This window comes from Muscardinus avellanarius, assembly GCF_963383645.1.
Source record: "Muscardinus avellanarius genome assembly, chromosome: 3".
Taxonomy (NCBI): domain Eukaryota; kingdom Metazoa; phylum Chordata; class Mammalia; order Rodentia; family Gliridae; genus Muscardinus; species Muscardinus avellanarius.
Window position 1 is genome coordinate 6,855,213 of NC_137788.1, and position 141,901 is coordinate 6,997,113.

Below are 141,901 nucleotides of genomic sequence, written 5' to 3' on the forward strand. Positions count from 1 at the left end.
AGTCAAGGCCCGCACCCACGAGGGAGCCGCAGTTACGGGCTGCGGAGGGGAGCGTGGGGCCAGGGGTTTCTGTGGCCGCTGCAGTGTCAGAGCCGCCTAGGGAGGAGCTGGCCCGAGGGCCGAAGTCCAGGGATAGGGAAGAACGCAGACTGGTCCATGGCTGCCCTGGAGCCCCACGGAGCCAGCTGCTCAGCTGTGGCCTTGGACCCACCATGCATCGGCGGCCACGGGCCCCAGCCCTGGGCTGGCACCAGCTGCACAGAGAGTGAGGGTCCGGAGGAGTTTAGGGCCACCTCCCCCGAGGGCGGGGACAGGAGGTCGGGGAGGAGAGGGGCGTGCCCAGCTGTCCCCGAGATCCCCTATTCTAGGAGTTTGCGATTGCATCTTAGCGGTGAGCCCTGGATGTCCACCTCCCATCTTGCTCTCTCTGGGGGCACAATCCCCAGCCCCCTCCCAGCTAGAAGCATCCCCAGAGCCTTCAGCTCCACCCTGAGATGCGGCATGACTTAGGAAAGGCTGAGGGCGCTTACCGGCTCCCTGGGTGGGGCGGGGGGAGGGGTCTCTCGGTTCTCCATCCCGTCCAGGTGTGAGAACAGGTGTGCTGCGCCGTCAGGGATGCCTGGACCCTGCTCTGTGCCGGAAGCCTGCGGAACCACGGTGGCACCCGATGGGCCTGGCTTTATGGTCCTCTTGTCCTCTGGACCCTGCCGGCTCTCCCCAGGAGCGTGTTGCCCTGGGACAGGTCAATAGATATGCGCTGATGTTTGGTAAGATATTCATGCACGGCGTGGGTTCTGTCTTTGCATCCACCATGCCTGATTCCAGAAGCTCCAGTTGCCCAAAGGAGGGGAAAGGCACCGTCCGCCCTTGGTCCCTAGATGAGATGCGTGCGGGCAGGATGGTGTTATAGGGTGGCATGGCCGTACACCTGACATTGGTTCCTAGAAACTGAGCAGTTTTAGAAATCTGACACCTAGCCGGGTGTGCTGGCACACGCTTGTAATCCCAGCATTCGGGAGGCTGAGACAGGAGGATCGCGGTTCACAGACAGCCTCAGCTACTTAGTGAGGCCCTCTGCAACTCAGTGAGACCCGGTTTCAAAATAAAGAATAAAAAATAGGGCAGGAGGTATAGCTCAGAGATCGAATGCCCCTGGGTTCCATCCCCAGACCCCCACACACACAAAAAAAAAAAAAAAAAAGAAAAGAAAAGAAAAGAAAAAAAGAAAAAAAAAGAAACCTGACACCTAGGATGCTTCTCCTGTGTTATTTCTCCATCTAGGCTTCCTCACATGCTTTGGGACTAATTTTGCATGTGGGGGGAAGAGAAAATGAGATGCTTTAAAAGAAAAATGGCAGGATGAGCCAGGCATGGTGACACATGCCTGTAATTCCAGTACTTGGGAGGCTGGGATAGGAGGATCATAGGTTTGTGGCCAGCATCAGCAACCTTGTGAGGCCCTCTAGAATTTAGTGAGACCTCGTTTCCAAATTACAAAAATAAAAGTAAAATAAGAGAGGCCTGAGGGTACAGCTTGGAGGTAGAATGCTTCTGGGTTCAATCCCCAATACCACCACCACCACCACCAAAAAAAAAAAAAAGGGGTTGGGGGTATAGCTGCAAAGTGGGACACTCCTGTGTTCAAGCCCCACTACCAAAACAAACAAACAAAATAACCCCAAAACAACTGTATCTGGGTGTGGTGGCACACCCCTATGGTCCTAGCCTTGGGAGGCTGAAGTAGGAAGATCGCAAGTTTGAGTCCAGCCTGGGCAACTTAGCAAGACCTTGTCTCAAAATAAAATAAAAAGGACTGGGGTGAACCATGGTGGCACAGTGTTTGACCAGCATGTGGTCAGCCTTGGGTTCAATCCCCAGTAACACACACACACACACACACACACACACACACACACACACCACACACACACACCACACCATACCACACACACACACACACACACACACCACACACACACCACACCACACGCAAAAGCAACGTGATTACTTCTAATTACACTTAGTGGTATTCAGTGTTAGGATCTGCACTGTCCCCCAAAGCCTCATGTGTTGAAGGCCTTGGTGCTCAGTGTGGTCTGTTGGGAGGTGGTGGTGCTTTAGGCGGTGGGGCCTCCTGGGAGGTTTGGGGTCATGCCCTTGAAGGGGACTGTGTGACATTGGTCTCTTCCTTTCTTTTATTTCCTGGCAATGAGGTGAATGGGTTTCCTCTAACATGAACTTTCTTCATGATGCAGTGTCTCTATACAGGCCCAACTGACTGTGGGCTGAAACCTCCCACACTGAGCCAAATAAACCTTTCTTCTTTTTAAATTGATCATCTTAGGCATTTTGTTGTAGTAATAGAAAGCTGACTCACACAAGTGTTAAATAAGCCCGCAAAATACTGAACAAAGGTGCTCATGTTGGAATCATCTCCGTCTGACCACGTGATACTCTTCACCATGCGATGCTTGAGCGAGGACCTCACCTGATGCCAGCACCAAGCTCTTTGAATCTCAGCCTCCAGAACTGAGAAATAAATTTCTCTTCTCTATGAATTAACTGGTGTGAGGCAGTAGACCAAGGCAAACGCAATCTAGGCCTTTCCATTTATTCATTTGCTTATTTATTTATTTTGGTACTGGGGAATTGAACCTCGGGGCATTCTACCTGTGAGTCATACCCCCACTAAGTCGTGGAGGCCCTCACTAAGCTGCTAAGGGTCATCTCAAACCTGTGAACCTTCTGTCTCAGCCTCCAAGTCCTGGGATTATTACAGGTGTGTGCCACCATGCTGGCTGATCTAGGCTTTTTCTACCATGGTCTTCAATATTCTTCCAATCTCTTCCCGTGCCCAATGTCAAAGCCATTTTTATATTCAGGTGTTTAAGTATTTAGGGGTTACAGCAGCACCCCGATTCCCAGGGCCAAAGTCTCTATTAGTTTTTAACAGTGTTATAACAAATTGCCTCCAATTCTGGAGCTCCACACAATGATAGTTTTTTTTTTTTTTTTTTTTTTTTTTTTTTTTTTTTTTTTTTTTTCGGGTCTAGGGATGGAACCCAGGGGCATTCAACCTCCGAGCTACACCCCCAGCCCTATTTTTTCTTCTTTATTTTGAAACCAGGTCTCACTGAGTTGCAGAGGGCCTCACTAAGTAGCTGAGGCTGTCCGCGAACCGCGATCCTCCAGGTCTCAGCCTCCCGGATGCTGGGATTACAGGCGTGCGCCACCACGCCCGGCTTTTTTATTCTTTATTTTGAAACAGAGTCTCACTGAGTTGCAAAGGGCCTCACTAAATAGTAGCTGAGGCTGTCTGCGAACCATGATCCTCCTGTCTCAGCCTCCCAAATGCTGGGATCACAGGGGTGCGCCACCACGCCCGGCACAATGATAGTTTATTGTCTTGAAGTTCCGTAGGTCATAAGACCAATCTGGGTCTCTCTGGGCTAAAATTAAAGTGTGCAGAGCTGTGTCCTCTTTGGAGGCTCTGAGCTCTAGAGAATCACTCCAGCCTCTAGACACAGATTAGGCATAGATCCACAAAGCCAGTGATGCTGCCTGCTGGGGGAAAGGCTGGACTGAGTCTGTAGTAGCCTTGGGTGCAAATGGTGGACATCAAATAAATATTAGGGGGTGGTAGAAGTACGTGGGGGAGGTGCTGAGTAATTTATTTTTATGTAAGTCAATAAATTTGGGAATCTAGCCAGGAGTAGGGGCACACGCTTGGAATCCTAGCATTTGGGAGGCTGAGACAGGAGGAATGTGCAGGTTCGAAGCCAGCCTCAGCTACTTAGTGAGGCCTTTGCAACTCAGTGAGACCCTGTTTCAAAATAAAGAATAAAGCCGGGCGTGGTGGCGCACGCTTGTCATCCCCGCGCTTGGGAGGCTGAGACAGGAGGATCGCGCGGGTTCGAAGCCAGCCTCAGCTACTTAGTGAGGCTCTCAGCAACTTAGTGAGACCCTGTTTCCAAATAAAATATAAAAAAGGTCTGGGAGTATAGCCCGGAGGTAGAAAGCCTCTGGGATCCACCCCCAGTACCACCAAAAAAAAAATAAAAAAAAAAAAGAATTAAAAGTAGGGCTGGGGGTAGAGCTCGGAGGTAGAATGCCCCTGGGTTTTCAATCCCCAGTACCGCAAAATAAATAAATAAATAAATAATAATAAAAATAAATAAATAAATAAATAAATAAATAAATAAATAAATAAATTTGGGAATCTATGGGCTAAACCAACCTTGTACCTGCCTGATTTAGGTTCTGAGCATATCACCTTGAGTTGGCTCCTAACGCCCCTGAGTCCTGCGCCCGCGGTCTTTGCTGTCGCCACTTAAAGCCCACCCTGCCAAGACCCTCCGTTCGAGCATGTGTCTGTTCCGACTGTCCCAGAGCCCCGGTAAGCTTGCCCTTCGGTGGCCCCACAGCCAAGGCGGCCTCCGCGGTACCCTGGCTATTTATCTGTCACCTGCAGGAGGACGTCGGGGCAGACGGAGGAGGAGGAGACGACCACGACCACACGCCGGTGTTCTAATCTCTCCTTCCTGCCCGGCGCCGTCCTTGGCCTGGACGAGCGGCCCTCGGCCCTCTGCCCCTCAGAGGCTCCCCGAGTCACCAGGGCATCGGGTCCCAGAGATGCTCCCTTTTCTGGTCACAGCGGACGGCAGGGCCGGCTGCTCCGTCTTCCTCGTGGGCTCCGGGTGTCCCTATCGGATGAGGCTGCGTCTCCAGGCGTGTCGCCTCGTGCTCCGTACCCTTCGGGCAATCGCATGCAAGCGGGGGCTTTCTCCTAGTCTCAGATCTTTACTTTTTTATTTCTGGAACTGGAGATGGAACCCAGGGGCATTCTGTCTCAGAGCTATACCTTAGCCCTATTTTTTATTCTTTATTTTGATACAGGGCCTTCCATTTTTTTTTTTTTTAATTTCAAACAGGGTCTCACACAAAGTTCATGACAGTCTTGCTAAGTTGCTAAGGCTGACCTTGAACCTTGACTCTGCGATCCTCTTCCCTCAGCCTCCCAAGGACTGGGATTACTGTGTGCACCACTGCACCTGGCTTTCTGGGTATCTTTTCATGTCCCTTAGCTCCTTTTTTTTTTTTTTTTGCGGGTCTGGGGATGGAACTCAGAGGCAATCGACCTCTGAGCTACACCCCCAGCCCTATTTTTTATTCTTTATTTTGAAACAGGGTCTCACTGAGTTGCAGAGGGCCTCACTGAGTAGCTGAGGCTGTCTGCGAACCGCGATCCTCCTGTCTCAGCCTCCCGAATGCTGGGATGACGAGCGTGCGTCACCACGCCTGGCTATAAGCCCCTCCTTTTTAAGATGTCCAAAAATTATATGATCTTTTCCTCAAACCTGTCACTCAGCCGCCAAACAATGTTGCCCACATTAGATACCCGGAAGGAACCAGAGCCCCCTCCGATGATGCAGTGCTCCCTGAATCCTACTATTATTGGTACTGGGGATGGAACCCAGGGTCAGTCTACCTCCAAGCTACACTTCCTGCCCTATTTTTTATTCTTTAATTTTTTTTATTTTTTATTTTTTTGTGGGTCTGGGGATAGAACCCAGGGGCACTCTACCTCCGAGCTACACCCCCTACTCTATTTTTTATTCTTTATTTTGAAACAAGTTCTCACTGAGTTGCCAAGGGTCTCACTAAGTAGCTGAGGCTGGCCTCGAACCCCGATCCTCCTGTCCTAGCCTCCCGAATGCTGGGATTACAAGTGTGCGCCACCACGCCCGGCCCAAGTGAGATTTTTATCATTAGTTCCATCGTCAGTTGAGGCACAGAAAAGTTAAAAAACTTGACCATGTTGAACAATCCACTAAGTATCATAACAAGGGCTGAAACCCAGGTGAATAGCTATCCAGATTCGAGACCCTCCGGGCTCCGGGTGCTGCTGTTAACCTGAGTAAATTCAGAAGAGTGACGCTGTCACTCAACTCTGGGTTCAGACCTCCCCCTCCCCAGACCCGAGAGCCCCCATTTTTGGCTGTTCTCTGCCCCTCCCACAGCACAGAGCTTGGCTGCAGGAGGTCAAGGATGGTTCAACCACGGCCCCGGGCTATGCACCTCCTGAGGCCCTCAGACAGTCCTTGGACTCTGCCGGTGAGACTCCCCATCCTGCACCCACAAAACCAGCTCCCACGCTGCTGTCTCCTGAGGCCCAGAGCGCTAGTTACCCTAACTCCTCTGTGTACTAGGGATTGAAGCCAGGGCATTTTACCTTCAAGCTATTACCCCCCCCCCCCTTTTAAAAAAATTTTTGAAACAGGGTGACACTAAGTTACCAAGAGTCTTGCTAAGCTGCTGAGACTGGCCTCAAACCTACAATCCTCCTGTCTTAGCCTCCCAAGCACTGGGATTGCAGGCCTGTACCACCACAACCAGTTTCTCTCCCTATTTTTTACTCATTCTCATTACACACACACACACACACACACACACACACACACACACACACTTCTATTCACGTCTTTAGGGAAAAACCCCTCCAGTTCTGCCATATTGGTGCAGGGGCACCTGGGCACCTGCTCCTCCGTTCCCCCTCCTGCAGGCCTCCTCGCCTCCAGGGCCCCTCCATATTCACTAGGTACCTGAGAATGGGTGACGGCTCGCCCCACCTTACTTTTGGGTGCGTGTGTGTGGTTCTGGAGCTTGAGCCCAAGGGCACTACCTCTGAGCTACACCCCAGCCATATTTCATTTTTATTTTGAACTAGGGCCTCACCCACTAGGTTGAGGAGCGTCTCCCGGCGCTGAGGCTGTTCTCAAATCTGCGATCCTTCTGTCTAAGCTTCCAAGTACTGGATCACAAGCGTGACCGGGATCACAAGCGGGCAGCACCGCGCCCGGCTCGGTCTCACATTTAATGACTTGCTCTGCCCTGCGTCAGCGGAGGAGGTCATGTGCACCCGCGACCCCAGGAAGTGCCCACGCCAGCAGGGCCGGGGCCACCGCTCCTACGCACAGAAAACTGGGCGTCTCGGTGAAAAGTGACTGATCGTTTTATTGACTGTACAAAGCGGTTCCATTTCCACTAACAATATAATTTAGGATTAATAATTCGGACTTGGTTAATCTCTCCAGCTGTACATACACCATTATTGCTGACCGCATTGCCTGCGGCAGGTGTTTCTGGGGAAGGTGAATTCGGCTGTACACAATGGAAGTGGCCCCGGAGCTCGCGGGCCACAGAGAAGAGTTTGTTCTGCTCTCCCGCTGGCCGCGGTGACTGTTTTTGTTAGGAAAGCCGTGTTGCCAGGGGCCCCACAGTGGCTAGCGTGGCGTCCAGAGGGGCAGCCGGGGCCGCTGGGCCGCGCCTGCAGCCCACGCTGGACACGTCCCTGGGCGCGGCGGGCAGCTGGCAGTCACAAAGCAGCGTGCCTGGGCCGGGTCACTGCTTCGGCATGGCGGGCGGGAGGGTCTTCAGCTCCTCCTTCTCCGGGTGGACCCCCGGCACCTTGTTCATCCTGGCGAAGATCTGATTGATCTCCATGAACGTCTTGCCCTTGGTCTCGGGGACCACCAGGAAGATGTAGACGGTGGTCAGCAGGCAGATGGCGGCAAACACGATGAAGCTGTAGGGGCCGAGGCCCTCCTGCGGGGAGCGGGGCTCAGGGCGGCCCGGGGCCCTGGGGTGCGGTGGGCGGGGCTCCCGGGGGGGCTGGGGTGCGGTGGGCGGGGCTCCTGTGGGGCCCTGGGGTGCGGTGGGCGGGGCCCTGGGGTGCGGTGGGCGGGGCTCCTGGGGTGCGGTGGGCGGGGCTCCTGCAGGGGGGGCTGGGGTGCGGTGGGCGGGGCTCCTGGGGTGCGGTGGGCGGGACTCCCGGTGCCACTCACCTGGATGAACGGGAAGATCAAGCCCACCGTGAAGTTGGACAGCCAGTGGACGCTGCCCCCCACCATGAAGGCGGCCGGCCGCGAGGACTGCAGGAAGATCTCCGTGATGAGCAGCGCAGGGATGGGGCCTGGGGGAGGGAGACGCGGCGCGGTCTTCTCAGAAGCCCAAGGAGGCCGTGGAGGGCCCTCATATGCTGGGGGCCCGGGCACCTGGCCCTGGGGCCGGGGTGGGGGTGTCTCCAAGACTAGGGGGCTTCAGAAGCAGCAGAGGGGGTGGGGGCAAGTGGCCGCTCGCGGGGCTCCCTGGCACAGCGGATGCCACCCTGGGACAGAGGCTGGTGGCCCCCGCACAGTTACTTTGCCCATCGCCCCGGTGACAAGCTTCAGCCCCCCCCCCCCCACCAAGCATTTCTTATTTTCACTCTAGTTACTCCAACCAACCCCGTGCTGAAGGGGGGGGCTGGGTGCAGTGGCGCAGGCCTGTAATCCCAGCACTTGGGAGGCTGAGTCGGGAGGACTGCAGGCTCGAGGTTTAGAGAGGCCCTGTTTCTCCCCTCCTCCCCTGCATCAAAATAGGGCTGGGGGTGCAACTCAGAGGTAGAATGCTCCTGGGTTCAATTCCCAGTATGAAAAATAATAAATAAATAAATAAATAAATAAATAAATAAATAGCTGGGTGTGGTGGCGCACGCTTGTAAGCGTTTGGGAGGCTGAGACAGGAGGATCATGGTTCGCAGCCAGCCTCAGATACTTAGTGAGGCCCTCTGCAACTCAGCGAGTCCCTGTTTCAAAATGAAGAATTAAAAAATAGGGCTGAGGGTGTAGCTCAGAGGTAGAATGCCTATGGGTTCCATCCCCAGTACCACAAAACTAAGTAAATGATGAATAAATAAATAAATAAATAAATAAATAAATAAATAAATGGGCTGAGGGTATGGCTTGGAGGCAGAATGCCCCTGGGCTCAATCCTTAATACTGATAGAAGGTGCAGGAGGAGGAAGAAGGGGAGGGGGAGGGGAGGGGAGGGGGAGGGCTCCAGCCTAAGCCTGAGCCACAGGGCGGCAACGCTGGCCCTGGGTGCTGAGGCTTTGAACCGGCTCTGGGGCACCTACTGGGCCCAAGGGCATGTCCCACGACGTAGGTGATGACGCAGGCAATGCTGACATAGGGCATCCAGGAGATGGTGTCCTGTGGGGAGGAAACAGCTGCTTGGCATCCGGCAAAGCACAGATGGGGCTGGGCCGGGGCCCTTGGGGCCTTGGTCCCTGGGAGGGATAGCGGCTCCGCCCAGGATGGCACCCGGTCCTCAGAGTCAGCTGGCTGAGCTCTGGGGAGTCAGAGGAGAGGTGGCTGCTGGGGTGTGGGGGACACGTGGGCCCGGATCCTGGCTTCTGGCAGACCATATTTGCTATAACATTGGTCCGAGTGTGGTGGACGTGGGGAGGGCGCGGGCGGCGGGCGCACCTCCTCCCGGTGGCTGTGGGTCCCGCCGCCTTACCTGCAGCGCCAGGGCGGCGGTGAGCACCGCACAGGCCGTGATACAGACCGAGAAGCCGAGGAGCAGCAGGAGCTTCCTGCCCCAGAGCTCCACCACGAACACCTGCGGGAGGCGGTGGAGGAGGGGGCTCAGCAGCCAGCAGCCGCGCCCCTGCACCCCAGCCTGCGCCCTGGGCGGCCGGCGGGGAGGGCTGGCCGTGTCTCTGACCCTGGCTGGCCACCCTCCAATCAGACTCCACCTCTAGGGCCTCTTAATCCTGTTCCCCAAACCTTAGGGCTCCCACAACCGCTGGAAGCCAGATACCCGATGCAAATATGAGCTTCTGTTTCCAGAGATGGCTGTGCCTGGGTCCTGGGCACGCCCAGGCAGGGAGCCCTGAGCAGGTGACACTGGACAGCCGCTGTGCTGTCTAGGGGTCTAGACAGCACAGGCCAGAGGCCTCTTCCATTCCTGTTATGGCATGGCCCTGGAATTTTTTTTTGACGGAGTGACGGTACTGGGGCTGGAACCCAGAGGCCTTCCACCTCCGAGCTACACTTCCAGCCCTATTTTTTATTCTTTATTTTGAAACAGGGTCTCACTGAGTTGCAAAGGGCCTCACTAAGTAGTAGCTGAGGCTGTCCATGAACCATGATCTTCCTGTCTCAGCCTCCCAAACGCTGGGATCGCAAGCGTGCGCCACCACTCCTGGCTTGCCCGGGACCATTTGATGGCCCCACATGTAAGAGCCTGGAGCAGAGCCGCCTCCCACGGCAGGCACTTCCTGGAGTGGGGGCTGGGCTCCCATCTTTGGGGGACCGTGGACTGTCCACTGGGGAGGGCCGAGACATGAGCACCCAGGGGCACAGTGCCATCTCAGGCCCCCTCTCGGCAAGGACCGTCTCCAGTCTCCAGCTGTCCCTCGCTGGCTGCGGGGGCCTCGGCTCCCGGGACACTCACGGTGCAGATGGTCATGAACACGTTGACGGCCCCTGTGCCGGCCGTCACGTACTGGACATCAGAGTTCTTTACACCGGCGCTGAGGTAGATCTGGTCTGCGTAGTAATAGACCTGGAAGGGAACAGCCAGGGCTGGGAGGGGGCTTCAAAGCCGGGCTGTGGCCCTGGCCCCTGCTGCCGGCCCGCCCTGGGGGCTGCTCGTGGTCCCCAGGCGGCCGTACCGCGTTCACGCCTGATAGCTGCTGACCGCCCATGAGGACGATGACGGAGATGACCTGCCAGCGCAGAGACTTCAGGCGGAAGAGCTTCCACACGGAGATGAGGCCGGCCGCCTTCTCCGCCTCGTCCTCCGTGCGGATCTCCTCCATCTCGGCGTCCACGTCGTCCCAGCCACGCAGCCTCTGCAGCGCTGAAGGACAGACAAAGTGGAGGGCGTCGCCTGGCTGCAGGGCACCGGCCCGAGCCACCACCACCGCCACGGCCCCCTGCGCGTGTTACCGGTCCTGGCGGCCACTTCATCTTTCTTCTGAACCAGCAGGTACCGGGGGCTCTCGGGGAAGAAGGGCAGGAGCAGGACCTGCAGCGCGGCCGGCACCCCGGTCAGCCCCAGGAGGATGGGCCAGCCTGTGAGCGGAGACGGTGCTCAGAGCTCGTGCCAGCGCCAGCCCGGGCCCTGCGGCATCGCTTACCCGGCGCCGTGCCTGACTACCCTTGGGGTGCGGGGTGCCCGGGCCTGTGAAGGCAGAGACTGCCCTTCTCAGCAGAAAACACAGAGTTGGGCTTGCTGAGACAGGAAGAGCGCAGGTTCAAGGTCAGCTTCAGCAAGTACCGAGACTTATCAACCTAGCAAGATTCTGTCTCCAAATAAAAATATGACGGGCATGGTGGCACGGCTTGTAATCCCAGCATTCGGGAGGCTGAGACAGGAGGATCCGGGTTTACAGACAGCCTCAGCTACTTAGTGAGGCCCTTTGCAACTCAGTGAGACCCTGTTTCAAAGTAAAGAATTAAAAAATAGGGCTGGAGCCGGGCGTGGTGGCATGGTTTGTAATCCCAGCATTCGGGAGGCTGAGACTGGAAGATCGCGGTTCGTGGACAGCCTCAGCTACTTAGTGAGGCCCTCCACAAATTAGTGAGACCCTGTCTCAAAATAAAAAGAATAAAAAATAGGCAGGGGGTGTAGCTCGAAGACAGAATGCTCCAGTACCAAAAATAATAATAATAATAATAATAAAATAAAATAAAGCAAGCAGAGGCCTCCGGCATCACACAGTGGCTCTCACAGGCTGGACAGGTGCTGACTGAGGGGCGTGCAGGGTGTTTGGTCTCTATTTTGTAGAGTTCTATTTTTTTTTTTTTTTTTTTGGTGGTACTGGGGTTCCTGGAGGCCCTTCTATCTCCGGGCCACACTCCCAGACCTGTTTTTACATTTTTATTTGGAAACAGGGTCTCCTAAGCCAGCGCGCGCAGCTGGCTCTGAACCAGCGCGATCCTCCTGTCTCCGCCTCCCGAGCGCGGGGATGACAAGCGTGTGCCACCGCGCCCGGCTCTGCAGAGTTCTATTTTAATGCATTTCTCGGTTTGGATTTTTCTCCCATGACTTAGATTTAAGAGGCATCATGCTAGGCTTCAAACTACTCAGGGCTCCATAAGGAGGCCACGTCAGGAGACCAGCAGCTCAGGCCCGTCCTCCGAGCAGTCACGCCCCTGGGCTGCCCGCAGGTGACCACACTGGCTGTTGGATGCCAGGGGCCAGCCTAGCTTCCCGCCAGGCACTCCCCCCGCGGCCCAGGCCTAGAGCTGGACTTGTGGGCTCTGGCGCAGGCCGCCTCGGGGCCCCGGCCCTGGCAGAACCAGTCCCTCCCTCCTGTGAGCGCGGAGCTCTGTCTGTCCCTCTCAGACGCCTGGTCGAACCTAGTTCACAGGCTTTGTGTCCTGACTGGTGCAGGCTTCTGATCACAGACCAGACGACGAGAGGGCAGGCGGGCCAAGAGCCCTCAGCCCCAGCTCCTGGGCTTCTAGCCTAACAAGACCTCGGATGAGTCCCGCAGCTCTCTGAGCCCCGGCTTCTGCTCCTGTAATGAGTGTGTTTTTGTTTGCTTGTTTTTTGGGTGGCGGAGGTGCTGAGGATTAACCCCAGGGCCTCGTGCATGCTAAGTAAAAACTCAACCACTAAATTCCCGGCCCCAGGTTTTCCATCTTTAAAACAGAAATAGTAAGCCAGCCATGGTGGTGCACACCTGTAATCCTAGTACTTGGGAGGCTGAGACAGGAGGATTGTAGGTTCAAGGACAGCCCTGGCAAGGAATGAGATTCTCATCAACCTAGCGAGACCCTGTCTCAAATCAAAATAAAACAGGGCTGGGGGAGTAGCTTGGAGGTAGAGTGCCCCTGGTTTCAGTCCCCAGTACCACACACACACAAACCAAGTGGATATAACAGGTGCTCGCTTTCACAGGCTATCTGCAAGAATAAATTAATTACTTTAGAAGACTTGGTCGTCGGCCCTTGGGAAGCCCTTTGTACATTTTGACTGGCGTGATGATTGACACTGTTCGCCATTTAGAGGCTCAAGATCCAAGCCAGGCTGGTGGCACACACCTGTAGTCCCAGTACTTAGGAGACGGAGACAGGATCGCGGTTCAAGACCAGCCTTCGCAATTTACCAAGCCTTTCAGCGACACAGCAAGACTGTGTTTCAAACAAAATATTTTAAAAAGGGGCTGCGGGTGTTGTTTGGAGGTTGAATGGCTCTGGGCTCAATCCTCAGTATTGCGTACACACACACACACACGCACACGCACACGCACACAGACTCAAGACGAAGCTGGAGATATGGCTCACTGGTAGAGCTTAACGTGCACACGGCCCTGTCTTCCATCCCCAGTACCACCAAAAAAAAAAAAAAAGTGACACTCGAGACAAAGAATGGGGAGGTCACCCCCCAACAATGCCCGCCGCATCGCCGGGCACCGCCAAGCGCCGAGCCCAGCCCCGGCTCTCTCGGGGAGGATGGAGCCAGCGCCTGGAAGGTTCTCACCACCTCCCCCAAGGGAAGGGCACCCCGGCTCTCCCTCATCCCTTTCTGTGAAAGTCGAGGTCAGCAGCGCCAGCGGGAGGCCGGGGCGTGTGGGGGCCCGTGGGGGCCACCCTGCTGGCTGTCCTGCGGTCCACGGAGCAGCCAGGAGCGGCCGGCCTCCCTGTCCACTCAAAGCCCACGTCCTAAGGGGAGTGCCGCCCTGAACCTGTCTAGGGTTTAGGACGGGACGGGGACCCCTGGACAGCCCACCCCGTCCCGAGCAGGGGGCCCGAGCTGTCCGATCTCACCTTCTTCGTTTGCGAGGACGCTCCGAAGGCCAAAGAGCTGGGCCACCAGGATGCCGACGGTGATGAAGAGCTGGGGCACCACCCCCAGGGCCCCCCTCAGGTTTTTAGGGGCCAGCTCCCCCAGGTACATAGGGACCACGTTGGAAGACACACCTGGGAGGAGGGTTGGAAGAAAGACACAGTCAGGGAAGGTCAGCGCGGCGAGGACAAGCTGAGTCCATGAAGGCCCATTCTTACTTAGCAATCATGCCGTTTGGGCCAGAACATCCTCAAAACCGCAACAGAAAAAGCAGTTACCTTTTTTTAATTCTTAGTCTCTGAAACTTTTTGTTTGTTTTTATGGTATTAGGGATGGAATCCAGAGGTATTCTGCCCCTGATGTACACCTCAGCCCTATTTTTTACTCTTTATTTGGAAACAGGGTCTCGCTGAGTTGCGGAGGGCCTCACTAAGTAGCTGAGGCTGGCTGCGAACCGCGATCCTCCTGCCTCTGCCTCCTGAATGCTGGGATGACAAGCGTGCCCACCACGCCCGGCTTCTCTGAAACTTTAGGAGACCAAAAGTTCCTTATCAGAAACATCTTCTCCCGCTTTAAAAAAAAAAAAAAATTGATACTGGGATTGAACCCAGGGGCAGTCTATCACAGAACCATACTCCCAGCTCTATTTTATTTTTTTTTATTTTGAAATAGAGTCTCCCTAAACTGCCGAGGCTGGCCTCAAACTTCAATCCTCTCATGTCAGCCTCCCAAGTGTGGGTGTGACAGGCCCACACCACCACGACTGGCTAAGCCCTTGCTTCTGGACCTGCGTCACCCGGGGCTGGCGTGACTTCAGCCCTTCCCACCCCACTGGCCTGGGTCACGAGAGGGCGGTGCCAACTGTGGACAGACCTTGTCTTCACTAGCAACTTGGGAAAAGGGCAAGGCCTCCTGCCCACCATACTTCAGGGAATCGTACGTACACTACACAAGAAAGCCGTGCAGAGACCTTTATACACATTTGAGGAGGGGCATTCTACCTCTGAGCGACACCCCGGCCCTCTTTTTTATTCTTTATTTTGATACAGGGTCCTCCCAAGTACTGGGATTACGAGCATACACTGGCTCTTCCGGCCCTTTTTATTTTTTATTTTGAGGCAGATCTCTTAAGTTGCCGAGGCTGGCCTCACACTTGTGGTCCTCCTGTCTCAGCCTCCCAAGTATTGGAATTAGGGGCATGTGCCACCACGCTCGGCCAAGTGGCTGTTTCTTAGCAACAAGCGCTTCCTAACTTGACTCAGGGTATAAATGGGGGATCCGGCCTCCAGAGGTGGTCTCACCTTCATGCTGGTGGAAAGCAACCTTTGTCTTGAACGTGACTGAGCTGGGCTCCGGCAGCTAGCCAGCTCTGATGCTGGAGCTCCAGTCCAGGGGCTTTTAAAGTTTAGATCCTTCAACCCACCAGGTGTGGAGGCGCACACCTGTAATCTCAGTACTTGGGAGGCTGAGACAGGAGGATCGCAGGCTGGAGGGCAGCCTCAGCTATTGAGTGAGACCTTCCGCAACTTAGTGAGACCCTGATTCAAAATAAAAAGTTAAAAGGGTTGTGAGTGTAGCTCAGAGGTAGAATGGCCCTGGGTTCAGTCTCCAATATCATTAAAAAAAAAATTGATCCAGGCGTGGTGGCCCATGCTTGTAATCAAAATATTTGGGAGGCTGAGACAGGAGGATCACGGCAAAAAATATAAGACAGGGCTGGGGGTGTAGCTCGGAGGTAGAATGCCCCTGGGTTCCATCCTGGTACCACAAAAACAAACAAACAAAATTCCTTCACGCCAGCAAAAGCCTCAGTCTTCCTGCCAAGAGGTGGAGGAGCCATGCAGAAGACTGCGTGTCCTAGAGTCCAAGCCAGTTACCCTGGGCCCCATCAGGGTACCTGTGAGCTGTGCGTCTGTGGATTCTGTGATGTGTGTCAACTGGGGGTTTAAAAATCCCAGACCCATTAAAAAAAAAAAAAAAGGGGGTCCCAGTGTGCAGGCGTGGCATGGTGCGCACGCTCGTCATCCCAGCATCCGGGAGGCGGAGACCGGAGGATCGCGGTTCGCGGACAGCCTCAGCTACTCAGTGAGGCCCTTCGCAACTCCGTGAGACCCCGTTTCAAAATAAAGAATAAAAAATGGGGCCGGGGATGTAGGTCGAAGGCAGAATGCCCCTGGGTTCCATCCCTAATACTGCAAAACAAATAAACAAACAAACAAACAAAACAAAACAAAACCAAAACAAACCAACCTAACCTTGCCGGCCCTGGATACAGGTTTTCATGGCCGAGGCTCTCCAAGGCTGATCTGAGGACCTGAGGCCGCCTCGGGGCCGTGAGATCAGAACCCTGCTGGAAACCATCCAGAGATGCTGTCTGCCCCTCACCCGCTCCCCCGGGAGCGCGAGGAGTTTTCTGGAAACTACCCGCCCTGTGACGTCACGGCAGCTGAACAGAAGCAGGTTTGAGAATCCGGCTCTTAAGCAGGATATTCAAAAGACTGGCAAAAATGTAAAGCAACACTGCTCTTCTTATTTATTTATTTATTTATTTATTTATTTATTTATTTATTTATTTTTGCTTTGGAAAATGTAATGGGCCAGGCAAGACGGCGCACGCTTGTAATCCTAGAATTCAGGAGGCTGAGACAGGAGGATCACAGTTCGTGGACAGCCTCAGCTACTTAGCGAGGCCCTTTGCAACTCAGTGAGACCCTGTTTCAAAGTAAAGAAGAAAAAATAGGGCAGGGGGTGTAGCTCAGAGGTCAAATGCCCCTGGGTTCCATCCCCAGTACTGCAGGAAAAAAAGTAATGGGCCTATTGTCATTCTATCCTTGAACTACACCTGGAGCCCTATTTTATTGTTTTTTAGTTTTGAGACAGGGTCTTACTAAGTTGCCAAGACTGGCCTGGAAACTGCAATCCTCCTGTCTCAGCCTCTCAAGTGCTGGGATCATAAGCATGTGCCACCATGCTTGGTCAAAGGCGGCCTGCTAACAATGCTGGCTTGGGGTACCGTCTGGAGCAGCGCCTGGGTGCCTCCGTTTGGAAGGCAGTGGGTGGGCTTTGCAAACCAGCTCAGGCAAGACATTCGACTTCTCCTCCCATAGAAGACTTCACAAGGCCCTGTGAAAGTTAACACCTACCTGGTAGAAGATTCACCACTAGATTATTTCTTAAGCTTGCTTGCTTTATTGATTGATTGATTGATTGATTGTCTGGGGATGAAACCCAGGGGCATTTGACTTCTGAGCTATATCCCTGCCCTATTTTTTTTTTTTTTTTTGGTGGTACTGGGGTTCCTGGAAGCCCTTCTACCTCCGGTATACACTCCCACGGGCTACACTCCCCGGCCTATTTTTTAACATTTTTATGTGGAAACAGAGTCTCTTAAGCCAGCGAGGCTGGCTCCGGAAACCAGCACGATCCTCCTGTCTCCGCCTCCCAAGCGCGGGGATTACAAGCATGCGCCACCACGCCCGGTGTTCCCTGCCCTATTTTTTATTCTTTATTTTGAAACAGGGTCTCACTGAGTTGCAGAGGGCCTCACTAAGTAGCTGAGGCTGTCCATGAACCATGATCCTCCGGTCTCAGCCTCCTGAATTCTAGGATTACAAACCTGTGCTTCAAGCTTTTGTGACCATAACTCAAGGTAAAAACAAAACACAGAAATTCATTGTACATTGTAACTGGATTCTTCCCTGGCATGCATCAATAAGTAACTGAAACAAAGCTTTCAAAAGATAATCTCATCCTTGCTACACAGAATACAATCTATTCTACTTTTTTTTAAATGCTAAAGCCAGGCATGATGGTACAAACCTATAATCTCAGTACTCGGGAAATTGAGACAGGAGGATCACAAAGCCAGGCGTGGTGGCGTAAGCTCGGAATCCCAGCATTTGGGAGCCGGAGACAGGAGGATCTCTGTTCCAGGACAGCCTCAGCTACTTACTGAGGCTCTTTGGAACTCAGTGATACATTGTTTCAAAATAAAGAATAAAAAATAGTGCTGGGGGTATAGCTTAGAGGTAGAACACCCCTCTGTTCCATCTCCAGTACCACAAAAATTTAAAAAAATAAAATAAAGAGGATCACAGATTCAAGGCCAGTGAGACCCTCAACAACTTAGTGAGATCCTGTTTCAAAATTAAAAAAATATATATATTAAAAAGGGCTGATGCCGGGCATGGTGGTACACGCCTGTAATCCCAGCATTTGGGAGGCTGAGACAGGAAGGTCATGGTTCATGACTAGCCCCAGCTACCTAGTGAGGCCCCTTGCAACTCCATGAGACCCTATTTCTTTCTTTTTTTTTTTTTCTTTTTTTTTTTTTTTTGGTGGTACTGGGGTTCCTTCTACCTCCGGGCTACACTCCCAGACCTATTTTTACATTTTCATTTTGGAAACAGGGTCTCCTAAGCCAGCGCGCGCGGCTGGCTTCGAACCTGCGCGATCCTCCTGTCTCCGCCTCCCAAACGCGGGGATTACAAGCGTGCGCCACCACGCCCGGCGCCGTGAGACCCTATTTCAAAATAAAGAATAAAAAAGAGCATTGGGGGTATAGCTCGGAGGTAGAATGCCCCGTGGGCATGGGGGATGCTGTCCACTCAACGGATGTTAGTTACCATGACTGATTGGCCCTGACTGGCACTTTACGAAATCCTAAAATATTGGAGTAAAGATTTGGGTTGGAAGTATCCTTCTCTACTGAAGAGCCGGCATTTTAGTGTTTCAGGGAACAATTTTCTTGAGCTGCATGGGGCTCAGTGGTAGGCTTAGCCCAGCAGGTGCGATGTCCAGAGCTCCATCCCCGGCCCCACAGGAGCTGGGCCCATGGTGCGTCAGGGTCCTGGATGGGCTTCATGGCAAGAGGGCAGCCCTGCTTACCTGCACAGATCCCCACCAGAAGCCTGGAAACGATTATGAGCTCGAAGGACTTGGCAACCTTGCTGCACCCCATCAGGATGGCGGGCACGATAGAAAATATGTTGTTGAACAGCAGGGCGCCTTTCCTGCAGGGGAGGTACGGAGGCATCAGGGTGGCCGAAGGGCTCCCCAAGGGCTCCCTGGCTCTCAGCTCAAGCCCCAGGCCCACAAAAATGTAAAGGGCTAGAGCCGGGCATGGTGGTGCACGCTTGCAGTCCCAGTACTTGGGAAGCCGAGAAGGAGGATCGTGGGTTCAAGACAAGCCTTGGCAACTCAGTGACATTCTTAGCAACCTAGCGGGACCCTGTTTCAAAATAAAATAAATCAAGAAATAACGAAATAAATAAAAGGCTGGGAGTGTAGCATGGAGGTAGCATGTGCCTTGATTCAATCCTCAGTAATACACACAAAATAAATAAACAGTAAACCGGGCATGGTGGCACACACTTGTAATCCCAGCACTTGGGAGGCTGAGTCAGGAGGATTGCAGGTTCGCAGCCAGCCTCGGCAACTTAGAGACACCCTCTACAACTTAGTGAGACCCTGGGCTGGGGTAGAGCTCGGAGGTAGGATGCCCCTGGGTTCAATCCCTGTTATTGAATAAAAAAAAAAGATAAATAAATAGAGAGAGAGAAGGAAAACTGATAGCAAATATCACACTACAGAACTTTTTTTTTTCTTTTTTGCAGGTCTCAGGATGGAACCAAGGGGCATTCAACTTCCAGGAGACACCCCCTGCCCTATTTTTTACTCTTCATTTTGAAACAGGGTCTCACTAAGTTGCAGAGGGCCTCACTAAGAAGCTGAGGCTGGCCATGAACCTGCTGTCTCAGCCTCCCGAGTAGTACTTGGGATTACAAGTATGTGCTACCATACCTGCTGATACCGGGGATGGACCCAGGGGCATTCTACCTCTGGGCTACAATCCCAGCCCTATTTTATTTTAATTTTTATTTGGAAATAGGGTCTCTCTAGGTTGATGACAGTCTCACTGCCTGGTGAGGCTGTCCTTGAACCTCTGAGCCTCCTGTCTCAGCCTCCCGAGTACTGGGATTACAGGTGTGCGCCATAACGCCTGGCTTCTGCTGGCGTTTTCCCTGGGAGCAGTGGTGCACACCTGTGGTCCCAGTAGTTGGGAGGTTGAGAGGGGAGGATTGAAGATTTGAGACCAGTGTGCGGTCATTTAGCGAGACACTGTACCCAAATAAAAAATAAAATAAAAGGCCTGGGGGTGTAGCTCAGAGGTAGAATGGGTTCAATACTCAGTACCACAAGGAAATTTTAAAAATGACAAAATATAAAGCACAAAGGAGGACTTTATAAAGAGGTGAAAAAAAAGAATAACAAAGATAGGGTCATCGCGTGCACAGAGGCTTCAGCACAGCCCCAGAAACCATGAGGCCGCGGCATGGCCGAGTGCTTTCCCAGCATGCCTGAGGCCAGGGTCCCATCCCCAGCACCATTAAATAGTAAATAAATACATTGATAAATAGCTGGGTGTGCTGGCCCACGCGTGCAATCCCAGCCTTTTGGAGGCTGAGACTAGAGGATCGCAGTTCACAGCCAGCCTCAGCTACTTAGTGAGGCCCTTTGCAACTCAGTGAGACCCTGAATAAAAAATAGGACTGGGCTGCCGGGCATGGTGGCGCACGCTTGCAATCCCAGTATTTGGGAGGCTGAGACCGGAGGATTGCGGTTTGCGGACCATCTCAGCTACTTAGTGAGACCTGGTTTCAAAAATAAAGAATAGCCAGGCATGGTGGCGCACGCTTGTAATCCCCGCTCTTGGAAGGCGGAGACAGGAGGATCACGCAGGTTTGAAGCCAGCTGTGCTGGCTTATGAGACCCTGTTTCCAAATATAAAAATAGGTCTAGGAGTGTAGCCCGGAGGTAGAAGGGCTTCCAGGAACCCCAGAACCACCAAAAAATAAATAAATAAAAAGAAAGAAAGAAAGAAAGGAAGGAAGGAAGGAAGGAAGGAAGAAAGAAAGAAAGAAAGAAAGAAAGAAAGAAAGAAAGAAAGAAAGAAATAGGGCAGGGGGTGTAGCTTGGAGGTCGAATGCCCCTGGGTTCCATCCCCAGACCCACCAAAAAAAAATAGGGGGTGTAGCTCAGAGGTAGAATACCACTGGGTCCATCCTCAGTACTGCCAAAGAGAGAGAGAGAGAGAGGGAGAGAGAGAGAGAGAGAGAGAGAGAGAGAGAGGGATACTGAGACTGGAGGGGGCTGCACTGTGCGGGGAAGGGAAGGGCATATGGGAACTGTGTGTGCCTTCTACTCAGTTTTGCTGTGAACCTGATACTCCCCAGAAAAAGAAAGTCTATTTTTTTAATGGTGCTCCAGGGCCGGGCGTGGTGGTCCATGCCCATAATTCCCAGTGCTTGGGAGGCTGAGACCGGAGGAGGACCCAGACTCAGCAACGCGGCGAGACGCAGCAGCCCAGCAAGACCCTGTTTCCAGACAAAAAATACGTAAGTCTGGGAATGTAGCTTGGGGGTGAAATGCCCCTCGGTTCCATCCCTAGGACCACCGGTAAAATAAAATAAAGCCTAGAAGAAGAGCCTTACGATTCTGGGCGGGGTCCTGGGCTCATTCCACAGCACCCCCCCACTTTTGCATAAAAAGATTATATCTGATTAACAAGAATAGAGCACTAGATAGAGAAGATATTCGCTCCCAATAACAACGCACAGCCTAGAGTTGGTTTACTGACACCTGCTTCACCTGAGCCCCGACACCGCCACATCGCCTTGGCAGCCGGCGCCTCCCTGGGCCTTATTCTACCCTGGAATGAGGATGATTAGCACAGTCGCCCGTCCCTCAGCGACGCCGACACGCTCAAGGACCGCGGTCAGCTGAGCTCATCCTCGCGCACGCATGCCGAGGTGCACGGGCCTAGAGGCTGCGGCCAGTCTCTCAGCACGGCCTCTGGGTGAGATGGAAACCGCAGCGCAGGCCAGATGGCGGCGGCGGCCAGCATGGGCGCGCGGCTTAGGGAGCTTTTTTTTTGGTACTCGGGATTGAGCCCAGGAGCGCTCTCCTCTGAGCCTTTTTCTTTCCCTTCCTTCCTTCCTTCCTTCATTGGGGATGAAACTCAGGGGCATTTGGCCTCTGAGTGACACCCCCAGACTCATTTTTTTTTTAATTCTTTATTTTGAAGCAGGGTCTCACTGAGTTGCAGAGGGCCTCACTAAGTAGCTGAGGCTGGCCTCGAACTGCAATCCTCCAATCTCAGCCTCCCGAATGCTGGGATTCCAAGCGTGTGCCCCCACACTCAGCTCTTTATTTATTAAACACACACACACACACACACACACACACACACACACACACACACTTGCGATACTGGGGATGAAAGCCAGGGGCATTCTACCCCCAACCTACACCCCCGGCCCTATCTATTTCCTTCCTTCCTTCCTTCCTTCCTTCCTTCCTTCCTTCTTTCCTTTCCTTTCCTTTCCTTTCCTTTCCTTTCCTTTCTTCCTTTTTCTCTTTTTGGTGGTACTGGGGGTGGAACCCAGAGGCTTTCTACCTCCTGGCTATACTCCCAGACCTATTTTTTTATATTTTATTTGGAAACAGGGTCTCACTAAGTTGCCGAGAGCCTCACTAAGTAGCTGAGGCTGGCTTCGAACCTGTGCGATCCTCCTGTCTCTGCCTCCCAATCGCGAGGATCACAAGCGTGCGCCACCACGCCCGGCTTCCGGAAACACTTTTTGGGGTGGTGGTGCTGGGGATTGAACCCAGCGGCCTTCTGACTCGGAGCTACACCCCCAGGCCTTTTTACTTTGAGACAGTCTTGCTAAATTGCTGAGGGCCTCCCTAAATTGCTGAGGCTGGCCTTGAATCTGTGGTTCTCCTGTTTCAGCCTCCAAAGTCCCCAGAGGACCGGCGTGCATCACCACAGCTGGCTTGTGCTTTGGTTGGCAGCAAGGCAGGTTTATTTTCCCCGGCATGACCACAAGCACGCGAGGAAGGGCCTCACACGACGCCATTACTATGGATTTATATATATGTATGTACATGTGTATATACACACATACACACGTGTGTACATATGTTTTAAGTGTGTTTTTACAGGGGGTGTAGCTCCGTGGTACGAGGCCCCTAGGCTGAATCTCCAATACTGAAAAAACCAAAGCAGGAGAAACTGATGGTGCTGGCGTCTATCTGTGAATTGGGGGGATTAGAAATCCCCCTCCCCTTACCTGCCAAATTTATTCACCAAGGGTCCGACCAGGAGGGATCCGATGAAGCCCCCGAAGGGGAACATGGACACGGTCACCGACCACAGCAGGGTCAAGGGGAAGGAGCCGATGAGCTCGCCGGTCCGGTCGTTGTAGGTGTCATTGTAAAACTGCTTCATGAGCTGGGGCAGAGGGCCAGAGTGACCTCCAGAGACGGAGATCGGGGCGCCCGCGGGCCAGGTAACCGGGCAGGGGGCGGCGACATCATGGCGATGGCGGCTGGGACGGGACTCGGGGACCCGCTCAGCCCTGGCGCCTCCCTCCCGGCCCGGGACCCCGATCTGTGCTCTCTGGAGGCCACAGGCTGCTCCGGCGCCTCCCTGCCCGCCAGGAGCTGGCTCACCACGGCACCTACCTCCGACGGGGAGTTGACGGCCGCCACGTTGTAGCCATACTGGAAGGACGAGCCGAAGGCGGCGATCAGCGTCGCCAGGGCCAGCACGAGGGTCAGCCTCTGCGAGAGAGACGCGGGAGTCAGAGAGGGCACTGGGCCGCGGTGGGAGGGCCACAGGTTCGAGGCCAGCCTCGGCAACTTTGCGAGACTCTGTTTCAGGATAATATATATATATATATTACATATTAAAATATTAAATCAAGCCGGGCGTGGTGGCGCACACTTGTAATCCCCGCGCTTGGGAGGCTGAGACAGGAGGATCACACGGGTTCGAAGCCAGCCTCTGCTGGCTTAAGAGACCCTGTTTCCAAATAAAATATAGAATGGGTCTGGGAGTGTAGCCCGGAGGTAGAAGGCCCCTGGGTTCTATCCCCAGTACCACCAAAAAAAGAAAAAAAATTTAAATCAATAATGTTATTAAATTAAATAAATATTACATAAATATTAAATTAATATTTAATATAGTAAATACTAAATATTTAATATAGTAATATTTAATATGGTAAATACGAAATACTTTAAAATATTGTATATATACAATATACTACTAATAATGTTACATATATATATATATAATAGGGCTGGGATCGGTGGTCTTCCTGCTACCGTCTCCTGAAATCTATTCTGCCCGGGGCGGCAGTGACAACAGGCTTGCTCAGCCCTGGCACTGTGGACCTTGAGGGGCTGATGAGTCTTTTTAGGGGGCTGTGCTGTGGACTGTGAGGTGTTCACAGCATCCCTGGTCTCTGCTCTTTCAAGGCCGGTAGCAGCTCCCTCCAGCTGTGAGAACTCAAATGTCCCCAGACATCCTGCATGCCCCGGGGTGAGGGCACCACCCCGTGAGAAAACAGAAACCAACGTTCCGCCCGACACTCGTTGTTGGCAGCTTTTGCCAACAACAGTGAAGATGCCCAAGCGCCATCTGAGACATGAACACTCCGAACCAAAGAGGAAGATGCTGGGAAACTTGATCGGGCGCCCTGGTTAATTTGTCTGAGCCCCTGGGCTTCGGTTGGAATAGGTAGAAGGTCCTAAGAGAAGATGTTTACATACAGACTGCAGGGGCCTCAGACACCGCGCCCCGAGGTAACGTCCCCTCTGACACTGGAAGAAACTGGCGCTCACCTCGGGTGCTCCTGAGCGGCACGAAGGAATGCATTCAGGGTAAGTCAGGGAGTGCCACAGACATGGGCCGCGCAGGCGCAGCCCGTGATCCCAGTGACTTGGGAGGCTGAGGCAGGAGGATCACAGTGGAGGCCACCTTGGGCCACACGGCAAGGGAAGCCGGGCGTGGTGGCCCACGGCTGTGATCCCAGGACCTGGGAGGCTGAGGCAGGAGGACCACAGGTTCACAACCAGCCTCGGCTACTTTAGGAGGCCCTCCACAACCTGCTGAGACCCTGCTTCCAAATAGAAAATAAAATAGGACTGGGGGCCGTGCGTGGTGGCGCACGCTTGTAATCCCCGCGCTTGGGAGGCTGAGGCAGGAGGATCGCACGGGTTCGAAGCCAGACTCAGCTGCTTAGTGAGGCTCTCGGCAACTTAGTGAGACCCTGTTTCCAAATAAAGTATAAAATGGGTCTGGGAGTATAGCCCGGAGATAGAAAGCCCCTGGGTTCCACCCCCAGTACCACCAAAAAAAAAAAAAAAAAAAAAATAGGACTGGGGGATGCCCCAGAGTTCAATCCCCACAACAAACAAACAAACAAACAAACAAACCCCCAGAAGTCCATTTTGTTTCCTAATTTTCCTCTAGCTTTCACTTGAGAGAGAACGCAGCACCGTGACTCTCTGAGCCGTCTAGTGAACCCAGGGTTGCTCTGCACTGAGCTACAGCCCCCAGGCCTTTGTATGTTTTCTTTGGAAATAGGGTCTGTTAGGTAGATTTTTTTTTTTTTTTTTTTTTTGGTGGTACTAGGGATGGAACTCAGGGGCATTCTACCTCTGAAATACACCCCAGCTCTATTTTATTTTTAAATTTTTATTTATTTTTTATTTTTTTGGTGGTAGCGGGGGTGGAACCCAGAGGCTTCCTATCTCCGGGCTATACTCCCAGACCTTTTTTTAAAAATATTTTATTTGGAAACAGGGTCTCACTGAGTTGCTGAGAGCCTCGCTAAGTAGCTGAGGCTGGCTTCGAACCTGCGTGATCCTCCTGTCTCAGCCTCCCAAGCGCGGGGATTACAAGCGTGTGCCACCACGCCCGGCGTTTATTTTTTCATTTTGAAGCAGGTCTCGCTAAGTTGTGGAGGGCCTCACTAAGTAGCTGGGACTGGGCACAAACCTGCCATCCTCCTGTCTCAGCCTCTTAAGTACTAGGATTATACGCGTGCGCCACCACACCTTTTTTTTTTTTTTGTAGTTTTGGGAATAGAACCCAGGGGTATTCTACCCCTGAGCTACGCCCCCAGTCCTATTTTATTTTTGTTTTTGAAACAGGGTCTCTCTAGGTTGATGGGCCTCACTAAGTAGCTGAGGCTGGCCTCGAACCTGTGATCCTCCTGTCTCAGCCTTACAGGTTCAGGGATTACAAGAAAGCGAAACCTCTCCCTGCTAAGTAGTTAGATGAGAGACAGGAAAAGGAACCGACAGAGGACTGAGAAAAGATAGTGCGGCTCCTCGCCCAGCTTCTCGTCCTAGACACCGGCCCTGGCTTGAAGAGAGAGAGTTTCTCCCCCCAAATGCACACGGGCAGCTGGGAAGGTTTCCACAGTTAGTAAGAAACTCCCTTTTCCACCTCCAGAAACGCAACAGGACCAGACCCTTTCTCTGGAGTGCACCTCTTTATCTTGGCATTCTTCTCTTAATTAAGCTGTGCCCCCAATTCCTCAGATACACGTCTTATATTCCCCCTTGCGCGCCTCTGTCTCCAGATCTTTCTTTCCGGAAGCAAAGACCGAGGATGCGAGGTCACCACCCTACACTATTTATTTTTAGGAGAGATTATCTCCCTTTAACACTGCTATATTGCGGAGGCCGGCCTCCCACCTGCGATCCTCCTGTCTCAGCCTCCGAGTACTGGGATTACAGGTTTGCCAACCCCACTCTGGGCCTTCTACCAAAGCGATTAGGGAATGGTTGATCCATTAACGATTCATTAATGAATGAACAAATGACTAACTCAGCAGGAAGTTTCTGGTGAAGACGATCCGGACAGAGGAAGAGGGGGGAGGGGGAGGGGGGAGGGGGAGGGGAGGAGGAGGAGGAACCTATAAAATTGTGAAGGGGGCGCTGCCGACTCCTCTGCCCAGGTCATCCCCAGGCCACTAGGGTGTGTGTGTGTGTGTGTGTGTGTGTGTGTGTGTGTGTGTGTGTGTGACAGGTGACAGTGTCTGGAGTGAAGGCAGGCTTCAGGACTCTTCCGCGCAGCCCCTCATGTGAAACATGGCAGACAGCGGAGGGTGCACGCACAGGACCCACATGCGGCCCCGGCCTCTGGCCTCTGGCCTCTGGCCTCCTTGACTCCTGGCCCCAGGTGCACTCAGGCCGACCCCTGTGGACCAGCGAAGACACGGCGTGGCTCCGGCTCACCATGCTGCCCAGCGGCTTCGTTTGCCCTGCCGGGCACGGTTAGTGTCCGGTGTGGGTGACAGACTCCAACACACGCCATGCTCGTGCGCCCACGACACTACACGCGGAACTAGGACCGGGGGGGGGGGGGAAGAGACCCGGGAGCGATTCAAAAGAGGGCTCTCAGCGGGGCGGCAGCGCGGCCTGTGATCCCGGTGCCTGAGAGGCCGAGACAGGATCGCAGGTTGATGGACGGCCTCAGCTACTTAGTGAGGCCTTGTTTAAAAATAAAAAATAAAGCCGGGCGTGGAGGCGCACGCTGGTCATCCAGCACTCGGGAGGCTGAGACCGGAGGATCGCGGTTCGTGGACAGCCTCGGCTACTTAGTGAGGCCCTCTGCAACTCAGTGAGACACTGTCTTAAAGAATAAAAAATAAAAAAATAGGGCAGGGGGTGTAGCTCAGAGGTCAAATGCCCCTGGGTTTCATCCCCAGACCCGCAAAAAATAAAAATAATAATAAATAAGTAAATAAAATAAAATAAATAATAAGATAGGGCTGAGGATGTGGCTTGGAGGTACGATGACCCTGGGGTCAAACCCAGTACCACAAAAACAAAAACAAAAACAAAAAACAAAAATAACAACCCTATAGTGAGATCCGACTTCTGGCCCACGAGGATGGCTGCTAGGACGGGTCGCAGTGAGCATGGAGCCGGCTGTGGAGAGAAGATGGAGTCCTCGGCCATCAACAGGGGCGTGTAAAGGGATGGCCACTGGCAAAAGCCGGCTGTTCCTCCCCGAGTTACACATTGACCCGCAATTCCACACCTGTGTATAAACCCTAGAGAAATGAAACCGTATGTCCACATAAAAACTTTAACACAGCCGGGCGTGGTGGTACACGCTTGTAATCCCAGCACGTGGGAGGCTGAAACAGGAGGATCCTGGCTTGCAGCCAGCCTCAGCTACTTAGGCCCTTTTGCAACTCAGTGAGACCCTGTTTCAAAATAAAGAATAAAAAATAGGGCTGGGTGTAGCTAGGAGATTAGACTGCCCCTGGGTTCCATCCTCAGTACTGCAAATAAATAAATAAATAAATAAATAAGTGAATAAATAAATAAATAAATAAATAATAGGACTGGGGGTGTTAGCTGGGAGGTAGAATGCCCCTGGGTTCCATCCCCAAGACCACAAAAACAAACAAACACCTTTACCTCAAGTCTTCAGAGCGTCACCACAGCCCCCAAGTGGCAACGACCCAAACCCCACTGGCCGAGGAGCGGACAAAGAAAAGGTGTACGTGCACTATGGGTTTTACTTGGCTGGACGGGGTGGTGTAGCCGAGGATCCTGGCCCTTAGCGAGATTCCTGGCAATTTAGCAAGCCCCTGTTTCAAACCTAAAAAAATAAAAAGGGCTAGCGCCAGGTGTGGCGGTGCACTCCTGCGAACCCAGTATTTGGGTGGCTAAGACACGAGGATCGCAGGTTCGACTCCAGCCTCAGCAGCAGAGTCAGGCTCTCAGCAACTTGGGGAGACCCAGCTTCAAAACAAAAAATAAAAAGGCTGGGGGTGTAGCTCAGAGTTAGAATGTCCCTAGGTCCAATCCTCAATACCACACACAATAAATAAATAAATAAATAAATAAATAAATAAATAAATAAAATTAAAAGGCATGGGGTATAGCTCAGAGGTAGGAATCCTCCCCCTCCCCTCGCCATGGGGTCAAATCTCCAGTATCACAAAGAAAGAAAAAATAAGCCAGGTCCAGTGGCGCATGCTTGTAATCCCAGTACCTGGGAGGCTGCGACAGGAGGATCACACGTCTGAGGACAGCCTCAGCAATGTAGGCTTTCAGAAACCTAGTGAGACTCTGTGTCCAAAAATGGGGGGAGACTGGGGGGCTAGCTTAGAGGTAGAATGCCCCTGGGTTCAATCCTCAGTATCACAAAAATAAATAAGTAAAATATAGATGGTGAAAATGTTCTAATGTTGATCTGTGGTGATGGTTCCCCGGCTCGATGAATAGACACTGAACCGGACATTTTTAAATTTTTCCCCAGCTCTATTGGGAAAAGAGTAATTAATAAATAAAAGCTGTATACAGACACTCCTCGGCTTTTCAGCTTAGCAATGTGAACGTTATACAAATTCAGGAGAAACTTAAGATATTTTCAGTTCACAATGGACTTAGAAGGACATAGTCTCATCCCAAATTAGGAAGCATCTTTCTTCCCGGTGTATAAAATGGTGGTATTATTATTATTATTATTATTATTATTATTCTGGGCCTTGAACCCAGGGGCACTCTACCTCTGAGCTATGCCCCCAGATCTTTTTAAGTTTTCCTTTGAAATAGGGTCTTTCTAGGTTGCTGAGAGCCTCACTAAATTGCTGAGGCTGTCCTTGAACCTGCAGTCCTCCTATCTCAGCCTCCCAGGTACTGGGATCACAGGCGTGCACCACCATGTCCAGCTTAAAGTGGTGTTTTATTTTGGTTTTGGTTCTGGGGATGGAACCCAGGGACATTCTACCTCTGAGCTACATCCCAGCCCTATTTTTTATTCTTTATTTTGAAACAGGGTCTCACTGTGTTGCAAAGGGCCTCACTGAGTAGCTGAGGCTGTCCGCGAACCGCCATCCTCCTGTCTCAGCCTCCCGAGTGCTGGGATTACAAGCGTGCGCCACCACGCCCGGCACAATTTTTTTTTTTTTTTTTGTGGCACTGGGGTTCCTGGAAGCCCTTCTACCTCCGGGCTACACTCCCAGACCTATTTTTTATTTTTGGAAACAGGGTCTCTTAAGCCAGCGCGGCTGGCTTCGAACCTGCGCGATCCTCCTGTGATCCTCCTGTCTCCGCCTCCCAAGCCTGGGGATGACAAGCGTGCGCCACCACGCCCGGCACACACACACACACACACACACACACACACGCACAAATTTTAAATCGAATCTTGCTAAATTGCTGAGGCTGGCCTTGACCTACAATTCTCATGCCTCATCCTCCCAAGTACTGGGATTATAGGTATGGACCACCACACCCAGCTTCTTTTATTTTTTATTTTGAATCAAGGTTTTGCCAGGTGTGGCTGTGCACCCCAGTCATCCCAGGACTTGGGAGGCAGAGACAGGAGGATCCCAGATCCAAGGGCGGCTTCGAGAAGGCGATGAGGCTCTCAGCCACCTAGCAAGACCCCGCCTCAAATCAAAAAATAAAAGAAGGTCTGGGGGTGGCAGGGCATGGGGACACACGCCTATAATCCTAGTCCTGGGAGGCTAAGACGGGAAGATCGCAGGTTCAAGACCAGCCTCAGCAACCTAGTGAGACCCTGTTTCAAAACAAAAAAATTAAAAAAGGGCTGAGGGTGTACCTTGAAGGTAGAATGCCTCCAGGTTCAATCCCCATCACCTGCACCCTCCAGAAAATAAAATAAGAGCTGGGGGTGTAGTTTGGAAGTAGAATGCCACTGGGTTCAAACCCCAGCAACAGACACAAACAATCAGGTTCTTGCTAAATGGCCGAGGCCGTCCTCGAACCTGTAAATCTCCTGCCTCGGCCTCCAAAGGACCGGGATTCCAGGTGCGCGCCACGGTGCCCGGCAAGAGCCGTCCTTCTTGGCTGTCGTTTAGCAATTTTCGGGCACACACACAGCAGTATTATTAACCGCAGTCACCCAGCCGTGCGTTAGATCCCCAGAACTTATCCACCCCGTGCAACTCAAACTTTGTACCCTCGCCCAGCCCCTCCCGGCCCCCTCTCCCCCTGCCCCTGGCAACCACCGCTCTATTCCGCTGCTGTGACGGCCACTTTTTTCTGATTTCGCTGTAAGAGAGCTCGGGTCTTCCAGCGCCTGGCTTAGCCCTTGACCTGACGTCCTCCAGATCTCTCCAGGCTACACAAACACAGGAGTTCCCTTTATTAAGGGCGACAAATTGCATGCTTTAAACGGCTGCGATTGTGTGGCCCCGGAGCTGTGGTGTCAATAAACTATGTTTTAAAAAGCGCATAAAAAGGCCGGGCGTGGTGGGCACGCTTGTCATCCCAGCATTCGGGAGGCTGAGACCGGAGGATCGCGGTGGCGGACAGCCTCGGCTACTTAGTGAGGCCCTCTGCAAGTCAGTGAGTCCCGGTTTCAAAATAAAGAATAAAAAATAGGGCAGGAGGTGTAACTCGGAGGTCGAATGTCCCTGGGTTCCACCCCTAGACCCGCAAAAAAAAAACACACATAAAAGAAGACCTAAGTGCTTTCTCTTTCCTTCTTCATTTCCAGAAAGTTAAAAAAGGACGAGGGCTTTGGTTCTGGGCTGGACCAGGGAGAGAAGGAGCCAGCGCTCCCATCCCCAGTGAGCTTATGGGGAGCCCCAGAGCTCTGAGCTGGGGCGGGAGGCGCGCCTGCCCTCCGCCCGCAGTACACCTGCCTCCTGGCTCCCGTGGAGACCATCTCCAGACTTCAGGAGAACACCTTGCCCCGGGCCCACCCCTGCCAGGGTGCGATTCCCGACTCAGGATGCCGGGGTCAACGGCGGCCCAGCCCCGCCGGGACGCAGCCGGCGGTACACTTAACTCAGGGCTTCAGGTCCCACCTGCGCGCCAGTTAGTTCAGGAGAGATAATCACGCAGGAGCGTCAGCGAGCATCTGAGTACCCGGGGGAGGCACTTGTTCTAGGGCGAACATTCCGCGAAATAAGCAGTGTCTTTTTTTGATTCGTTTTATTTATTTATTTGTTTATGGTACTGGGGATTGAAGAAGAGAGGTTTTATTATTTTATTATATTGATTATTGTTCATCTGTATTTTATTTTTTGCAGTACTGGGGATGGAACCCAGGGGCATTCTACCTCTGAGCTACACCCCCAGCCCTATTTTTTAGTCTTTATTTTGAAACAGGTTCTCACTGAGGCAAAGGGCCTCACTAGGTAAGGAGTAGCTGAGGCTGTCCGCGAACCGCAATCCTCCGGTCTCAGCCTCCCCAGTACTGGGATTACAAGCGTGTACTACCACCCTTGGCTTCCAGCCTTATTTTTTATTCTTTCTTTTCTTTTTCTTTCTTTCTTCTTCTTTTTTTTTTTTTTTTTTGGTGGTACTGGGGATCCTGGAAGCCCTTCTACCTCTGGGCTACACTCCAAGACCTATTTTTACATTTTTGTTTGGAAACAGGGTCTCCTAAGCCGGCACGCGTGGCTGGCTTCGAACCTGCGCGATCCTCCTGTCTCCGCCTCCCAAGCGCGGGGATTACAAGCGTGCGCCACCACGCCCGGCTCTATGTTTTATTCTTTATTTTGAAACAAGGTCTCTAAGTTTTGGAGGGCTTCACTAAGTAGCTGAGGCTGGCCATGAATTTATAATCCTCCTGTCTCAGCCTCCCAAGCACTGGGATTACAAGCATGCACCACCCCAGATTCTTATTTACTTTTAAAATATTTTATTATTTTTTAAATTTTGAAACAGGGTCTCATTAAGTCGTAGAGGGGCCTCTCTAAGTTGCTGAGACTGGCCTTGACCCTAGGATGTTCCCGTCTCAGCCTCCCAAGTACCGGGATCACAGGTGTGCAACACCCGCCCAGCTAAAATGTATATACATAGTACTTTTAAGGAGGAATGGGAATCTTTTTTTTTTTTTGCAGGTCTGGGGATGGAACCCAGGGGCATTTGACCTCTGAGCCACACCCTGCCTTATTTTTTATTCTTTATTTTGAAACAGAGTCTCACTGAGTTGCAGAGGGCCTCACTAAGTAGCTGAGGCTGTCCGCGAACCGCGATCCTCCGGTCTCAGCCTCCTGAATGCTGGGATGACCAGCGTGCCCACCACGCCCGGCAAGAAATGGGAATCACAGTAAACAATTCTTCAGTAGCTGGAAAAACGCTTTATTGTGTCTTTCTCTCTCTCCCTGTTTTTTTTTTTTTTTTTTTTTTTTTTGGTGGTACTGGGGATTGAACCCAAGTGCATTCTATATCCAATCCCCACCTTCAGCCTTATTTTATTTTTATTTTGAAACAGGGTCTCGCTACACTAAGTTGCAGAGGCTGGCCTCAAACCTGCACTCCTCCTGTCTCAGCCTCCCACATCCTGCGATTACCGCACCCGGCCATCTTTTCCTTTTTTAATCGGTTGTTTTCTTTGAGGTCCGCTTTCTTTTTCTTCACATTGGGAAGATACTGTCCTTTCTCTTCACAGATGGGAAGAGAAGAGGCCACCGGGGGACAGAGACAGCGCGGGGCCTGCCCGACGCGCTGCCCGGCGTCTCCCTCAGCCCATGGGCCTCCGCGTGCAAAGCGCATGGCACATCTTGCAAATCCCCTCTTGGCCTGGAGCCCGGCCTGGGAGGAGGCTTCTTCCCCGAGAAGTGAGAGGCGAGAGGCAGGCGGCCAGGGTCAGCCCAGGCCTGTGGCACGTGGCCATTTGAACCGCTTCCTTTTGGGAAGTGGTGCTCCTTTTCAGGGCGACCCTGTGCATTTCTTTTTCTTTTTAAATTTATTTTTAAGAATTTATTTTTTGTGTGTGGGGATGGGTGCTGAGGCTGGAACCCAGGGGCGTTCTACCCTGGGTCACACTCCCAGCCCTTTTTTTGTTTTGTTTTTAATTTTATTTATTTTATTTTCTTTGTATTTTTCTTTGTATTAAACAGTCTCACTTGGTTGCTGAGGCTGGCCTGGAACCTGCGATCCTCCTGTCTCGGCCTCCCAAGTCCTGGAATCACAGATGTGCGCCACTGCGCCTGGCTCAGTTTCTCTTTGAACAGCGGGCGGAGCAGACCAGGATCTCCCCTGAGCCCTGAGCGTCCAAGCATCCCCCATCTCAGTTCCTTTTCCATCAAGCAGAGGCGATAAAGCTTAATTTGTCTAACGCTTTCTCTGCTGTGACGTCCGACAAGAGTGCCAGCGGTGCTCAGGGAACTCTCAGGCCATAACTAAAGTGGCCCGAGGCGGGCAGGGCTGCTTCCACCCTCTAGGGGCCCCTCACACCTGGAGGGGATGCCGCTGGGCTCCGGTGGGCAGAGCGTTGGTAAATGCCATATGTTGGTAGATATCGGGACAAGCAGCGCACCGCTCAACAGCGGGAGCAGTCTTATTTGGGGATAAATCTGGGAGGAGGCACCTGGCCGGGCGGGTCCACGAGAGTCCGAGGGCCCTGTCTTACAGTGGAAAGGCTTGTTATGGGGTGTCAGGAGGGCGGGCCAGTCACTCGTTGTGACTCTTCCCATTGGTGGTCCCGACAGGGGGCAGGACAGGAAGATCGCTGGGCTGGGGGCTGGCTAAGGCCGCTTTCCCGCCACAGCCGGAGGACTTTGGTCCTCCTCCAGCCAGGCCTCACAGCAGCCCCGACGGCGCCCACAGCAGAGGTCTGACAGACACAGGCCGCTGAACATCCTCTCACACGCAACACAGCCCCTCCGACGAGCTGCGGCGCGGCACGGGCCGTCCGGAGCGCCTGGGCGGCCAGAGGATGCCCAAAGCAGTAACATTCACAGGAGAAGCCACCCTGCGCCTTTTACACGCACCATTTACTTCTAAAACCCACGGGATGGAGTGGTCATTCTTCTCAAAACTAAGGCAGAAAAGACTTCAATAACTTGCCCAAGTCCCGAGGCTGGAACAGCCTCAAAACACTGACCATGCTCCAGGGCAGGTTACTCAGCCCAGCCCAGCGCCTCGCAGCCATCCCCAGTGAGCGGGACCGCGCACACGCTGCGCTGATGCGCCCGCGCAGCCTAAAATGCGAATTCCCCGAAAGGGTTAAGTTCCTGGCACCTTTCCTTGGCGAAACATGTTTTTTTCCTCAGTCGAGGCAATCTACAAGTTCACGATCTACATGCTTTGGTGGTCCCCACAAACACCGCTGTCTCTCAAGGACAAACCCAAAGAGATCTTGCTGCAGCCGCCACAAAGGTCAAATCTGTTCAGCATCTTTTAGAGGTCATCTTCTTTGCATGCGGCTTAGCGATGCTACCTGTTGACAAGACTAATTCAAGCTCTCGGAAACTAAAACCAAATCAGAGTTTAAAAAAAAAAAAAAAAAAAAGCACCAACCGCCAGCCAGGGAGAGGATTTTGCAACCAACCCTTAAGAAAAATTAACCCTTTGAGATGCATCAATCTGGAGACAGGTCGTGTGTGTGTGTGTGTGTGTGTGTGTGTGTGTGTGTGTGTGTTGCTGGGGCAACCCAGGGTGTTCTACTTCTGAGTTGCAATCTCAGCCCTATTTTATTTTATTTTATTTTTTGTAGTACTGGGGATGGAACCCAGGGGCGTTTTACCTCCAGGTTACACCCCCAGCCCTATTTTATAATTATTTGGAAGTTGGAAACAGGGTCTCACTAAGTTGCTGAGAGCCTCACTAAGTAGCTGAGGCTGGCTTCGAACCTGTGCCATCCTCCTATCTCAGCCTCTCAAACTCTGGGATTACAAGCGTGGCCACCACGCCCGGCTCCCAGCCCTGTTTTAATTTTTTATTTTTAATTTGGAAGCAGGGGTAAATGAAAGTGCCTAGCCTTGATCCTGTGATCCTCCCGTCTCAGCCTCCCAAGTACTGGGATTACTGAGGACACAGAGTTCTTTTAAAGCAGCTGCTTTCAAAGCTCCAGTAAAACGTTCCAGGAGAAAAGACATTTGTATATAAACCTCAGTGCTGCCGGCTGCGCCGGGGAACGGGTCCCCTCTGAAGTGCCCTCCGCAGCGTAGGGCTGGCTCCACAGAACCGGGCACCCCGCGACTCCCAGGCGGCTGTTGGGGCCCTGCAGCTGGGGCTGCCCTGCCCTGCCGCCCCCCGAGCCGGGCACTTACCCCTTCCCGCTTCGGATCCATGGGCTCCATCTTCCTTCTGCGAGGGCAGCCTGAGGCTTGCCTCCTCCAAATGGCAAAGGCGCTGGATGGAGACAGAGGACATTCCTGCTGCACTTTGGCCCTGCCAGCTACCGGCCAATTACAGTTTTACGGCCAATCAACTCAGAATAACCCTTTCGAGAACCGGGAGGCCGGCCCGCCTTTGACTTCTGCTTTTAACTGAACCCGCCGGGTTTGGCGAAGGCTCCGCGCCCCATGGCAGGGGGTCAGTCTGCGGTTTATTTCCTAACCTGCTGCTGAGGCGGCCAGCAGTCAGGCTCCAGCTGGGTGCCTGGGAGGTTATTTCTGTCGGGACCACATGGAAAATAACAGCTGTCACCGACCCTACACCTATTAGGAAACTGGGCAACAGATGGGGTCCCTGGAGGCTTCCAGAAGCACCCGTCAGGAAGCCTGCCGCCAAGTCCTCGGTGGGGAGCCAGGTTTTGCCCGAGTAACCATGCAACCCTTTTGTTTTGAGTGGTGCTGGGAACTGAACCTCTGAGCCACATTCCTAGCCTTTTTTAGTATTTTCCTTTCTTTCTTTCTTTTTGCAGTACTGGGGATGGAACCTGGGAGCATTCTACCTCTGAGCTACACCCCCAGCCCTATTTTTTATTCTTTATTTGAAACAGGGTCTCACTGAGTTGCAAAGGGCCTCACTAAGTAGCTGAGGCTGTCCTCGAACCACGATCCTCCTGTCTCAGCCTCCCAAATGCTGGGATTACAAGCGTGCACCATGACACTCGACCTTTAGTTTTTATTTTGAAACAGGGTCTTGCTAAGGTGCTGAGGCTGGTCTCTAACCTCTGATCACCCTGTCTCAGCCTCCCCAGCTCATGGAGCACTTTTTTGGGGGTGGGGGCAGTACTGAGGTTTGAGCACCGAGGCATTCTATCTCCGAGCTACACCCCCAGACTTACTAAAATTTTTTTGCTTTGGAACAGGGTCTCGCTAGGTTGCTGAGTCCCTCTACTTGCTGAGGCTGTCCTGGAACCGGCAATCCTCCCGTCTCAGCCTCCCAAGTACTGGGATTACAGGCCTGTATCACCACACCCAGGGGCTGGGGTTGAACCCAGGCCCTCATGCATGCTAAGCATGTGCTCTAACTCTAAGCCACACCCTCAGACCCTGGAACTCTTTTAGGGGAGAATTTCTTTTTGTTTTTATGTGCATAGTACTGGGGATGGAACCCACAGGCATTCTACCTCTCAGCTACACCCCCAGCCCTATTAATTTTTTATTCTTCTTTGGAAACAGGGCCTCACTAAGTAGCTGAGGCTGTCCGCACACCGTGATCCTCCTGTCTCAGCCTCCCAAATGCTGGGATTAGGAGTGTGCGCCACCACACACAGCTTCACACACACCTTTTTAAAAATGCATTTTATTTATTTACTTATTTAATTTTGCAGAACTGGGGATTGAACCCAGGGGCATCCTAGTTCTGAGCTGGTTTTTAATCCTTTATTTTGAATTGGGGTCTCACTAAGTTGCAGAGGGCCTAAATTGCTGGGGCTGGTCTAGAACCTGTGACCCTCCTCCTGTCTCGGCCTCCCACGTGCTGGGATCATAGGAGTACTCCACCCTGCCTGGGGCGGGGACAATGTGTTTTCCTTTTTAAGGAACGGAGCGCCCTAGAGATGTTACTTTCTGTGAATTCATCACAGCTGCGAAAGCAATAAATACCTGGCACCACTTTATTGGAGGGGCAGGGAGAGCAATCCACGGCCCCTGGTCTGGGTCTCTGCATTGTCACCCCTGCGCTTGGCACACGTTCAGCTGGCACAGGCCAGCCAGGCAGAGAGGCCAAAATCCAGAGCAAAGTGCCAGCGGGCCTCGGGGTGGATCTGTACAGGGCAGGCTCCCTGTTTAGTTGTGGCGGCAGACGTCAAGTTAGTCCATCCCCCCCCCCCTTTTTTTTTATAGTACTAGGGATGGAACCCAGGGGAATTCTACCTCCAGGCTGCACCTCCAGCCTGATTTTTTTTATCCCTTATTTTGAAACAGGGTCTCATTGAGTTGCAGAGGGCCTCACTAGGTAGCTGAGGCTGGCCGCAAACGCCATCTTCCTGTCTCAGCCTCCCGAATGCTGGTATTATAGCGTGCACCACCATGCCTGGCTAATTCAGTCTTTTTTCTACCCTTTTGTTTTGTTCTGTTTGGGGGGGGGCTGGGGATTGTAACCAGGGACATTCTCCCTCCAAGCTACACCCCAGCCCTTTTTATTTTGAAAACAGGGCCTAGCCAGGTGTGGTGACGCATGCTTGTAATCCCAGCATTCGGGAGGCTGAGACCGGAGGATCGTGGTTCGCCGACAGCCTCAGCTACTTAGTGAGGCCCTCTGCAACTCAGTGAAACCCCTGTTTCAAAATAAAGAATAATAAAATAGGGCAGGGGATGTGTCTTAGAGGTCAAATGCCCCTGGGTTCCATCCCCAGACCCGCAAAAAAAAAAAAAAAAAAAAAAAAAAGCAAGCAAGCAAACAAGCAAGCAAGAAAGAAAAAAAAAAAAAAAAAAAAAAAAAAAAAAAAAAAAAAACAGGGCCTAAGTTGTGAGGGCCTCACTAAATTGCTGAGGCAGGCCTTGAACCTGCAAGCCTCCCATCTCGGCCTCCCAGGTACTGGAAGCACGGATGTGCAGCCCGGCACCTGGCCCCCATTCACCTCCCAGTTACTAGCTGTTGAGAACTGTTCTGGGCATCCACAGCAAACCCCGAAATCAGTGGCTGGGTCCTGGGGGCAGGAGGCCAAGGAGGATGGCAGTGTACCGCGTGTGTGCGGGGCCTCAAGTCCCTGTTCTCAGGGAGAACGGAGCACTCCTACCACGCACTCCACTGTCCTCTGTCACAGCCCTAACACAGTGGTTTCCAACATCTAAGTGACGACAACCAGGTGTCCAATTGTTTCAAAGAGTTTGAAAAAAAATCTCCCAAGAAATTGCACCTTAAGCAGTTGTGATGGGCACGCTTGTCATCCCAGCATCGGGAGGCTGAGGCCTGGAGGATCGCGGTTCGCGGACAGCCTCAGCTGCTTATGAGGCCCTCTGCAACTCAGTGAGACCCTGTTTCAAAATAAAGAATATAAAAAAAAAAAAATAGGGCTGGGGTGTAGCTCGGAGGTAGAATGCCCCTGGGTTCCATCCCCAGTGCTGTAAAAAAGTAAGAAAGAAATTGCACCGTAAGAGGGGGTCAGCTATTGGGTAACAAGGTTTCGAGGGTACCAGTTGCGCAATCAAACAAGAAAAGAGAGGCCATGTTTGCAACCCGCGGGCTGGAGGGCTCGGGGCACCTGTTTCTTGGCTCACAACTGCCTGTCTCCCTGCGCCCTTGGGCGAGCAGGACGCCCCCAAAGTCGAGGGTCTCCGATGGGGGCCGACCCCCCAAGCCCCGCTCCAGCTCCCCTACGGGCGCGGCAGAGGTCGGTGGTCCGGCCTACCTGTACCCCGGTTCCGCCTTTCCGGGGAGCCCCACGCGCCGAAGGCGTCACCAACGCTCGGCCCTGGGCGGAGGGAGCCCCGGCGCGCGCTGGGGCTCATGGCCGGCCCCCGCCGCGCACGCTGCCCCCGGCCCTGGCCAGCCAAGCCCTGACCTTCACCTCCACCTCGGGAGCAGGCCAGGCCCGCCCCCGCCGCAGCTGGAGGAGCCCTACTCTGGTCCCTGCGTCCCCGGAGCCAGCACCCCGGGCCCCCCTTGGCAGGACACCATCAGGCCCGGCGAGGCTGCGGGCTCCGGGCCGGGGGCAGGGGCCACTCCTGGGGTGCCCGGGCCGCCGGCCTGAAGTGGGGTCTGCGCACCCACCGCGGGGCCTTCTTTTTGGCTCCCAAAGCTTCCATCTGCGGTTCGGTGGCCTCGCCCATCACACCTGCTTGTCCACGGAGTCTCTATTCGCTTTGGGGTTTAAAATGATGAACAGAGCCGGGCGTGGCGCGCAACACGTTATCCCAGCATCTGGGAGGCTGAGACAGGAGGATGGCGGTTCACAGACAGCTTCGGCTACTTAGACTCTTTGTAACTCAGCGAGCCCCTGTTTCAAAATAAACAGTATGGCTGCGGATGTATCTCGGAGGTAGAGTGTCTCTGGGTTCCATCACCAGTTTAAAAAAAAAAAAAGAAAGAAAGAAAAAGGAAAGATAAACAGCGCAGATTAACTCACCCACGGACTTTTTTTTTTTTGGTACTGCGGATTGAACCCACTGTGGATCTACCACTGACCAAACACACACCCTAGTTCTTTTCTTTTTTTTTTTTTCTTTTTCCTTTTCTTTTTTTTTTTTTTTTTTGCGGGTCTGGGGGTATAACCCAGGGGCATTTGACTTCCGAGCTACACTCCCAGCCCTATTTTTATATTATTATTATTATTATTATTATTATTATTATTATTATTTATTTTTATTTTTTTGGTGGTACTGGGAGTGGAATCCAGAGGCTTTCTACCTCCGGGCTATACTCCCAGACCTATTTTATACTTTATTTGGAAACAGGGTCTCACTGAGTTGCTGAGAGCCTCACTAAGTTGCTGAGGCTGGCTTCGAACCCGTGCGATCCTCCTGTCTCAGCCTCCCAAGCGCGGGGATTACAAGCGTGCGCCACCACGCCCGGCTTTTATTATTATTTTTTTTAACTTTATTTGGAAACAGGGTCTCACTAAGTTGCCGAGAGCCTCACTAAGTAGCTGAGGCTGGCTTCGAACCTGCGCGATCCTGTCTCAGCCTCCAAACCCAGCCCTATTTTTAATTCTTTATTTTGAAACAGGCTCTCATAACATTGCAGAGGGCCTCGCTAAGTAGCTGAGGCTGGCCGAGAACCTGCGATCCTCCTGTCTCAGCCTCCCAAGTCCTGGGATGACCAGCGCTCACCACCACGCCCGGCTCTACAGCCCTTAATTTTCCTTGGCACCTGACAGGCTGCCAGGTTCTTTAGGACCATGTTCTAACAGATCATAGTGGATGTGCCGTGGAGGTGCCCAGAGAGTGCCAACTGGGTGGTGGGGAAGGCAGGGCCTTTAAGAGGCTGCCTGAGAGCAGGAGGGGTGGGGAACAGGAGGAGACCACTCGGGTCTCTTCCATTCTAGGTCGAGATAAGGTCCCAGTGGGTCCAGCTGGCTGACGGGGCTCTTGATTGGCTGCTGTGTCTGGAGAAGGGAGAGGGGGGTAACAAAAGACCCAAGGCTGGCGCCCATGGCATCCTGGGACCAGCGACACCCTACCAGGCCTGCCGCCCGCCTTGGGACTGCCGGGACGGGAGCCCGGGTCTCCACTGGCTGGTATTCTAGCTGGAAGCTGAGCCCATGCTGGGTGATCGTTCCAGCTCCTGTCCCAGCTCCTGTCCAGCTACCTCAGCACGCTAGACACACCTAGTATGCAAACTCCACACACAGGTTTTTCTTTACCCAGGACAGAATGTGACCTCGCTATCAGAGGACCAGTGCTCAAGAAGGGTGTGTGCCCCAGGGGATCACGGGCCGGCAGCGTGAAGTGTGGGCCCCGCATGGCTTCTGATGACCGAGCTGCCCCAGGTGGACACCTCTTTCTCCTTAAACTTTATTGCTTTTTAGTCATTTGCTTATTCTGCTCCTGGGGATTGAACCCTGGGGCATTCTACCTCTGAGCTACAACCTCGGCCCTTTTTTTTTGGAACAAGGTCTTGCTAGATTGCTGAGGCTGACCTCCAACCTGCTAATCCTCCTGTCTCACTCAACCTCCCAAGTACTAGAGCACGATAGGTGTGCGCCACCATGCCTGGCTTAAGCTTCATTGCCTTTTAAATTGTGGTTAAAATATATAATACAAAACTCAATGCTATCTTAATCCTTTTATGGGGCGCAGTTCAGGTCCGGGGGTGTAGCTCAGTGGTAGAGCACTGGCCTAGCATGCATAAAGCCCTGGGTTCCATCCTCAGCATTGCAAAAGCAAACAGACAAACAAAAAACCCTAACAAGACCAACAACAAAAAGTAATATTAAGTGAAAGAGGCCAGATAGAGAAAGGTCACATATTGGATGACTCCATTTACATAAAAGCTATAGAAGAGACAAATCCATAGAGACTGATGTTGACCAGTGGCTGTTGAAGGAAGGGAGGGTCACTGTAGTGCACACAAGGAATGGAGGGGCACTGTAATGGAGGGTCACTGTAGTGCACACAAGGAATGGAGGGGCACTGTAGTGCACACGGGGTTTCCCACTTGGCATGACGAGCCAGGTATGTACTAAATTCACTGAACATATTCACAGCACTGGATATACTAAGTTCAATTCACGAATTGTTCATTTTAAAATGTTCAATTGAGCTGGGCGTGGTGGCGCACGCTTGTAATCCCAGCATTCGGGAGGCTGAGACAGGAGAATCGTGGTTCGAGGACAGCCTCACCTACTCAGTGAGGCCCTTTGCAACTCAGTGAGACCCTGCTTCAAAAAAAAAAAAAAAAAGAATTAAAAAAAAAATAGGGCTGAGGGGTGTAGCTCGGAGGTAGGATGCCCCTGAATTCCATCCTCAGTACTGCAAAATAAAATAAAATAAAGTTTAATTGAGCCAGGTGTGGTGGTGCAAGCTTGTAATACCAGTGCTTGGGAGGCTGAGACAGGATGATCACAGGTTCAAGCACACTCATTGAAGAACAGCCTCAGCCAGGCGCGGTGGTGCACGCTTGTAATCCCCGCGCTTGGGAGGTAGAGACAGGAGGATCATGCAGGTTCAAAGCCAGCCATGCTGGTTTAAATTAAAAAAAAAAAAAAAAGTCTGGGAGTATAGCCGGAGGCAGAAGGGTTTCCAGGAACCCCAGTACCACCAAAGGAAAAAAAAAGAACAGCCTCTCTAATGAGATCCTCGTCAACCTAGCGAGACCCGGTGTCCAAATAAAAAAAAATTAAGGCTGAGGTATAGCTCAAAGGTAAAATTCCACTGGGTTCAATCCTCAGTGCCACTAAACAAACCAACAAATGCTTAAATGTGTTATGTGAATTTCACCTCAGTAAAAATATATTGAAGCATTCTGCAATGGCGAGCTACCGCTCAAACTATCTCTCTGCATTCAGTGACTTCGGGTTAACCTTGAAAGATAATTTCCCCCAAGAAAGGAGAAATCATGAGTCTTGGGGGAAGAGGATAGGGGCAGCTCAGTGATGGGCACATCCTTAATATCCCAGAGCCCCAACACACACACACACACACACACACACACACACACACACACACGCGCGCACACACACACACACAACTCTCAATGCAAACAAAATTGTGAGCGGCAACCGGGCGTGGCGGGCACGCTTGTCATCCCAGCACTCAGGAGACTGAGACTGAAGGATCGTGGTTCGCGGACAGCCTCAGCTACTTAGGCCCCCCATAACTTAGTGAGACCCTGTTTCAAAATCAAGAATAAAAATAGGGCAGGAGTGTGGCTCAGAGGTCAGATGCCCTTGGGTTCCATCCCCAGACCCGAAAAAAAAAAAAAAATTGTGGGTCTGTAAGTCTGATGGCAATACGGAGCCCTATGGATCAGAGCGTGTGCTGGCGTTCAGAGAGCTCCAGGTTTCCGCCAGAGCATACATTTTTCTCTACAGTAGTTTGACATCTTGACCACCTTTTTTTTTTCCCTTGAGGACTGGGGATTAAACTCAGGGTCATTCTACCTCTGAGGTACACCCCTAGTTCTATTTTTTATTCTTTATTTTGAGCCAGGGTCTCACTGCGTTGCAAAGGGCCTCACTTAAGTAGCCGAGGCTGTCCGCGAACCCAGATCCTTCTGTCTCAGCCTCCCGAATGCTGGGATGACAAGCGTGCGCCACCGCGCCCGGCACAAAAAACACTTTTAAATAGAATCTTGCTAAATTGCCGAGGCTGGCCTGAACCAACAATTTTCATGCCTCATCCGGTCTCAGCCTCCCCAGTGCGGGGATTACAAGCGTGCGTCACCGCGCCCGGCCCCGGCTCAGGTTGAGATCTTTTTTTTTATTTTTAATTTTTTACTGGGGCGGTATATTCATACATCATATTGGGGTAAAAAACAGTTTGAGATCTTAAATGGACCATGGTGGGAGTTCCTGGCAATGAGCCAACACGACAAACCAGCCCCGCTTACCCCACATGCCAGGCTGTCGAGCATCTGGGGATCTAGACAGACAGACAGACAGACGCACACACACACGCACACAGCATTAGGGTCAAGAGGTAGCACACCTGCCATTCCCACCTGGGATCTCGGAAAGCACGTGGGATCCCGCAGCCGTGGGCGCCACCCGCCCACCCACACTCGCAGCCAGACCCCGGCAGCCCGCGCACCGCCTCCCGGAGCTGGAGCATCCGCTGGAGCATCCGCGACCTGGGGCTGGGGTGCAGCGCGGTGGCGGAGTGCGGCCTGGTGTGCAGGAGGCCCTGGGTCCCAGACCCGCACCTTAGCCAGATCCCAGCCCTCCGTGATGAGGAGCCGAGGGATAAAATAGCCAGGTAGGAAGGAGACAGAGGGGGGACGAGGGAAATGTAACTTAATAAGGAAGCCCCGCAGCAAGGCCTGTCAGAGCAAGAGGCCTAAAGGAGCTTGCAAGTGATGCGGGGACTGCTGAGTGTCCTTAGGGAGGGCCTGATCACCACACAGCAGGGGTCACGCTAAAGAGGAAACTCCTTGGGCACTTCTCAAGAGAGCAAGGTGACCGGCACCCCCTCCTTCCCCCGGCCTTCCTCACGTACTCCTCCTGCCCACCGCTCACAAAGTCACCCATAAACTGGGCATGGTGGTGCATGCTTGTAACCCCAGTACTTGGGAGGCTGAGTCAGGAGGATCGCAGGTTTGAGGCCAGCCTCGGCTACTTAGGCCCTCTGCAATTTAGTGAGACCCTGGTTCAAAATAAAAAATTAAAAAAAAATAGGGCTGGGGTGGAGCTCAGGGGTACAATGCCGCTGGGTTCCATCCCTCACTCCTGGAGTGGCCCACATTGTCCCTCGAGTATATATTCTCAGGCCGGGCATGATGGCGCACACCTGTGATCCTGGTACTTGGGAGGCTGAGATAGGAGTGTTGCGGGTTCACAGTCAGCCTCAGGAACTTGGCGAGGCTCTCGGGAACTTAGCTGTTTCCAAATAAAAATAAAAGAGGGAGCCGGGCGTGGTGGCACACTCTTGTAATCCCGTCATTCGGGACGCTGAGACAGGAGGACGACGGTTCGCGGACAGCCTCAGCTACTTAGTGAGGCCTTCAAAATACGGAATAAAAAATTGGGCAGGGGATGTAGCTTGGAGGTCAAATGCCTCTAGGTTCCATCCCCAGACCCGCAAAAATAAATAAATAAATAAATAAATAAATAAATAAATAAATAAATAAAAGAGGGCTGGGAGTGTAACCTGGAGGTAGAGGTCCCCTAAATTCCACCCCCAGCACCACAAAAACATGACAGAAAACCAGAGTGTATTCCCTACTTTCCTAAGTAAACTTCTGCTTAGGCCTCTGATTGCAGAAATTCTTTTCCTTCATGGAAACTAAGGACCTCCGCAATCCCAGAAGGAAGGATCGACCCTCCCCAACCCCACCCCGTGTGGACACTCAGGCCTGAGAAGCCTCGCCCTCTGCTCTTCCTGAAGGCAGCCAGCCCCAGCCGTCCCCCCTCCCCGCGCCCAAACAGGGCCGACTCACCCCCCGGCTCTCCAGGGGCCCGCTCGGGCCGTGGGGGGTGGGCTTCAGACCCCTCAGGGCAGATGCTGTGACCTGCCTGCGGCTCCTCGGAGAATGGCGGCTGAAGCGCGAGAGGAAGGGGCGGGCCTGCCCCTCGCAGAGCGGCTCCGCTCATTAAAAGCTACCGGGGAGACCAACCAACCGCCTCTTCCCCACCCGGTAATCTCAGGATCTAATCAGAAGAAGACTGCGGAGACACGACACTCGGCTACTCCCCTGGCTGCGGCCAGAAACTTCTCGAGTCTGAGATCAGCCTGGGCTACGAAACAGGATCCCGTCTCTTAAAAACGCCTGCCTGGGAGGACTCGAAAGATAACAGGCTGCCGGGCGCGGTGGCCCACACTGTAATCCAGTATTTGCAGGTTCCAAGCCAACCTCAGTAGTTTAGTGAGGCCCTCGGCAAGTTAGTGAGACCCTGTTCCAAATAAAATATAAAATAGGGCTGAGGGTGTAGCTCAGACATAAAAGGCTCCTGGGTTCCACCCCCCAGTACCCCCCAAATAAAAAAACACTTGCCTAGAAGAAGGTCAACATATGCTGGTATCCCAGCATTCAGAAGGCGGGGACCAGAGGAGGTCGAGGTTTGAGGACAGCTGCAGCTACTTAGCGAGGCCCTTCGCAACTCAGTGAGACCATGTTTCAAACAATAAAAAAGAGCCGTGCGTGGTGGCGCACGCTTGTCATCCCCGCGCTTGGGAGGCTGAGACAGGAGGATGGCGCAGGTTCGAAGCCAGCCTCGGCTACTTAGTGAGGCTCTCAGCAACTTAGTGAGACCCTGTTTCCAAATAAAATATAATATAGGTCTGGGAGGATAGCCCAAAGGTAGAAAGCCCCTGGGTTCCACCCCCAGCACCACTAAAAAAAAAAGACTAAAATATAGGACCAGGGGTGTAGCTCGGAGGTAGAGAATGCCCCTTGGGTTTCATCCCCAGTGCTGAAAAATAAATAAATAAATAAATAAGAGCTGGGCGTGAAGCACAGGCTTGTAATCCCAGTACTTGGAGGCTGAGACAGGAGGATCGCAGGTTCATGAACAGCTTCAGCAAGCAGTGAGACTCATCAACCTAGTGAGACTTTATTTCCAAATAAAACTAGGGCTGGGGTGTAGCTCTGAGTTAGACTGCCTCGAGGTTTAATTCTCAGTGTTACACACACACACACACACACACACAGTCTGGGGATGGGGATGTAACCCAGAGGGAGAAGCTCCCTGGTAGAAGGGTTCTATCCTGAGTACCACGAAAACAAAAAAGGGCTGGGGGTATAACTCTAAGGTAGAATCCTCTGGGTTTGATCCACAGTCACACACACACACACACACACACACACACACACACACACACACACACACCGAGTTTGGGCACTGTGGCCTGGACGGAAGAGGTAGAGAAGAAAAGAACTCCAGAGGTGGCGAGGGGCGGGAAAGTGGCCCTGACCAGCTGTGGCCCCCAGCCTCATAATCCACCTGCCCTGGCCCGTCAAGACCACCGATGGGGGGGCAAGACGCCTAGCTCTCCTTCCTAAGGCACATAGAAAGCCCCTAGTCTGTAAGGAAGGGGCTGCTTCTAAATCTCCTGGGCTCTCCCCTGGCAGACCCTCCTCCCAGGCCTCCCTCCAGCTAAAGAGCCTGTTCTGGTCTGCAGGGCTGTGTCTGTCTTTCTTTCTTTCTTTCTAATATATATATATATATATATATATATATATATATATATATATTTTTTTTTTTTTTTTTTTTTTTTTTTTAGTGGTACTGGGGTTCCTGGAAACCCTCTCTCTACCTCTGGGCTACACTCCCAGATCTAATATATATATATATATATATATATATATATATATATATATATATAATTTTTTTTTTTGGAAACAGGGTCTCCTAAGCCAGTGCGCGCGGCTGGCTTTGAACCTGCGCGATCCTCCTGTCTCTGCCTCCCAAGCGCGGGGATTACAAGCGTGCGCCACCACGCCCGGCCTGCTTTTCTTTCTTTATCCCTGGACTATCTAACAAAAAGAAAGGAAGAAGGAGGGAAGGAAGGAAGGAAAGAAAGAAAGAAAGAGAGAGAGAGAAGGAAAGAAAGAAAGGAAGGAAAGGAGCAGATGTGGTTAGCGGGCCGCATGAGGGAAGGCCCAACTTCCTGAGTGTCCAGTGCCCACCAATTTCCTGAAAGTCAACAGGACCAAATCTCCTGAATGTCAAGTGCTAACAAGATAGTACATTTCCTGAGAGTCAACAGGACCTAATTTCCTGAGTGTTACCAAGATTAAAAACCTCCGGAGAGTCTACCACGTGTGTACAAGACTCCCGCCGTTGTTCCAGGCGCTCACCGGACACCCGACTGAGAACGGAAAGTCACAGAAGCAATAGACGCCTGGATAGGCCACCTATTATAGACACCTGCCGCCATCTGTCTGTCTCTCTTACACACACACACACACACACACACACACACACACACACACGAGTCCACTGACCTGTAAGAAGGTGATGTACAGTTGACGGGCCAGGCTCGGAAGTGACTGGAGACATCCGCTGAGCATCAAAGCCCGCAGGCGCGTAGGTCGCGTGGACTCCGGGACAGGCCGGTGTGCAGCTGCTGGCGCGTGGCCTGGACTGGTCCTGGCAGGGGCCAGAGGCGGCTGCTGAGCACCAGAGTGACTGCGTCCGCCGCAAGGCAGCCGCCCTGCCCGCTCTTCACAGTCCCCTCCCCGTCCTCATGTCTGCGAGTATTATTCTTTGTGACCCTGTAAGAAAAAACATTGGTCTCACCTGTAATCCCAGGACCTGGGAAGCGAAGACAGGAGGCTCGCAGGTTCAAAGCCAGTCTCAGCAACTTACCAAGGCCCTCCACAACTTTAGATTCTGTTTCAGAATAAAAATTAAAAATAGAGCCGGGCGTGGTGGCACACGCTTGTAATCCCAGCATTCGGGAGGCTGAGACCTGGAGGATCATGGTTCGCGGACAGCCTCAGCTACTTAGTGAGGCCCTCTGCAACTCAGTGAGACCCGGTTTCAAAATAAAGAATAAAAATAGGGCAGGGGGTGTAGCTCGGAGGTCAAATGCCCCTGGGTTCCACCCCCAGACCTGCAAAAAAAAAAAAAAAAAAAAGAATAAAAATTAAAAATAGGATGAGGGTGTGGCTCAGCGGTAGAAAACTCCTGGGTCCTATCTCTAATAGCAAAAATGAAGAAAGAAAGGAAGGAAGAAAAGGAAAAAAGGGTGCATAAGCTTTGAATTATGCAGGAATGGGGTATCATATGATGATCATCTCTCCCAAAGTAATAAATTTGTGTCTAATTCTCTAATTAATTTGTCTCTGTCGGTTTCTCCCAGCGAACCTTGGAATTTCCCTTTGCCCTGCACCCTGAAGCAACGGGCCCGCCGTGTTCTGCTCTGCCGCCCGCCAGGGAGAGATGGCTGCCAAAGGACCGAGGGAGGGGTGGCTTGCATCCTGGCAACAGGGGCTGAGACAGACAGGGATTTATTTAAGAAATAAGAACTACACATGCAAGGGAAAAGGTGGGTTACCCCAAAGCCTTTGGGGGTGCAGGGCTCTTCTTTCAGAGGGGCGGAGGAAGCAAAATTAGCTCAGTCCAGGGCTCACTCACGAGCCACTCAGGGTCCCGCCCTTCTAGGCCCCCACCTTCGCCTTTGGGTCTGAAGGCGGCCTTTTCCTCCTTCTGTTTAGAGTGTTCAAGAACTGGGCCTGGTGGCGCATGCCTGTAATCTCAGTACTAGGGAGGCTGAGACAGGAGGCTTTGCAGGTTTGAGGCCAGCCTCAGCAACTTAGGCCCTCCGCAACTTGGTGAGACCCTGTTTCAAGATAAAATAAAATCGGGCTGGGGATATAGCTCAGAGGTAGAAAGCCCCTGGGTTCCATCTCTAGTAACACATTTATGCACTGTTTGAGGACAGCCAACAGTACCCAAGAGGTGTGTGTGTGTGTGTGTGTGTGTGTGTGTGTGTGTATGTGTCTGTTTGTGTGTGGCACTGGGGTTTGAAACCAAGGATGTTCTACCTCTGAGCTACACCCCATCCCTATTTTATTATTATTATTATTATTATTATTATTTTATTTATTTATTTTGGTGGTACTGGGGTTCCTGGAAACCCTTCTACCTCCGGGCTACACTCCCAGACACCTATTTTTTAAATATATTTTTATTTGGAAACAGGGTCTCCTAAACCAGCGAGGCTGGCTTCCAACCTGCGCCATCCTCCTATCTCCTCCTCCTAAGAGCGGGGATTACAAGCGTGCGCCACCACGCCCGGCTAAATGGAAACACTTGGAATGGAAAACTCCTAGGCAAACAGCTTTATCTCACTAAGTGGTAGAGAGCCTCACTACTTAGATGAGGCTGGCTGCCATTCAAACCTGCGATCCTCCTGTCTCGGCCTCCCAAGTACTGGGATTAGGCTTAAGAGGTCACTTGACCTGTCTGGAGTGCTACAGTCCTAACTGGCAGAGCTCTGGTGTGGTGTAGGATAGAAGAAATCAAATAAGTAAGTAGAAAGGAGACCAAAAAAAAAAAAAAAAAGAACAGGAAACTGTAACTTTAATGGGGAAGCCAGTAACCAGGCCTGTTAGACTCAAAGTCCCAGAGAGGCGCAGGAGCGGCCCCGGGCACCTCTGACCGTCCTCGGGAGGTGTATTTAATCAGGACGACAGAAGCCATGCTCAAAAGGAATTTCCTCAGGCACCGCCCAAGAGGGCGACCTCCTCCAAACCTGGCTGGCCTTGACTAGGTTAAAAGGCGGATTGCTGATAAGACAGGGCGGGGCCGGACGGGAACACCCCAGGTCACCTGTGACTATAGGACTGAGGTCGCAGCACTCATCACACAAGTCCCCTCTAAAAGAGAAGGCCCAGGCGGCTTCTCTCTCGCCTCGGGGGCGGCCCGCACTCACCCCTGAATGTGTATTTCTTATTCTCCTGAGTACGTTCCGTCTCTATCTCAGATTGGCGTGTGCTGAGTCTCCTCCCTCTCGGAAGCCAAGGACCCGGTCAGTGAACCCGGGTGGAGGAGTCGGCCATTCCCAGGACTCTTCCCCGGGCCTCGCGGGGCCTGGCTGTTGGGGCTCAGCTGCTTCTGGCTCCCTGGGGAGCCACCCCTTGGCTTGTCCACCCTGACAGGGCTTGGAGGAGGTGCAGCTGCCCGCGGCCGCTGGGGTCACCGCTCGGGACAGGCTCCACCGCCGTCAAGTTGCTTTCCCGTTGGGTCCAGGGAGCTTCCTGGAAAGGCTCGTCAGCACAGAGCGTCAGATGACAGCTCGTCCCAGACACCAGCGGGCCGCGCCGGGCCTTCCGAACTGTGAGACAGGAATTTGGTGATACAGAGGGGGAGATGCCTGCATCTTAAAACACAAGAAGCACCCGGAGCCCTTGGGAGAATGGAAACTCTTGAGCTGTGGGAATGGAAAACTCCTCGGCAAACAGTTTTATCAGGATCCTGGCCCAACCCCAAGCACTGTGCAAGGGGTGTGTGTGTGTGTGTGTGTGTGTGTGTGTGTGTGTGTTTTGCTGGGGCCACACCTAGACAGCACTCTACCATACTTAGCTATGTCTTCTATATCTTCAAACCCTTAAGCACACTTTTTTTTTTTTGGTGGTACTAGGGATGGAACCCTGCTACCTCCGGGCTACACTCCCAGACCCATTTTACATTTTATTTAGAAACAGGGTCTCTTAAACCAGAGAGGCTGGCTTCGAACCTGCGCGATCCTCCTGTCTCCGCCTCCCAAGCGCGGGGGGTTACAAGCGTGCGCCACCACGCCCGGCTTAAGCACACTTCTGAACCAGTGCATGGGTCTTATTGATTGGCCATTGCTCACTTTTTCTCTTTCTTTCTTTCTTTCTTTCTTTCTTTCTTTCTTTCTTTTTCTTTCTTTCTGTGATACTGGAGATTGATCTCAGGGGCATGATACCTCTGAGCTATACCCCCAGCTCTATTTTATTTATTTACTTATTTATTTATTTATTTATGTGGTACTGAGGATGGAACCCAGGGGCATGCTACCTCTGAGCTACAGCCTCAGCCTGATATTTTTTATTCTTTTAATTTTTTAATTTTTAATTATTTTTGTGTGTGGGGGGGTGTTGGGGATGGAACTCAGGGGCATTCTACCTCTGAGCTACACCCCCAGCCCTATTTTTTATTCTTTATTTTGAAACAGGGTCTCACAAAGTTGCAGAGGGCCTCACTAAGTATCTGAGGCTGGCCAGAAACTCCCAAGTACTAGGATTACAAGTGTGTGTCACCAAGCCTGATTCTGTTTTGGAACAGGCCTCACTAAGTTGTGGAGGGCCTTGCTAAATTGCTGAGGCTGGCCATGAACCTGCGATTCTTCTACCTCAGTCTCCCAAGTAACTGGGATTACAAGTGTGCATCACCACGCCTGGCTTAACAACACATTCTGGTATTTAAATATTAGGGATATAGCTGGGCGTGGTGGGCAGGCTTGTAATCTCAGCATTCCAGAGGCTGAGACAGGAGGATCATGGTTCGAGGACAGCCTCAGCTACTTAGTGAGGCCGTTCACAATTCAGTGAACCCTGCTTCAAAATAAAGAATAAAAAATAGGGCTGGGGGGTGTGGCTTGGAGGTAAAATGCCCCTGGGTTCTATCCCCCAGTACTGCAAAAATAAACAAATAAATAAATAAGTAAATAAATAAATAAATAAATATAGGGCTAGGCTAGCTCAGTGGTAGCGTGAATGCTTGGCATGCCCGAAGCTCCAGGTTCAATCCCCAGCAGCAAAATGAGAACAGGAAGAATATCCCAAGGTTGCCCACACCTGCTTTGAGAGCCCGGTAAGGCCCTCACCTAGATGTGGGCAAAGAAGAACTGAGCGCTAGGTATGGGGGACGGAGAGGATAAGGCAGGTTAGAAGAAATAACAGAGATAGACAGCAGCCAGGCATGGTGGCCCACATCTGTAATCCCAGTACTTGGGAGGCTGAGACCATAGGATCACAGCATCGAGACCCGCGTCGGCCACGTAGTGAGACTCTGAGCAACCTAATGAGACTGGGACCCTATGTCAAAATAGGGCTGGGGGTGGCCGGGCGGTGGGCACGCTGGTCATCCCCGCGCTTGGGAGGCGGAGACAGGAGGATCGCACGGGTTCGAAGCCAGCCGCGCTGGCTTAAGAGACCCTGTTTCCAAAAATAAAATAGGTCTGGGAGTGTAGCCCGGAGATAGAAGGGCTTCCAGGAACCCCAGTACCACCAAAAAAAAAAAAAAAAAGGGGGCTGGGGGTGTAGCTCAGAGGTAGAAAGCCCCTGGAGTCGATCCTCAGTACAAAAACAAAAAACGTCAATAACAGACTAATCAAGGTGGTTTTATATCATTTTTTTTTATTTTATTGGTACTGAGAATTGAACCCAGAGGCATTCTACCTCAGAGCTACACCCTCAGCCCTGTTTTGTTTTTATTTTGAAACAGGGTCTCACTAGGTTGAGGAGTCTCACTACTTGCTGAGGCTGGCCTTGAACCTGAGACCCTCTTATCTCAGCCTCCCAAGAACTGGGATTACAGGCTGCACCGCCACACTGGGCTATCAAGGTGGATTTATTTATTTATTTATTTATTTAGGTGGTACTGGGGTTCCTGGAAGCCCTTCTACCTCCGGGCTACACTCTCAGACCTATTTTTATACTTTTATTTGGAAACAGGGTCTCTTAAACCAGCGCGGCTGGCTTCGAACCTGCGCGATCCTCCTGTCTCCGCCTCCCAAGCGCGGGGATTACAAGCGTGCGCCACCGCGCCCGGCTCTATCAAGGTGTTTTTAACTCCACGAAGCCAGGTGTGGTGGTGCCTGCTTGTAATCCCAGTACTTGGGAGGCTGAGACAGAAGGATCACAAATTCTTGGCCAGCCTCAGCAATTTAGTGAGGACATCTGCAACTCAGTGAGACTCTGCTTCCAGATAGAAGGATAAAATAGGTTTGAAGCTATAGCTCAGAGGTAGGATGCCCCTGGGTTCCATCCCCAGTACAGGGGGGGGGGGAGGAGAGAGAGAGGGAGAGAGACAGACAGACAGACAGAGGAAGAAGAAGAAGAAGAAGGAGAAGAAGAAGAGAGAAAGAGAGAAAGAGAGAAAGAGAGAAAGAAAGAGAAAGAAAGAAAGAAAGAAAGAAAGAAAGAAAGAAAGAAAAAAGAAAGAAAGAAAGCCAGCCAGCCATCCCCTGACAGCCAGGGGAGCCTGCAGAGGCAGCTGTAGTGGGTGACTGTGTCCCATGATAAAACTACTCGCGAAGGACCGCCGGGTCAACAGCTTGGCCCTGAGATGCTCTCCTTGCAAGATGAGCCCCAAGTCATGGGTGCTGAGAGCTGGACTTGCTGAAGGCTGAGACAAGAGGACTGCAGGTAAAAGGCCAGCCTCCGTGACTAGTGAGACCCTGTTTCAAAATAAAAGGGCTGGGGATGTAGCTCGGAGTTAGAACATCCCTAGGTTCAATCCCTAGTAACACACACACACACACACACACACACACACACACACACACACACGTGTTCTCTAACCACCCAGCATCCTCTTCTCCCGTGACTGCGTTTGCCAACCAGAGCCGTCTTCCCAGGTCTGAGCAGAGCGGAGGGAGGGCTCTGTGGTCCCCAACGCTCAGGCCAGTCTCGGCCACCTCGTCCCTCCCTCCCCCCAATCAGTGGGGCAATCCGTTTACCAAACAGGCAGAAGAAAAATAATTTATTTATTTAACTAAAAATAGCAAGACTTTGGCTTCCACACAGACAGGGCTCTCGTTACAATTTGCTTGTGCAAAAACTCACGCTGTGTTAGGCCACAACCGTAAGTACGTAAAAACAGTTGTTGTTGTTGTTGTTGTTGTTGTTGTTGTTATTGTTGTTTGGCAGATGAAGAGGTTCTGTTTATACCAGAGCCTGGTCCACATAATAATATTTTTTTAAAAAAAAAGAACAAACAAACCACGTCAGAAGCATGAAGAGGCAGGAGCTGGTGCGTAGACCTGATCCCAAGACCAAGGTTCAGAAAGCGCCAAGGAAGAGTCCCCTGGAGCTGGGCGCACGGTTAGGGCTGTGGTCACACTTGGGCGCCCGAGGGAGGCAGATAAACATTAACAATGCTCACAGAAGAAAGAGCTCCAGCGGGCGCGGGCGGCCCTGCTGGCCCTGCGTAGACCTGAGGATGCCGCCTTCCTCCTGTGGGTTCTGTGGTTCTGAACTCTGCCGGCCCCGCTAGACCGCCTAGTCACCGACACTAAGACGGCCAGAGCCAGGCTACAGCAGGCGGCCGGCCCTCTCCTGCCCACGGGGAGCACACATGGAAATACCCAAGGTGTGCATTCCTGGAGGTTTTGACCAGAGCAGACAGTCCAGTCCGACCAACCAATGGCATCACACGAGTCAAGTCCGGCACCTGCACCACGTGTTTTCTGAGCCCCATTCCTTTTGCAGACTTTTTTTTTTTTTTTTTTTTTTTTTTCGGGTCTGCGGATGGAACCCAGGGACATTCTACCTCCGAGCTACAACCCCAGCCCCATTTTTTAAAAATTATTCTTTATTTTGAAACAGGGTCTCACTGAGTTGCAAAGGGCCTCACTAGGTAGCTTAGGCTGTTGGTGAACCGTGATCCTCCTGTCTCAGCCTCCTGAATGCTGGGATTTCAAGCGTGCGCCGCCACACCCAGCTGCAGGCTTTTTTGGTTTTGGTTTGGTTTTGGTAGTGCTGGGGATTGAGCCTGGGAGCATTCTACCTCTGAGTTACACCCACAGCCCTTTTTTATTTTTTTTATTTTTGTGGGTCTGGGGGTGGAACCTAAGGGTATTTGACCTCTGAGCTACACCCCTGCCCTATTTTTTTATTCTTTTTGATTTGAAACAGGGTCTCACTAAGTTGTGGAAGGCCTCACTAAGTAGCCGAGGCTGTTTACGAACCAGGACCCTCTGGTTTCAACCTCCTGAATGCTGGGATTACAAGCCCGCGCCATCACGCCCGGCTCACAGCCCTTTTTTAAATAATTATTTTATTTTGAAACAAGGTCTTGCTAAGTTGCCAAAGGTCTCACTATATTGCTGAGGCTGCCCTGGAACCTGCGATCCTCCAGCCTCAGCCTCCCAGCGACTAGGAATATAGACCTGGCACCACCAGGCTGAACTCTCCTCAGGCCTGTGCTCAACACAGCCAAGCCTGGCCCAAGTCCGAGGGCGCTGGGGCCCCCTGCTGGGAAGTCGGGTTCTACCATTCCTCTGATTGGGACGGAAGCAAATTTCAGTTCTGTTCTAGAAGCTTAAAGGTTTTCACCAGCTATGTGCTCAGAGATTTACTGGTCTGTCTCCGGGATCCCCCTACAGTACTGGGGCTGGAACCCAGGGGCATTCTACCTCTGAGCTACACCCCAGCCCGATTTTTTACTTATTTCGAAACAGGGTCTCACTGCGTTGTGGAGGGCCTCACTCAGCAGCTGAGGCTGGCTGAGAACCTGCGATCCTCCTGTCTCAGCCTCCCAGGTACTGGGATTACAAGTGCGCGCCACCACGCCCGGCCGGATTCTGTTTTTGAGAATACAACAGGAATCGATAGCATAGCGAATCGAGGGCTTTGGTTTTAATCCAAGAGCTATTGGACTGGGCCCAGAAAGTCATTTTAGTCTCGTAGAGTTGTGGGGGAATCTGCAGAAAGTCGCCCGCTGGGTGAAGTTGTAGGCGCCCTCTCCAGACCTCTAAGGTAACACCTAAACTTTCTGCCTGTTCTTGGCTTCCGTTACTTAATGGAGAAATTGTTTTTCTTTTCTTTTCTTTCTTTCTTTTTTTTTTTTTTTTTGATGGTACTGGGGATGAAACCTAGGTGAATTTTACCTCTGAACTTCATATCCCCAGCCCTATTTTACTCTTTTTTAAAAATCTGAAGCAGGGTCTCACTCAGTTGCTGGGGCTGGTCTTGAACTTGTGATCCCTCCTGTTTCTGCTTCTAAGTGCTAGGAATACAAGTGTGCGCTACTATGCCCAGCTGGAGAAATTATTTTCTAAAATGAGACAGCGACCCATCCCTGTACTCGCAGGACTTGAAGGGCTGAGATAGGAGGGTCACAGGCTTGAGACCAGTTTCTGTCCCTCTGCAACTTAGACCTTGTTTCAAATGAAAATAATAAAATAAGGCTGGAGGTGTAGAATGCCCTGGGATCAATTCCTAGTGAGGACAGGGAGAGACAGGGTGGGGGAGAGAGAGAAATACTTTCAACATGTTGGTGGAAAAGTGATACACAACTGTAATACCAGTACCTGGGAGGCTGAGACAGACGGATCACAGGTTTATAGCCAGCTGCAGCAATTCAGTGAGGCCCTCTGCAAGTTGGTGAGGCCCTGTTTCAAAATAAAGTATAAAAATAGAGCTGGGGGTATAACTTTTTTCTTTTGCGGGTCTGGGGATGGAACCCAGGGGCATTCTACCTCCAAGCTACACCCTCTGCCCTATTTTTTATTCTTTATTTTGAAACAGGGTCTCACTGAGTTGTGGAGGGCCTATGTAGCTGAGGCTATCCTCCCTTCTAGGCCTCGGAATGCTGGGATTACAAGCCTGCGCCACTTTTAAATGTAAATAATCACCCCAGGACCAGGTTGCTACTTATCCCAACTAATCCCCCCAAAGGCTCAATGTGTGTGTGTGTGTGTGTGTGTGTGTGTGTGTGTGTGTATGCACATGTGAGTGCTGGGGATTCCTAGTTACTATAGTAATTAGGTAAGTGCTAAGCACGCACTCCCATGGGCTATGTCTCCAGCCCAGGGACAAATCTTAAAGCCTCCACCTTTAAGAAGGAATCAGCGTTCGGATCAATCGCTAACTCTCTGATCACGGTTCCTACAAAACACTAAGACAAGACGTGAATGAGGCAGACACCCTCCCAACGCCTCTGTTTTTCTGTCAAAAGAAAAAGGAGGTTGGGTGTATGAGGGCACTGGGATAGGGTGAGCTGTCCTCCAGGATCCCCGGGCCTCCGCCTCCTGCCCTTGTACCGAGGAAGGGACCTGCATTTTTTTTTTTGGTGGTACTAGGGGTGGAACCCAGGGGTTTTTCTACCTCCATGTTATACTCAGACCTATTTTATATTTTATTCTTTCTTTCTTTTTCTTTTTTTGGTGGTACTGGGGTTCCTGGAAGCCCTTCTACCTCCAGGCTACACTCCCAGACCTATTTTATATTTTTATTTGGAAACAAGGTCTCTTAAGCCAGAGAGGCTGGCTTCGAACCTGCGCGATCCTCCTGTCTCCGCCTCCCAAGCGCGGGGCTTACAAGTGTGCGCCACCACGCCCGGCTCTATTTTATACTTTATTTGGAAACAGGGTCACTAAGTTGCTGAGAGCCTCACTAACTAGCTGAGGCGGCTTCAAACCTGTGCGATCCTCCTATCTCAGCCTCCCAAGCACTAGGATTGCAAGTGTGCGCACCGCGCCCGGTGGGATCTGCATTTTATGTGACTGACTGCAGAAGCAGGACCCTGGGGTTCTGGCCTGGGCTGAAAGTCAATCACAACCCACGTGGAGGGCTGGCGATCTAGGCTGGGTATCAGGCACACGCTTGTAATCCCAGCCACTTGGGTGAGACAAGAGGATTACAAATTGGAGACCAGCTGGGTAATTTAGGAGACCCTGTTTCAGAGTAACATTATCTTGTGTGTGTGTGTGTGTGTGTGTGTGTGTGTGTGTGTGTGTGTGTGTGTAATGCCCTAGGGATTGAACCCAGGGCATTCTACCTCCAGGCCACACCCCTAGCCCTCCTTTACTTTTTTTTTTTCCAATTTTTTCCCTTTTTTTTTGGTGGTATTGGGGTTCCTGGAAGCCCTTCTACCTCCGGGCTACACTCCCAGACCTATTTTTATATATTTATTTGGAAACAGGGTCTCTTAAGCCAGCAAGGCTGGCTCCGAACCAGCGCGATCTTCCTGTCTCCGCCTCCCAAGCGCGGGGATTACAAGCGTGCCCACCACACCCGGCCTACTTTTTATTTTGAAACAGTTTCTGAGGGTCTTGCTAAATTTTTGAGGCTGGCCGGGAACCTGTGAGCCTCCTGTCTCAGCCTCCCAAGTACTGGGATTACAGGTGTGCACCACCACGCCTGGCTTCAGAGTAAAAATTTTAAAAGGGCTGGGAATGTAGCTCGGTGGTGGAGTACTTGTCTAGCATGTGTAAGGCCCTGAATTCAATCCCTAACACACACACACACACACACACACACACACACGTGGGGGAGGGAATCCAGGAGGCCCAGGATGCTGTCCCTGAGTGGCTGGGCTGTGCTCATTGCTGGCCGTCACAGATGGCCTCGGGAGCCTGGGCCTGGTTAAAGGGGGTGGCGCCTCTGCAGACCAGCAAGCTAGCTGGACTCTCCTCACGCTCTGTGATGCGGGTGGGGGTCACATCTCCGAGACCCCCTGACACTCCATTTAGTCACTGGCAGATGGGGGTCCCTCACATTGTAAACATGCCCGGGCGGGAGGCAGGGTCCTGCGTTGCTGGCTTCTCGCCGTCCTCACACGGTTGAGCCAGGGCACCGGCGTGGACGGGCCACCTGAGGTCTAGAGGTAGAAGAGGCTGCGTCGCGTGGGCGCCCAGGAGGGCGAGCGCTCAGGCGCTGGGCTGTTTCCCTGGGGTCTGTCCGGGTACCCGAGGGTCTCCTGTCTTGCAGGGTGCCGGGGGGCTCTGGGTGGGGGGCTGTGGGCGGCGGCAGCAGCACAGGGCGAGGAGCCGGGAGCGGACCGCGGGCGTGCAGAGGACAAACATGATACAGTTAGCCCCGCCCTGGAAGGTGTTGCCGATGCCCTGCGAGGAAACAAGGGGTGAGGTGTGAGCCGGGCAGTGTGTGTGTGTGTGTGTGTGTGTGTGTGTGTGTGTGTGGACTGCTGTGGACCCCAGAACCCCACCCCACCCCGCGGCCAGCCCAGGGTGAGCTCAGCCGCTTGGCCTCAGCAGAATCCTGGCAAGTCCGAGCTGGCCGGCCTGTGTCCGGGCCTCCTGGGTTGGAAAGGACTCAGGATCAGTCAGCGCTGCTAGGGCTGCTGCAGGCTGCTGGGCAGCAGGCGCCCCAGCCACACTGATCCCCCTCCTCGCTCCTCTAGGGAGGGAGGCAGAGGGGCCTCGCGGCACCGTCTGGGCTGAAGCTTTGGGGGTGTCCCCACTCTGCCGGCGGGGACGGGGGGGCCGACCTACATGCAGCACGACCAGCGCGGGCGCCCGCACGGCTGGGGAGCCGCAGAGGGTCAGGACGAAGCGCACGGTGCTCCACACGCGCAGGCAGATGAAGATGAGCGGGATGAGGACCAGCTTGGTGTCGGCCACCGAGGCGTAGCGGCGCTGCAGCTGGTGCGCCTCGCAGAGGATGGGCCGGTACTCGGAGAGCGCCTGGTGCTGCGGGCGACAGCAGGGCCGGCCTGAGCCCCGGAGCCCCACCCCCGCCCAGCTCGGTGCTGGAGCCTGGATTCGCACAGTGCCCTACCTACCGCTGCGAACCCGCCGCCTACACCCATCTCCGGGGGGTGCCCTGATCTCCACCCCAAGCTCTCTGCACGATCGACCCTCTACACCCCAAGCCCTCTGCACCCCAAGCCCTCTGCACCCCAAGCCCTCTGTACCCCAAGCCCTCTGCACGATCCCCATCTCGCCACTGGACACTGCATCCTTCGGGTTCCCCGGCCTCGCGCCTGGCCGTCATCGTGACCTCTCCTTTTCTCATGAGTCATATTTGGCCTATGAAGATGCGAGTCCTGCAGGCCCTGCCTTCAAGTCAGACCCAGAATCTGGGCCTCGGTCCCCGCCACAGCGCACCTGGTCCGGCCGGAGGTCCCTGCTGCCCCCCGGCCCCTGTCACCTGCGCCCCTCCCCACCGCCCTCTGATCTCGGCACCCGAGGAGCTGGTGGCCAGTGAGTCCCCCAGGCTATTGGTGGTCAGCGCTGACCTCACCCCACCTCCCTGCCCTCCTTCAGTCGCCCCCGGCTCAGTCCTCTGCACCCCCACACCGGGGCACCCCGCACCCCCAGGGCCGGGCTGGCTGCTCCTCACGCCTGGACTGCCCAGGCGTCGCTTCTGCAGCCCTCCCCCTCTTGCAGGCTCGGAGGCTGAGGGCACAGCCTCCCCACGGGCCTGGGATTTGTTTTCTCAATTATCACTGCCCTGCCCCCTCCAAGATGCAAGTTCCCGCCCCCCCAGGCCCGCTGTGCCAGCCCCCGCCCCGCCCCGCCCCACAGGCAGGGCAGAAAGAGGAGGAGAGCTGGAGCCAGGGAGGAGGAGCTCAGTTCCAGATCAAAACCAAACCTGCAGGGCGTGGTGGCGCACGCTTGTAATCCCAGTACTTGGGAGGCTGAGACTGGAGGATCCGGATTCGCAGACAGCCTCAGCCTCAGCTACTTAGTGAGGCCCTCTGCAACTCAGTGAGACCCTGTTTCCAAATAAAAAATAAAAAATAGGGCTGGGGCATAGCCCAGAGGTAGAATGCCCCTGGGTTCCAACCCCAGTACCGCACAAACAAACAAACAACAACAACAAAAACCCCAAACCTGCAGAAACAGGTGAACGGATGAGAACAAGGATGTGTGCTGGGCCTGGTCCTGTGCCTGCGCCACCTGAGGCCGCCCCTGGCCGAGGCAGCAGACACAGGCGGGCACCCAGGCTTCCGCAGCTCACCTGCTCGGCCAGCCTGCCCACCCCTGCCCTGGGGCCCACCGCACCCCTGGGGAGTGGCCTGGCGCTGCTGCCGGCTGGCTCCTCTTCAGATCAAGTTGCTACGCTAATTTCTTTTTAGCTCTCTCCAGCTGCAGGCAGGGGACGGCCTGCACCTTCCCACCTCTCCACCACTTCAGTTCTTTCTTTTTGCTTTCTGAAAAGGCTTGCCAAGTTGTAAGAGAGTGCCTATTGTCACCCGCAGGGTCCCCAGGCGTCAGGCCAGCCCCACAAAAAAGCGGAGAGCAGTTTGAGTAAAAGAAGACACATCGAGGGGTACGGGGCAGGGGTCAGGTGCCCAAGGTCACAGGTAGCAGCAAGGAGCGCCCTACGTGGCACACATCTTTAGCCACAGGGTTTGGGAGGCTGAGACAAGAAGACCACAGGTGCGAGGATAGCCTCAGCAATTTGGCAGACCCTGTTTCAAAATTTTAAAAAAGCCAGGCATACATCTGTGATACCAGAATTTGGGAGGCCCACACAGGAGGATGGGGGTTAAAGGACAGCCTCAGCAATTAGTGAGGCCCTCTGCAATTTAGTGAGACCCTGTTTCCAAATAAAATAGAAAGTAGATCTGGAAGTATAGCCTAGAGGTAGAAAGTCCCGGGGTTCCACCCCCCAATACCAAAAAAAAAAAAAAAAAAAAAAAAAAACCATGAGCCGGGCGTGGTGGCGCACGCTTGTAATCCCCGCGCTTGGGAGGTGGAGACAGGAGGATCGCGCAGGTTTGAAGTCAGCTGCGCTGGGTTAAGAGACCCTGTTTCCAAATATAAAAAAGTATAAAATAGGTCTGGGAGTGTAGCCCGGAGGTAGAAGGGCTTCCAGGAACCCCAGCACCACACACAAAAAAAAACCCAAAAACAACAAAACAAAACAAGAAAAAAAAAAGAGAGAGAGAGAGAGAGGGAGGATGGGGGCATTGTCCCATCCCTGAGTTCAATCCCCAGTGGCAGAAGGCACTGCGGCTAGGTCGACAGCCTGGGCACGTGCCCCGGTGACCAGGCGCTTAAGCTCCTCAGCAAGCACGAGCTCCGGATCCATCCCCAGCGCTGCAGAACAGCACAAGACACCCAGCACGCCCTACAAGACAGGACGCCTACGTTTCAGCCTTGAAAACTCAGAGGGCATGAAGGACCGGAATCTCGACAGCTCCCTGCAGTGGGACAGGACGTCTGGATGGGGCACATTTCCTCAAAGCCTATCTGGATGTTCCAGCCGCTTGCCAGGTTTCGTCTTCTGCCGCGATGACTGCCGCTCCCGCCTCTCTGGAGGAGGGCGCCTTCTCATGATAAACTCCAGCCTCTCTGGCGGCCCGGCCCGCTGATTTATGAACTGGAAAGCCTGCCATTCATGAGACGGTTCTGCTCTCCGCATGATCTGTCTCTCTGCTAGTGCAAGCCCACAGCCCTTGCTCTCCAGGGGGCAGCCCCACCCAGCTCCTCCTTGGATTCGTCCTCAACTTTGATCAGGTTTTCTAAGTCAAAGCCGGGCGTGGATGTGCACACTTGTAATCCCAGTACTTGGGAAGCCGAGACGGGAGGATCGCAGGTTCCCGGCCAGCCTCAGCTACTTAGTGAGGCCCTCCCCAACTTAGAGCTTGTTTCAAACTCAAGGATGAAAAATAGGGCTGGGGGTGTGTGTGGAGGTAGAATGCCCTCCCAATTGATATTGGGTATTGAATTCAATACCCAGTACCGCAGAAAAAAACAAAATATTGCTGGAGATGTAGCTCAGAGGTAGGAATGAATGTCCCCTGGGTTGAATCCCCAGTGCCACCAAGGAAAAAAAAAAGAAAAAGTATTTCTAAGCCAGGAAACTACCACTGGCTGTCCACACGGGGGCAGTGGAGGGCCGCGGCTGGGGGCAGCAGGCGCCAGGCTCCGTTTGCTCAAAGCAGGTCCCTCTCCTAGGGAAGGAGGAATAACAGGCCTGGCTTCTAACAGACCGGCCAACCCACCAGCCTGTAATACCGCAAGTGTCATGCGGAGAGGGGGAGGCACCAGGAACAGGAGCAATGGGGGTTGGGGGGGCTCAGACTCTTCCCCCTTGCCTGCAAATGTCTGCTGGCATCTCTGTCTCCTTTGCTGGGGGTCTGGAACGACAGGTCTGATGGATAAACACCTTGTTTGAGTGAGTCGGAGCTCCCCCCAACTCCCAGCAACAGCCCCCTCCCCCACTTTTGGCGGTACTCGAGATGGACCCCCAGGGGCATTTGACCTCCAAGCTACACCCCTGGCCCTACTTTTTATTCTTTATTTTGAAACAGGGTCTCACTGAGTTGCAAAGGGCCTCACTAAGTAGCTGAGGCTGTCCGCGAACCATGATCCTCCTGTGTCAGCCTCCTGAATGCTGGGATGACAAGCGTGCGCCACCATCCCTGGCTAAGGGCCACTTTCTTATTGAGGTCAAGACCTCAGGTGGCCAATCCAGAGATAATGATGGATGGACCAGACCAGGCCTGATTGAGACCACCTGCTCTGGCAGCTGTGAAAAGCCTCCAGCTGCTGGGCACGGTAGCACAGGCCTGTAATCCTGAGACAGGAGGTCCACAGGTTCAGGACAGCCTTAGCAATGTAGCGAGACTCACAGTAACCTAGTGAGACTCTGTATCAAACAAAACAAAACAAAAAGAATAAAAAAAGGGCGGAGTGTAGCTTGGAGGTAGAATGGCCCTGGGTTTGTAGACAGGCACAGTACAGGCTGGGATTACAAGCGTGGGCCACCACGCCTGACTGAGACCCTGTTTCAAAATAAAAATAAAATAGGGCTGGGGGTGTAGCTCAGAGGTAGAGTGCCCCTGGGTTTAACCCCCAGTACCACAAAATAATAATATAAAACAGAACAAAACAAAGCCGGGTATGGTGGCACACGCTTGTAATCCTAGTACTTGGGAGGCTGAGACAGGAGGATCGTGGACTTGGGGACAGCCTCAGAGCTAGTGAGACTCATCACCTAGAGAGATACTGTTTCAAAATAAAGATAAAAAATAGAGCTGTGGGTGTAGCTTGGAGGTATAATGCCCCCACGTTCAATCCCCAGTATAAGAAATAAAATAAAATAAAATAAGGCTGGGATGGAGCTTGAAAGTGGAATACCCCTGGGTTCAATCCCCAGTACCACAGACAAACCAAATAAAAAAAACTAAAAATACCTTCAAAGTCATTGTCAGCCCCTGGAAGACAAGGGCGTGGGGAGACAAGGCTGTATGGCCTCCGTCCCTGATTAACTCCTCCCACCTTGGGGTATGGGGATGGAACCCAGGGCATTCTACCTCTGACTACACCGCCAGCCCTATTTTTTGTTATTTATTTATTTAATTTATTTATTTTTTCGCACTACTAGGGGTGGAACCCAGGGGCATTCTACCTCTGAGCTACACCGCCAGCCCTATTTTTTGTTATTTATTTATTTAATTTATTTATTTTTTCGCACTACTAGGGGTGGAACCCAGGGGCATTCTACCTCTGAGCTACACCGCCAGCCCTATTTTTTGTTATTTATTTATTTAATTTATTTATTTTTTCGCACTACTAGGGGTGGAACCCAGGGGCATTCTACCTCTGAGCTACACCGCCAGCCCTATTTTTTGTTATTTATTTATTTAATTTATTTATTTTTTCGCACTACTAGGGGTGGAACCCAGGGGCATTCTATCTCTGAGCTACACCCCCCAGCCCTATTTTTAGTCTTTATTTATTTATTTATTTATTTATTTATTTATTTTGGTGGCACTGGGGTTCCTGGAAGCCCTTCTACCTCCAGGCTACACTCCCAGACCTATTTTATATATTTTATATGTTTTTTGAAACAGGGTCTCCTAAGCCAGCTTGCGCGGCTGGCTTTGAACCTGTGCGATCCTCCTGTCTCCACCTCCCAAGCTCAGGAATTATAAGCGTGTGCCACCACGCCCGACTTTTAGTCTTTATTTTGAATAGGGTCTCACTGAGTTGCAAAGAGCCTCACTAAGTATCTGAGGCTGTCCTCGAACCGAACCGTGATCCTCCTGTCTTGGCCTCCCAAACGCTGGGATAAGTGTGCGCCACCACGCCCGGTCTCTTGTGTTTTTTACCATTACTTTGTTTGGTTTTTGAGGGCGGGTGGCCGGGCCTGGTTTATTGGGTTCCCAGGGTGAAGCCCTGGCTCAGGGCTCTGTCAGCAGCTGCTGGCCTGTCCCCAGGGTCCCAGGGTCCCCAGGGCGTCACCTACCGCTCTGCTGATGTGCCGCCTGACCAGGAGGTAGAGCAGGGGCAGCAGGACGTAGGCCAGCAGCTCCCACAGCTTCCCGGTCAGCAGCATCCACAGCACGCGGTCCTCGGCCTGCAGGTCGACCCAGCACCAGCCCACCGACACGTCCGATGCGTCGTAGCCAATCTTCTTCAGAGCGACAGCTGCCACCGTGATGGCCAGCGGGACGCCCCAGCTGAGAAGGAAGGAGGCAGGGAGACTCCAGGTGAGGCCGGGCTCCCAGCATGCCCAGCTCAAAGGTAGAATGCCCCTGGTTCAATTCCCCAGTATCAGCAGGCTCCAATCCCGTCCTCGGAGGCCCCAGCACCGGCCTTGCCTCACGGCAGGCTCCGATCCCGGCCTCGCTGGCCCCGGCACCGGCCTAACCCCTCGGCAGGCTCCGATCCCGGCCTCGGAGGCCCCAGCACTGGCCTTGCCTCACGGCAGACTCCGATCCCGGCCTCGCTGGCCCCAGCACTGGCCTAACCCCGGAAAGAAAGAAAAATAAATAAATAAATAAATGATTGCCATGTGTGGCGACCCACACCTATAATCCCAGTACCTGAGAGGCTGAGAGAGGATCACAATTTTGAGAACAGCCTCAGCAAATTGTGAGACTTTCATTGACCTAATAAGACCCTGTCTCAAAAAAGCCAGGTGTGGTGGCGCATGCTTGTAATCCCAGTACTTGGGAGGCTGAGACAGGAGGATCACGGGTTCACAGCCAACCTCAGCTACTTAGTGAGGCCCTCCCCAACTTAGTGAGACCCTGTGTCAAAAACAAAGAATAAAAAATATGGCTGGGAATGTAGCTCAGAGGTAGAATGCTCCTGCGTTCGATCTCAAGTATTGCAAATAATAATAATAATAATAAAATAAAATAGGGCCGAGGAGTGTAGCTTGGAGGTAAAATGCCCCTGGATTCAATCCCTAGTACCACACACAAAAAAAGAATAAGAAATAGAAAGGGCTAGAGGTGTAGCTCAGTAGTGGAATGCCCCTAGGCTAATCCCCAGTACATTATTTTTTTGTGTGGTACTGGGGGTTGAACCAAGGAGTATTCTAGAGATACAGTCTCAGTCCTATTTTTTAGTTTTATTTTTGAAACAGGATCTCACGAAGTTTATGAGAGTCTCACTACTTGCTGAGGCTGTCCTTGAAACTGCAATCCTCCTGTCTCAGCTTCCCAAGTATTGAGATTACAAGCGTGGGCCACCATGTCTAGTGATCCACAGTACCGTGCACGCTTGTAATCCGAGTATTTGGGAGGCTGAGACAGGAGGATTGCAGGTTCAAGTTGCTACTTAGTGAGGTCCTTTGCAGCTCAGTGAGACCTTCAAATAAAGAATAAAATGCTTCAAAATGCTTCAAATAGGTTAGATCGGTGCCGGGGCCAGCAGCCGGCATCGGAACCTTCTGTGAGGCAAGGCCGCTACTGAGGCCTCCGAGGTCAGGATCGGAGCCTGCTGAGGGGTTAGGCCGGTGCCGGGGCCAGTGAGGCCGGGACCGGAGCCTGCCAAGGGGTTAGGCCAGTGCTGGGGCCAGCGAGGCTGGGATCGGAGCCTGCCATGAGGCAAGGCCGGAGATGGGGCCTCCGAGGCCATGATCGCAGCCTGCCGAGGGGTTAGGCAGGTGCCGGGGCCAGCGGCCGACATCAGAGCCTGCCATGAGGCAAGGCCGCTACTGAGGCCTCCGAGGCCGGGATCAGAGCCTGCCTGGAGGCTAGGCCGGTGCTGGGGCCTCTGAGGCCGGGATCGGAGCCAGCTGAGGGGTTAGGCCGGTGTCGGGGCCAGCGAGACCAGAATCGGGGCCTCCCATGAGGCAAGACCGCTGCTTGAGCCAGCGAGGTCTGGATCAGTCCACCAGCTAGCCAGGCCACTACTGGGGCCGTCAAGAGTGGGATCGGTACTTGCAACGCAGCATGCACAGAGAAATATCGCAGAAAATAAAAACCAGATGCTTCCCCTAATCAGCAATAACTAGGAGGAAAGGGGCAACAGGAAGAGGTCGAGCTGTAGAAAGGGCCCTATAGTGAAGCAACTAAGGTGACCAACCAGAGGGTATGGAATAGGGGAGGATGGAGCCTCTTTAAAACACAGGAGGTACATAAACAAATGTATCAAAGTTAAATCACCAAACAAGCATGGGATGGAGGGAGGGGGAGGGAATGGGATGGGGGCTGGATGAGGGCTGATTGGATGATGTGTGCTTGTATATCCTCTCAAGTCTTGTATTCCAATGTGATGTATGATTACAATGCACCAATTAAAAAATGCTTCAAATAAAATACTTCAAAATAAAGAATAAAAAATAGGGCTGGAGTGTAGCTTGGAGGTAGAATGCCCCTGGGTTCCATCCCCAGTATCACAAAGGAAAAAAAAAAAAAAAGCCTGTTGTTACGAGTCTGCCTTGGTATCCCAAGAGTCTGACCTGTGGTAGAGACACTAGCACTGCCTGTGGTTTCTGTCCCCAGGAAGAGGACACAGGACCCACGTGTTAGGTCAGTGGCCTGGAGAACAAACAGCACGCAGCCAGGGCGGCACTGTCAGGACCATGTTTAATTCAGGAGTTGGTTATTTTTTAATTTTTTTGGTGCTGGGGGTTAAACCAGAGGGCATTCGACCTCTGCACTACACCCCTAGCCCTGTTTTATTTTTCTTTAGAAACAGGGTCTTGCTGAGTTGCTGAGGCTGGTCGTGAACCTGCGATCCTCCTGTCTCAGCCTCCCAAGTAGTGGGTGGGATCACAGCATACACCACTGTGTCTGCAGGAACTGGCTCGATTTTGAGAGCCGGGTGTCCGGCACATGGGCTCGGTGGCCGACGATGAAGTTGGCGGTTCAGGGGAGTGTGCTGTGGACACTACGCTGGGAGAGGCGCTGCGCCTGGGTAAGGGTTTTCCTGCGCGCTGCGGGGCTGGCAGAGGGCGCAGGGTGAGGAGGGGCAGGAGCAAGTCGGCTCCCTGGCCTGGGAAGGCCTGGGCACAGGATGCTTTCAGAAACAGGTGCCCCTGGGAGCCGTACCCTCTGCCTCCTCCGGCCTCTGCAGGGAGGGCAGGAGCCACTGCCCAGGGCAGCATGACTGCTGCCCAGCGGGAGGCAGCGGCATGCGCCCCACTAGTTACAGAGGCACAGAATAGCAAAAGACCACGAAGCTGGGCCTGGCTTCAAAAACAAAGCCAAGCCGGGCGTGGTGGCGCACACTTGTAATCCCAGCATTTGGGAGGCTGAGACAGGAGGATCGTGGTTCCAGGACAGCCTATTTAGTGAGGCCCTTTGCAACTCAGTGAGACTCTGTTTCAAAATAAAGAATAAAAAATAGGGCTGGGGTGTATTTTGGAGGTAGAATGCCCCTGGGTTCCATCCCCAGTAACGAAAAAAAAAATGTATATAGGCCTGGTGTGCACACATATAATCCCAGTACTTGGGAGGCTGAGACAGGAGGATCACTGGTTCACGGCCAGCCTCAGCAACTTAGCAAGACCCTGTTTCAAAATATCAAAAGAAGAATAAAATGGGCTTGGGGGTATAGCTCAGAGGTAGAATGCCCCTGGGTCCCATCCCTAGTACCATACATAGAAAAAATATAATGATAAATACAATAAAAAATAAAAAGGAGCCAGGCGTGGTGGAGCCAGCATTCGGGAGGCGGAGACAGGAGGATTGAAGGTTCACAGCTCAGAGGTAGAATGCCCCTGGGCTCCATCCTCAGTACCGCAAAAACAAAACAAAAAACCAACTCCTGACATCCCAGGATTTGAGGATAACACAGTGGTAGCTCTGAGCTCCCGAAGGCCAAGGGCCAAGTGTGCGCATGCTGGGCTCTCTCCAGAGCCGGCAACAGTGCAGGGCACGGGGGCCAAAGAAGGACCCGAGGATGGATGGATGGATGGATGGATGGATGGATGGATGGATGGATAGATGGGTGGACGGACAGACGAATGGGTGACCCTGAGCCAGGTGAGCCCAGCCCTCTCAAGTCACTCTTCCTATATGCTGCGCAAGGACATACTACAGAGGGGACAGAGGGCTGTGTGTGTGTGTGTGTGTGTGTGTGTGTGTGTGTGTCGGGGGGCACTAGGGGTCAAGTCCAGGAGCGCTCTACCACTGGGCTGCAGCCCCAGACCTTTTGATTTTGAGACAGGGTCTCACGAAGTTGCCCAGGCTGGCTTCTCACTTGCGATCTTCTTTTGTGTGTGTGGTACTGGGGATTAAACCCAGGGGCATTAAACCCCATCCATATTTATTTACATATTTATTTATTTATTTATTTATTTGCTTATTTATTTTGTGGTGCTGGGGGTTGAACCCAGAGGCATTCTCCCTTCGAGCTACACCCGCGGCCCGATTTTATTTCTTATTTGGCGACAGGGTCTCGCTAAGTCGATTAGAGTCGCACACCTTGCTGAGGCTGTCCTGGAACCTGCAGTCTCCCTGTCTCCGCCTCCCAGTACTGAGATTACAGGCGTGCGCCACCACATCTGGCTTTATTTTATTTTATTTTTATGACTTATTTTGAAACAGGGTCTCACTGAGTTGCAAAGGGCCTCACTGAGTAGCTGAGGCTGTCCACGAACCCCGATCCTCCTGTCTCAGCCTCCCAAGCGTGGGGATTACAAGTATGTGCCATCACGCCCAGCCTTATTTTATTTTATTTTTTTAAAATAAAGCCCTGCTAAGGTGCTGAGAATCTTGCTGAGCTGACAAGGCTGGCTTTGAATCTGTGATCTTCCTGTGTCAGCCTTCCAAGTACTGGGATTACAGGTGCAATTGGTAAAGCCATGCCTGGTTAGTAAAAGACTTCTAAAGTGCTAAAACCCCAGCCTGAAGGTCAGAATGTGTGTTTCTCACCACTCTGTGGCTTACAGGACTCCTCTGGGCTTCTGTGTGCAGGGACAGTGTCCTGAGAGAGGCTGAACTGCTCAGGCAAGGGGCAGATTCCCACTGCGCCAGGCAGGAGGCGGAGGCTGGCTCCCAGCTCCTGGGCAGTGGGCAGGGTAAGCATCCTTTCGGATCCTTCTGCCTCCTGACAGCTTTACAGGAAACCTGAGGACCACACAACGACAGACCCCACTCTGGAACTGTAGATTTGTAATTCTAGAGCTGCACAGTGATATCTTTCCTCTGTATTACTGTTGAGTCCCAGAGCTCAGATTGTGCTGGGAAAAAGCTAGAGAGAAGACCATGTACAGAAAAGATTTCAAAAGAAATCTAACAAGGAAAGAATGCCGGGCGTGGTAGTAATCTTAGTACCTGAGAGGCTGAGAGAGGAGGACCACAAGTTTGAGGCCAGCCGTGGAAACTCACCAAGACCCTGAGTAATTTAGCAAGTCCCTGTTTCAAAATATAAAACAGAGCTGGAGGTAGAGTTCAGAGGAAGAACACCCCAGGATTCAGTCCCTGGTAACAGCCAGGCGTGGTGGCACGCACTTGTAATCCCTGTACTTGGGAGGCTGAGACAGGAGGATCGCAGGTTCACGGCCAGCCTCAGCAACTTGTGAGGCCTGCTGCAACTTAATGAGACCCTGCTTCAAAATAATGAAGGGCTTGGGGTGTAGCTTGGAGGTAGAATGCCCCTGGGTTCAATCTCCAGTAACACACACACACACACACACACACGCACACACACACACCCAGTAACAAACAAAACAAGGGTGTGAGGAATTTGATCTACAGGGAGTGGTTGGATGAACCTGAGCCTGGACTGTAGCAGCCGCTGCTGGGCCGGAGCCTGCTAGGCAGGAACTCAGGGGCCGGGCCGGGGCCGGAGGAGGAGGACGGTCTGGTACCCACCGAGCAGGCGGGACCAGAGCCGCTGATTCAGTGGCGTTCTCACGGTGTTTCACAACCAACTCAGAAACATGCAGATGTCTGTCTGCTGTGCGCGGCCATATACACATGCGTACGGAGAGTTCTCATAAATGTCACCGAGTCAAGGACGTGAAGCTAGCTACAAATGATAATAAAGTAGCTGGGCGTGGTGACCCAGGCTCATATCCCCAGTCCTTGGGAGGCTGAGACAGGAGGATCGCTGGTTCACGGACAGCCCCAGCTACTTAATGAGGCTCTTAATAACCTAGCGAGACCGTGTTTCCAAATAAAAATAAAATAGGGCTAGGGGCGTAGCCTGGAGATAGAATGCCCCAGGGTTCTACCTCCAGTACCATAATAATAATAGTAATAATAATAATAATGATTAACTGCTCCTCCCCGGCACCCCCTTACGGCCAATTGATCCACACGGAATGTATTTGCCCACTTTTGCCGAACCCTGGTGTCCATCGCCAGCCCGGGGGCGCCGAGGTCAGCAAACGCAGCAACCCCGCCCCACGCAGCTGGCTTAGGCTTCCGTTCGCCTCCGCGGGGAACCTGAAAGTGAAATATTCAAAGTACACAGAACGGGATGTGCCGGGAGCTCAGTCGTGCACTACATATCGGGCACTACATCCCCCGCTGGCATCTCCATGCCCCTCCACGTCTCCCCCTTAAATACTCGGCTCCCGCCTGCCCCCAAATGGCCACATCTGCTTAAATTCAGAGCTAATGCTTTTAAATTTAATCTGCACTATTAACCTTATCTCCACCAATCTTTTTTTTTTTTCTTTTTTGTTTGTAGTACTAGAGATTGAACCCAGGGAAATTCTACCTCTGAGCTACACTCCCAGCCCTATTTTATTTTTATTTATTTATTTATTATTTACTTTGTGGCACTGGGGATAGAAGCCGGAGGCATTCTACCTCTGGGGTGCCCTGTTTTATTTTTTGGTTGGAAACAGGGTCTCACTAGGTTGATGACAGTCTCACTACCTGCGGAGGCTGTTCTGGATCCTGTGATCCTCCTGTCTCAGCCTCCCCAGTACTGGGTTTACAGGCCTGCACCACTACACCCAGCTCCATCGATTTTCTTAAGTCTAAATTGGGAGTTCAGCAAAATGTGGCACTCGGGTTACATCTGGCCAGTGTCTGGTTTTTTCTTTTTCTTTCTTTCTTTCTTTTTTCTTTTTTTCTTTTTTTCTTTCTTTCTTTCTTTCTTTCTTTCTTTCTTTCTTTCTTTCTTTTTTTTTTTTTTGTGGTACTGGGGATGGAATCCAGGGCCATTCCACCTCTGAGCTACACCCCCAGCCCTATTTTTTTTTTTTATTCTTTACTTTGAAATAGGGTCTCAGTGAGTTGTAAAGGGCTTCACTAAGTAGGTGAGGCTGTCCACAAACCTCGATCCTCCTGTTTCAGCCCCCTGAACGCTGGGATTACAAGCGCCACCACACCCGACTCAGTGTCTGTGTTTTTAAATAAAGTTTTATTGCAACACAGCCACGCCCTCATTCATTCACCTATCACCCAAGGCTTGTTTTCCTGCAGGGGTGGGCGGTTTCAGCTGAGATTACAAAGCTGGAAACACTGAAAATACTTTCAGGTCCTTCCCGGGGCGAGCTTGCTGACTTCCGCCTCACACAGGCATCACAGACAGCGTTCGCACTGCCGGCTGTCGGTTTCCAGGGCGGAAGGACCGACCTTAGCCCATATCAAGCCATCCATATCTGCAGCTGGGGACAAACACAGAAGCATACCATTATACGGGTCGGTGTGTCTTTTCTTTTCTTTTCTTTTTTGGTTGTGCTGGGGGTGGAACCCTGGGGCTTTTTTTTTTTTTTTTTAACCTCTGGGCTACACTCCCAGACCTATTTTATACTTTATTTGGAAACAGGGTCTCACTAAGTTGCTGAGAGCCTCACTCAGTAGCTGAGGCTGGCTTCGAACCTGCGCCATCCTCCTGTCTCAGCCTCCCAAGCGCGGGGATTACAAGCGTGCACCACCACGCCCAACATATATAGGTCAGTATTTCTACTACACATGCGCGATAGGTGTATATAATCTCACACACATAGATAGTAGTAAAAGGATTAGGAGCCACTGCATGGTGGCATTCTAATACTTGAGAGGCTGAGTCAGGAGGGTCCCAGGTTTGAGGCCAGCCTCAGCAACTTAGTTAGACTCGATTTCAAAAAATAAAATAAAATAGGGTTAGGGTATAGCTTGGATGTAGAACATCTCTGGTTTAATCCCCAGCACCAAAAAAAGGGAATTAGAGCCAGGCATGGTGGTGCACGCTTGTAATCCCAGCATTTGGGAGGCTGAGACCGGAGGATCGCGGTTTGTGGACAGCCTCAGCTACTTAGTGAGGCCCTCTGCAACTCAGTGAGACCCTGTTTCAGAAGATGAATAAAAAATAGGGCTGGAGGTGTACTTTGGAGGTAGAATGCCACTTACTGGTTCAATCCCCAGTTCCGCAAAAAATAAAGTATATATATATATATATATATACTTTATAAAGTATATATATAAAGTATAAATATATATTTATATATAAATATATTATATAAAATTTATATATTATATATTTTATATATTTATATTATATAAATATATATTTATATATTTTATATATTTATAATATATTTTATATATTTATATATTTTATATATTTATATATTTTATATATTTATATTATATAAATATATATATATATAAAGTATATATATATATATCCCCTCGCAGAGGACCTGCTAACAGAGAGGGGTTTTTATGGTTGGAGAAGGAAAGGGACCCTGCTTAACCCTAAAGCCCTCCCCCCAGAGAGGATGTGCAGGGGATGCTGGGAGGGAAGCTGGGGAGGGCTGACGTAAAGCAGGTGACGGATGGAGCCCTCCCTCCCTGTGCCTGGGCCTGGCCTCCTCCCCGCAGGGGCAGTTACTGGCTGAACTGCACCCCATCTGGTGAAATCCCGACCCCGCCCTGGGACGGACTGTACAGGAGACAGGGTGTTTCAACAGGCCTCGAGGTCACGCGGGGCCCTACTGAGAGGCTGGTGCCCTCCTAGGAAGAGGAGACACAGGCATGGAAGTACCCAGGAGGCCGCGGGAGGACCGGCCAGCCCAGGGCATGGCCTCCAGAGAGCCAGCTCTGCCCACGCCTCACCTTGGACTTTCACCCCCGAGGCTGAAGCCCAGAGGGTACACGCCCGCTCACGCTGCCTGGCTCATTTCCCAAGTGGCTTCCTACGCTCTGGGGGCTGAGACACAGGCGGCTCCATCCCAGCCCCGGCTCCGACCCCAGGAGTGAAGGGGTGGACTGGACCCCGCGCCCAGCCCGCCCCGGCGGTGTCCCCGGGAGGACAGGGGAGAGGACAGCTGATAGAGAACTCTTCACCCCAGCCCTCTCGGAACCCTGCGGCCTTTGAGGTTTTGGTGCTGGGGCCAGAACCCAGGGCCACCCGACTCCTGGGGATGGAACCCAGGGCCCTTCTACCCCCGGGCCACACCCCCAGCCCTATGTTTTATCCTTTATTTTGAAACAGGGTCTCACTGAGTTGCAAAGGGCCTCACTATGTAGCTGAGGCTGTCAGGGAACCGCGATCCTCCAGTCTCAGCCTCCCAGAAGCTGGGATTACAAACGTGTGCCACCACGCCCGGCCTATTTATTAATAATTTATTTATGGTGCTGGGGATGGAATTCAGGGGCTACCTCCATGCTACACCCCACCCCTATTTTATTCTTTTTTTGTTATTATTTATTTATTTTGGTATGGTACCAAAATAAATCAATTGAGCTCAGAGCACGCTACCTTCGAGCTACACCATCTGCCTAATTTTTTTTTTTTTTTTTTTTTTTTTTTTTGGTGGTACTGGGGGTGGAACTCAGAGGCTTTTTTCTACCTCCGGGCTATACTCCCAGACCTTTTTTATATTTTATTTGGAAACAGGGTCTCACTAAGTTGCTGAGAGCCTCACTAAGTAGCTGAGGCTGGCTTCGAACCTGTGCCATCCTCCTGTCTCAGCCTCCCAAGCACTGGGATTCCAAGCGTGCGCCACCACGTCCGGCTTGCCTGATTTTTAATTATTCTGAAACAGTGTCTTGCTAGGTTGATGAGAGTTTCAGTACTTGCTGAAGGTGTTTTGGAACCCGTGATCCTCCTGTCTCAGCCTCCCAACTACTGGGATTACAGGCTTACGCCATCATGCCTGGCTTACTCTTTTATTTTGAAACAGGGGGTCACTAAGTTGTTGAAACTGATTTTGAACCTGCAATATTCCATCTCAGCTTCTCAAGTACTGGGATTACAAGCATGTGCCACCAGGCCCGCCTGCCTGCCTGCCTGCCTGCCTTCCTGCCTTCCTTCCTTCCTTCCTTCCCCCAGAGCATTCTACTACTGAGCAATACTGCTGACCTATTTATTCTTTATTTTGAAGCGGGGTCTCACTACGTTGCAAGAGGGCCTCATGAGGTTGCTGAAGCTGGCTTTGAACCTGTGATCTTCTTGTCTGAGTCTCCCAAATACTGGGATGAAGACTGCATGCCAGTCTTATATATTTAATTTTGAAACAGGGTCTAGTGTAAATTGCTAAGGGTCTTGTCATGTTACCAACCTGAGATCCTCCAGTCTCAGCCTCCCAAGTACTGGGATGACGCAGCTATCCTTTGTTTTATTTATTTATTTATTTATTTATTTATTTATTTATTTAAGATTTAAAGAAGTTTATTAGAAGATAGAAATACAGAGGATAGGGACAGCTCCATACCAGACTGGCACGGAGGGGTGACTCGGAGGAATACACCTATCCTTGTTTTAGATAACCTCCAGGGAGGTAGGCCTAGAAGTGCCCCCAGGACCAGCTCCTAGGTGAGCAAAGCACCTCCATACTTGAGTTCCATGCATGTGTAGGACGGCCACGGCAGGGCTCCAGGAGAGCCAAGCTCTGGGCTCCTGACACCAACCCTCAGGCTGCCCGACTGGGGCCTTGCGGATGTGGCCCCTGACCGCTCCCCACCACTCCCTGCAGTAAGGGAGATACTGCCCACCTCATGCCCAGGATGGGAAAGTCCTACTGAAGATGTCCCCTGATAGTCATAGATGGTCCGCGTCAGGGGGCGTGGCGGCAGTGCACCCTTGTCATCCAAGTACTCGGGAGGCCGAGACCGGAGGATCGCGGTTCGAGGCCAGCCTCAGCTACTTAGTGAGGCCCTCTGCAACTCAGTGAGACCCGGTTTCAAAATAAAGAATAAAAAAATAGGGCTGGGGATATAGCTTGCGGGTAGAATGCCCCTGGGTTTCATCCCCAGTGCCACAATAAATAAATAAATAATAAGTTAGGTCGGGGTGTAGAATGTCCCTGGGTTCCATCCCCAGTGCCACAATAAATAAATAAATAAATAAATAAATAAATAAATAAATAAATAAATAAATAATTTTATAAGAGATGGTTTGAGTGGCCTGCGCCTTTGCTTTGAGTGGCCTGCGCCATTGGTCCTGGGAAGGGCCTGGACTGCGGAGCTCCAGGAACCATCCATGGACAGGCATCCACTCCCTCCAGGTTCCTGCACCGTCCCTCACCCAGATCTCAGCCCCCTGAAGATTTCTGGGGACTGGCACCCTCTGGAAGGAAAGCAAAGGGGCCTTCCTTCTCTCTCCTCTGATGCCAAACAGTGGTTCCCGCCTTAAGGACTGTGTAGCTCTGGAAAGGCTAAATGTTAACTCAAAAAATGCTCTGGGAGCCGGGCGTGGTGACGCAGGCTCGTCATCCCAGCACTCGGGAGGCTGAGACAAGAGGACCGTGGTTTGTGGACAGCCCCAGCTACTTAGCGAGGCCCTCCGCAACTCAGTGAGACCCTGTTTCAAAATAAAGAATAAAAAATAGGGCTGGGGGTGTCGCTCGGAGGTAGAACGCCCCTGGGTTCCATCCCCAGTACCAAAAAAAAAAAAAAAAAAAAGCTTTGGGCACCAAACAATCCTGCAACAATGTGCCAGTTCAGATGCCTGGGGGAGCAGGCCCGGGACACCGGCTGCCGGAGCAGGAGCAAGGCCGCTCCCCGGGGACAATGGACACTTGTCCTGCTCATGGCACAGCCCGAGGACGTGGGAGAGGCTGGGGGCCAGCCTCTAGGCCAGTCCAGCCCGGATCACTCCTCTGCAGTTTTGGCTGGAGGAGGTGGGAGAGATGTCTTTTATTTATTTAATTTTTGGTACTGGGGATTGAACCCAGGAGTGTTCTACCCCTGAGCTACACCCCCCAAGCCCTTTTTATGTTTTAGTTTGAAACAGGGTCTTGCTAAGTGGCCGAGGGTCTCACTCTAAGTTGCCGCTGCTGGTCTCAAACCTGCGATCCTCCTGTATCAGCCTCCCAAGCACTGGCCTCTGGTCCTGGGGTGAGATGGGCAAAGTGCAGCGTCTGTTCCCGTGGCCCCCGATGCGGGTCCTCGGCCCCGATCTGGGCTTGCCACTGGGCACATGAACCTCTGACCTCACCCCCTAACAGGAGCCTCAGCCACCTTTTTAGGGGAACAAACAAAAGGCCAGTTCAACTCTTATCACTTTGGGGTGCTGCTGCTGAAGCTGCGGTGCTGCCTGCCTGGGAACATCTTAGTTCATGTTCTGCTGCCATGACGAACAGCACGGACTGGGTGTGTGATAAGCTACAGAAGCTACTGAGCTCAGGGTCAGAGGCCAGCAAGTCTGCGAGCAACGGAGAGAAAGGCTGGGGCCAAAGCGCTCCTGCGGCAGGCGCCCACCCTGACCCTCTCCCGCAATAATGACCTTAGCCCCTCACAGCGTGCCCGGGCCCAGGCCGCTCTTAAAGGTCCCACGTCTTCATGCTGCTACATGTGCAATGAAATATTAGCCTAAGGTAGTTTTATTTTTTTGTTTTTGGTACGGCGGGGGGGGGGGGTTTGAACCCAGGGGCATTCATTCTATCTCCAAGCTACACCCTAAGCACTTAACTTTTTTTTTTTTTTTTTTTTTTTTTTTTTTTTGCGGGTCTGGGGATGGAACCCAGGGGCATTCTACCTCCAAGCAACACCCTGCCTTATTTTATATTTTTATTTTGAAAATAGGGTCTCACTAAGTTGCGGAGAGCCTAAGTAAGTAGCTGAGGCTGTCCGCGAACCGCGATCCTCTGGTCTCAGCCTCCTGAATGCTGGGATTATAAAGTGTGCGCCACCACGCCCAGCTAACGTTTTTTATTTATTTATTTATTTATTTATTTATTTTTGTGGTACTGGGGATGGAACCCAGGGTCATTCTACCTCCAAACTCCAACCCCAGCCTTATTTATTTATTTATTTATTTATTTATTTATTTATTTATTTATTTATTTTTGGTGGTACTGGGGTTCCTGGAAACCCTTCTATCTCCGGGCTATACTCCCAGACCTATTTTTATACTTTTTTTTAAAATTTGGAAATAGGGTCTTTAAAGCCAGCATGGCTGGCTTCGCCATCCTCCTGTCTCCGCCTCCCAAGCGTGGGGATTACAAGCGTGCGCCACCACGCCTGGCCCCAGCCCTATTTTTTATTCTCTATTTTGAAACAGGGTCTCGCTGAGCTGCAAAGGGCCTCCGTAAGTAGCTGAGGCTGGCCACAAAATTTTTAAATTTTTGTTGTGGTACTTACTGGGGATTGAACCCAGAGGCATTCTACCTTTGAACTCCAACACCCAGCCAGATTTTATTTATTTGGAAAAAGGGTCTCACTAGGTGACGAGCCTCACTGCTTCCAGAGGCTGCCCTCTAACCTGTGACCCTACTGTCCCAGCTCCCAACTACTAGGATCACAGCCAACGTCACCCCGCCTGGCTCATCAGTTGTGACAGGGACGGTCAGGCCACAGCAGGAGGACCCCAGACCCAGCTCCGCCGGGGCCTTTCCACTCCAGCCACACCTGGGCGCCTTTTCAGTTAGAGAACTCACAACCCTCACTCTCAAGGTCCCTGTTTCCCCTTTTTTGTGGCATCGGGACTTCCCGCTCCCCCCCAGAGCAGGGTGTTTATGGTCACTTGGGGGTGCCAGACTTTCTTCCACAGGAACCCCCAGCAAGCTCCAGAAGGAGGGCCCATCCCGCTGGAGTCACACCCGCAGCCTCGCTCACCAGGTGGAAAAGTCAGTGCATCCCAGCATTCGGGAGGCTGAGACTGGAGGATCGCGGTTCTGGGACAGCCTCAGCTACTTAGTGAGGCCCTCTGCAATTCAGTGAGACCCTGTTTCAAAATGAAGAATAAAAAATAGGGCAGGGGGTGTAGCTGGAAGGTCGAATGCCCCTGGGTTCCATCCCCAGACCTGCAAAGTAATAATAATAATAATAATAATAATAATACTTAAAGAGAAAACAGTCACTTAGCAATAAAGGATCCTGGAGACATCGTCTTAACCAAATAGCCAATCACCAATAAGGAAACGAATCAGCGGCCACCGGTGAGAGCTGGCCGGAAGAGTGCAGACCTGAAACCATGCCTGAGGAAGCGTCAGACAAACCCAAACTGAGGAACGTTCTAGAAACCAGAGTCAAGGACTCATATGAAAAATGCCAGGGAAACTGGAATTTTCCCACACGTCAAAATGTCAGCGTTACAAACTAAGAGAGAAAGAAACACCGAAAGGGAACAGGAGACAGGAAACTTCAGTGGACCCATGACCAGGGATTTTCCTGCGCCCTCAGGGACACTGGGAGGCAGGGGATTAAAATCCCAGTAAAGTCCGCTGAGTAGGACACAGCCCCGTCCCCTGCTTGCGGTAGGTGCAACGTCCCGTGAGAGGCGGCACCTGCGTTCTAGAAACACAAGGGTGTATCTCCAGGGGAGTGAGACATCGTGTCTGTTACTTTTCAGTGAGTGGTTAAAAAAAAAAAGCCGGGCGTGGTGGCGCAGTTTGTGATCCCCGCTCTTGGGAGGCTGAGACAGGAGGATCGCACGGGTTCGAAGCCAGTCTCAGCTACTTAGTGAGGCTCTCAGCAACTTAGTGAGACCCTGTTTCTAAATAAAATATAAAATAGGTCTGGGAGTATAGCCCGGAGGTAGAAGGCCCCTGGGTTCTAACCCTAGTACTGCAAATAAATAAACAAACAAATAAATAAGTGGAGAGATTAAAAAAAAAAACACAACAAAATGTTAATCAAGGGGAAATCTAGAAAGCTAAAGATAAATTCCTGTTGAAATTATTGTGTGCTTTTCTGTGGTGATGGGGATGGAACCCAGGACCTTGTGCTAGACAAACACTCTGTCACTGAGTAGACAGGAGGATCGTAGGTTCAAGGACAACCTAGGCAAGTAGTGAGACTCGCATCAACCTAGTGAGACCCTGTTTCCAAGTCAAAATAAAATAGGTCAGCCGGGTGTGGCGGCGCACACTTGTAATCCCAGCATTCGGGAGGCTGAGACAGGAGGATCTCGGTTTGCGGCCAGCCTCAGCTACTTAGTGAGGCCCTCCGCAACTCAGTGAGACCCGGTTTCAAAATAAAGAATAAAAAATAGGGCAGGGGCTGTAGCTCAGAGGTCAAATGCCCCTGGGTTCCATCCCCAGACAGCAAAAAAAATAAATAAATAAAATAGGTCTAGGGGTGTAGCCCAGAGGTAAAATGCCCTGGGTTCAATCCCCAGTACCAAGAAGAAGGAAAAAATCTCAAGGTCAGGGGACCGGAGAGGATCACAGGAGAGCACAGACACTGGCGCCTCCCCGTCCCACACACCCGGTCCTGGGCCGTCTGCTCACACTGGGCGCCTCCCCGTCCCACACGCCCGGTCCTGGGCCGTCTCCTCCGCTAAAATGAGCCATCAGCCTGTCCATCTGGTTGGGCTGCCGGTGATCCCAGGCAAATGAATGGCACGGTGCTTTACGAAACACCAGGAGACAGACGCAGTCACCATGACACACCATGTCCAGAGGATGGAGTCTACGCTATTCTTACCCAGGGAGGAGAAGAAGGTGTCTCTGTACATGAACCCACAAAGGGGATTATGAGGGGCCAGGGGCCCCGCAGGTGCTTTCCTGGGAACCAAGGCATGTTTAGGATTCCCTGTGGCTGTCATTACTTCTAAAGACGCCTTTCTTCATGTCCCATTCTACCCAGTCCTTTTTTTTTTTTTTTTTTTTGCAGGTCTGGGGATGAAACCCAGGGGCATTCGACCTCCGAGCTACACTCCCTACCCTATTTTTGATTCTTTATTTCAAAACCAGGTCTCACTGCATCACCATGCCCGGTTTACCCCGTCCGTTTACAAATCACGATTTAGAGTGGGGCGCGGTGGCGCACGCTCGTCATCCCAGCATTTGGGAGGCTGAGACGGGAGGATTGTGGTTCGTGAACGGCCTCAGCTACTTAGTGAGGCCCTCTGCAACTCAGGGAGACCCTGTTTCAAAATAAAGAAAATAAATAGGGCTGGGGGTGAAGCACTGAGGTAGAATGCCCCCGGGTTCCATTTCCAGTACAGCAAAAAAAAAAAAAACCAACAACAACAACAACAACAACAACAAACAAACGAACAAAAAAAAAACCCACTTAGCCAGCGGGCGCCCCACCCTCGCGGTCCTAGTCCTTGGGAGGCTGAGACAGAAGATCACAGGTTCAAGCAGAGTCTTAGCGAGTAGTGAGATGCTCATCAACCCAGCAAGACCCTGTTTCCGGAGAAAATAAGATAGGGCTGGGGGTGTAGACTGGCTCTAGGTTCAACCTCCAGGGCTATACACACACAAATGATGACCTAAGAGTTTGCAACCAGCCGGGCGCGGTGGCGCACGCTCGCCATCCCAGCATTCGGGACGCTGAGACCTGAGGATCGCGGTTCGCGGACAGCCTCGGCTACTTAGTGAGGCCCTCTGCAACTCAGGGAGACCCTGTTTCAAAATAAAAAGAATAAAAAAATAGGGCAGGGCGTGTAGCTCAGAGGTCGAATGCCCCCTGGGTTCCATCCCCAGACACGCAAAAAAAAAAAGAAAAAAGAAAAAAAGTTTGCAACCCGTATTACTAACTGCAGGACCCTGGGGAGGGGGCAGTCTCTAACTTACCTCCCCCTTGCCGGGCGTTGGCTGCTCCTAGATCCCCCTACACAACAGCTCCCTAGACACCTTTCTCTGCAGCTTCGTCAGTCCTTCGGATCATCTCCTTAGAGAGGTCCTGGTAACAGGATTGCGGGACCGAGGGTGTCAACCACATACTTTCTACAGATCGCTTCAGTTCACAATGTCGGTAACACCGGAGGACACCAATGCGGCTGGCATTTCTTTTACATTTGTATTCTACTTTACTGGTATTTTTCCTTCTAAATTAAAAATAGAAAATGGGGCCGGGCGTGGTGGCGCACGCTTGTCATCCCCGCGCTCGGGAGGCAGAGACAGGAGGATCGCGCAGGCTCGAAGCCAGCCGCGCGCGCTGGCTTAGGAGACCCTGTTTCCAAATAAAAATGTAAAAATAGGTCTGGGAGTGTAGCCCGGAGGTAGAAGGGCTTCCAGGAACCCCAGTACGACCAAAAAAAGAAAAAAAAAAGAGAAAATGGAACCAGATTGTTGGAACTTGTTTTGAATATTAATGGAGCTCAACTTTTAAACATTATTATCAGCTGCTTTTATTGTTTTGTCTGAATGTAACCATTGTCTATTTTTCAGAACTTTTTTTTGATACTGGGAGTGGAGCCGATTTATTTTTTTATTTTCTATTTTGAGACAGGGTCTTGCTAAGTCGATGAGAGTATCTCTCCTTGCTGAGGTGGTCCTCGAACCCGTGGTCCTCCTGCGTTAGCCTCCCAAGTACCGGGATGACAGGCCTGTGCCACCGTGTCTGGCTTTTGTACTTTTTAAAAAATAAATTCCTAAACCAGGCGTGGCGCACACTTGTAATCCCAGCATTCGGGAGGCTGAGACAGGAGGATCACAGTTTGAGGACAGCCTCAGCTACTTAGCGAGGCCCTCTGCAACTTAGTGAGACCCTGTTTCAAAATAAAGAAGAAAAAGTAGGGCAGGGGGCATAGCTTGGAGATAAAATGTCCCTGGGTTTTATCCCCAGTACTGCAAATAAGCAAACAAAATAAAAAAGTAAAAAGGGCTGGGGATATGGCTCAGTGGAAGAGCCTGTCTGATAAAGCCCTAGGTTTAATCCCAGTACCACCACCACGAAGAAATAAATAAAAACAATTCCTTAGCACTTTTTTGTGTGTGCAGAACTAGGGGTTGAACCTAGGGACAGTCTACCTCTGAGCTCCAACCTCAGTCTGATTTTATTTCTTATTTTGAAACAGGGTCTCACTAGCTTGATGAGAGCCTCACTAATTGCTGAGTAGTGAGACCCTGTTTCAAAATTAAAATAAAAAATAGGGCAGCCTGGCGTGGTGGCGCACACTTATAATTCCAGCATTCGGGAGGCTGAGACCGGAGGATCACGGTTCACAGATAGCCTCAGCTACTTAGTGAGGCCCCTTTGCAATTTAGTGAGACCCTGTTTCAAAATAAAGAGTATAAAAACAGGGCAGGGAGTATAGCTTGGAGGTCAAATGCCCGTGGGTTCTGTCCCCAGAACTGCAAATATAAATAAATAAATAAATAATAGGGCTAGGGATGTAGTTCGGTAGCAATACACACAAAAAAAGTATATTGTAGTAAAGAGGTGTGATGGCACATGCCTATAACAAGGGAGGCTGAGACAGGAGGCTCACAGGTTTGAGGCCAGCCTCAGCAACTTAGTGAGGCTGTCCATTTAGGGAGACCTTGACTCAAAAAAAAAAAAAAAACCACAAAGGGCTGGGGATGTAGCTAGTGGTAGAACACCCCGGCTTCAATCCCCAACACCAAAAGAGGCCCCCCAAATACACAGGGACATCTTTAGCAAGGCCATTAGCGATGCGTCAGGAGGAGCCGCGTCAACAGATGAACCGGCTGGGCGGCTTTAGGAATGCCTGTAAACACAGCTGCCCCAGAAGGAAGCCTTCCCTAAGTATCAGGCGGCTCCTTCCACAGGGTCCCTGAGGAAAACAACAGGGCCCCGACTCAGGTTGGGTAGGGCATCGTCCTCTCCGGGACAAACGGCTTCTGTTTGTCTCTTTAGCCAGGTGTGGGGCGCACATTTGTAATCTCAGTACTTGGGAGGCTGAGACAGGAGGCTCATGGATTCGAGCACAACCTCAGCAAGTAATGAGACGCTCATCAACTTAGGTAGACCCTGTTTCAAAATAAAAATAAAAAATAGGACTGGGGATGTAGCACTGTCACACACACACACACACACACACACACACACACACAGTATATTGTAGCAGTGAGGTGTAATAGCACATGCCTAAAACAAAGGAGGCTGAGACAGGAGGATCACAGGTTTGAGGCCAACCTCAGCAACTTAGTGAGGCTCTTAGCAACCTAGCAAGACCCTATTTCAAAACAAAAACTAGAAATAGCTTGGAAAGCCGGGCGTGATGGCGCACACTTGTAATCCCAGCATTCGGGAGGCTGAGACAGGAGGATCCGGGTTTGCAGACAGCCTCAGCTATTTACTGAGGCCCTCTGCAACTCAGTGAGACACTGTTCCAAAATAAAGAATAAAAAAAAATAAGGCTGGGAGTGTAGCTTGGAGGTAGCATGCTCCCGGGTACCAGAAATAGCCTGAAGATTGAATGGCCTTGGGTTCAATTCCCCACTACTAATAAATAAAAGCATGTTGTATTCAATTTTTTGTGGGGGGGGTACTGAGATTGAATCCAGGGGCATTCTAACCTCTGAGCTATGCTGCCCCAGCCCTATTTTATTTTTTACTTAAAAATACGGTCTCACTAAGTTGTGGAGGGCCTCACTAAGTTGCTAAGGCTGGCCGTGAACCTGTGATCCTCCAGTCTCAGCCTCCCAAGTCCTGGGATTACAAGTAAGTGCCACTGGGCCTGGCTGTATTCAATTTGTGTGTGTGTGTGTGTGTGTGTGTGTGTGTGTGTGTGTGTGTGTGTTGTGGTACTGGGGATGAAAACTAGGGGCATTTTGCCTCTGAGCTATACCCCCAGACCTATATTTTTCACTAAGTAACGGAGGGCCTCACTAAGCAGCTGAGGCTGGCCACAAGCCACTATCCTCCTGTCTCAGCCTCCCAAGTACTGGGATTACAAGCATGCCCCACCACACCCAGCTGTATTCAATATTTTTAAAAGAAGGGAAAAGAAGAGGTTCTTGTGAACCAAAGACCGCTCTTGGGCTGCTTTTTAAGTCCCCATGAACCTCGGGTTCACACTGCCCAGGCCAACCTGCCGCCGAGGACAGCTGGCCTCTGACCCAGTCCGTGTCCGGGGACGGGCTGGAGTGTGGAGGCGGGAAGGCCGCCCCTCTCTGGGTCCCGGCAGCTGACCCCCGTTGATAACACGCTGCGAAGCTTTGGCTTGAGCAGCTGAGACGCGGGTCCCTTGGCTTCTCAGGGTCCAGCTGGCTGCCTCCCAGCAGCTACAAAAGCCGGCGGTCAAGTGACTCTCCCCAGCTGGTTGCCACGGCGTGTGACACCCAGGTGACCTGTCTCAACCCCAGCGCTGACTCGCCTCTCGGTCCCTGGAAAGCACTCAAGTTTTTAATAGAAAGGTCCTATAATTAGGGCGACTTTGGTGCTCTGATGGGGGTGGGAGGGGAAACAGCTGAAGGGTTCCTGCCTACAGTTCAGCACAGGACGCTGAAAATTTCAAGGCTTGAAATTACACTGGGAAAAAGGGACCGTCTTCCCTGGTAAGCTCTCTTCCTATGGCCAAGCCTTGGGTCCCCTACTCTCTGACTCTGGGCCGCTGGTGGCCTCTTCCAGACCAGCACCTGGCCACTACCCTCACTCAGTCTGACAGCTCTTGAATTCCAGAAACCCAAGATCACCTAGAACAGAGAGTCACGCAAGAGACTGGGCCTCAAGTCTAGAAATGATAAAAGACGAAACTGAAAAGGCAGTCCTTTGCAGATTTCCCAGCGGGGCCTCGAGGCCTGGGAGGCCTGGGCGCCCCACCCACTGTGGCGTGGGCCTGGGAGATGCCCGGCTCTCGGCACCGGGCAGACGCCTAGCTCAACTCCAGGCTCCTGCCCAGTGACCAGGGCCGAGCCGGACAGCCAGCTCTGCCTGCCCACCTGGCTAGGAGGCTGCCACAAAGAGGGGCCCTCTGCTGGGGTGTGTGGGCGCGCTGGCACATCCCGCGGGGCAGGGCTGCCGCGGGCACCGCTGCCCACCGGGCCCCCGACCAGGCGACCCGACCACGGGCGGCGGGGTGGGGGTCCGGCACCCACCTGACCACGTGGAAGGCCCAGAGCAGGCGGTCGGTGCCCGGGCCGCGGACGATGCTGAGATACAGGTAGAGGGCGATGGCCACGGTCCAGAAGAAGGAGCTGGTGTTGGCGAAGCTGGAGAGCGCGCCCTGCAGCACGCAGTCCCACGACGGCCCCGCGAAGTCCCGCAGCGCCCCGTAGAAGTAGGAGGCGGCCGACAGCAGGTCGGCCAGCGACAGGAAGAGCAGCAGGCGCCGCGCCCGGCCGCGCAGGTCCGGCCACAGGGCGTGCGTGGCCACCAGCAGCCCGGCGCCCAGGGCGGACAGCGCGCACGACAGCAGCACCGCGGCGCGCTCCGACGGCAGCAGCACGGTGGGCGGCGCGGGCGGCGGCATGGCCGCGGGGCCGGGCAGCGCCGCCGCCGCCGCCGTCTGGGCACCTAGATGCCGCGGACGGCGACCTGGGCCCGCCCGCCCGCGCCCGGCCACTCGGGCCCTGGTCCGCAGTCCGCGCCCCGCCCCGGCGGCCTCCTAGCCCCGCCCCGCGGCCCCGAGCACCGCCCAGGCCACGCCCACCGGAGAAAGCCACGCCCACCGGGCACCCCTCCACAGCCCACCCTGGGAGCCCGCTCTCGGCCACGCCCCTGCTCGGGAGCCACGCCCACTCTCAGCACCCTCCATACCTCACTCTGGGAGCCCGCCCTCGACCACGCCCCTACCCTTGAGCCACGCCCACAACCGGCACCCTCCACACCCCACCCTAAGAGCCAGTCCTCCGCCACGCCCCTCCCCGGGAGCCACGCCCACACTCTGTACCCCGCGCAACCCTCCCGGGGAGCCAGTCTTCGGCCACGCCCCTATCATAGAGCCACGCCCACAACCGGCACACCCACCCTGGGAGCCCGCCCTCGACCACGCCCACATCGTCGAGCCACGCCCGCATCCTGCACCCTGCTAGGCCCACCCTGGGAGCCAGTCCTCGACCACGCCCCTAGGCGGGAGCCACGCCCACGCCACGCCCCTAAGCATCTTGCGGGAGGGGGCTAGTTCTGAGCCCCCTGCTGCCCCGCCCTGCGGTGACTACCCTGTTCTCGCCAGATGGCTAGGACGTCCTGTCCTCTGAGGGGAAGCAGGAGCATTTTTAGGGCTAATATTACTTTCTTCCCTTTCAGCCAGCTGCTGTGTGTGCGGAGGGAGGGTGATGTTGGAGATATTCTTTCCACTGGTGTCAGAAACAAACCCGGGAGGATCCGCGTTCCTGAAGCGTGATACTCGCGGCGCTCACAGGTCGGTGTGGCTTGGGGAGCCAGTGCTTCCAACTTTCCTCACACTTTATTTATTTATTTACTCGTGTGTGTGTGTGTGTGTGTGTGTGTGTGTGTGTGTGTGTGTGTGTTTCTGGGATTGAACCCAGAGGCATTCTACCTCTGAGCTACACCCCACCCCTACTTTATTCTTATTTTATTTATTTATTTATTTTTCGGAGGTACTGGGGTTCCTGGAATCCCTTGTACCTCCAGACTACACTCCCAGACCTATTTTATACTTTTTATTTGGAAACAGGGTCTCTTAAACCAGCGCGGCTGGCTTCGAACCTGCGCGATCCTCCTGTCTCCGCCTCCCAAGCGCGGGGATTAAAAGCGTGCGCCACCACTCCTGGCTTTATTTTTATTTTGAAACAGGTCTCTCTAGGTAGATGAGATCTTACCACTTGCTGAGGCTATCCTGAAAGCTACGATCCTCCTGTCTCGCCCTCCCAAGTACTGGGATTCCATGCCACCATGCCTGGCTACACTTAAAAAATATATAGTTTCTTAGGTGTCATGTTTAAAAAAATGGAACATCAGCCAGGCGTGGTGGCACAGGCTTGTAATCCCCGCGCTTGGGAGGCTGAGACAGGAGGATTACAGGTTTGTGGCCAGCCTCAGCTACTTAGTAAGGCCCTCGCAACTTAGTGAGACCCTGTTTCAAAATAAAGAATAAAAAGTAGGGCTGAGGGTGTAGCTCAGAGGTAGAATGCCCCCTGGGTTCCATTGCCGGTGCCACAAAAAGTAAGTAAAAAATAGAAAATTGAAGTACAAACGTTCGTGTGCACATCTGGTTTCAGGTCTCTTGGGCGTACCCCTGGGAGTGGAATTGCTGAGCGCCGTGGTGACGGTATTAAACCCTGAGCGGAGCCGCCCCATTGTTTCCAGAGTGGTTGGACCACTGTGCGCTCGCACTAGCGATGGATGAGGTCTCCAGCTCCTTTCCGACACTTGTGTTACCCATGGTACCTCACGGTGGTTTTGATTTTCATTTCTCTAATGAACAATGAGCTCGAGCATCTTCCACGTGCTCGCTGGGCAGTGGGATGTCATAATCGGAGAGATGTCCATTCAGCTCCCTTGCTTATTTCTAAATTTATTTTGGTTGTTGATTTGTGTTCTTTATATATGCTGGATATTAGGCCCTTATCAGATATAGGATTTGCAAATATTCTCTTCCATTCCATTCTGTGCATTGTCTGTCTTTCTTGTTTTCTGTCTTTCTTGTTTTCTTTCTTTTTTGTGGTGCTAGAGGTTGAACCCAGGGACATTCTACTTCTGAGCTACATGCCCAGAGTCTTTTTTATTTTTATATATGCATACATTTTATATATATGCACACAAATATATCATTATCATTGTATGAGAAAAACTTAGAAGTATGTTTTTTTAAAATTTTTTTGTGGTACTGGGGATTGAAACCAGGGGCATTCTACTTCTGAGCTACACCCCCAGCCCTGTTTTCTTTTATTTTTATTTCTGTGATATTGAGGGAGGAACCCAGGGACTTTTCTACCTCCGGGCTATACTCCTAGACCTATTTTATACTTTATTTGGAAACAGGGTCTAAGTTGCTGAGAGCCTCGCTAAGTAGCTGAGGCTGGCTTCGAACCTGCGCGATCCTCCTGACTCAGCCTCCCAAGCACGGGGATTACAAGCGTGCGCCACCATGCCTGGCTTCTATTTTATTTTATATCGAAACAGGGTCTTGCTAGGTTGATGAGGGTCTCACTACTTGCTGAAGCTGTCCATGAACCTAAGATCCTCCTGTCTCAGCACTCAAGTACTGGGATTACAGGTCTGCACCACTGTGCCCAGCTAGAACTATGTTTCCTACTCCGATTTGTTGAAATAATCCGGAATCTAGCCACAATGAGGATACTTTCCAACAGAATTATTGTTAGAAATACAATAATGGGGGACAGTATGGGGCTTTCCCTCCAGGAACACCTTGTATGTCAACAAACCACTTAGCCAAAAGCTAGCTCTAAAACACTGTTTACAGGGCCCGTGGGTTAACTTGATTCTAGATGAACACGCTGGCTGGGATGTTGAATAAATTCATACGCTTAGGCCACAGAAGCAGAACCAGCAATTGAAGAGTTCCCCAGGGGAGTGTCAGCGGGCTCAGATTTAGAGGTGAGGCCGGGGTGGAGCCCGTGGTGACATGCGCAGGGCCCCAGGTTCAATCCCCAGCACCACAAAAATACAGAAGGAAGCTAGGCGCGGTGGGCACGCTTGTCATCCCCGCGCTCGGGAGGCAGAGACAGGAGGATGGCGCAGGTTCGAAGCCAGCCGTGCGCGCTGGCTTAGGAGACCCTGTTTCCAAATAAAAATGTAAAAATAGTTCTGGGAGTGTAGCCCAGAGGTAGAAGGGCTTCCAGGAACCCCAGTACCACCAAAAAAAAAAACCAAAAAACAAACAAACAAACAAACAAAAACAAAATATAGAAACAAGGAAAGGGGGAGGGGAACAACAGGAATTCTATTTCCTTCTTCTTTGGGCTAGCTACTAGCATAAAGCCTTCTAGACTTGGGTGTGATGTCCAACACTTGTAATCCCAATACTTGGGAGGCTGAGACAGGAGGATCGCAGGTTTGGCCAGCCTCAGGCACTTAGTGAGGACCTCCGAAACTTAATGAGACCCTGTTTCAAAATAAATAATAAAATAAAATAAATTACAAAAAAAAATAATAAGAAAGCCGGAGCCAGGCGTGGTGGCGCACGCTTGTCATCCCAGCATTCGGGAGGCTGAGACTGGAGGATCGTGGTTCACAGACAGCCTCAGCTACTTAGTGAGGCCCTCTGCAACTCAGTGAGACCCTGTTTCCAAATAAAGAATAAAAAATTGGGCAGGGGGTGTAGCTTGGAGGTCAAATGCCTCTGAGTTCCATCCCCAGACCCGCAAAAAAAAGAAAGCCGGGCATAGTGGCGCACGCTTGTAATCCCCGCACTTGGGAGGAGGAGACAGCAGGTTCGAAGCCAGCGTGGTGGTTTAAGAGACCCTGTTTCCAAATAAAAAGTATAAAATAGGTCTGGGAATGTAGCCCGGAGGTAGAAGTGCTTCCAGGAACCCCAATACTACCAAAATAAATACATAAATAAATAAATAATAAGAAATAGGGCTCAGGCATAGCTTGGAGGTAGAACGTCCCTGGGTTCAATCCTCAGTACTAAAAAAAAAGTGATTAAAGCCTTCTAGAGTCTCCATGATTTTAGAAATTTTATTATTTTTCATTTTATTAATTTTTATTTTAGTTATTATTTTTTATTTTAGCCAGCCTCAGAAAGTTAGTGAGACCCTGTTTCCAAATTAAAAAAAAATTATATATATTTTTATATATAAAAAAATATATATAATATATATATAAAATTATATATATGTTAGATCCAGGGTTGTAGGCCGGAGGTAGAAGGCTCCTGGGTTTCATCCCCAGTACCACCACACACACACACACACACAAAAAAAAAAAAAAAAAAAAAAAGAAAAGAAAAAAAGAAGGATGCTGGGGTCTTAGAGTAGGAAGAACACAGTCCGAGGTGAAGAGGGCAGTAAACTTTCTGGAGAGATGGTGGGTAGCAGGAGCCGAAGGCTGGTGCCCCAGGCAAGAGCAGATGCACTCCTCAGTTCTCTCCGGAAGCATCACGCTTGCTTGCTTGCTTGCTTTTGCAGGATAGCGCTGGGGTGGAACCCAGGGGCGTTCTACCTCTGAGCTATATCCCCGGCCCCATTTTTCTTCTTTATTTGGAAACAGGGTCTCACTGAGTGTTGGAGGCCTCACTCAGTAGCTGAGTCAGGCCGAGAACCGCCGATCCTCCCGACTCAGCCTCCCAGGCACTGGGATTACAAGTGTGCGCCACCACGCCCGGCTTCAATGAGGTTTTGTAGTTTGGGGTGTACGTTGTTTGATTTTTGCATTTGATTCATATAAAGCAAAGATTATTTTTATAAGTGTGTGTGTGTGTGTGTGTGTGTGTGTGTGTGTATGTGTTACTAAGGACTGAACCCAGGGACATTCTACCTCCAAGCTACATCCCCCAACCCCATTTTATTTTTATTCTAAAACAAGGTCTCCCAACATTGTTGAGAGTCTCACTACCTGCTGAGGCTGTCCTCAAACCTGCGATCCTCCTATCTCAGCCTCCCAAGCACTGGAATTATAAGTGTGTGCCACCGCTCCTGTCTTTATTTTTTCAACGTGGACAGACAGTTTCTAAAAGCACTTGTCAGCGGTGTGAGCAAGCTGCTTTCTCTCCAAGCCACATCCGATTGTTTAGAAGTCCCCTGGTCTCCTTCCCAGGCCCTGCTGAGAGCTCCGACCTTGAAGCCTTGCAGATTTTTACTGGTGAAACTTCGATTGGTGCAGCCGGCTCTGACTTTGGCCTGATCAACCGAGAACCGGGGACGGACTCCCTCCGAGGCCAGCGTCAGCCTCATCCTTAGGGTGTTCTGGGGGAGGAGGACCGCGCAGAGACAGGGGAGAGGCCTTCTGGGAACCCGCTCTGTGGACACGGCCCAGCCCGCCCAGCCACATATCTGCAGCCAGGTGCCCTGGTCTTTGGGGCCTACCACCCCGTGAGCCTTCAGGACCTGGTGGGGGGTGCCTAGACTCTACCCTCCCACAGCCCGGCACCTCTGCTCTCCCCAGACTCTTTGGCATTGCTGCCAGCTTGCGGTGTACACAGACCTCAGCCCGCACACACCCCAAGGCCCTGGCCCATCGCTAGCTCCTGGGGTGGCTGCTGCCCCGGGGTTCTTTGCTGCCTGGGCCAAGCAGGGCCGGCCAAATTAAAGACTAGCTGAGCCTCTGACTCAGGAAAAGGTGATTTTCCTCTATACCTGTACTCCAGGCCTCGTTTTGCAGATTGGACTGGCTTAAAATACAAAGCTTGATCCAGAAGACAGATGTTCTCATGTAATGGAGGCCCCTGAGTCCAGCCCTGCATCTCTGCCTGCCCACGACCGGTGGACAACATTCTAAAGATCCACCCCGACACTCCTGCCCCAGCCCAGAAGCCTGCTCCCCGCGCAGTCAATCCAACTTCAGCTTGATACATTTTTTAAATTTTAGTCCCGGAAGCTGGGTGGCACAGCTTGTGATCCCAGCATTTGAGAGGCTGAGACGGGAGGATCGCGGTTCGCGGACAGCCTCAGCTACTTAGCGAGGCCCTCTGCAACTCAGTGAGACCCTGTTTCAAAATGAAGAATACAAAATAGGGCTGCGGGTGTAGCTCAGAGGTAGACGATCTCTGGTTGCAATCTCCAGTACTGCAAAAAAAAAAAAAAAATTAAATAAATACATACATGAATGAATCAGGAGGCTGAGAATGGGGATAACGGCAGCGGCTGGGTTCAGAGGTCAGCCTGGAGGGGCCGGTGGTGAATGTGAGTGAAGAGGAAGCCAAGGAAGCCCCCAGACTTCCCGGTGGCAGGCCAGGCGTGCTTTTCATGGGAGGGAGCAGGGTTAGGGAGGCACCTGGCCGCCCAGTTCTGGACGTCCTAGACTCCTGGGGCGGGGTCTGGGGCTGGGCGAGGGCGTCCAGGCTGAGATACAAACGTGGCTGTGGTCGGCATCATATGTTGTGTGAGACACAACACAGCCAGGCGCAGTGACGCACACCTGTGATCCCAGGACTTGGGAGGCTGGGACTGGAGGATCATAGGTTCGAGGCCAGCCTCAGCAACCTAGTGAGACCCTGTTTCAAAACAAAAACTCAAAAAGGGCCGGGGGTGCAGCTCTGAGGTAGAAAGCCTCTGGGTTCAATATAGGGCATCACACACAAACAAACACACAGGCAGACAGGCAGACAGGCAGGCAGGACACTTGATGACAGCCGTCAGGGATTGTGTATGGAAAGAGGAAGGGGCCCCCAAACCCTAGTAACCAGAGAGGAGGAGCAGTCGCACCAAAGAGAGGTCTTTTTTTTCTTTTTTTTGCAGAACTGGGGATGGAACCCAAGGGCATTCTACTTCTGAGCTACACCCCCAGCCCTATTTTTTATTTTGGAACAGGGTCTCATTAAGATGCGGAGGGCCTCACTAAGCAGCTGAGGCTGGCCTTGAACCTGCAATCCTCCTGTCTCAGCCTCTCAAGTACTGGGATTACCAGCGTGCGCCACCACGCCCAGCTTGAAAAAAATGTTTTCAGCATGACTTTTATTATTACATTTTTTATTGCAAGATATATATTATATTATGCTAAAAGTAATCAAGCTGGGCGTCATGGTGCACACCTATAATCCCAGCACTTAGGAGGCGGAGACAGGAGAATTGTGGGTTCGAGGTCAGCTTCAGCAATTTTTTCTTTTTGTCTGTGTGTGTGGTATTGGGGTTCCTGGAAACCCTTCTACCTCCGGGCTACACTCCCAGACCTATTTTATATTTTTATTTGGAAACAGGGTCTCTTCAGCCAGCGCGGCTGGCTTCGAACCTGCGCGATCCTCCTGTCTCCGCCTCCCGAGCGCGGGGATTACAAGCGTGCGCCAACACGCCCAGCTCAGCTTCAGCAATTTAATGGGACTCTCAGGAACTCAATGAGACCCTGTTTCAAAATAAAAAAATAAAATAAAATAGGGCTGAGGGTGTAGTTTGGGAGTAGAACACTCCTGGGTCCCATCCACAATACAAAAAAATAATTGTTATTATTATTAATTTTTTTTTTGCGGTACTGGGAATGGAACCCAGGGGCATTCTACCTCCGAGCTATACCCCCAAACCTATTTCTTATTCTTTATTTTGTAACAGGGTCTCACTGGGCTTTTCTACCTCTGGGCTATACTCCCAGACCTGTTTTATATTTCATTTGGAAACAGGGTCTCACTAAGTTGCCGAGGCTGGCTTCGAACCTGTGCGATCCTCCTGTCTCAGCCTCCCAAGTTCTGAGATTCCCAGCATGCCCCACGACGCTCAGCTTGAGAAAGATGTTTTTAAGCATGACTTTTATTATTACTTTATTATTGTAAGATATATATTATATTACGCTAAAAATTACCAAGCTGGGTATCGTGATGTACACCCATGGAGTCCCAGCACTTGGAAGGCTGACGCAGGAGGATTGTGGATTCAAAGTCAGCCTCACCAATTTAGTGAAACTCTCAGCAACTCAGTGAGACTCTGTTTCAAAATTTAAAGTAAATTAATAAAATAGGGCTAGGGATGTTGCTTGGAGGTAGAATACCCCTGGGTCCTGTCTACAATACCAAAATAGAAAATTATTGTGGTTTTTTTGTGGGTCTGGGGATGGAACCCAGGGGCATTCGACCTTCCAGCTACACCCCCTGCCCTATTTTTTATTCTTTATTTTGAAACCGGGTCTCACTGAGTTGCAGAGGGCCTCACTAAGTAGCCGAGGCTGCCTGCAAACCGTGATCCTCCAGGTCTCAGCCTCCTGAATGCTGGGATTACAAGCGTGTGCCACCACGCCCGGCTGAAAAATATCCTAACATTTTCTTTCTTAGTGCCAGCGATTGAACTCAGGGCCTTGCACATACTTAGCACATACTCTACCACTGAGCTAAGCACCCTGCCCTTTTTATTCTTATTTATTTATTTATTTTTTGGTACTGGGGATTGAACCCTGGGGCAGTCTACCTTCAAGCTATATCCCCCTTTTTTTATATTTTATTTTGAAACAGAGTCTCACTAAGTTGCTGAGGCTGGTCTCAAACCTGGCATCCTCCGGCCTCAGCCTCCCACATACTGGCATGGCGGCGTGTGCCTCGCCTGGCTTAGTCCTTCTGCAGTACTCAGCTCAGTAGCACTAATGGCATTCACAGCGTTGTGCAACCCACACCACTGTCTATTTCCCAAATTTTTTCGTCATCCTCAACAGAAACTCCAAATCTCTTAAGCAATACCTCACCACTGCCCACCCAGCGCGCCTCCCGTCGCCTCCAACCTACTTTCTGCCTCTATGAATTTGCCTTTTTTTTTTTTTTTTTGCGGGTCTGGGGATGGAACCCAGGGGCATTCAACCTCCGAGCAACACCTCCAGCCCTATTTCTTATTCTTTATTTTGAAACAGGGTCTCACTGAGTTGCAGAGGGCCTCACTAAGTACCTGAGGCTGTCCTCGAACCAGGATACTCCTGTCTCAGCCTCCCGAATGCTGGGATTACAAGAATGTGCCACCACGCGCCCGGCCTTTTCTGCATAGTTCCTGTAAGCAGTTCAGGTCCAGCCTGGGCCATAGGAAGGCCCCACCTCAAAAAAACTCCCCCTGCCCCCCCAAAAAAAAACAGCCGGGCCCATTGGCGTATACTTGTAATCCCAGTACTTGGGAGGCTGAGACAGGAGGATCCAGGTTTACCGCCAGCCTCAGCTCAGCTACCTAGTGAGGCCCTTTGCAACTCAGTAAGAACCTGTTTCAAAATAAAGAATAAAAAGCCGGGCGTGGTGGCGCACGCTTGTAATCCCCATGCTTGGGAGGCAGAGACAGGAGGATCGCACAGGTTCAAAGCTAGCATTGCTGGCTTAAGAGACCCTGTTTCCAAATAAAATATAAAATAGGTCTGGGAGTGTAGCCTGGATGTAGAAGGGTTCCATCCCCAGTACTACCAAATAATAATAATAATAATAAAAAGAATAAAAAATAGGACTGGGGGTGTAGCTCAGAGGTAGAATGCCCCTAGGTTCCTTCTCAGTATTTCAAACAAAACAAACTAGGGGTTTTTGTTCAGCAGCACCTGGGACTCTGCTCATAGACATCTCAAGCCAGCCAGGGTGCTGACTAATCCCAGCCACTCGGAGGCTGAGGCAGGAGGACCACACGATCCCAGGAGTTCATGGCAGTGAAGTCTTACCCTATCTACCCTTTTATATCTGATTTTATTTCTCTCTGCAGTGCATATTGCTTGCTTTTTCCTTTCTTTTTGTTTTGGTATATTATAGTTGAGGATAGATCATTAATTCTTATCACTACTTTTTTTTTTCCTTTTCAGTACTGGAGATTGAACTCAGGGCATTCTGCCTCCAAGCTACCCAGAGCCCTTATTTATTTATTTATTTATTTATTTATTTATTTATTTAGGTACTGGGGATTGAATCTAGGGGCATTCTACCTCTTAGCTACATTCCAAGCCCTCTTTTTTATTCTTTATTTTGAAATAGGGTCTCACTAAGTTTTGGAGGCCTCACTCAGTAGCTGAGGCTGGCTGCGAACCTGAGATCTTCCTGTCTCAGCCTCCAGGTACTGGTACTGTGGGTGTGCACAGCCAGGCCTCTCTGATTACAACTTTTAAGTTCCAGCCGTTGTTAGACCAGATGCTACTGAATTCCACTTTGTGTGCTCATAAGGGGCGCATGTACTGCTTTTACCAAATTTAGCTTTCGCACGTCTTTATTTTTGGATGCTTCAGAATTCGTTTTTTTTTAAATTTTTTTATTTGGTGCTACTGGGGTTCCTGGAAGCCCTTCTACCTCCGGCCTACACTCCCAGACCTATTTTTACATTTTTATTTGGAAACAGGGTCTCCTAAGCCAGCGTGCGCGGCTGGCTTCGAACCTGCGCGATCCTCCTGTCTCTGCCTCCCAAGCGCGGGGATGACAAGCGATACCACCATGCCCGGCGAATTCGTTTTTCTTTTATGTGTGTGGTACTGAGGGTGGAACCCAGGAGATTTCTACCTCCGGCTATACTCCCACACCTATTTTATATTTTATTTGGATACAGGGTCTCACTAAGTTGCTGAGAGTCTAAGTAGCTGAGGCTGGCTTCGAACCTCCACGATCCTCCTGTCTCAGCCTCCCAAGCACTGGGATTACGAGCGTGCGCCACCACGCCTGGCTGACCCTCCACTTTTTGTGACTGGCTAATCTCACGCGACATAATGCTCTCCAGGACTTTCCATCTTCTTGCAAATGATATAACTTTGTCCTTCTTTATGACTGAGTAGAATTCCATTGTGTGTATTTCCCATAATTTTGTAATCCATTCATCTGTTGATGGACACCTGGGTTGGTTCCATAGTTTGGCATTGTGAACGTGCTGCTATGGACATGGGTATGCACCTGTTACTGCGTTTCTCTGGTTTCAACCCTTTTTGAAAGATACCCAGGAGTGGTACAGCCAGCCATGTGTTTCAATACTGGTAACAACTGGTCAGCTTTGTAATCCTACCTGTATCCCAGGCTGTCAGAGGCTCTGTTCAACTGGCAGAGGGCTGTGGTGTGGCTGAGGTGAAGAGGCTGCTGGGAGGGCTGGCCTCCTTCCCCTCCATGGTCAGCCCTGGGACAGAGTGCTGGTGGCCCAATCACACCAGACTCTAAATCACCCATTTTTTTTGCTCACAATACCACCTTCTGGCCACCAGGAGGCGCTGCGCCCACTCCCATGTCACACCTGCCTCTCAGGACCCCACACCAGGGGAGTTGGCCAGCCTTCTGGTTCATATCTTTGTAGTTCCTGGGGCTGGACACCAGAATCTCCTAGGAGACCCCTTTCCCATTTTTTCTTTAATTTTCAAGTTTGGAGAGAAATTTATTATTATTATTATTATTAATTATTATTATCATCATCATCATCATCATACTGGGGATGGAACCCAGGGGCATTGTACCTCCGAGCTACAACCCCAGCCCTATTTTTTAGTCTTTTTATTTTTGAAACAGGGTCTCACCGAGTAGTGAGGCCCTTCGCAACCTGGTGAGACCCTTGCTAAGCAGGCTGGCCGCAAACCGCAATCCTCCTGTCTCAGCCTCCCAAACGCTGGGATTACAAGCCTGCGCCAAACCGTTTTCTTCACCGAGTGCCCCTCCCTAGGTCTCCGGTGTCCCCAGGCCCCTCCCACAGGCCCCTCCCACAATTCTATTGGTGCTCACTCAGGCCCCTCCCACAATTCTATTGGTGCTCACTCATTTATCTGACTGCTCGTTTTCACCTATGAGAAAACACAGGACCTTTGACTTTGAGGCTGGCTGATCTTACTTGGCATACTGTTTTCTAGGTCCGTCCATTTCCATGCATGTGACATTTTTGGATAAAATTTCAAAATTTTATAAAGAAATTTTATTCTTATACTTTATTCCATATATATATATATTGTGTGTGTGTGTGCGTGTGCACGCGTGTGTGTATACACATATCCCTTTTTTTTTTTGGTGGTACTGGGGGTGGAACCCAGAGGCTTCCTACCTGCGGGCTATACTCCCAGACCTATTTTATACTTTATTTGGAAACAGGGTCTCACTAAGTTGCTGAGAGCCTCACTAAGTAGCTGAGGCTGGCTTCGAACCTGCGCGATCCTCCCGTCTCAGCCTCCCAAGCGCGGGGATTACAAGCATGCACCGCCATGCCCGGCTCTTCCCTTTCTTAACCCATTCATCTGTTGAAGGGCACCTAGACTGGTTCCCTAGTGTGGATACTGTGAGTTGTGCTGCTATAAAAACGGGCATTTTTAGTCAGGCGTGGTGGTGCACACTTGTCATCCCAGCATTCCGGAGGCTGAGACCAGAGGATTGAGGTTCGTGGACAGCCTCAGCTACTTAGCGAGACCCTTTGCAATTCAGGGAGCCCCTGTTTCAAAAATAAGACTAAAAACTAGGGCTGGGGGTGTAGAACGCCCCTGGGTTCCATCCCCAGTACCACACACACACACACACACACACACACACACACACACACACACACACTAAATAAAATAAATAAATAAATAGATAAATAAATAAGTAAATAAATAAAATAAACCCAGTTAAAAATAGGGCGGGGGTGTAGCTCAGAGGCAGAATGCCCCTGGGTTCTAGCCCACGTTCTAAAACAACAACCACCACCACACACACACACACACACACACACCCTTGGCTGTGAAGTACCCGGTAGGATCTCTGTTGTGGACTGAACCCCTCCTCCTTCATATAGTGAAGTCCCAACCCCACTGTGTTTGGGGCTAGGATCAAGAGATAAATTAAAATGAGATCATTATCTAGGCGTGGTGGCGCACGCTTGTAATCCCATCCCTTGGGAGGCTGAGACAGGAGGATCGCACAGGTTCGAAGCCAGCCTCAGCTACTTAGTGAGGCTCTCGGCAACTTAGTGAGACCCTGTTTCCAAATAAAGTATAAAATAGGTCTGGGAGTATAAAGTATAGCTCAGAGGTAGAAAAGCCCCAGGGTTCCACCCCCAGTACCACACACACACACACACACACACACACACACACACACACACACGAGATCATTAGGGCGGGCCCTACTTCAAAATGATTGATTGGTGGACTGGTATCTTTTGTTGTTATTGGGGATGGAATCCAGGGGCATTTTATCTCCAAAGTACACCCCCAGTCCTCTTTTTTAATTTTTTTAAAATTCTTTTTTATGGTACTGGGGTTCCTGGAAGCCCTTCTACCTCTGGGCTACACTCCCAGACCTATTTTATTTATATTTTTTATTTGGAAACTGGGTCTCTTAAGCCAGCAAGGCTGGCTATGAACCTGCGCGATCCTCCTGTCTCCGCCTCCCAAGCATGGGGATTACAAGTGTGCGCCACCAAGCCCGGCGTCTCTTTTTTATTTTGAAACAGTGTCTTACTAAGTTGCTGAGGGGCTTACTAAATTGCTGAGATAGGCCTCAAACCTTTGATCCTCCTATCTCAGCCTCCCAAGTACTGGCATTACACGCTTACACCACCATGCCGGCTATGACTGGTGTCTTTATAAGAAGCTCGAGTATAGACACACAGGCGGAGGAGGCTGTGAACGCGCGGAGAAGGGGGCTCCTAAGCCAAGGAGAAAGCCCTCTGAAGGGCCCCACGCTGCCGGACACCTTCACCTCGGACTTCCCGCCTCTGGGACCCTAAGAAAAGAAACTGGTGTGGAGCTGCCCAGGGCGTGGGGCGGCTATGGCGGGCCCAGCAAACTAATACAATCCCCAGATAGCAGCTACACCTCGCAGAACCAACAGTCCTTTCCTGATTCCAATAAACCACCTGTCTGGTCCTGCCTGGTCCGGGGCCACGCACAGCACAGGCTACTCGACTTCTGTGTCCGGGGTAGCTCTGGACTTGGTGGGAGGGAGAATTCTGACTTTCTTGGGAATCAAACATTGATTCCTTCTCCCATAGTATAGTGGGTTAGAAGTTTGAATTAATTAATTAATTGTGGTGTTGGGGATGGAACCCAGGGGCATTCTACTTCCGACCTCCACCCCCAGCCCTATTTTTTATTCATTTTGAAACAGAGTCTCACTGAGTTGCAAAGGGCCTCACTAAGTAGCTGAGGCTGGAGTGAACCTCCTGTCTCAGCCTCCGGAATGCTGGAATTACAAGCGTGCGCCACTGCGCCTGGCTACTTATTTAGTGGTAACGGGGATGGAACCCAGAGGCGTCCTATCTCCAAGCTACAACCTCCAGCCCTATTTTAATTTGTAAACAGGGTCTTGCTAAGCTGTCGAGGGTCTCGCCCTGTCGCTAAGGCTGTCTGCCAACCTGAGATCCTCCTGTCTCAGCCTCTCAGGCACTGGCATTACCGCCCCAGCTAGGTTATGAGCTTCCATGTCGACGGCAGAGACCTTGTGGCCTGCAGGCGGAAGCTTGTGGAGGATAGCCTTCTCACATGAGGCCGGGTGCAGAAGTCTAAGCACAGGGCCCTGGGAAGCTGTACGGGCCGCAAACCACCCAGCCAGCTCTGCTTTTATCAAGGAGACACGAGGAGCCGCGGGCAGGCCAAGGATGTCCCGGCCAGGGCCCCGCACCAGCAGGAGCCACTAAGTCTTCAGTCTCTTCTTGGTGCCGCTCTAACAAAGCGCTACACGCCGGGCAATTGATAAGGAGAGATTTATTTCTTATTGTTCTGGAGGCTGGGAATCCAAGATCAAGGGGCCAGGGCATCTGGTGAGGGCCTTCTTGGTGTGTGAGGGAGAAAGAGGGTCAGATGGAGAGACGCCGCGTCCACCTTCCCGGCCTAGCCCCCTCTCTTTAGGCCCACCTCCAACGCTGGCACTGGGGTTACGTTCCCAACACCTCCATTTTGGGGACACGGTCAAACCACAGTCGCGCCTAATCGGCCACCTGGCCCCTCTGATTGGAATCACACCCAAGCTTCCGGACCCTGACACGGAGCCTCCACGAGGCCCCCACATCGTGTTCCTTCTCATCTCTTTACCCTGGATTTCCCGTGGCGGGGGCGATTCCAGAGGCGCAGTGCAGGGGCCGGGGCAGTGCTCCGTGGAGAGGGCACCGGCCCAGCGTGCGAGGCCCCGGGGTTCAGTCCCCTGAAGTTGCAGAGGGGCAGACAGGATCATCTGCGGCGTCAATGTCGATTAGGAAAATTAAAACCAAGATACGATGTTTGTTTTGAGCCATCAGGGATCCTGGGGGGGCAGAGCCGGCGCCAGCCTGAAGGGCGCGGAGGGCGCACAGGGCACTTCTCGGCTGATGCCTGCCAGGGCTGTGGCATTTAACAGTTTACTGTGACCTTTCCCGTTCCAGTGAAGAGACAGGAAGGGGCTCATCTACTGTGGCCTCGGGCGGGCGGCGCACGCCTGGAATCCCAGGACTTGGGAGGCCGAGACAGGGGTAGCAGGTGTTTGAGTCCAGCTTCCGGAATTTAGCGAGACCTTCAGCTGTTTTTTATTTTTTGGTGATACTGGGGGTGGAACCCAGAGGCTTTCTACCTCCGGGCTATACTCCCAGACCACTACGCCTGGCTTCAAAAATATTAAATTTCACTTGGCAGCAATGACAAGTTCAAATACTTTGCCCAAATGTAAGATAGGCCTCTAATTCTTCCTGCCTCCACCATCGTGTGTGTGTTTCCACACACGTCCATTGCACGTGCGTGCTGAGAAGCAAACTGGGGCCCTGTGCACAGTAAGTACTTCTGAGCTATAACCTCAGTCCCTCCAACCAAATTCTTTTTTTTTGTGTGTGTGTGGTACTAGGATTCCTGGAAGCCCTTCTGCCTCCGGGCTATACTCCCAGACCTATTTTATATTTTTATTTGGAAACAGGGTCTCTTAAGCCAGCGTGGCTGACTTCAAACCTGCACGATCCTCCTGTCTCCGCCTCCCAAGCGCGGGGATTACAAACGTGCGCCACCGTGCCCGGCAATTCCAACCAAATTCTTGATTTCTCTCTCCACTTTTAAAATTACTGACTAGAAAAAGCTGGGTGTGGTGGCGCACACTTGTAATCCCAGCATTTGGGAGGCTGAGACGGGAGGATTGCTGTTCGAGGACAGCCTCAGCGGCTACTCAGTTTGGCCCTTTGGAACTCAGTGAGACCCTGTTTCAAAATAAAAAATAGGGCTGGGAGTGTTGCTTGGAGGTAGAATGCCCCTGGGTTCCATCCCTAGTACTGCAGAAAGAAAGAAAAAAGAAGGAAAGAAAGAAAGAAAGAAAGAAAGAAAGAAAGAAAGAAAGAAAGAAAGAAAGAAAGAAAGAGAAAAAACTACTTACTAGAATCTACCCATAAATCCTCTAAAGGGTGTGTGTGTGTGTGTGTGTGTGTGTGTGTGTGTGTGTGTACTAGCTACTCTGTCCCAATCCACTCTTCTCCTGGCTTCTAGAATCTTTAGAAAGATGAAGAGCTAAATATATATCCCAGCACACGTCTTCTCTACTGTCAGACACCAAGACGAGAGAATCCACCCCCATTGCCCTAAAGCCTGTAGACGTGAATTAAATTACCCTGAAGACGCCTGTTTTATCTGAAGCAAAGACGTCTGTTGTCTCTGACCCCTTGCTTATGATCCAGGCACTTCCACGGGGGCATCCATGAGGAAGGGCCCCACTAGAGGGGAAGGGGAGGCTCCTGCAGCGATGGCCCCTGGACTCACATTAGCAGGAGGCTGGATGCCAAGCCGAGAGTGCGGTCCCTTTAACTCGGAAGCGCGGGGCCCTGCGTCCGTCTCTGGCTGGGGGAGGCCGACATTCTTTACTTCTGCTGAAAACTGGGAAAAATGTAAAGACATTGTCGGCCGTGAAGCAATCCGAGGTGCCCCGCCGCGGTCAAAACACGCGGCAGGCAGCTGGGTGCTGGCGAGTGGCCGTGGCGGCGGCATTCCGCGCATTTCAGGGGCTCCGCTGCAGCCCACGCCGCTCCCGGGGCTGCTGGAGGGCTCGGTGGCCGCGTGGGCAGGGGGCAGAGCCGGCCCATCACAAAGGCACCCTCTCTGCAGCCGGCTGCCACACTCCAGTCTATTTAAAGACAAGAGAACCATCCCCAAAGGGATTTGATTTGCTGGAGAGAGCGGCTGCACACCGCGTCCAGCAGTAGCAGGAAGGAGTGGCATCCATGGGGGGCGCCCAGGTCATCCCCTGACTGCGCCCCACTGGCCTCTCACTCTCCCTAGTACTCAGAATGGAAACAGACTCCTTTCCAGTGCTAGGAAGCAGCATGATAGGAGAGAGAAAACCAAAGAGATGGGTCCCTCCAGGCATGGCGGCACAGGACTATAATCCCAGTACTTGGGAGGCCACCATGTCTAGCCCTGGCTTCTTAACTCTCTTCCCTGCTCAGCTCCCAGGGAGGGTCCTCTCTCACCAGCCACGGTGTGGTCCGTATTTTCGCCCCTATGATCAAAACACCCGCAAGCACAGCTCAGAGGAGGAAGAGCTTATTTGGCTGGTGGTTCAGAGGTTTGGTCCATGGGTGTCCGGCCCCAAGGCAGAAACCATGGTGTTGGGGCACAGAGCAGAGAAAAGGCACCTCAGTTCAAGGTGACAGGAAGCAGGGGACACATGTTGTCTCTAAGGCCACTCCCGGAGGCCCACCCTCTGCAGCTGAGCCCCACCTCTGAGCCTTGCTGCAAAGGGGAACCTACTTTCAACATATGAGCTTTGGGGAAGGGGAGACCTTTCAGATCCCAACCGTAACAACCACCAGAAAATGCCACCTGCCTCTTATAGCCGTCAGCATCCGGGGCTTTAGCTACAAAGAAAAATTCTCCCCGGCGCGGGCGCGTCTCCCAGAGCCCCCTTAAGTGCTTCTGCGACTGCATGCAGAAGGCGTCTCCTGGGGTGAGAGCGTGTACGCTCACGCCCAATCGCTTTGCAAAGCTGGTCTACGGCGCCTTGGGGACCTCCCGCAGGACACGAGCCGTAGTTAGGAACACATTCTCCAGCCTGCTACTTGGGTGCTAAACCCGGTTCCCGTCCCATTAACTGCATCCTCTCACATTTCTCTTTGGATTTCTGTGTCCCTCTCTGTAAGACGAGGCCCATGCCAGACGCTCGCTCACACCATAATATTTAGAATGCTGAGCCCAGGGAGTACTAAGTGCTCAGTACCCATTCAGCGGTCCATACGTGCCGCTCTCAGTAGCCCCCTGTGCGTGCTGCTCCCAGCTAGAAACAGCCCCCCCGCCCCCCAGCCCCTGCTCCTTCTCCCTCATCACCCCTAACAGGCTGCGTCTGGGGACTAGAGTTTGCCTCCCCCAGGCCTCACCGCCTGACGAGCGCAGCTTCTGGAGTCCGGCATCTTTTTCTTGGCCCAAAAACGTACAGCACTTCTAGGGCAGTATACTTGCTGATTGCTTCCTTCACTGTAACTCACAACAACCAGCTAAGACACTGCCAAAGAACCACTCACAGCGGGCCTGGCCGTGCATCCGCGCCCCGAGACCTGTGGACGGGAAGGAAATCGGGGAGGAAGGGAAGATGGAGACTGGCCACAGCCCCGTGGGTGACGGGCCCCACGCGCTGACCAGGAGGAGGGCGTCAGCTCTTCCCTAGAAGAGAAGAGGTGAGGGGAAGACCTCATGTCAGAGTCAGAGTGATTCAGCGCGGTGGGCACGCCTGTCATCCCAGCATCTGGGAGGCTGAGACAGGAGGATCGCGGTTCGCGGCCAGCCTCGGCTACTTAGTGAGGCTCTCAGCAACTCAGTGAGACCCTGTTTCCAAATAAAGAATAAAAAATAGGGCTGGGGGTGTATCTCGGATGTAGAGTGCCCCTGGGTTCCGTCCCCAGTGCAGCAAAGAAAAAAAAGAAAAGAAAAAAAGGGGGGTTGGAGGTGTAGCTTGAAGGTAGAATGCCCCTGGTTTCAACCCCCAGTACCAAAATTAAAAAATAAGTAAATAAATACAAACCAAGGAGGGGTGGGGGCTCAGATGCCTGACAAGCAGCAGCCAGATACTTTCTGGTAGAGGGTGTCTTGGGCAGCGACAGAGCACAGTAGATACCAGGCTTGTCTACAACCGTCTTTGTGTGAAGAATTTTATAAAATGGAGGGGGCTGGGTATACCAGCGGTAGAGAGCCTGCAGTGTTCAGTTCTCAGAACCAGAAAAGAAAATCTACTTACTATTAATCTCTCTGTATCACCCCCAGTTAGAAATTTGATTTTTTTTAAGGTACTAGGAATTGGCATTCTACCTCCGAGCTACACCCCCAGCCCTGTTTTTTTTTTTTTTTTTTTTTTTTTGTGGGTCTGGGGATAGACCCTAGGAGCATTCTACCTCCAAGATACACCCCCCTGCCCTATTTTTTATTCTTTATTTTCAAACAGGGTCTCACTAAGTTGAGGAGGGCCTCACTAAGCAGCTCCTGTCTCTCCCAAGTACTGGGATTACAGGTGTGCACCATCACTCCGGCAGAAATGTGAATAAAGTGAAGTGTTCCCATGTAGCCGATGCTTTATTTATTTATTTATTTATTCATTCATTTATTTATTTTGTGGTACTGGGGGTGGAACCCAGGGCCTTTTCTACCTCCGGGCTATACTCCCAGACCTATTTTATACTTTATTTGGAAACAGGGTCTCACTGAGTTGCTGAGAGCCTCACTAAGTAGCTGAGGCTGGCTTTGAACCTGCGCGATCCTCCTGTCTCAGCCTCCCAGGCCCTGGGATTACAAGCTGCGCCACCTCACCCCGGCTGGCAGCAGATGCTTGAGCTGCCCTGCCCGGCCCCGCTCTGGTTCTTGTAACCCGCCTTCCTCCCTGTCTCCGGCAGGCGAATCCCAACCCAGGCAAGTCCCTTCCTTGCCTCTGACTGGCTGAGGGCTAGGCGTAAAATAAGATTCTGGCCAATGAGATGTGTGAGGAAGTCTTTGGCCTTTTGTGAAAGCATTCCTCTCCCCTGAGGAGAGATCTGGGAACTGCTGGATGGAAAGGAACAGGCGGAGACTGAGCCAGGAGGACGAGGATCGCAAAGCAGAAATACAGAGAGCCCCAGATTCCTGGACGCCCCTGCACTGGCGCTGCCTGACCTCTGGGCTTCTCACTTTATACACTTATACACAGCCTAGGGGCTGGGATGGAGCCTGCCTGGCTTTTGCAAGGACCTGGGTTCTATTCCTGGTATGGAAACAAACAAAATAATGTTTGTTATTTTGTTATTTCGAACTAATGATTTCTTTGTTTATTTTTGTGCTGGGGATGGAACCCAGGGGGTTCCACCTCTGAGCTACATCCTCAGGCCCTTTTATTTCTCAGTTTGAAATAGGGTCATGCTAAGTTATTGATGGGCTTGCTAAGTTGCTGGGTCTGCCCTTGAACCTGCAATAAATCAATCAGTCTCAGCCTTCCAAGTCCTGGGATTACAGGTGTGTGCCACTGCACGCACGTAGCCGATTTAAGTCTTTTATTTATTTATTTAATTTCTTTATTTTGTGGTACTGCTGATTGAACCCAGGGTCATTCCACCTCTGAGCTACATCCCAGACCTATCTTATCATTTATTTTGAAACAGGGTCTCACTCAGTTTCTGAGGCTGGCTGTAATCCTGTGATTCCCCCGTCTCAGCCTCTCAAGTACCGGATTACAAGTGAAGTGTGCGCCACCACACCTGGCTGACATAAGTCTTTTTTTTTTTTTTTTTGGAGTACTGGAGGTGGAACCCGGGGACATTCTACCTCCAAGCTACACCCCCAACCCTATTTTTTATTCTTTGTTTTGAAACAGGTTCTCACTGAGTTGCAAAGAGCCTAAGTAGTAGCTGTTCTCAAACCACGATCCTCCTGTCTCAGCCTCCCAAATGCTGGGATTACAAGTGTGCATTACCACACCCAGCTGATAAAAGTGGGGTTTTTTTGTTTTTTTGTTTTTGGTGGTACTTGGAATGGAACCCAGGGGCATTCTACCTTTGAGCTACACCTCTAGCCCTAATTTTTTATTCATTTTTTTGAAACAGGGTCTCACTGAGTTGCAATTGGCCTCACTAAGTAGTAGTTGAGGCTGTCCGCAAATTGCAATCCTCCTGTCTCAGCCTCCCAAATGTGGGATTACAAGTGTGCGCCACCACGCCCGGCTTACATGCTTGGCTTGACAGAAGTCATTTTGAGCGAGGTTTTCTTTGACTTGCAGCCAAAGGCGTCCTAACTGATCTCTCCCATCATCTAGGCAGCTGCAGCATCACAAGTTGCCTCGGAGTTAAAAGAAAATCAAGCCATGTCCCTTAACCAACAATGTCTCTGTCACAAAGGGGTCACTCAGCTGCAAAACCAGCTTCTCTGTCTACCCCTGACGTGCACACCAGGCAGACCACGGTACCAGGGAGGTCTGTCTTCCCAGCAGAGTGGAGGTGATGCCACCCGACGAGAAGAGAAGGCAGAGCCCGCAGAGAGGAAGGCAGCGGATGGATTCTGACCACGGATCCCCCCCCAGGTGGAGCGGCCTGAGTGTGCGCTTCCCCGAAACACACCTGCACTTCTGTTCTCAAGACAGAGCTCTCCCCACGACCTCCTCCGGAACAGTTGCTGGCCAAGACGAGTCGCTGGCAGTGGTCCAGCGTGCGGGACGCTGGGTTCACGGGTCTAGTCTTCACTGGAGAGGCGTTTCAACACTCCAGACAGCTCCAGAGTCGAATCCGGTCCATGCTGGAAGGTGGCGACGCGTGCCTGGTAATCCCAGTACTCAGGAGGCTGAAACGAGGATCGCAGGTTTGAGGCCATCGTGGTAACCCAGCGAGACCCTGTCTCAAAACAAAACAAAAGGCTGGAAATGTAACTCAGAGGTAACATGCCCCTGTGTTTTAATCTTTAATCCCTAGTAACACACACACACACCCCACACTCACACAACCCCACACTCATACATTCTTTCTCTATCTCTCCCCAGTCTTAGTTCGGGCCATAACATAAATTTGAGCTTCCAAGGAAGCCCAGCACGCCCTGTTTTACTAAGTAGAAACCAGAAAGCCATCCCAGTAAAGCCAAGTCCTGATGGCCCTCCCGCCCCACCCTCATTAGGAAGCCGAAGCCCACACCGCTGCCACCAAGCCCTGCACGCGCCCCACTGGCCCTGCCAGAAACCCTCCCGGGTGAGGGTTCCACACTGGGAATGTCCCAGGGTGCCAGTCATTGCAGCACAAGAGGGGAGAGGCAGGTACCCGGCCAAGGCTGGAGGAGGCCCCGCGGGCCGGGCCTGGCAGCCAGGCGGGCCGGCTCCACCTGTCTGGCCTGCTCGGCTCAGTGCCTCCTCCTGGCCTGGCGCCAGCACCGAGGCCCCTCCGGGGGTATGCGTTCACCTGTCCCCTCCCCTTGGGCTGTGACCTCGCCCAGCAAAGCAGGCCCTGGGACAGCTCTGCTGAGTCACCGGGCTCTGAACCTGAAGCCGGTGGAGACACAGGAGACACAGCACAGAGAGGAAGGAGGGAGGGGAGAGAGGAAAATCCCCGGCCTATGCCTGACCACGGGCCTTGGCCATGGCTGGGGCGGTGAGGCTGGGTGGGGCCGGCACCGTGGATCGGGTCAAATCCCAGGGCCACTTTTCCCTCTGGGTGACTGGCTGGGAAAGCGGCTGTGCTCAGATGGCCAGCAGCTGGCCACCCTGCTCCCGGACTCTGGAAGACTCGGAGCTCTCCTGGGCCGCCAGCAGGTAAAGGCAGGGAGCCGCCCCGCAGTGCAGTGCGCAAGTTCCCACCATACGGACACCCCAAACCCTGCTCTGAGCCCGCACAGGCCCCCCATCCCATAAGGACCCGAGCCCTCAGGGTGCCCGCGTTGGGAGAGGAGGACTTGGCTGAGGGTTTGTCTGGGGTGTGGATGGGCGCAGCGGGCCTAGGCGTCTAGCAGTATCGCTGGCTGTGGGCCTGCTAAGCAGATTCCACTTCTCCCTCCAGCCCTCGGGTCCCTGGTTCCCGGCACTGACAGGCTCAGCACGCAGCCCTGTCTGGGTGGAAGGTCACGGGCAAGGGCTGTGATGGTCTAGCCTGGCGTCCGACTCTCAGGTCACAGCCAAAGTTCAGTCACGTGCTCCTGAGCTGGCCCAAGAGGCACAGCCCCTGGGAGCACGGCAGACTAGCAGCGGAGAGTGTCCAAGAGGAAAACCGTGGGCACCTGGCAGCTCAGCTAGAAAGCCCCTGCTAGGAAACCAGAGCCCGCTTTCCTGGGGAGGCAGTGAGGCCGGGAAAGGAGGCCAAGAGAGGCTCAGGGGTGGCTCTCGGTGACCCGAGACTGTCTGCTGCCAGGTGTGGCCAGGGAGGCCTGTGCTGCTGACCTCAGGGTGTGTCCATCTTCAGGGCAGTGCCTGGCTTCGCGAGGCCTCAGCTCCAAGCCCGCAGCTCCCACTGTTGCCTGGGGAGGAATAAGACAACACAGGCGGCCTTGGCTCGGGGCCCGGATGCTCCGAGCAGGGCCTGGGCAGCAGCCCGGAGGGTCCACCTGGGAATCCACCGCCTCCTTGCTCATAGACAGTCAGGCCTTTGCCTGCCCGCGGCCCCCAGGTCACAGGCCTTAAACCCCCCAATCACAAGCCAGCTCCAGCCTGCCCCCGGCTCTTAGATCATTCGCTGGTTGCCGGGCGGAGGCCCAAGCTCCCAGGAGCGAGGCGTCTGGTGATTTCAGAGAACGGGGCCACAAAGGTGTCTGCGGCAGACCATGAGCAGCGCTCTGCCGCCTTTGAGTATTTTAGGGGAACATTCACCAAACCGTGCTAAAAAGGATGTGGAGGACTTCGGTCTCTGATTTAGTAAAAAAAAAAGAGCCTCCTGGATTTGCATAAGCGAGCCCCATGGTAAGTCATCTGGGATCCCCCAAAGCAGGAAGGCTGTTTGTGGTTAGAGCTGGTGAGTCAACAGTGCACAGGGGCCGGCGAGCACTGAGCTCAGCCTTTTGGGAAAGGAACAGAGGAGCCCGAGCCCCGGCGAGCAGCCACGGGGATGCCCGAGCCGGGGCCACCGAGGGCCCACGGCCGAGCCGCCGACCTAGCACTTGGCCGCGCTCAGGCAAGGCCGCTTTTGTCTCCCAGGGGCTTTGGTACCGTCTGCTGACACGTTAGGTTATTTCATGGAGGTGGGGGTAGGGACTACATCTAGGAATACGGCTAAACGTCTTGTAGCACACAGGGCAAACCACAGCCAAGCCTGCCTGGCCCGCCCCAGCGTCTGCAGCCCTGCCATACGGAACCCGATCCCCAGATCCCCCGAGAAACCTCCCTCTCCTCTTGGGAAGTCCTGGGCGAATGGTCTCCTGTAGTTACTGACATGATCCCCGGCTCAGAGGGCCCTGGGGGTGACGGCACCTCCCTGCAGCAAGACCAGGCATGAGGAGGTCAGCTGCCCTGGAGGAAGTTCCAGCCCCAGAGCTCACCCCTGCCCCCCACCCCGCCACTCTAGCCCGAACACCCCAGTCAGGCAGGGGAAGAGAGATGCCGGTCCCATCACCGGCAGAGCGGACGACCTCGCTGGCAGGTGCTCTGTGGGGAACAAGGAGTTCTCAGAGTCTTTGTGTCGCCTGCCTAAGTATGAGCCTCACCCAAAAGGCAAGCCTTTGGCACTCCTGACCTGCCAGGACAGCGGAACAGGTGTGCAGCATGGAGCCACCCTGCTGTGGGTGGGGACTGAGGGCAGCAGAGGGCTGGCCGACACCCCAAGCTGGACTCCCCGCCCCCCTGCAGGGACAAGCGGTGTGTCAGGACAGCGAGACACAGGCTTCTCGGAGTCACTTGGGCCTCGTGAGTCCTCAGAGTGTGGTGCTGAGCAACAGGCTATCTGGGACCTGGGGAGCTCGGGATGCCCCATGGCCTGATTCTGACCTAGGGGGGCCCGATCCTGAGCTAGCCCCCCAAGCCCTCCTAGGACCAAGGCTGCAGACATGTAAGAAGCCTGTCGGGCTCCCTGGAGTTTTTCCTGGGCTGCTGCAAAGCTCAGCAAATAGCAGACAGAAACCACCCCCAGGAGGTGGGAGGATGGGAAGGAGACCCCCCTGGGGGGGCTGAGAGAGCACGCAGTCTTTGGGGACTTGGTGGAGGGGACAGGAACGGATGCAGCCCATTAGCTTCACCTACATCCGAGTTGTTTGACTTTTTCAACAGGAGCAAAGGCCCCACTGGGGCCTGGTTGATCCTCACCTCCAGGTCCCAGAAAACCACCCCCAAAAGAGCCTCTGAAAAGACTGACGCCGGCCGGGCCTGGTGGCGCAGGCTTGTGGTCCCAGCATTCGGGAGGCTGACACAGAAGGATTGGGGTTTGCAGCCAGCCTCAGCTACTTAGAGGGGCTCTTTGCAACTCGGTGAGACCCTGTTTCAAAATAAAGAATAAAAATAGGGCTGGGGTGTAGCTTGGAGGTAGAATGATGCCCCGGGGTTCCATCCCCAGTACCGCAAGAAAAAAAAGACTACAGGAGAGAATGAGAGACAGGACCCAATGCTGAGCAGGCCTTTACCTCCAGCTAACCTCAGGAACTGAGGAGGAGGAGGAGGAGGAGGAGGGAGAGGAAAAGGAGGAGGAGGAGGGAGAGGAAGAGGGAGAGGAGGAGGGAGAGGAGGGGGAGGGAGAGGAGGGGGAGGGAGAGGAGGAGGAGGGAGAGGAGGAGGAAAAGGAGGAGGAGGAGGGAGAGGAGGAGGAGGAGGAGGGAGAGGAGGAGGAAAAGGAGGAGGAGGGAGAGGAGGAGGGAGAGGAGGAGGAGGGAGAGGAGGAGAAGAAGGAGGAGGAGAAGGAAGAGGAGGAGGAGGAGGAGGAGGGAGAGGAGGGGGAGGAGGAGGAGGGGGAGGAGGAGGAGGGAAAGGAGGAGGGAGAGAAGGAAAAGGAGAAGAAGGAGGAGGGAGAGGAGGAAGAGGAATGAGAGGAGGAGGAGGAGGGAGAGGAGGAGGAGGAATGAGAGGAGGAGGAGGAATGAGAGGAGGAGGAGGAGGGAGAGGAGGAGGAGGAGGGAGAGGAGGGGGAGGAGGAAGCAGCAGCAGCGTTTCAGGCTGGCAGCCGGGCGGGAGGGAGGCTGCCTGCTCTCACAGCACTTCTCCTATCTCCCCCCTCTGTCCTCCAAGGACTCCCTTTCCAGCAGGAGCGCGTGCTCACACGGGGACTCCAGCTCTCCGCCAGGCCCTGGGAGAGCCGGCCCAGAGCTCTTTTTTGCAGTACGGGCAAATCAAGGGAGCCCAAAAACAGGCAGGCAGGAGCCGCCCAGCTCCAGGATGGAAATAGAAACGACCCCCCAGGGGCCTGGATGCCCCGGCGGCTGGCACGCACAGCACTGTGGAGATGAGGAGGAATCCATCTGGACCCACAGCTCGCCTGAGCCTGGCAGCCAGGAGAGTCACCTGAGCGCAATGCCCTGCCACCTGGCACCCTCGGGCTCGGTGCCTCCTGGTCACCCAGCCCAAGCACTCACCCGGGGTGAGGACAGTGAGACCGCCCTGCCGAGAGCCAGCACCACAGGCGCCTGCAGAGCCGCCACCCCTTCTCCGTTCACCATCTCGCTGCCACCAGCTCAGGCCTCAAGATCGGTGCTGAATGGCGGGGTATGGAATCCCAGCATTCGGGAGGCTGAGACCGGAGGATCGAGGTTCGTGGCCAGCCTCAGCTACTTAGTGAGGCCCTCTATAACTCGGTGAGACCCCGTTTCAAAATAAAGAATAAAAAATAGGGCTGGGGTGTAAGCTTGGAGGTAGAATGCCCCTGCCTGGGTTCCATCCCCAGTACCAAAAAAAAAAAAAAAAAAAAAAAAAGGACAGGTGCTTCTACCACTTTTCCCCTCTGGCTTTTGCACTGGGGGTTGTGAGCTCCCTCCTCTGCTCTGTTACCCACAGCCAGGGTGGGTAACTCCCACGGAGCCCTCCCCGTCCAGCATGATGGACTTAGAAGCCGGAGCCAGGTGGCCCGGGGCTGACGCACGGGCCAACGCACCTGCTCACAATGCTTTTTGCTGTTGCTGACTCAGTACTGACGACTGACCCCGGGGATGCTCTGCTACTGGGCTACACTCCCCGACACCCCCTTTTTTTGTGGTTCTGGGGTTGGAACCCAGGGGCTTTATTCCAACTCCAGGCTAACCTCCCAGACCTATAGTTTTTTATACTTTATTTGGAAACAGGGTCTCACTAAGTTGCTAAGAGCCTCACTAAGTAGCTGAGGCTGGCTTCGAACCTGTGTGAAACTCCTGTCTCAGCCTCCCAGGGCTGGGATTACAAGCGTGCGCCACCACGCCCGGCTTCCCCGCCCTTTCACATTTTTATTTTGAGACGTGGTCTCATGAAGTTGGCCAGGCTGGCCTCAATCTTGTGATTCCCCTGCCTCAAGCTCCCCAGATGCTGGGATTACAGGCACGGGCCACCACGCCCAGCTGACAGGCTTGTCAGTTCTTAAGAACCTAAGGGCGGAGATGACTTTCCAGCCAGCATTAATGGTAAAACAAGAAATGCAACATAAGCCGGGCGTGGTGGTGCACGCTTGTCATCCCCACGCTTGGGAGGCGGAGATAGGAGGATCGCGCAGGTTCGAAGCCAGCCGCGCTGGTTTAAGAGACCCTGTTTCCAAATTTAAAAAATAATATAAAATAGCTCTGGGAGTGTAGCCCGGAGGTAGAAGGGTTTCCAGGAACCCCAGCACCACACACACACACACATAAATAAATAAAATAAAATAAATGCAACATTTAGATAGATCTCTCCCACTTAGGACATCATGTTCTGACGTTATAGTATACTTTGTATGCGTGATACAAAGAAAAGATAATATCAAAACGTTGATGATATCAAAAATAAGTCTAAAGTGGATCTGGTATCTTTACAGCTTAGGCATATACGGTGCAGCCGGGCCGTACGGCGCAGCGGTAGAGCGCATGCTTAGCAGCGGTGAGGCCCTGGGTTTGCTCCCCAGCAAGGTTCCCAGTGGGTTGGACAGGGAAGTCACTCCAGGAGGAGCTGCCCCACAAGAGCGCCCCCCAGGGGAACAAGAGCGCCCCCCCAGGGGAAGGGCGGCTTCCTGCAGCCGGCTGGGCCCGGCCTCCTGTGATGGCTGCCAGCCCTGGGGTTGACTGGTGACCTCGGAGGGAGCAGGAGAGTAGGAGGCACAGGAGGCCCAGTCCACGTGACCGGTCACTGCCTGGGCAGTGGATTCATGGAGGCTCACTCCCCACCGAAAGGCAGGGGCCCCTGCACCAGGACAGTGAGCAAGAGGATGGGGACCTGGTGACCAAGGGGTGGGGTGGCCCAAGGGAAACCAGGAGGGAGGGCCACGGGTTGGCGACCAAGCGTTGTCCCTTCTGGTCCTTGTCCAGCCCCATATTCTCCCCCCCCCCCCCCGGTACCGTGGATGGAACCCAGGGGCATTCTACCTCCGAGCTACACCCCCGGCCCTATTTTTTTATTCTCGATTTTTAAACAGGGTCTCACTGAGTTGCAAAGAGCCTCACTAAGTACCGAGGCTATCTGCGAACAGCGATCCTCCTGTCTCAGCCTCCGAATGCTGCGATTACAAGCCAGCACGCCCGGCTTGGGTTTTGTTTTTTGTATTAATCAAGTAAATAGCACATCTGACACCAAACAAAAGGCGGGAATCAGAGCTCTGTTCTGGAATGACCCCGTCTCCGTCTCTGGTTCTGTCAAGGGCAGGCCGCACTGACGCACACACACTTTATTAACAGAGCTAACCTGATGGCGATGGGGGCGCTGATGCTACAGTAACTCAGAAGGAAAGAGGAGGCTGAAATCAGATTCGCTGAGAAGTCGAGGAGAGCCAAAGGAGAGGCGCGGAACAATGGCAGGCACGGGCATCCCACGGAGCACGGGCCCCGCCTCCCACCCGCACCTTCGGCCGGTCCTGCGGGTCCTGCGCACCACGCGGCACAGAGGCTTGGCTTTAAATGAGCATCTGGCTCAGCAGGAAGAGCCCAGATCATGTTCTGCCTGTTTTAAGACACGCGGGAGCAGGGCATGGTGGTGCACACCCCTAATCCTCCTAACCGGGAGGTGGAAACAGGAAGATCTCGGGTTTGAGACTCTCGGCAACCCAGTGAGACTTTGTTTCAGAACAAAAGTAATAAGGGCTGTGGATGTAGCTTGGAGGTAGACAGCCCCTGGATTCAATCCCCCCTCGGAAAAAAAAAAGTTTGAAGGAAAATTTTTAAAAAGGGCCAGGCGGGTGTGGGTCAGTGGTGGAACGCCCCGGGCTCCATCCCCAGTGTTTGAGCGCAGGATCACAGCCTCCTCGCGGTGCAGGGCTTTGTGTGACTCCGCCCTTTGAGCATGGCTGGGGGAGGGGGCTGCAATTTGCTTCTGACCCACACAGGTGGCGGGACATCGCTCCCGCCTCATATGACAGCACACGAGACCCCCTCTCTCGCTAGAGGGGTATTAGCATTGTACTAACGCTAGAGACACTCTTTGCTGACTTAAAGTGCGCCTAGGGAGGACACCGCGCAGAGGAGGACTGCAGGGCCCCGGCAGGTAGCCAGGAAGAAGCTGGGGCCTCTGCCGCCCGGTGCCCAGAGAGGAACGCCACCGATCCCCAGTGAGCTCGCACCGGCCCCTTCCCCGGTCGAGTCGCTCCATGAGACCTCAGCCCTGCCTGAGACCTCGGTGATGGGCTGGAGCCGGACTCCGCAGAGCTGTGCCCAGGCCCTGACGCACCGACACCGTGAGACGACCGTCGTCTAAGCCATCAAATTTGTGGCAACCTACTACACAGCACTACAAAGCTATACGACGATGATCTGAGCGAGCCCAGTCGCTCGCGGTTCTGAGCGCCCCAGCTCCTGGAAGCAGGGCAGTGCCCACCGCGGGCTGTCACACCACACACGCCGGGCTCTGCCTCACACGCCCGTTTCCCCAGAGCTAAATGACCTCGGAGCACTGCCCCAGAGAGCAAATAAATAAGGGCACGTTAGCACAGTGCCCGGAAAACCGGAAGAGCCGACTCTGCTCGGTTACGTGATCTTCATCTACCTTCCGTGGTCTCCGCTGCACGGTGAAGCCCGTCGGGGCCGCCTGGGCCGTTTCACCTTCTTGTTTGTGCACCTGGAGTGTAGACCTTGAACGCTAGGTAGACCACGGACCCTCTGGGAACGGGTGGCCCGCCTCCCACGATCCTCCTGGCAACACCGAGACGGAGGCAGGATGAGTGCGATTGGTTGCAAGGTAAGAAAATGGGCCCTGGGATGTTAAGATGTGGCCCGGCATCTCACCGGAAGTGAGGGGTACCACGAGGCCCGTCCCCTTCCCAGTGTTCTCTGCGCTTTCCCACTCTGCCTGAAATGCAGCCTGAAACAGGAACCCGGGCACATAAACAGACGGAGCGCCGTGTGCGCACAGCCCGGGCAGGCGTTTCCGAGAGGCCGGAGAGAAGGTGTGATGGTTTGGGAAGGAGCGTGGGCTCTGCGGGGAAGTGTTCGCTCACTATCTTTTTCTGTTTGTTTTGCGGGTCTGGAGAGGGAACCCAGGCACATTCTACCTGCACCCCCAGCCCTATTTTTTACTCTTTATTTGGAAACAGGGTCTCACTGAGTTGCGGAGGGCCTCACTAAGGAGCTGAGGCTGTCCTCGAACCGCGATCCTCCCGTGTCAGCCTCCCAAACGCCGGGATGGCAAGCGTGCGCCACCACGCCCGGCTTTGCTCACTAATTTTTAAATTCGGCGTGGAATGATGTCCCTGGGAGCGGCTCCCAGGGAACAGAAGTTTTGAAGAACCAGGTAGGCTAGGTGGCTTCTGAGCACAGGATGGTCCTTGGCAGGTAGGTGGAACGTGGAGGCCTCTGGGCAGCTGCTAGGTCCACGGAGCAGCCGGGGGACATGAGGCGGGCACCGGGGGCCGCCCCGAGGCCACAGGGAAGGAGCCCGGGCAAATGCCACCGGGCCTGTCCCGTCTCCTCCCTGAAAGGCCACTACGGTGTCCCTAACCCTGGCAGGTCCCCCTGCGTCACACCCAAGTTCCTTCGGCGACTCTGCCTCGCCCAGGGAGGTGGGCGTCCAGGGCAGGGAGGCTGCTGGGGCGCCAGGAGCCGCGGGCTGCTCTTCTCAGGCCCTCCCTGGGGCCCAGAGAACGATGCTCTCTCCTGGGGTTGGAAGGAAGAGGTTGGTATACACTTCAGGGCTACAGAAGATGCTTCTCCAACTCGTGGAGACCCTGGAAGGAGGGACTGGATCCACCGGCGTGGACCACGCGGCCCAGGATTTTAAACTTGCTTGATTTCAAGATAACAGGCAGTAATGGTGACAGGAATCTAATCCACTGTTATTTCAAATGCATTTTATTTCACTTTCGTGGAAGTGAACTGAACTCGGGTGTTCTACCTCTGAGCTTCCTGCCCTGCCCTATTTTATTTTTTACTTTGAAACAGGGTCTCACCAACTCGCTGAGGGTCTAAGTTGCTGAGGCTGGCCTCAAACCTGCGATCCTCCTGTGTCAGCCTCCCCAGCGCTGGGATTACAGGCCTGTGCCACCATGCTCAGCTTCAAGCAGATTTTAAATAATTTGTTTTGCCAGATGAGGTGACGGCCTTGGAGGATGGTTAAAGCCCCGGTTAGGAATCAATGTGGCCCAACAAGTCAATCAACATCTGTCCTAGTGCGGCCCCTCCCTCCGCACGCAGAGGCCAGCTTTCTCCCCTGAGGACCCTCCCCCTCCTCTGCCATCAGCTGAGCGTTGAAATCACTTTCCTCAGGACTCTGAGAGGGCAGAGGGAGAAGTTTCCTCCCGCGTTCCCGGCCAGGCACCCTCCGACTGCCCTGGGCACCGGGACCCCTCGCCAGGGACGTGGGGACCGAGCGACTCAGATGGTGGCATGCGCCAGCCGAAACGGACCCCTGCGCTGGGGGAGCGGCTAAGTGGCTGAGCCCGTGCTCTGCGCTCAGGGCCGAGGTTACATCACTAGTAACCCCCCCCAAAAAAAAAAACCCTTACAGATTCTTCGTTTTTTATATGTGTGTGGTACCTGAGATTGTGGTGCAGGGGCATTCTACCTCCAAGCTACATCCCTATTTTATTTTTATTATTTTATTTATTATTTATTTGTGTATGTGTGTGGCACTGGGGGTGGAACCCAGAGGCTTTTCTACCTCCAGGCTATACCCCCAGACCTATTTTATACTTTATTTATTTATTTTATTTTTTATTATTTTTTGCGGGTCTGGGGATGGAACCCAGAGGCATTTGACCTCCAATCTGCACCCCCTGCCCTATTTTTTTTATTCTTTATTTTGAAACAGGGTCTCACTGAGTTGCAGAGGGCCTCACTAAGTAGTAGCTGAGGCTGTCCGCGAACCGCGATCCTCCCGTCTCAGCTTCCCAAATGCTGGGATTACAAGCGTGTCCAACATGCCCGGCTATTTTACACTTTATTTGGAAACAGGGTCTCACTAAATTGCTGAGAGCCTCACTCAGTAGCTGGGGCTGGCTTTGAAACTGCGATCCTCCTGTCTCAGTCTCCCACGCGCTGGGATTACAAGCGTGCGCCACCACGCCCGGCTTATTTCTATTTTGAAACAGGGTCTCAATAGGTTGATGAGAGTCTCACTACTTGCTGAGGCTGTCCTCAAAGCTGCGATCCTCCTGTCTCAGCCTCCCAAGTACTGAGATTACAAGTGTGTGCCACCATGCATGGATTTTTCTTCTTTTTTCTGCATTCACGTGTGGAATTTTATTCCAGTTAAATATTTGCAGTACTTGTTAGTTAAAAATAAAAGCACAACAGTTTTTAGGAAGGGGGGGAATATTTACAATGGAAAAAAATCAAACAAAAACCTCCGTAAACCTCACTAGAACCTCTCACTGTAGTGATTTATAGTCAAAGTATTTAATTTAGCCAAAGTATTAAATATCAATGAAAGCAAACTGGTCTCTCACTGATGCTACCTAACAGCTGCCAAAAAAACCCTTGCCTTCCAGCTTATGTCCATTAATTATTATTATTATTTTGTGGGGGAGTACCAGCAATTGAACCCAAGGGCATTCTACCACTTAGCTACACCCCCCAGCCCTATTTTATATTTTGAAACAGAGTCTTGCTAAGTTGCTGAGGCTGGCCACAAACCTTTTTTTTTTTTTTTTTTTTCTTGTGGTACTGGGGTTCCTGGAAACCCTTCTACCTCCGGGCTACACTCCCAGCCCAAGTTTTATATTTTTTAAATTTGGAAACAGGGTCTCTTAAGCCAGCGCGGCTGGCTTCGAACCTGTGCGATTCTCCTGTCTCCACCTCCCAAGCGCGGGGATTACAAGCGTGCGCCACCACGCCGGGCTGGCCGCAAACCTTTGATCCTCCTGTCTCAGCCTCCCAAGTACTAGAATTACAGGCGTGCGCCACCACGCCCGGCCTCACGAGTTATTTTATACTGTGATTCTATGAAGTAGGTCCTAACAGAAGCCCCATTTTATAGACCAGGAGCTAAAGTCAAATTTAAGTACTGTTTGTAAGTACAGGTAGTGACAGAGCTGGGGACAGAAGGCAGTCCTGGACTCGGAAACCACGGCCTGCCTGTAACCCTGGGCCCCCAGAGGGCCAGAGGTGTGTGACTGGCGGAGACCGGCCATCCCAGCTGTGTCGGTCACCGGCATGGCCCCCAGAGCCTGCGCTAAGCATCCTACAAACGCGTCAAACGCTCGGGGTCCCTGGCTGCAGAGGTTTGTGTCCTCTGGGAAGGAGTTTGCCAACCAAGGCACGACTCAGGGCTCGCAGGGAACCCCTTTCCAGTTTCCATCTGCCACTCGGAACAAGCTCGCCTCCTGCCTCTTCCTGGTGATCTCTCTATCTGTCTGTCTGTCTCTCTCTCCACCCCCGGGCCATTTTTTTTTTTTTTTTTTTTTTGCGGTCCTGGGGATGGAACCCAGGAGCATTCTACCTCTGAGCCACACCCCCGGCCCTATTTTTTTTTTTTTTTTCGAAACAGGGTCTCACTGAGTTGCAAAGGGCCTCCCCAAGTAGCTGAGGCTGTCTGCCAACCGCGATCCTCCTGTCTCGGCCTCCCAAATGCTGGGATTACAAGCACGCACCACCACGCCTGGCTTTATTCTTTGTTTTGAAACAGGGTCTCACTAAGTTGCAGAGGGCCTCACAAGTTGCTGAGGCTGGCCGAGAACCTGCGATCCTCCTGTCTCAGCTTCCCAAGTACTAGGATTACAAGCATGCGCCACCACGCCCAGCTTGTTCCTGGTGATTTCTCAAACGCACCAAGCCCAGGGCCTTTGCACCAACTGGCCCTTCTCCCCGCCGAGTCCTCCCCTCCTCTCTAATCAGGCTTCTCCTGCACAGCTCACCGCATGTAGCAAGGACTTAGTAAATGTTTGTCAAGTGAGTGAAGGAGTCCTGCTAGATCCTTACGTCTGTAACTGAGCTCCTCTAACCAGAGGCTGAGAGTCCTATAATCAGAGGCGGCATCTCCCATCCTCCCACACCTCCTACCCGGGGGCCAATTACCAATGAATGGGAGGTATAGGACCGAGACAGCAACCAGGGGGATGACCAACAGAAAGTGCACCTGGACGCTATGGCGACAGCACCCGGGCCCGTCTAGCTTCGGCACCACCGATGGCTTGGGGCGCGGGCTGCTAGCAGGTGTCGGCATCACCTTTCCCACCAGGGGGATCCCAGGCTGAGGCCACCGGGTCCCATTGATACACAGCAAGACATCTGCCCACTAGCCAAGGCCCAGGGCACCACAGTGGGCCCTGGGGTAGCTCAGGAAATAGGCCACACTAACCCACGTGGCAGCAGATGCCCGAGGGCCCCAGGGTGTCAGCTCCCCGCGCCTGGACCTTGCAGGCCTGCGCAGCCAGGTGGAAATGCTCCCCCTCTTCCTGGGCCCGGCCGTGCATGGATGGACACAGAGACCCAGGGGAATGGTCACCTGTCCCACAGGACTCTCCCAGAACCAGAGTCAGAGGCAGAACCAGCCCGGCACAATTTACAGTGGGCCGCTTGCTTGCTGTGATGGTTCATGCAGGAAGCCAGTCACTCCCGGGCTCTGGGAGCCTGGTATGGATGTATCAGAAGCCACAGGTCCTGGGTCTTTCTGCGGTCCTGTCCTGTGCCACCTGGCACAGAAACAGGGAATGCCCTGAGCAAGACACTGCTTTTCAGCTGCAGGGCAGGAGCAGGGGGCTCCAGGCCCGCCCCCCACCAACTGGACAATGCTCTGGGCGGGCAAGGCCCGCTTACCTTGGGGACAGCAAGACTGAAACCCCTGCTGTTCTCTTTTTAAAGCCCAAATCCACAGAAGTATTGACTTGTCTTATTATTATTATTATTATTTTATGCTAGGGATTGAACCCTGAGCTATACCCCCAGGCCTATTTGGGCATGTGTGTGGGGTGGGGAGACAGAGCCTGGCCAAGTTGGTGAGAACCTCGCTAAGTCGCTGAGTGGCTTTAAGCCTGCGACCCTTCCACGCACTGGGATTACAGGAGTGTGCGGCCGGCTGTGGCCAGACTGACGACCTCTTACGGGACTCCAGCGCTCTCTCCACCCCGAGTGGCTGGGATGGCCGGGGTGGAGGTTTTGCTCTGACCTCGGACTTTCGAGCAGCCCAGGAGAGCGGGGCCTGCTTTATCCGCTCCTGGTCCAAGCAGCCTTCCTCGCACCCACCGCAGGGAGGACGAACCAACCGGGCACAGTGCCCCGAAGGAATCTCTCTCCGGAGATTATGAAATCAAAGGCCATTTTGTTTCTTCTTAACTCTTCCCCTATGACCCGGAGGCCACACAGCGAACAGGGTTCTCCTTATTATCACTCAACTCGTTGCTCTAGTTTCTGTATTTTTTTTTTTTAACAAACTTCGCCCAGACGCGGACGCGCGCTTACCTGAGCTCTCGGCTTGGCGCAGTGAACCGGTGGCTGCAGCTTCCAGGCCCAGCTGGGGCTCCTGAAACCTCTCCAAAGGTCCCGGACCCACGCGGCCACCCAGGGAGGCTTTCTGGCTGTGAACAAGCCCAGGCAAGCCCGGGCAGAGCGCTGCTGGTCCTCCCCGGGCGGCAGCGCCGGGCTCCCGGGGCGAGACGCATCTCTGCAGCCGGGATGCCCGGGGCTGGGGCACCGCGGCCGGAGCTCTCCTGCACCGAAAGTGACCGGGTGGGCGAGGGGAGCACGGATGCCAGCTCGGTGGCCGGGTGGGGGCGGCTGTAACAAAGCAAACCCGGGACCTGGCTGCGCGGGCCTCCCCGGGGAAGGGCGAAGGAGGTGCGAGCGCGTCCCCAGGCGGGACCTGCGCGCCCCGGGAAGCTTGGCGGCTCCCCCCGGCCCCGGACTCACTCGGGAGAAGGACTTTCCGTGGCTTGAACCGGCGCCCAGGCCCTGCGCCCACCGCCCCACTCACCGCGCCCGGGGTCGGGGTGCCCCTGCTCGCAGGTCCCGGGAGGTGGGCGCTGGGGAGCGGGCAGGGGCCACGCGTGGGGCAGGGCTTGGCTGCTTGGTGCCCGCCTTAAAAGGTTCAGGGACAGCCACTCGGATGCCGCCCGGAGCTGCGGGGAGGAGCGGGGTAGCCTGGACCGGCCTGAGGCTCCTCCTCCGCTGCGGGGAAGGGGCCCCCACCTACCACCCTGCCCCAGGCCGAGCTGGCTCTCGGGTACCCAGCCCGCTGTCTGCTCTAACACCCTGCAGACGCTTCGCCCCCAGGGCTGCTACGGGACAGAAGTGGCTTCCTGAGACACAAAAGCTCCTCGCAGACCCACAGTCGTGCACACTCCCTCCCAGGCACCCCGGCTTACCTGCCGCCTGGGACTCCATAGCAGAAAACGGAGGGCCAGGGGTCCTGGCCTCGGGATCAGAGGCTCCCTGCTGTGAGGGCTGGGGTGGGGGGCTGTCCTCCTGCACTGGCCGGGCAGAGCCTTCCTGGGGGGACAGAGAAGTGTCTGCTGTGATGGCACCAGGCACCCTGAAAGGAGCCCACAGCCAGGAGGGCGAGGCTCACAGGGGAGTCTGCCTGGAGCCCAAGTCCTAGAGAAAAAGCAAGCGCCACAGTAGCAGGTGAGAATGCCCAGGGGCAGGTCGGACCCACTCCCCACCCCGGCAGGGCTTGGGGACGGGAAGCACAGGTCTGCAGTCACCCTTACCCTGGGGTGGCCTACTTTTTTTTTGTATTGGGGATTGAACCCAGGGCATTGTACCCCAAATTATACTTCCAGTCCTTTTAATGTTTATTTATTTATATGCAGTACTGGACATTGAGCCCAGGGGCATTCTACCTCCAAGCTACACACCTCCAGTCCTAATTTTTTTGTTGTTGTTTTGTTTTTTGCTTTTGTTGCAGTACTGGGGATGGAACCCAGGGGGATTCTATCTCTGAGCGACACCCCCAGCCTTATTTCTTATTATTTTATTTTATTTTATTTTGGTGGTACGGGGGTTCCTGGAAGCCCTTCTACCTCCGGGCTACAATCCCAGACCTATTTTTACATTTGTATTTGGAAACAGGGTCTCCTAAGCCAGCGCGCGCGGCTGGCTTCAAACCTGCGCGATCCTCCTGTCTCCGCCTCCTGAGTGCGGGGATGACAAGCGTGCGCCACCACGCCCGGCTCTTATCTTTTACTTTGAAACAGAGTCTCATTGAGTTGGAAAGGGCCTCGCTAAGCAGCTGAGGCTGTATAGGAACTGTGATCATCTGTCTCTACCTCCCAAACGCTGGGATTACAAGGGTGGTTGCGCCACCATGCCCGGCTTAGCCTGTCTTCTGAAAGTCCTTCAAGACTTGGGCAGCAGCACGGGGCCAGGGAAGGGGCTGCTTTTGTGGTCGGTCACAAGGAGGTTCCAATCCCTTTCACCCATGACCTTGGCCTATAAGAATGGTAACATTCTTTCTGGTACTGGAGATTGAACCCAGGGACATTCTGCCTCTGAGCTACACACACAGCCCTATGTTTTAGCTTTATTTTGAAACAAAGTCGCACTAGGTTGATGTGTGTCTAACTACTTGCTGATCCTGTTCCAGAACCTTCAATCCTCCTGTCTCAACCTCCCAAACACTGGGATTACAGACCTGCACCACCACGCCCAACCCAGCTTCCTTTTAATTTAATTAAAAAGATTTTTTTTTTTTTTTTTTTTGCAGTACTGGGGATGGAAACTGGGGCATCCTCTGAGCTATTTTGTTGTTTTTGTTTGGGGTTCCTGGAAGCCCTTCTACTTCCGGGCTACACTCCCAGACCTATTATTTTATATTTTTATTTGGAAACAGGGTCTCTTAAGCCAGCGAGGCGGGCTTCAAACCTGCGCGATCCTCCTGTCTCCGCCTCCCAAGCGAGGGGATTACAGGCGTGCTCTTTATTTTGAAACAGGGTCTCACTGAGTTGCAAAGCGCCTCGCTAAGGAGCTGAGGCTGTCTGCGAACACAGTCCTCCTGTCTCAGCCTCCCAGTGCTGGGATGACAAACTTCCTATTTGTATCAAGGTCTCACTAAATTGCTGAGCTTGGCCGAGAACCTGCAGTCCTCCTGCCCCTGCCTCCCAAATGCTGGGATTGTAGGTCTGTACCACCGTGCCTGGCTCTGCCTTTCCTTTTAGAGCTACCAGAATGACTTGAAGGACCTTAGCTAGCAGTTGAGTGAATACCTGTTGGACCCGCCAGACTCCGCAACCACAGGATCAAAATAACCGATTCTTAGCCACTTTTCCATCTAAAGACTCCTATCAGGCTAGCCTTTCTTCCTCCCTTGAGCAGTGCGGTGTAAACAGGGCTGCCTATCTGCTAAACACCGTCCCACCTCCCCGGTGCAGAGCACACGAGCCCGCCTGCAGTTTCCTCTCCGGCCGGAGCCCTGCTTCTGTAGCTCGGGCCTCCGTGTCCAGGCTGCGGTCCAGGAGGGCTCCAGAGGGAGGACCCCAGAGGCGGCACCGACAAGTGTCAGCTGTGTGCCCCGGAAGCAGCCGTCCACATCCCAGACACGCTGTGACACCCCCCCCCCCAGCCTTGGGGTCCCAGTTTAACCTCTGAGGGCCCGGAGCTGGTGGTGGCCGCTTGCCTGGCCAGAGTTTATGAAGCTCAAGCTTAGGAAGCTTCCGGATCCAAGCCAGCAGGAACGCCAAGCAAGGAGCCCAGGCCCCTGCTGCGCCCGCGGAGGGATCTGGTCCAGAAACAAGGATGGGAATGTTCTGGAATCGGATGCTAACTGGTACACTTTTCTTTCTCTTCCTTCCTTCCTTTCTCTCTCTCTCTCTCTCTCTCTCTCTCTCTCTCTCTCTCTCTCTCTCGTACTGGGGATTGAACCCAAGGGTGTTCTACCTCTGAGCCACACACTAATTCTTTTTTATTTTTTATTTTAAAATAGGGTGCCCGCTTGTAATCCTGTGCTTGGGAGGCGGAGACAGGAGGATCGCACAGGTTCGAAGCCAGCCTCAGCTACTGAGTCAGGCTCTCAGCAACTTAGACCCTGTTTCCTAATAAAGTATAAAATAGGTCTGGGAGCATAGCCCAGAGGTAGAAAAACCCCTGGGTTCCACCCCCAGTACCACTAAATAAATAAATACATGCATATATATATGTGTGTGTGTGTGTGTGTGTGTGTGTGTGTGTATAATAATAAAATAGGGTCTCCCTAAGTTGCTGAGGCTGGCCTCAAACCTGTGATTCTCCTTTCTCAGCCTTCCAAGTACTAGGATTACAGGTATGTGCCACCAAGCCCAGTGAATTGTTCACTTTAAACACTGTGAAGTTTAAACCAGGCGTGGTGGCCCATGCCTGTAATCCCAGTACTTGGGAGGCTGAGACCGGAGGATCGCGGTTCGCGGACAGCCTCAGCTACTTAGCGAGGCCCTCTGCAACTCAGTGAGACCTGGTTTCAAGATAAAGAATAAAAAATAGGGCAGGGGGGTGTAGCTTGGAAGTCAAATGCCCCTGGGTTCCATCCCCAGACCCACAAAAAACAAAAATCAAAAATAAGAAGACTGAGCCAGATGTGGTGGCGCACGCTTGTAATCCCCGTGCTTGGGAGGCTGAGACAGGAGGATCGCACAGGTTCGAAGCCAGCCTCAGCTACTTAGTGAGGCTCTCAGAAACTTAATGAGACCCTGTTTCCAAATAAAGTATAAAATAGGTCTGGGAGTATAAAATAGGTCTGGGAGTATAAAATAGGTCTGGGAGTATAGCCTGGAGATAGAAAGTCCCTGGGTTCCACCCTCAGTACCACAAATAAAAAAAAAAGAAGAAGAAGAAGAAGAAGAAGAAGAAGAAGGAGGAGGAGGAGGAGGAGGAGGAGGAGGAGGAGGAGAAAAAGAAGACTGAAAAATAGGGCTGGGGCTGTAGCTCAGAAGTAGAATGCCCCTGGGTTCCATCCCCTATACTGCAAATAATAATAATAACAAAATAAAAAGAGAATAAACAGAAGCTATCACTCCTTCTTCCTTACTAGCTAGAAATACATGCACACGCCCAGCTGGTCACCAGAGTCCTTGAACTCCCCTAACTGAGAAGATCGCACCTTGGTGGTAGGTAAGACAGGAAAGTCGAGTCCTGTGGCCCAGCCGGGTGTGGTAGTGCACTCTGGAACCTAGTTGGTGCTTGGGAGGCAGAGACAGGAGGCCACAGCTTCCTGACCAGCCTCAGCGCCCTAGTGAGGCCTTCTACAACTTAGTGAGGCCCTGTTTCTAAATAAATATAAAATAGGTCTGGGAGTCTAGCCCGGAGGTAGAAAGCCTCTGGGTTCCATCCCCAGTATCAAAAAAGAAAGAAAGAAAGAAAGAAAGAAAGAAAGAAAGAAAGAAAGAAAGAGAGAAAGAAAGAAAGAAAGGCTGGGGGTGTAGCTCAGAGGTAGAATGCCCCAGGATTCCATTCTCAATACCACACACACACACACAAAAAGAGTCCTGTAGCCTGGCGTGGTGGCCACGCTTGTAATCCCCGCGCTTGGGAGACTGAGACAGGAGGATCACGCAGGTTCGAAGCCAGCCTCAGCTACTTAGTGAGGCTCTCAGCAACTTAGTGAGACCCTGTTTCCAAATAAAATAGAAAATAGGTCTAGAAGTGTAGCCCAGAGGGAGAAGGCCCCTGGGTTCCATCCCCAGTAACACACACACACACACACACAGTCCTGTGGCTGCAGCTGACCTGTGCTGGTACCCTAGTGGAGGCGGCCACGGGGGCATGAAGTTGGGAGCCTCGGCAGCCTGCCTTATACCCGACCTCAGACAAGACCACAGGTCACAGTCCCTAGATGGACCTTGCAGAAGAAGGGGGCCTTGGGGCACTAGATTTCTTCACTGTGGCCCAGACATCAGGGAATTGCTTGGTGGGTGGGGGCCAGGTGCAGGTGTGTGGGGCAGGGGGCACAGGGAGGGCGCGCCCCAAGCCTGGCACCCAACAGGCTCAGTTTTCAAGGGCCCATCTCCGAAGAAGGAAGCCCAGCGTGACTCGGGATGGTGAAGAAATCACCGCCAGACTAAAAATAGCAAATGAACGTAAGCCGTCAAGATAGCGCAAGCGGGGGGGGGGGGGGGGGGGGGGGGGGGCTAGCTCTCCAGGGTTTACCCAGCGCCGTGCTGAGTGGACATTTTAACTCGACGCCGCCTTAAGGTTTGGCTAACGTTCCGCCTCCCAAAGTCACTCTTTGGTTCCTGCTTCAGATCAGCTTCTTTTGTCCTTAATGACAGGGGTCAGCTGAGTCTGAGGAGGTGTCTGTGGGTAGGCCAATCGACAGACAGGTGGGTGATTCTTCAACTCGTAGGCATAAGTGTGTAGGTCACTTCGCTACTGCTTGTCAAGTCCCTGTTTATGGGCGATATACTGCTATGTGTTTTTACAGGCTTCATGGCATTCGGTGCCCCTGAATTAAACATTTCTAGTATGTACCTGGGAGGCTGAGACAGGAGGATCACAGGTTTGAAGCCAGCCTCAGCAATTTAGAGAGGCCTTCAGCAACTTAGTGAGACCCTTTCTTTCTTCCTTCCTTCCTTCCTTTCTTTTTTTTTTTTTTTTTTTTTTTTGTTGTTGTTGCGGTACTGGGGATGGAACCCAGGGGCATTTTACCTGTGAGCTACACCCCCGGCCCTATTTTTTATTCTTTATTTGGAAACAGGGTCTCATTGAGTTGCAAAGGGCCTAAGTAGCTGAGGCTGTCCACAAACCTGGATCCTCCTGTCTCAGCCTCCCAAATGCTGGGATGACAAGCGTGCACCACCATGGCTGGCTGTGAAACTCTATTTCAAAATAAATAAATAAGCCAGGCATGGTGGCACATGCCTGTAACCAGAACATTTGGGAGGCTGAGACAGAAGGGTCGCGGTTCGCAGACGGCCTCGGCTACTACTTAGCGAGGCCCTTTGCAACTCAATGAGATCCTGTTTCAAAATAAAGAATAAAAAATAGGGCTGGCAGTGTAGCTGGGAGGTAGAATATCCCTGGGTTCCATCCCTAGTACCAAAATAATAATAATAATAATAATAATAATAATAATAATAATTTTTTTTTTGTGGTACTAGGGATTGAACCCGGGGTCATTCTACCTCCAAACGATAGCCCCAGCCCGGTTTAACTTTGATTTTGAAACAGGGCCTTCCTAGGTTAATGAAAGTCTCATTACTTGCTAAGGCTGGCCTCAAGCCTATAATCCTCCTGTCTCAGCCTCTCAAGTACTGGAATTACAGGCACCTGCCACCATACCCAGCTAATAAGTAACTTTTTAAAAAGGATTGTGGTATAGTCAGTGGTAGAATGCCCCTGGGTTCAATCATCAGTACTGCAAAACAAAATAATAACAACAAAAACAAAAACAAACAAAACAAAAAACTCGAGTGCTATGCCCATTTGGCAGAAGATAAACTGAGTGTCAGAGAAGTCCCAGGGCATGTCCTTGTCTAAAGGACAGCTTGATGGTACATGTTTGTAATCCTAGTACTTGGGAGGCTGAGACAGGAGGATCGCGGTTCGCGGACAGCCTCAGCTACTTAGGCTCTTTGCAACTCAGTGAGACCCAGTTTCAAAATAAAGAATAAAAAAGAGGGCTCGGGGTGTAGCTTGGAGGTAGAATGCCCCTGGGTTCAATCTCCAGTACCGCAAAAAAGAAAGAAAGAAAGAAAGAGAGAAAGAAAGAAAGAAAGAAAATATCGGGTTGGGGGTATAATTTGGATGTAGAATGCCTCTGGGTTCAATCACTGGCACCCCAAAATTAATAAATAAATGAAGTAATACAGGCTTGTAAATAGCAATCCTAGGACTTGGACCCGTGCTGAACCTCACAGGCAACACAGCCCGCCACTCCACTCCGCCCCACAGAACACACAGGGAACCCTGTGACCCAGGCGGCAGGCCCGGGAAAAACCCTCCACTTCTATAGAAACACACAAAAAATCCCTGAACTGGAGCCCAGAGAACTGAGCCCTTCCCGCCCTATGCCTCCCCAAGTAACAGCAATCCACTCCACTTCCCCAGCTTAATGGAAATGGAGCCAGCTTCGTGGGCAGAGCCCGCTGGCAGGGCCCCTCCTGGGAGTGAGCTGCGGGCTTAGCCTCACCCAGGACTTCTAGAAGTAGGAAGGAAGCTGGGCGTGATGGCGCACGCTTGTAATCCCAGCATTCAGGAGGCTGAGACAGGAAGATCGCGGTTCGTGGCCAGCCTCAGCTGTTTATTAACGAGGCCCTCTGCAACTGAGTGAGACCCTGTTTCAAAATAAAGCATAAAAAATCAGACTGGGGGTGTATCTCGGAGGTAGAATGCCCTTGGGTTCCATCCACAGTACCGCAATAAATAAATAAATAAATAAATAAATAAATAGGGCTGGGGGGTGTAGCTCAGAGGTAGAATGCCATTGGGTTATATCCCTAGTACTGAAAAAAAAAAAATAAACAAAAAACCAAGAAATATAAATAGGAAGGGTGCTTAGCATCCAGACCCCGGCAGGGAGGCGCAGGGGCACTCACGGGCTTCCTGGTTTCCACTTTCCTGAAGGAAGGAACGAACGAATGTCTTAGGAGAGCAGCCGCCTCTGGGCCTCCTGGGACCTAAGTCAAAGATACAGAGCAGTAAGAAAACCAGACCGATCCCAAGGACAGGCACACATGCAGGCGGACTGTGGGGCCGGGCAAGGGCACCGACTTGTGAGCTCAGGGACTGGGGAGGCTGAGGCAGGAGGATCGAAAGTTCGAGGCCAGCCTGGGCAATTCAGTGAGATCTTGTCTTTAAAAAGAAAGAAAAGAAAAAAAGGAAGGAGCGATGGGTGTTGCTTAGAGGAAGGGTACCCGTGGGTTCGGACTCCAGTACAACTGCCCCCCCCCAAAAAAAAAGTGGTTTACAGGCTATTTGGCAGAGCTGCCCAAAGTACAGCTCACCCATCCACTTTTCCTCCCTGGCAGGAACAGCCCCCCCGCCCCAGCACTGGGGTTGAACCCAGAGGCACTTTACTTCAAGCTACACCCCCACCCTATTCTTTATTCTTTATTTTGAAACAGGGTCTCACTGAGTTGCAGAGGGCCTCACTAAGTAGCTGAGGCTGTCCGCGAACCCCGATCCTCCTGTCTCAGCCTCCCAAATGCTGGGATTACAAGCGTGCGCCACCACGCCTGGCTACCCCCAGCCCTTTTTATTTTGAAATAAGGTCTCACTAAGTTGGTAGGCCCTCGCTAAAATGCTAAGGCTGGCCTTGAACCTATGATCCTCCCGTCTCAGCCTCCCAAGAACTGGGATCACAGGCTTCATGTGCCAGGACCCCTGGCAGAAACACCCTCCTCTGACTTAAAGTGTTGTGGTCCCAGCAAATGCCCCAGGGACCCTGTGCCTCCCAGAGGTGGGTGGGCACTGACCCCGCAGCCTGAAAACACAGGCAGCTCCGTCTCATGGGCCTCCGGGTGGAGCAGAGGCACCCGGCAAAGCTCCTGGGGCCCCCGTGAGCCTGTGGGGCCCCGTGAGGCCCGGGGTCAGGACAGCAGGGAGCCATCAAAGACACACTCAGTGGTTTCACAATGTTCGTGAGCCGCCCTGTCTGACCCTCCTTTTTGAAGAAAAGCCAAACTTGTACTTAAAAAAAAAATCCCTTATACTGGTCACTAGTGAAATAAGCGACATTCATTGCAAAGGATGCCCAGTAACTCGGAGACCGTGAGCCGGCTGTTGATGGCCTTTGGGCTGCAGGACAGGGGACTTCGGGACCACAAAGGGTGACACGGGTGAGTCTGGTAAGGCAGGCTCCTTAAGAAGGTGTGAGACCGCGGAGCACTAGGAGAGCTAGAATTTATATGTATACTTTTATATATACATATATATGGGATTGAACTCAGGGGCGTTCTACCTCCCAGCTACACCTCCAGCCCTATTTTTTATTCTTTATTGTGAAACAGGGTCTCGCTAAGTCGTGGAGGGCCTCACTAAGTTGCTGAGGCTGTCCGCGAACTTGCGATCCTCCTATCTCAGCCTCCCAAGTACAGGGATTACCCGCCTGGGCCACCCTGTCCAGCTCTCAGGAACCTAGGATTTTACTAAAGGAAGAAATGACAAGAATACATGCTTTAAATATTTAATTTTTTTTTTTTTTGTGGTGCTGGGGTGGAACCCAGGGGCTTTCTACCTCCGGGTTATACTCCCAGACCTATTTTCTATTTTACTTGGAAACAGGGTCTCACTAAGTTGCCGAGAGCCTCACTCAGTAGCCGAGGCTGGCTTCGAACCCGCGCGATCCTCCTGTCTCTGCCTCCCAGGTGCGGGGATGACAAGCGTCCGCCACCACGCCCGGCTTATAGGGGCTATAGCTTGAAGGTAGAGTGCCTGTGGCCCAATCTCTAATACATCAAAACAAAAGCAAAAAATCAAAACAAAATAGAATGCTTGTCTCGCTCACAACCCCCACACGACATGATATAAAGTCGCACGAAGCCCAGTGGCTCACCCCCAATAGACGGACCCGCAGCAAGATGCCGCGATAGCAATGGCATCCGAGTCCGAGCCCCAGGCCTGGGCAGGTCAGCCACGGTGCTTCTGAGCTCAGGCAAGCTGGCGCGTGGGCAAAATATCCCAGTTCCTACCCTTGACTGGGACTTGGGTCAGAAACTGAGGAGCTGGGTGTGGTGGTGCACACCTGTAATCCCAGTGCTTGGGAGGCTGAAACAGGAGGGTCGCAGGTTCTCAGCCAGCCTCAGATACTTAGTGAGGCCCTCCCCAATTTAGTGAGACCCTGCTTCAAAGTACAGAACAATAAGAGCCGGGCACGGTGGTGCACACTTGTAATCCCAGCATTCAGGAGGCAGAGACAGGAGGACCGTGGTTCTCAGCCTCAGCTACTACTTAGTGAGGCCCTCTGCAACTTCGTGAGACCATTTCAAACATAAAAAAGACTAAAAAATAGGGCTGGGGGGTATAGCTTGCAGGTAGAATACTCCTGGGTCCATGCCCGGTACCGCAAAAAAAAAAAAAAAAAGTAAAGAATAAAGAGAGCCGGGTGTGGTGGCGCACGCTTGTCATCCCAGCACTTGGGAGGCTGACGCTGGAGGATCGCGGTTCGCGGACAGCCTCAGCTACTTAGTGAGGCCCTCCACAACTTAGTGAGTCCCTGTTTCAAAATAAAGAATAAAAAATAGGGCAGGGGGTATAGCTTGGAGGTAGAATGCCCCTGGGTTCTATCCCCAGACCCACACACACAAAAAAAGAGAATAAAATATAAATACGGCTGGGGTGAAGCTCAGAGGTAGAATGCCCCTGGGATCCATCCCCAGACCTAAAAAAACAATAAAAAAAGAACAATAAATAGGGCTAGGGGTGTAGCTCAGATGTAGAACACTCCTGGGTTCCACCCCCAGAACCACACACACACACACACAAATACACATAAAAAAAAATAAAAGAAAGAAGGAAGGAAGGAAGGAAGGAGAGAGAGAGAGAGAGAGAGAGAGAGAGAGAGAGAGAGAGAAAGAAAGAAGCTATATTTTGTCTGCTGGTGTCATTAAAACAAGCCCGGTCCAGGTTCTTGGCTAACTCCTCTCCCTGCCAAATTCACCTAAACCTCAGGCAGGAGCCTGGCAGCCTTCCCCGGCTGCAGCTGCTGCGCCAACAGTGTGTGTCCACACTCACAAACACAGCACGAACCCCCACTGGCCCTGAGCTGGAGACCAGAGAAGGGACCACCGAAGTCGGATACCGTGCCATCCACAAAGCACTGCTCGCCAAACAGAAGCAAGGGGATGATTGAAGAAAATGGGGTGTCTTCTGGAGAATCACAGGAACTCACCTGAGTGTCTGAAGATGGTGGCCATTAAATCAACTAATAGTTATTAGTTATTAGTAAAATTCCATTTCAAAATAAAAAAATAATAAAAAAAAACAGGCCTGGGGGGTGTAGCTTGGAGGTAGAATGCCCCTGAGTTCAATAAATCAACTAATCAATTTTGGAACTGGGGACTGAACCCGGGACATTCTACTTCCGAACTACACCCCCAGCCCTTTTTATTCTGAAACAAGTCCTTGCTAAGTTGCCGAGGGTCTCGCTAGGTTGCGGACAGCTGGCCTCGAACCTGGGACCCTCCTGACTCAGCCTCCCAAGAACTGAAATTGCGGACACGAGCCACGGCACCCGGTGTCATTAGGGAACATTCAATAAATAGAAGCAGTTGAGAGAGACAGAGAGGACAGAGAAGAGTTGAGAGGACAGAGGCAGCTTACAGGCCACAAAAGTGTCCTGAGACTCCAAAGAGAACTCCCCATGCAGGCTGGAAAGCGGTCTCATCAAGGGAGAGAAGACACTGGGATGGCATCAAAGCCGGTGGCGGGTCCCTGTGGACTGCCCGGGGGTTGCCATAATCACTTGTCAAGTTCCCAGAGACAGGGGTGAGCACAGGGCCTGGCCTAAAATCCAGGGATGGCCTCAGGACCTTCGGCTACACCAGAATGCTGAGCTTAGCAATTGTCCTTGGCTGTCCTATTCAAGGATGCTCGGCCCTCCCCGGGAAGACTGCTCAATTTCCTCGGATAACAGAGACACACACCTGACTCATCAGGCCACTCTCAGAACCAGGACCAAACCAGAGACGCCACCGGACACACCTCCGCATTGCGAAAATGGAGTGGGGAGGTCACCCCGGGAGGTGACACAGATTCTGAATGGCAGGGAAATTTCTAAGCAAACTCCCTATTCTGTTCCTATTAGTGAAAACAAAATCTTTTTCTCCTCCTTCTCTCTCTCTCTCTCTCTCTCTCTCTCTCTCTCTCTCTCTCTCCCTCTCTCCTCTCTCCTCTCTCCTCTCTCTCCAGTACTGGGGATGGAACCCAGGGGCATTCTACCTCTGAACTACACCCCCAGCCCAATTTTTTATTCTTTATTTTTGAAACAGGGTCTCACTAAGTTGTGGGAGACCTCACCAAGTAGCTGAGATTGACCACCAACCTGCGATCCTCCTGTCTCAGCCTCCCAAGTACTGGGATTACAAGCGTGCGCCACCGCGCCAGGCTGAAACAAAATCTTGAAAAACTTTTACATCCAAACCCAAGGGACCAGATTAACAAACAAACAACAAACCAAAAATCCATTCTGCAAGCCATGTTGCAGTGGAGTGAGCCGCTCGGTTTCCTTCCTGTGTTCTCTGGCGTCCTCTGCTGGACAGATCCAGAATTACAGCACTATCAGCCTGGCTCGAGAGGCCCGCATTTCCCAGATTTGCAGAGAAACTATTTTAAAAGCCTAGTGGTTTCTCCCCTGGCATTTTGCCCAGGGAGAGTTTTAAACCAGAGCTGCTGCAGACAAGCTCACCGGCAGCATGCTGGTCCTGCGGCGCCCGGATAGCTTTGCTCATCGTGGCTCGGGCCCCGGGTCTGGGTCTCCTCCAGGTCCTCAATTTCCTTAGTTTTATTTCACCTGATTCGGGGCTCCAGCTCCAGCGCTGATGAGCTCATCCTCAGCCCACATGTCAGGCCGGAACATGTTCCAGGGAACCCCAGGTTGGGCCCGCGCTCCTGTGTCCTTGAGGGTGTCCATCTTCCCCCGGACCTCGTGGTCCTCACCTCTGAGCTCTCAGCTCAGGGGCTCGGAGCAGATATATTTCTAAGTCCCTTCCAGCTCTGACTACATACAGTGCCCGCGAGGTTACCGTGCCTCGGACATCAGGGTTCAGGTTCAAATGGATAAAGAGAAAGAGAGGACCCGATCCTTAATGGGATCTGCAGAGAACCAGGATGGCGGAGAAACTGCTGCCTCTGCATTCGGGAAAGCCCAAAGCGCTCCCTGGAGAAGCGCCCGCCTGGGATCCCGCAGCTCCTGGAACCCTTTGCCCGCCCCACCCCATGCGGCCCCCCCCAGCAGCTGTCTCTCCTGGACTCTGGGTACTGCCAGCTTGCTGGGTGAGCTCTACCAATGACCCATTGCTGGGTGAAACCCAGCTGGCTTGCTCACCTGGCCCCAGCTTTCCCGTGTACCCCAGTCCCTGGAGGAGCAGCGGGCACCTGGCTGGGTGGTCGGGTGCAGTCTCCTGGAGGGCAGCCTCTCTGCGTCCTTGGCAGGCAGACAGCAGCCGCAGTGCTGTGCTGTCCCAGGCTGAGCGACAGGGCTCCTCGGGTCAGCTCCGAGCCGCCACGGGCCCGATCCAGTCCCCCACACTAACGGCCTCTGCACAGAGCAGGGGCTACGGGCCCCACTCCCCTGCCGCCTCCCACCTCTTCCTCCTCTCCAGCACAGAGAGGCCTCGGCCCCCAAACCACCCTGCAACTCCTGTGAGCAACCCCAGAAGAGCCGGCTCTGGGGTGCAGGGTGACATCACACCCCCTCCTGTCCAGAGACAGGGCTTTTGCCAAGAACGGGTCCCTAAGGATTGGTGGGGCACCAACTTGCACCACTGGCGGCTGCTCTGGGCAGCCGCGCCGGTCTGGACCCCCTGGGGCTGCACGCTGTGTCCAGGCCCTTGGCTCTCCTGAGCCCATGGCATCCCCCAGAGGGTCAGCGGGCTGGGACCCCACCCACATTTGCTGTCTGTTTCTCTCTGCAGGGGAAGCTGGACTTCTACACACAAGTTCAACCTTCCCATAACTAACTATATGTCCTGGGAGAAAAGAAACCTTTCCCCACTCCGTCGGGGGCTCATTTGCTCCATAGGCGCTCCCAGAAATGCCCAGTGGGAACTTTCAAGAAGAGGGTCCCTGCGCCCCCCGCACTCACAAGATGTCCGAGCTGGGAATCCTTTCCTTACCCCCTAACCAGAAAGGCAGCCGTGTCTTCCAGAGGAGTCGGGGCGCAGGTGCAGCCTCCCTCTCGGCTTGTCTCGGTCTTCCCAGCCCTTCCGAGGGTCTCCTCGGCTGCAGTTTCTCCAAAGCCCGTTCGCACTCGGTGGAGACTCAGCCCCAGAGCGCTCGGTCAAGGATGCGCAAGCCAGCGGGTCCAAGCAGCCAAAGCAGAGGTCCTCATCCGTCATCCTCCCCCGGGGGAGGGCTGCCTCCGCCCAGCCCTCAACTCCAGTGTGAAGTGCGCTCCTCTAGCAAAGGTGGTCTAAATAAAGCCTGGGGCTCACCCGCTGCACCAATCAGCGCCGCCGTCCGGCCGGCTGGGCGCGCAGCCGCCAGGAGGTGGCCCAGCAGTGGTGCAGGGTCTGCGCATCGCCGCCGCCGCTGCAGCTCCGCAGCCGCCAGCTCTGCTGACTTGGCCCTGGCGGCGGGAGGGGGAGGGCCCGCAGCAGCCTGGCTTCCAGCTGCCCCTGCGCAAGGAGACGGGGAGAAGCCGGCTGGCCACGCCGGGGCGACTGGCGCGGATGGCAGAGGACAGGGCCCTGAGTCAGCGCTGCTGGGAGCTGCTGAACCAGAGAGATGGGACCTCCCACCTCCCACCCACCCTCCCACCCACGCCCCTACCTCGCGGGGATCCAGGCTAACCTCACCGTCTCCCCACTGTGATGCACTCTGGCTCTGGGGGAGAGAAAGCTAGAGAATTCTTTTGCAAGCCCATAAGCCCCTAGATACAGCAGGACACTCTGGTACCGTGGGCAGGGGCGACCAATGGGGTAAACCAGGGTGTGCAATGCTCACCACTGGCCTTGGACCTGCTGCCTGAGCAAACCTGGACAAGCCTTCCCTTCCTGTCCTGGGTGCCTGCAGGCCCAGCTCAGCAGCGGCTTCCCTGTTCCGGGGCCTGAGAGAAGGAGGCGTCCAGGGCTGCAGAGGCTAAGCACCCCCAGCCCTGTCCGTCCCTCAGGGTGCCCTGCCACCTGGGAACTGCACCTCCTGTCCTAGGCATCATTGTGCTCACTCTGGCCCAGATGGCGCCCGCCCGTGGGCAAGGCCTCAGGCAACGAGAAGCTTCTAGAAGCTGGGCAGCGGTCAGAGGTGCAGTTCATTTCAGCCGTGTCCGGCTGCTGGGCTCAGGGGCCACGGGCTCCCGTCAGGGCACATTGGTGGGGCTCCTGTCTCATTTGACCTTCCCGCCGTGGGTGGCCTGAGGCCAGGGGACTTGGGCGGCATGCTGAGGACCACAGTGGCAATTTGGTTATAGCTGCTGACAGCAGGTCTTTCCCTTGGCTAATTCCAGACAGGGAGGACGCTTGTCTGTCATCCAGGCTGTGCAGGGAGGCAGGGAGCAGAGAGGTGTGTGCTTGGGCATGCCAGCTCCACTCTCTTCCTCAGCCGGGTCACAGACCCTGCCTTCCACCCACCAATCAGGGCAAACTACAAGCCCAGGGACAGGGATAGGAGCTTCCAGGGCCTGATGAAGCAGGCTGGGGCTTTATCTTTACTGAGTGATTGATTAATATTGGGGATTGAACCCGGAGACATTCTATCTCCGTGTTATACCCCCAGAACTTTATTTAATTTAGCCCTTTTGATTTTGTTTATTTATCTTGCGGTACTAGGGATTGAACCCAGGGGCATTCTACCTCTGAGCTACACCCCAGCCCTATTTCTTATTCTTCATTTTGAAATAGGGTCTCACTAAGTTGTGGAGGGCCTCACGAAATAGCTGAGGTTGGCTGCGAACCCATGATCCTCCTGTCTCAGCCTCCCAAGTACTGGGATAACAAGCATGTATCACCATACCTAGCTATTAATAATAATAATAATAATAATAATAATAATAATTATTATTATTATTATTTTGAGACAAGGTCTTTGACCTGTGATCCTATCTCAGCCTCCCAAGCACTGGGATCACATTCCTGCACCATCATGCCCAACCTGAGGGTCCATCTTTAGTATTTCACAGTGATGACCTCAAAGGACCCCGCGGTGACTGCAGTGACGTGCTTGGGTACTCTGGGCTCACACTCAATTGCACCCATAAATGTTAGCCTGGAAAGTTAAAGTCACCACAGATTAACGGGGAGCAGTCACAGATGGTTTTAAACAGAGAATGTATTAAAAAAATGGAGCAAGAGAAAGGGTTGGAAGATGGGACTGTGTAACAAGAATTCAGCCAGTGGGGAGACACCCCTAATTTGGAGGGCCACATTTGGCCCAGAGAGTGCTTTTACAGACAAGGCAGTTGTGCAGAATAAGACCCCATAATACATTTGTCAATGAGCCCACATTTCCCCAGATGCCTGCGGGGTTCGGTGAGCGCCTCTCATGGCCCAAGGAGCCTCAGTGCCGGAGCCCTCTGCAGAGCGCAGGTGGGCAGGTCTTCTAGGGACGAGACTGCATCTGGCTCCTGTCTGTGGCGCAAGCCAGAGACACAGAGGTCGTGCCCTTCTGTTAGGGCCGGGGCTGTTTCAGGGGCTCACCTGGGTACTTTGTATCTGAGAGGTTTTCTGCACATCTTTTGAGCTGATGGTGTTTGTGTGTGTGTGTAAGATACTTCTATTGCTTTGGGAAGAATCACACAGAACTCAGGACCTGGGACCCCCTGGGCAGACCCCCACCTTGGAGCTGCATGACATCACCCCCAATGCAGACCTGGACGGAGCCCCAGGTGCCTGGGAGTGCCACGCGGCCCTCTGGAGCCCCTCCAGCCGGTACCCACCCGCGGAGGCAGCAGTGGGCTCTGGGGAGGCTTTTTAGCTGGGTGCACCAGAGCCTGGGTCCCAGAGACCTCAGGCAGTGTAGCTGCCTGTGCACTTCCTCAGGAGAGGCTATTGCCCAGTGTGCTGGGGTTTGTGTTTTGGTGCATTCCCATCTGGATGGGCCCCCTGGGGAGTGCCCCCCAATGCCTGGCGCCCCAGGCCTCTGCATCAGCACCGGCTGCCAACGAAACAGTGCTCGTCCGTTCAGAAGCCCTGCAGCCTCTCCCACCGCGGTCACGAATTACTCTCTTTCGAGTTTCCCTCCAAAGCGCATCTCAATCAACCCCAAAAGAAAGAAAGAAAGAAAGAGAGCGTCCGCTCTCCATCCTAAGGCAGAGAACGCCGCCGCTGGGTGCCCGGGAGGCAAGCCAGGCTGGACCAAGGTCGCCACCGACCAGACCCGCCTGCTCCAGCCCAATTCCTCCGGGCTGGAAGAACCGGTTAGCCAGACAGACAGACGCGCGCGGCGGACGCACCTGCGCCCCGCCCCCAGCTGCGGGGACGGCAGCTCCGGCGAGCGGGCGTCCGCATCTGCCCGGGGCTGAGCGCTCCGGCCCGCGAGGTGCCCGGCAAGCCGACGGGGTGGGCATCCCCTCCGCCGCCTCCCCTCCCCCTCCGCCGCCTCCTCCCCAATCTGCGGCTGCTGCAGTCACTTGAAGGAGAGAGGGTTCGCAGTACGGCATCCTTAAAGCTGCAGCGTCCAAATTCTCCTTCAAGCCCCAGCTGGCGCCGCCGGCCATCGGCTCACTCACCGGGGTCCTGGGCGCGGGGTAGGTGGGCCGGAGAGGCGCTGCGTGCGGGAGGAGGGCCGGAGAAGTCGGGTGGGCGCGGCACCCGGACTCCGCAAGGGTAAAGAGGAGAGTTGTGCGCCGCGAGCCTCTGCGGTTACACCAGATCTCGGGGACTGCAGCGGGGACTGCAATGGAGTAGATTTTTTTTTTTAAATCATAAAACCATCCCCTCCCTCCCGATTCCCACCAACTCCTGCTCTTTGTGGTTTCACTAAAACCCCAGGTGCCGGCGCGAAATGAACGTGAGAAGGAGCCCCCTCGCGTTTTTCCCCCTGAAAGAGTTGAAACGGCAGACAAAAATTATTTTTAAATTTCCTCCCAGGAGCAACTGACTCAGCGCTCTCTACCCCTCTCTGCTGGGAAAGCATGCAGGGAAGACGCCGGAGGGAGTTCTTGGAGCCCAGAGTTTCTGCCAAGTGCAGAGGGGACTCTGGCTTCTAAGGGGAGAAAGCTTTTGAAAACCCAGAGGTGGGGGGCTCTCTCTGCCGGCTACCCAAGGAGCGGACGGATGAGCAGATCCGGCACCCAGAAATCAGCCCAGACCTCCCTGAAGTTACCTCCGGGTCTTCTGCTCAGCGCCGGGCTGCGTCCTGCCCTGGTGCCCGCCAGTTGCAGACGGCCACTGGAGAGGCAGGACCCGGAATCAGGACTGGCTGCTGGGTCCCTGCACCGGAATGATGCCAGCCGCCGACTGCAGGCGGCGGGACTTGTCTGTCCCTCCCCCCCTCGTTTAATTTAAACCCCTGACACTGCAGAGCGTCCACTCCTGTCCACACATCTCCAAAGAGCCTCCTCCCTCCCCACGCGCTAGGTCCGAAGCTGGGCTCCGCCTCCTGGATCTCTTCACCTGAAGATGCTTTACTTGCAAAAAAAAAAAAAAAAAAAAAAAAAAAAAAAAAGACGGAGAATGCAGAATCTTAAGCCTTAATTTTGGAGAAGGTGAGACTTGTTTAGAAGTTAGAGAACCTGGAAAAGGCCGAGGCAAACAGGGACCATCCTCTGGCTTGAGGCTATCGCGGCACCCCAGAAGGACGGAGGAAGAGAAAAATTCTTCTCTGCCCATTGGCGAATCCTCAGTGGGTTTTGAAAACCTCTGTTTTTATGCTTTCCTCCAAGAAACCCCCCCCCCTTTTTTTTCGGGGGAAAAAATGATGTGCACCTGAAACCTACCAGAAGCCACTGAGTAAGGGTTGCCTTTGTCCAGAGGTACTGGCGATTTCTGAAAGTTTCTGCACCTGCCTCTGGGCACGTCAGTAGCATCCAAGATCAAGTCGGGAATGTAATTGGGGAAGTTCCAGGAGAGAAGCACTTTAAATGCAGATGTGGTTAAAAGAGGCCACGCTGGTGGTCCACGGGGATGTGCTGAATAGGTGCTAGGAGAGCTAGAAGGGGAGTGTTTCCAGATTTTGCATTTACCACACAGTTGGAGCCCAAGAAAGAACAATAAAGGAGAAAGTGTGTGTGTGTGTGTGTGTGTGTGTGTGTGTGTGTGTGTGTGTGTGTTAAAATTCCCCTCCCTAATAAATTGTTCAAAAGCACCCCTTGCATCAGTTCCCTGTACAGTTCATTACTGCAGTAAGGCCGGGAGCGTGTGACCCATCTCTGTACGGACCAGGAGGGAGGCCGCGCTGCCAGGTTCCTGCCTGGGACACAGCCACGTGGCTGCAGTGCACCACGGCCTTGGCAGGCAGGTGAGGCGGTGCGGCACGTCTGTGCGGCGGACGCAGCCGAGGACCGAGGACTGGCCAGCCAGGCCG

The 141,901-nt window shown here is 52.8% G+C and overlaps 3 protein-coding genes across 3 annotated transcripts in view; all 3 read right to left on the reverse strand.

Annotated features, from left to right (window-relative positions):
• SLC2A7 (solute carrier family 2 member 7) overlaps window positions 1-918 on the reverse strand; it is a gene marked incomplete at both ends in the record, with an annotated part of 19,928 nt that extends 19,010 nt beyond the window's left edge. The window contains 4 exons of the mRNA XM_080691271.1: window positions 1-165; window positions 212-254; window positions 531-733; window positions 816-918. The exon at window positions 1-165 is cut by the window's left edge and continues 29 nt beyond it. Of these exons, the coding sequence (XP_080547397.1) occupies window positions 1-165; window positions 212-254; window positions 531-733; window positions 816-918 (514 nt within the window). The remainder of the gene's footprint in view (window positions 166-211; window positions 255-530; window positions 734-815) is intronic.
• Window positions 919-7,401: 6,483 nt separating this feature from the next.
• Window positions 7,402-35,513, reverse strand: SLC2A5 (solute carrier family 2 member 5; the record flags this gene model as incomplete). Its single annotated transcript, XM_080691272.1, has 12 exons — window positions 7,402-7,605; window positions 7,845-7,972; window positions 8,957-9,032; window positions 9,343-9,444; window positions 10,282-10,392; window positions 10,502-10,689; window positions 10,779-10,904; window positions 13,608-13,760; window positions 18,514-18,638; window positions 22,761-22,921; window positions 23,155-23,253; window positions 35,484-35,513. 12 exons carry the CDS (start codon window positions 35,511-35,513, stop codon window positions 7,402-7,404), a joined length of 1,503 nt encoding a protein of 500 aa, XP_080547398.1.
• Window positions 35,514-47,498: 11,985 nt separating this feature from the next.
• On the reverse strand, window positions 47,499-86,498 carry GPR157 (G protein-coupled receptor 157; the record flags this gene model as incomplete). Its single annotated transcript, XM_080691273.1, has 8 exons — window positions 47,499-47,513; window positions 47,650-47,794; window positions 50,309-50,486; window positions 58,621-58,723; window positions 58,812-58,967; window positions 59,355-59,552; window positions 65,068-65,281; window positions 86,125-86,498. The coding sequence occupies 8 exons, from the start codon at window positions 86,496-86,498 to the stop codon at window positions 47,499-47,501; spliced, it is 1,383 nt and encodes a 460-aa protein (XP_080547399.1).
• Between the last annotated feature and the right edge of the window lie 55,403 nt (window positions 86,499-141,901).